We start from the raw sequence: 121,896 nt of genomic DNA, 5'->3' as shown, positions 1-121,896 counted from the left end.
AACATGGGTGCCGAAGTGCTTAACTTGTTTGGGAGTTTGGGAATTTGGGTTGGCCGTGGTCCAAAAATTTGTGTGTGTTTTTTGCTCCTTTTTAACTTTTATTTTGTTTGTTTTTGTAAGTGTTTGTCATGCTGTCGGTCACCCCTCTCGAGGGATATGACCAGGGTGGATAGATAGCACTGTTCTACAAATCGGTGTCGAAAGCGAGGTCGACGCGGTCTGCGATCGACTACTACTGACTGCTCGACTCCTCCCCACAATGCCTTGCGCCGTAGCATCAGACTTGCCAGTCATTGCGGCAACGAGCGAGTGACAGAAAACAAAAGCGCCAACTAGTCATTGTCTATTAACTTGTGTGTTTTAGTTTAGTTAGTGGCGTTCCCAAGTAGCAAGGGCGATGAAGGAGACGGCCAAGCGGCGTGACCGAGCGGGAGGCCGAGAGCGGGACTCCAAGGCCGAAAAGCCCAAGGAGGCCCCCGCCGCCGAGCCGCAGGACGTTGAGATGCCGGAGGCAGAGGCGGCTGGCACATCAAAGCCGCCCAAAGAGCTCGACAGTTTGACACTCGAAGGTCGGTACAGTCGCCTCCCCTTCCGACCCTCTGGAGCTTCTTCGGCAGGCTCCGAGCCTCGACAACACATACTTTGACCAGTCGACTCCAGTCCCCGTTAGCATCGGTTGTAGCGCATGACTTGACTATGCTAACTGTTTACAGTGTGTGTTGTTGGGCTATAATGACATAAAAGCAGTGTTGGGCGCCTTACTGAAAAACGGCAATTAGTGTATTTTACAAGTTACTTCATATACAAAGAAATCCAGGCACCAACACGTAGTGTGTTACCCTGAAAGTAAATATCTAGTTACCAAAATTCCGCATATACTCGCGTAGAAGCCGATCCCCTAAAATTGCTTCAAAATATCCACATAACAGAAACATGAGAAATCGTAAACACCAACTAGTGGAAGCGTCGAACCATCCATATTTCTTGGCTAGTGTTATCTTTAAAGCTTGCAAACGAACATTTAGGTGAGACACTCCATATCAAGTTTGTCTCAAACCACTCCAAGATCTCCATCTGTATTTCTGGGTACTGTCAAAGATGTTTTTATTTCTCTCAAATCCTGGTGTAGGGTAAGAATATTTTTACAAATAGAATGACAAAAAATCAATACATTTCTACTGTACATTCTGTCCTCATGTTTGCCCAATTGATTTTTCTGAACAAGTTACACTGCCTGCCACTGCTATACAACCAAATATGTGCATATAAATTAATTCTCGTTTTCAGTATTTTATATTGTAGTAGTGTTGTCAGCTTGGATGCAAGTATATACAATAGTAAAATATTTCTATGAGGAGAAATTCGGCATTCTCGTAGTGTACTATGTGCCATCATAACTATTCTGTTGTTTGTTTGGAGATATAAACATGCTCAACCTAATGAAGTCTCTTCGGCGGGTAGAGTGTTTTCTCTGTGACATCGTGAATGAAGCAAGAGTGGTATTCATCTGAAACATTGTATTTCATGATCTGATTTTTAATAAGTCATGGAGTAAATGCAACATGTGGTGATGACAGGAGAGTTACAAAATTCTGTCAATTACAGGTTACCATACTCATTACAGAGAAAAGTAATTGTGTTTGAGGAAAAGGTTCCTTTGAACATATTAGTTCCGAGACTGCATATCAGAAAAGTATAGCGGGCAATTTTGTTATGGAAGACAAATTTTAAATTGGGACTCTTTGTGATTAAGGCCTATACAAATAAACTTGATTTGACTTAATCAATCTTCATTTAACCAAGGCTAACCTGGGAGTCTCAAGGCTGTCATGTGGCTAAAATACATAGAAATACCATTTGAAATTGTCACTTGTCATTCATTTGACACATAAAACAATCAGGCGAGTGTGTTACATTTATTTACAAAAAGTAACAAGTACTTCGTTCTCCTTCGACTCGAGTTCAAAATACCGCATTTAGGACACAACGTCAGGGGAACCCGTGTATTTTTACCTTCATACACTGTAGCTTTGACTTGAGTCCCTTCTTAATTAGTAATTTTGAGCCCTCGTTTTTGTGCGCTGGCTAGATTATCTTGTGCGCTGAGAATGTGCGAGCAGTGCGCACGCGCGCAGCTCAGAGGGAACACTGCCCACAACCCAAGTAGCCTAGTGGTTAGGATTTGGTGCTTTTACCTCCATTAATTGGGTTGGATTCCCATTTCACCCAATGCTGAGCAAATGAGGTTACTAATACTTGTCGACTGATCAATCATTGCTCAGTTAGTGAAATACCACCGCAAATTCTAAGTTTAACATGCAGCAGAAGTTTTAGTTTTTTTGTGTGAAAAGGGATGTGTTTATTCACAAATAAATATGGTATAAGCACAAAAAAAACATGGCCATCTTTTTCTCTGTGCAGTCTGGTACCAAACGACCCACGGCATGGTACTGGTCCGCAGCCTGGTTGTTGCGACCGCTGATTTATTGGTTTATAACTGACACCGTGCCATTTCATAATGGTAGTTCGTTATCATGCACGGAGAATGTGACACTTTTCATCCTGTGTCCTTTACCTTTTTTTCTGTTGCACGGTTTCTTAAAGTTAATAGGTTTGCTTTGGTCTGATCTTAAAAAGTCTATTCTTTATGATTCAGACATAAAGGAGCATGTGAAGCAGATCGAGAAGGCGGTGTCTGGCAAGGAGCCCCGCTTCGTGCTACGAGCACTACGAGCATTACCTTCCACCAGTCGCCGCCTCAACATGCTGGTGTTGCACAAAACCATCACTGGATTCTTTACCAATAACACCGCTACCAGAGACTTCCTGCTCGGCTTCCTTGATGAGGTGCGTAACATCCCCCTGTACCGGATATGTAATTTCACGCTAGATGTTGTGTTTTATCACATCAGGGCATGGAATTGTGTAAAACCACGCCTCCGCTTGAACGGAACCCTCAATTTTAGGAAGCTTTCCTGTTTAATTTACTGGTAGTCAGGTTGTTTCATTAACAAGTAATGTCTAAGTATTACAAAATCATCATATAGATTTCACCCTATCCAAAAATATAAATTACTTATGTAAAATGTAAAAAAACAAAAACATGCCGCTTTAAAAAATAATCCGCCTTCATTTTCAAAAACTCGTGTTTGAGTCCCAATTCTCGAACTTTTTAAGTAGGGTAGTTTTGGCAAATCGTTTTACCATATGGGTTTTGTGTTCAGCCCATGGACCTGGTTGACGGGGATGTGCCATTTCGGCCAAGAACGGGGAAGGCTGCAACCACTCCTTTGCTTCCGGAGGTGGAGGCATACCTGCAGCTGCTTTTGGTGGTCTACCTGACTAACAACAAGAGGTTTATTGAGGTACGTTTTTTCACATCTTTTATTTGGGCTGATGAATGATACGCCAATTCATTCATTTCAAGTAGACATTTGGGAAAACTGACTTGGTCCATAATGTTAAGAGGCCCTTTCAACCCTACTCTCAATCTTAACATACTGTTGTTTTGGGGAGCTTTCTCATGGCTAAATCCACAGAAGGCTATCAACCACACCGCACACAAGTACAGCAACCAGTCAAAGGTCTTGTGTGGTACTTCATTTTGTTACAAAACAAAATTCCTATTTACATCTTTACATCAGGCGCAGAAGGTTTCTGACGACCTACTGCAGAAGATGGCCCCTAAAAACCGCCGGGCATTGGATCTAGTGGCTGCTAAGTGCTACTACTACCATGCACGCGTCTACGAGTTCCTCAACCAACTAGATGACATTCGCAGGTACTCAAATTCCTTTTCGTACTTTACCCTGAGCGCTACGTTCAGAAAAGTTATCATTCATACCTCCCTCAGTTTTCTACACACGCGCCTGCGAACAGCAACGCTCCGTCACGATGCTGACGGCCAAGCAGTTCTTCTCAACCTTCTGCTGAGGAATTATCTCAACTTCAATCTTTATGATCAAGCTGAGAAGCTTGTGTCTAAGTCCGTATTTCCAGAACTTGCCAACAACAATGAGTGGGCCCGATACCTCTACTACACCGGTATTGCACGCACACACACTTGTGCTACATCACTTTTTGTAAACACACACACTCAGCCACAGACACTTAATAATCCAGACTGTAAATCTTTTTTTTTTATGTGTAGGCTCTTGACATATGTACTAAGAAGCTACTTATACATAAAATAAGTATGATTTCTTACGAAGCTACAAGACGACACTCTGAACTTATACTACACTATAGCAATAAACTAATTCAGTGCCATAACATAAAAATACGTTGTCCGGAGCATTTTCCCTGAGTGCCAAAACGTAAAAATAAGTTTTTTTGTGTTGTTTTAAAACATATTCAAGTCTCTGGGAATGATTCCAGTATGATAAATCACCACTAGATGGAAGATTTGCGTTCAGACTTTCTGTTGATATGTCCTTTGCCTATTTAGCTACAGAACTCAATTTTTGTAGGCTTTCCAAAATGAGTCAAAATGGCAAAATTTGTCTGGCACTGGCATTGAGTGAGTTAAATGTTAAAATTTTAGATCGTATCCCTTTTCTAAGTCTATGAATCACATTGTTTTATGAGTAAAACCCAAATTTAAGAACATTTTTTCTCATTTAATTGTGATACCTTTTTATGCCATACTTTCGTTGTCCATCTCAATTTTCCGTAGAAATGTGGTCTTGTATTAAACAAGGCATGATAAGCGAATACTGATGGAACACATTTTTGCATCCGCGTGTCATGTTTCATTGTACTTTAGAACACCCAAAATGGCTTTGTTCTCTTTTACGCTGTTATTTGTTTTTACTTTTTCATGCGTGTCACATTTCCGTACTCTAAACTTACTGGAAGTGGATGTGGTTGTTGTGTGATGTCACAGGTCGCATCAAAGCCATCCAGCTGGAGTATTCGGAGGCTCGCCGGACATTAACTAACGCGCTCAGGAAAGCCCCACAGCACACTGCCGTCGGATTCAAGCAGACGGTGGGTGCATGCACCCAGCCAATGGGAAGTGGAGAAGCTCAAGAAAGTTTGCGCGTGTTTGTTTGCAGGTGCACAAGCTGCTGATTGTGGTGGAGTTGCTCCTGGGAGAAATTCCCGACCGGCTTCAGTTCAGGCAGCCATCGCTCAAGAGATCCCTTATGCCCTACTTCCTGCTCACTCAGGGTCAGTGTGATGTAATTATGATATCATTTTTATCTAATATTTATGCTGTATTTTCACAACCATAAGTTGCACATAAAAGTCTCAGATTGTGCGCCCTGCCTATTGTGCGGTGCGCCCTGCCTGTTGTGCGGTGCGCCCTGTGTGTCATGTAAGGCGGCGGGCGTAAATGAGACTGCTGGAGGGTGATGTGGGTATCGATGCTTAAGCACGAGGTATATGCGTGTACATGAGGCTCAATTCCCATCTTTGGGTGACATCCGATGTTTTTGTTGGATTGTTTTAATTTTCAACTAAATGTGACTTGTATGCGAACTTGTGTGTTAACGCAACAAGTGTCCCGCTTGCGCTGCAGAGGACATGTGACGTTGCACGCAATGCGTCCATTGTTTGCAGAAGTAATCATGTATGTTAACGCCGTAGCATATTTATTTGAGAGTTACGGTGCAATCGGAGGTTGAACAGAGTTGTAAGGCGGTTGCAGCAGGGGGCACTCGCGCCCTATTGACCGGTGCGCCCTGTGTGTGTTTTAAATACTGAAATAGAACCAGCTACGGAGACTGCGCCTTTTAACACAGTGTGTCCTATGATCGTGAAAATACAGTAGTCACTGCCTTGTCCTTTCTGGATAAATCCAAGTGGAAGCCACTTCTGTCAGTTGTATTAAGTATCAGGTCCTCAAGATGCTCCTAAAATGTGGTTCACTGCATCCTCTGCAGGACGCCACAGAAACATGAATGTTTTTCCGATCCAATAGACGGAGGGCGTATTGGCTTTGTTTTGAGCAGTAACTTTTTTTTTTAATCCAGCATTGCAAAGTCTATTAGCCTTGGAACAAACACTTTGAGGAAAATAGAACCGGTAGATAATCTACCCATATAAATGAACATTCTACTAAAACTACCTACCTGTATATCAACTACAGATTGTCTATAACCGTGTGTCTCAATATTTTTGAGTCAAGGCACCCATAGAAAATCTCTTGGAAAATCTTTAAAAAAAAAAAACTTTAACATTTCAAGAAAGGCTATATATAGTCTAAGTTGAATATAAATTGTCTTGAATGGAATACTATTTGGCAACCATTGCTCAGGAGGTGCTGAGGGTCAATAAAACCTGGAATTAAGTTTTATGTAATCGTTTTCCTAATTTGATTAATTTTAAAACGTTTTTAGTAAAAAAAAAGCTAAAAACCAGAAATGAACTAAATTTCTGTAAGTGGATATAGGATTTTTTGTTTTATATTATCATTTGTACAGTGTTATCTCAAATGTCATTTTCAAACAAAAATAGCTCCTAAATTATATTATTATATTATTATTATTATTATTTACTCATTACCTCCTGTATCAACAAAATATTGATCTGGTGCCACTTAGTGATATTGAAGAGTATTCCAGTTACTTGCCTGATCACTAATAGGAAGCAGCGATGCAAGACCATGTGTTAAGTCCAAACTTAGACCCTCAAAATGGATTTTAAACTTGCAAGGAGAAACTGGGAGAGAAGCCTTCAAAAAAAGAGAATTCCATTCTAGATTTTGACACCCCCGAGCCGCCCTTTCTTTTTAAGTATCCAAGGTTACAAAAAAAACGGTCAGTCCTAAGGAGTGTGGGAATCAAAGAACAGCAACATGATTGGTTAATACTCACAATGATGTATTGGTCAAAACAATAAACAGTGCACAATAATAGTTAAAATTAGGAAATGGAATCCTATCAAAATCTCCTTAGCATTTGTCCAATAAATGAACTTATCACCGTGGCACGCTTTTTGTGAATGACTAAGTTTTTTGTCGCCAGTTCGATAAAATTTCTTACAGCACACTTGACTAGATCTCTCGGCACGCTGGTTGAAAAACAGATTGGTGAACTGAAGACAATAAAATATCATATTTTAAACCGTGTTTGTTTGTGCGTGCGTATAAAGCTGTGAGGACAGGCAACTTGTCCAAGTTCAACCAGGCATTGGAACAGTTTGGTGAGAAATTCCAGGCAGACGGCACTTACACGCTCATCATCCGCCTCAGACATAACGTCATCAAGACAGGTGAGCACATTGCGGCCTGCCAGGAATCAAAGGCCTGAATCAAATGCCTTTGCGACGTGCGTTCAGGTGTGCGTATGATCAGTCTGTCATACTCTCGTATCTCGCTGGCCGACATCGCCCTCAAATTGCAATTGGACAGTCCCGAGGACGCCGAGTTCATCGTGGCCAAGGTACACTTACGGCAATGGCGCCCACAGGTACACGCGCGTGACGGACATGCTTCCTTGCAGGCCATCCGAGACAGTGTGATTGAGGCGAGCATTAACCACGAGAAAGGCTTCGTCCAATCCAAAGAGACTATGGACATCTATGGCACCCGTGAACCGCAGCTCGCCTTCCACCAGAGGATCTCCTTCTGCCTTGACATACACAACATGTCGGTCAAGGTGAATGCGCACACGCGTGCACTTTGCACTACGTGGTTGACATTCGTGCTGTTAACTGTGCTTGTGTTCATTAGGCTATGAGGTTTCCACCCAAAGCTTACAACAAGGACCTAGAATCAGCCGAGGTAAACAAAACAAAACACGCAGAACCAATTGTTGAAAATTGCTGCTATTGTCACTTGCCAATTTAATTTTATGCAATATTTATGGCTTGAGAACCCATTGGTGACTTTAAAAACAAAAATGATTTGATTTTAGTGTTGTGTTGTGTTTTAAAGGGATTGAAACGTGCTTTAATTTCGGGGGAAGTTCTTGTAAATGTTTGAAATAGTTGCCATGTTTCTTTACAAGTCTGCTTAAAAATGACGCAGACACTTCTCTCTGGTGGCTTGGCTTTGCCATTGCATCCTTTCCCTCAACGGCAGCTGGCATTAGTTTGTATGGTATTCGCCTATGAATTGTCATGGCCCCCTATGGGTCATGCCCAAGAGTTTAGGTGCACGCTACACTTTAAGAGGCCACTAATTTGTTTTAGTGCAAGGATTACGTACGGACCATGCAAAAAATGGAGGTAGCATTTGTTGGAGGTAAATTGTAATGGGAAGAACTTCCAGCAACTAAAAATGTAAGCTACTTATTACTGTTGTATAGGGGAGAGATTTGTGTTGTCCAAATCCACCAATATACTCGCAATTTATACTCAATCATATGTCTTGATAAATGCACACGCAGGATTAAAAATGACATCTGTAAATCGCAGATATATTTGTGGATCTGCAAAATATATGATTTCTCCTTTTAATTGGACTGGAGAAATTGCAAAAATGGCTTAGAAATTCTTTTCAAAAGTGCTTGAATTCGGCCAGGAAAAAAGGTGTTTACACAATTTGCCATGCCTAAGGGATGTGTCAGAGTCATTGTAGCATGACGGGTGGCATGTCTTTGTGCTTTCAGGAGCGTCGCGAACGCGAGCAGCAAGATCTAGAGTTTGCTAAAGAAATGGCTGAAGATGATGATGACAGCTTCCCCTGAGCATGCCAACTTTCTTTAGACAGGAAGCGGTTTTCTAATGTCTATTCCACTTTTTGCCCCCATCTTCTTCTCTTGTGTGAACAAATAAAGAGCCATCTTCTAGAGGTTTTCATTTTGCCTCACTTTTTCCATATAGGGAATCTCATACAATAGTTTAGGGATGAGCGGCACTTATTTTCCATGCTGATCGATACATTTTCAATTCATCCCTCCTCGAATCACTTAAGTAATATTGAACCATGATTAAAATGATCAAAAAAGTTTGAGGATCCTGCAGAAGAACTGATGGTTTGTGTACTTAAATGATTTTGCTGAAATTAGGCAAGAAAAATACTTTAATCATTGTCAAGTAGTTGGCTATTTCTAGTGCAGTGTAAACAAAAGTCATGTTCTTTTCCATTTTTTTGTGGTCGACTTGAATGTTATCACATACGTTATCTGTCATATATTAACATGAGACAAATTGTGGATTTGTGTCTTGTTGTTTTGCTCGTTCTGTTTGGTCAAAGGTTGCAAAAGTGTCACCTATAAGTGGCAGTTTATCTTCATTTGACTTGTTAGTCAATTGTATAGCCCTTAATCACAAGAAGTCTCAAAAGGCTGCACAGACTATTACAGACTACATACTGTTATTTCACTATCCCCTGATCTACAACCTACATGAGGGCAAGGAAAAACTCAACTTCAGCATGAGGAAACCATGAGAAAGGGACCGCGCATGAGGTTAGCCGTGATATGCAGTCAGGGGAGGTGGGTGAAGCGGTGCCTCACCTGTCATCATGGACACATAAAATTAAAAGGATAATAAGTGGTCATATTTACTTACAAAGGTGGAGAGCATCGTTCGAGAGGCCCTTTAAAAGCTAAAAGTTAAATATTTTCTCGATTAAGTTCTGTATTTGTCAAAGATGCCCAACTGAGTTCAAAGAGCCCTTATGCTTTATTTTCTGTACGCTTATCTGCTTTTATCTTACTTTTATTCCAGCTGTTTGGAGCGGAACACATTAGGTTTGATGAACTTTTCAAGGATCCGCTGCAACCCTGAAGTTCCTTTAAAGTTATTTATCTTTTGACTTCATAATTTAGGATTTATTTTTTATCACAGAATTTTCACCTTACATTATGAATATCCATCCACTTTTAAAGGGGCAGTAAGACTTCGCAGGATGAACTGCATTATTGTTTTAGAACAGGGGTCAGGAACCTTTATGACCCAAAGAGCCATAAAACCAAAAAATTGTTTTAAAAAGAAATTGAGAGAGCCACATCATATATTTTCAGACAAAATTGAACTAACAGCCAAACTCTCTCGACGAAAGCTAATTCTAAAGCACATTTTATTTCACTGTGTGTCATTTGATAATTTAATCAAATGTATGAAATTATAATGCCAAATCCTGTGTCCCAAAACAATGTAAATATGCCATTTACAATTTGTCTTCCACCTTCAGTTAAGAGTGTTGAGGCTTTTTTTTCCATGAAATTTGTCCTTAACGGGTTCAAAACAATGTGCATGCAAAGTTCTTTTGTAAAAATGTCACAAATTACTGCAAATGATAAGCATGTCGTCACATTCACTTTTGGTGTAGACTGCACTGAGCGAGCGAGAGAGAGAAGGAAGTGCCTTGCGCTGTGTGCAGGGATCCGCCCACCTGTACTGCTCACCCAATCAGTCGTTTGCCAGCGTTTTTATTCATCAGTTTAAATGGCTTCTTATCGAACTTCTGCCTTAAGTTGCTTCGGCTTTATATGGATCAAAATCGGGATGAAATCACTTGACTCTGGAATGCCACAGAGAGATGTGCAATAGTTACATTTTATTTCGGAGCCATATGTACTCATGAAAAGAGCCATATATGACTCCCGAGCCATATGTTCCCTTACCCCTGTTTTAGAAGATTGAGGAGTGAGGCCAGCGATGGGCATTTTCCCCCTTTTACTGCAATCCCTAAGTTTCTCCAATAGACGGCTCACTCTGACATCATTGAATGTTTTTCTGTCCTGCACTAAACCGAAGAGATGTCAATAATTTTAAGGCAATTTCATTCCTATTTTATACTACCTTGGTCACCTCAGCTACGTAGACTTGTAACGTCTGGAAATGACGCTTATCTTACAATTGTGTTTTATGGTATCCTTTGTTTTTGAAAACAAAGTTTAGTATGTGAAAACAATTGTTTCTACATCTTAAGGAATGGAAAATTAAACTACACACAAATTAGAGGGTTCGGGAACCCTTTTGACCCAAAGAGTCATAAAAGCAAAAATATTTCGATTTTCTTACCGAGAGCCACATCTTTTAAAATGAAATGCAACAAAGCCACCAAACCTGCTCTCCAGACATAAGCTTATTCTTTAACATATTTTATCTAACTCTTACTTTTGATTATTTTGATAAAACTCTATTGAATAACAATGCCAGAGCCTGTATCCCATATCAATGTAAGTATACCACTTAGAATTTGTCTCCCCTCCACAAGGGCTGAGGCTCTTCAGGTCCGTCATTTTTGTCCTCAATAATGGTTTCGAAATGAGGTGTAAGCAAAATTATTTTGTAAAAATGTAACAAAATACTGCAAATGAGGATACCGACATATTTACCTCTGATGCAGACACCACTTGGTGATGGGAATAAGTAATGGGGACACTGTGTGTATAGCTTCGCCCACTCCTACGGCTCACCAATCAAATTCCTGCGAGTGCTTTGCTAAAGTTTTGAGGTGTTTACTGTTTGTTCTGTGGGTTTTTGTCATAAAGTGTCTTAACAGTGAACCATATGAACGATAGTTTAACGTTGTATTAACTGTAGTTGAAACTGTGCCCTGTCCTGTATACAATTGACCTAACTTCCTATGTAGTCAGTGATGTCACGTTGTCGCATGTGCTACTTGTATTGCTTTCAACAATGAGGTATATAATTGCACATGTTCTATTTTGTCTCCAAGCAAGATATACTCATCGAGATAGCAATATATGGCTCGCGAGCCGTTGGTTCAAAATCTAGAAATGTATATCTAAAAAAAATTATATCATTCTGCAAGGGATTGGTCATTCAAGAACAAAACGGTCCTAAAAGCCGTCATGCCAATAACACTACTGCCGCCTTCGGGTCAAAATGATCTGCCATTGTGTTGTTAAAAGCCCAGAAAAAAAATCCCTATTTTTTTTACTTATATTTTCATTAGAAAACATGAAATGTTGTTTTCATTTATATTTGCCTGTAAACTGTACGAAAAAGGACCAACATTTCCCTTAAAATGAGGCCCCCTTTGAGACGCTCTTTTGTTCTCATTGTCTTCCTCTTTTTTGTAGGCACTCATGACTAGTTGATTTGAGTGGATACACCTCTGTCAGCTTTCCGCGCTTAGCAGGGGGAGTTTATGACTGATCTCAAAAAGTAATGGATGTTACAAAACAAATTGGTCAAAGTATAACAGTAGCCAAATTTGGACTCATTATATTAATGGCTCCAAAGCAATGGCGTACGTTTGGTCTTGATATTGCTGGAGACTACCCAATGTTCTTATCGTTGATGGCTTAGTGAAGAAAAAGTGTTACATGTCTAAAGAATCTCTATGGTTCCAAGCTGTGGTTGTAGCCTATAAGAGCTTGTTTTGCATTATGTACTTATCAATGACCATAACGTATATAAGGGCCACGTCGGGAATTACTTCTATCGCTACTATCATTTTTCATGTGAAAAGTGAATCCACAACATCGGACATTCAAAAATCACGCACACCTATTCGCTCAATGTATAACCACTCACAAGCCAAATATTTCACTACATGTGTACACATACCGTACATAAAACACAGAAGTCTTCGTCAATCTCCAAGCACTACGTTGCAAATCTACTTGCCCATTTGTCCAGTCTTTTCTCTTTAGAGTCTATTACATGTTTACTCTGGAGTGACATGAATAATCTCATTGCATACAAATTTTCACCACTGTTATCAATGACAATTTAGACAATATAATTAAAGGTGTGGTGTCCTCAAAAAATGTAACTTAAATATTTTTTCTCTATTAAGTACGTGTTAACAAGTTCAAAGAGCCCATATTGCTTTGTTTTCCACTGCACCTTATTGATTCTATCTTTTATTAGAGCTGTTCGGGGTGGAACACATAAGGTTCAAGGAATGGAGGCTGAGGGGAGTGCTGGAGGGTAACGCCATGCTCGCTTAGTTCCGTTTGTCAGTGTAGCACGAACATGGTGAAAGAAAAGGCCTGCTTCAAGTAGGTCAAACGCCAACCCAAACTCCAAGAATGATAAAAAGGTTTATTCGAGCGTGTCAAAGAAATGCATCTACTTGCACGCGCATCATTGATGAGCTAATGATGCTGCTTTGATGACACAAACCAAGATGTGGCGGAAGTGTGACAAAATTCCTAATTCTGTACAACTGCCTCTTCAGGAAGCCTAACTGTTCTTTAACAGATACTCTTAAACCTTTGGGTGCTCTGCCCAACGTTCAACAGCAGCAAGCAGCATTTGTGTTGCACAAAAATGTGGAATCCATTACAATTTATGGGCACATCTCGAATGCTCCTAAATGTCCAAAACTGAGCAGAAGCAGCAGCAAAGATGCCAGAGGTGATGGGCAGGTTGTTCAAGTTGATATTTTATTCACATCAATCATTGCAGTCTTCATGTACATGTCAACCCAAAAGCCCCACCTTTTTCAGCACTGGCAAAGCCCTCCACCGCCGTAGCCCCGCCCCCACAGCAAACTCAAAACCCATTCGGCTCCTCCCATCCACGCGCCCGACAACCGCCCTCTGCGAGGGTGAGTCAGCGTTGTTGAGTTTGCGGTGGAAAGGGCCATGACCAAATGAAAATTCAAAGCGTTTGTGATGCCATCAACATTCACGGGCCCCGCCCCCATTAATCCCCCCAAATCCTGCTGGGCGTGAATGAAGAACGCTGAGTCATGGGGGAATAATGTGAAGAGAAAGGGGCAGGGCGGGGACTTCAGAAATTGTCCTTAGTGGCTTCCTGCTGGCAGGAGAGGGGCTATTTCAGACATCTCTCAAAGTAGGTGGAGCCTATGTATCCGCCGCGTAGTGTGCGATGGACATTCTGTTCGAACAGGCGACGGTTGGTCTGCAGAACCTCGGCCGCCTCCTTATTAAGCGGGTCCTCGGGGTTGGGTTCCTGGGACGCAAGCAGAGCACACAGAGTCAGTTTGACATTAACAACCTTAACTCGTAGGCGAAGAGTAATGCCTAGCCCAATCGCAGTTCCAATACTTAGCGGATTTTTAGCGTACAATGTGTTCTGCGGCAAACAAAACAAATTTTGTGTCCAAAGGCTGTTTGTGTGTTGGGCAGGTCCCGCCTGTGTGCACAACTGTGATAGGCTGGTGTATGCTGTCACTCAGAGATCAAGGCGGGTGCACAAGTCAATGTGTCCACCCAAAAAAACTGCCGAGCATGGCGACAGCTAGTATTTGAGGGGCTTGTTCCCTTAAAATAGTATTCATCACCGGCCGATGCTCCGTTGATCCTTATCAGGTACGGGAAGAGACTGAGAATGCGTCTTAAGAGAAAGCAATAGCGGTGCTGCACGTCCGGCCTACTGCGAAAAGGCTATGTAACAACTCTGAAAACCTACCCCTTGCCGAGCCTGTATCTCACCAATGCCAAATCCATAACCCATGAAACAGATGACCTAGAGCGACAACTGGTGGGAAACCGCTACATTTGTGACACATCACAGACACCTGCTTCAATTCTAGAGCGCATCTAGCCGGACTCACTCTATAACGCTTTCTTACACAAAGTAGAAGCCTTCCGATTTTAATATAATTTTGTATAACAGCAGTGGTTAGCGCTTGTGCGGCACAGTTCATGTCATGGAAACCTGTCGTGGGTTCAAATCCAGCTCCAGACTTCCTGTGCGGAGTTTGTATGTTCTCCCCGTGCTTGCGTGGGTTTCCTCCGGGCACTCCGGTTTCCTCCCACGTTCCAAAAACATGCATTTCAGGTGAATTGGCCGGTCCAAAATTGTCCCTAGGTGTGAATGAGCGAATGAGTTGTCTGTCCCTGTGTGCCCTGCGATTGGCTGGCAACCAGTTCAGGGTGTCCCCTGCCCACTGCCCGGAGATGGCTGGGATGGGCTCCAGCCCCCCCGCGACCCTAATGAGGATAAGCGGTACGGCTAATGAGATGAGATAACAGCAAAAAGAATATTTAATCATCAAATTCTGTGTTAATATATTTGTAGATCTATACTTGTTTTGTTAGTCGTATATATTGAATGTTACTGATGTTAAGTAAATAAATGTTTCTACTTGTTTTGAGTATCTCATGGCTTATTGGGAACACAACCCCACAAATAAAGGATACTGTATTCCTGTTTGATATCAGAATATTGTTTTGTAAAGCAATGTAAACGTGAAAAGAAAACCAGATATGTTCGTTTTCCGGTTTCTAAAAAAACTGATTAATGTGGTTAAGTAACTCCTTTCACAATTTTTTTTGTTTATTTAAACCAGTTCAGTTAATCAGATGCCCAACGCCAAGTATCAAACTCGGGGCCCGCGGGCAAAATGTGGCCCGCCACATTATTGTATGTAGGGAGCCTAAAAGAATGAATGTTTTGAAAAGTGCTTTGGCCAAAAACTGCATTTTCCACAATGCCTGTCAACTATGATATCCACCAAGTGGTGGTTTAGCGCCACTACACGGCAGTATTTCCATAACGGTGCCAATGAGTGGAATTGGGAGATAAATGAGCCTAAAAGGAGATTTTGTCGTTATGTTTTAAAGTACCGTATTTTCCGCACTATAAGGCGCACATAAAATCTGATTTTTTTTTTAAAAAGTTGACTATGCGCCTTATAATCCGGTGCGCCTTATATATGGATCAATATTGAATTACAAGGTCTCGCAACTTACGGTAAGCAGCCACCGACTCCATTTTTCGCGTAGAAGAAGTGCGCTGTGCATACTGGGAAATATTAAACAACGATTCTCTTAGAAACAAGTCCTCCATACTAGAAGAGGACGACGAGGTGAGCGGAGAAGATGAGGTAAAATTTTGGACTATTTGATAAAGTTTCAGGAGCGAGCAGAGAGAGTGGGAAAGGTGAGATGGCACAACATTCATTTGGACAGGTAACTTAAAATTAGTTTTACCTGGTTATATCAGTATCAGAAATTATTTTCCCCCCATTTTATTAACACTCCACTTATTGAAACATAAATATTTTGTTTGTTTGTTGTACATGATTCAATTGTTTGTTTGTTTGTACATGATTCAGATTGAATCGTTTCTTGTACATGATTCAATTGTTTGTTTGTTTGTTTGTACATGATTCAAATTGAATCGTTTCTCCGGCGCCGTCACGAATGGCAGCCACTCCAGCAGCTCCCGTGTTATTTTCGATTGTTCTCAGTTATTTTCGATTGTTCTCAGCTTAGGGATGCTGCTGGAAAAGTGAATTTCCCTTCGGGGATGAATAAAGTATCTATCTATCTATCTATCTATCTATTTGTGCGTTTGTATAAAGACCCTGAAATGGCTCCTATGAAGAGACACGCTTACAACGCAGAGTTTAAACTTAAGGCGATCAGTCACGCAGTAGAACATGGGAATAGAGCAGCAGCGAGAGAGTTCAACATTAATGAATCGAACACGAGAGTGGCTCGAGCCGGCAGAATTAAGAGTCCCCCTAGGAACTCACTAACTGAACAATGGTTCCATGGGTGAATTATGTAAAACCCACTACAAAGTTTTACATTTTACAGTTATTATTTTATTGCTTTACTGTTATTGTTTTGCACTTGTTTTTGCACATTACGAGTGTCACTATATTGCGATTGCACTAACATTTACCATAACAGTATCAGACGTTTTTTTGCTTTTGACTAAATAGAGGAAAAGTAAAATGTTATGCCTTGCTGTTGTTCAAAGATGTTAAAGATGTGTCACGAAAATGCTTTACCTCAGAGAAAATAATAGAACGGCTGTTTATTCATTTTGGGAGTGAATGGAGTTGTGGAAAGCTTGTTTGTTAACTATTATTAAAGTTTGACTGACCTATCTGACTGTTTTGTTGACATTCCCTTTAGCGCGGCACCATCTAACAGTTGCATAACGTAACTACATCCTCTACTGTAGCAAAGTCAAGTTAAGTCACATTTATTTATGACGCCCTTAATCACAAAAATGTCTCGAAGGACTGCACAGGATTACAATTACAAAATTACACAATTACCTGATCTTAAACCAGCATGCACTTAAAGCGCCTTATAATGGGGTGCGCCTTATGTATGGAAAAAGTTTAAAAATATATCATTCATTGAAGGTGCGCCTTATAACACGGTGCGCCTTATAGTGCAGAAAATACGGTAATACCTTTACATACGAGATTCATTTGTTCCAAGATCCTGCTTGTATATAGAATTTCTCCAACCAATTTTAATATTACACAGAGAGAACACAAGGAAGTACAGATTTCAGTTGAAATGTTGCTTCTATTTATTAAAGGCACAATTATTTAGGCCTATCTCCCCCTAATTAGCTCCTCTGTTAAATCACAAAGTAACTGACCAGTCAGTTTTGGAAAAGCCGAGTTCAATTCCAAGGCCCGCACCCAAAATTGTAATCACCTGTGTTGAATCAAGAAAAAAACTTAAATTGAAATTGTTGAACAGTGAAGTGAAGCGGGATATAAAATCTCTAACAGAAGTGACAGAATTTCTCAAACGCACACTCCAACTCGGGCTCCTTCCCCCCCAAGAGAGGGGACATTCCATGTCCTAAATGACAGTTTCTGTAGCCGGGGATCGGTGCGCAAAGGATCCCTTCTTTGGCTCTCTTCGCACCTGACCCCTTTGGCCCCTCCCACAGGTGCAGAGGCCATGGGAAGGGGGAACCACGCCGCGCCTCGGGCTGTGCCCGGCTGGACGCCATAAGCGGAGGCCTGGCCACCAGATTCCTTGCCAGCGGACCCCACCTCCAGGACTGGCTCCAGAGGGTGGCTCCGGTAACTAGCGTCCGGGCGAGGGAAATTGTGCGCTCACGTTCTTTTTTGTCATTAAGGGTCTATGAGCTGCACTTTGTCTGGCCCCTCACCTATGACCCGTTGGTCATGGGTGACCCTAGCTGGGGCTTTAAGACCCCTAACAACATAGCTCATAGGATCATTGACACACAAACTCCTCCACTACAATAAGGTGGCAGATCATGGAGCAGCACTGTCTAAGTCTAGTGAGATTTTTTTCAATACAACTGTAGTTATTGTTTCTTGAAAAATAAATTCAGAGTTACTTTACATAACAGAGTAGTTACATTTATTTGACATACCAATTACATTTAGTTACATAAGGCCATTTGAAGACACCCCTGCCTTACGTGATTGGTATGTTTCCTTTTTTTTTTTCCTTTTTTTTTTTGCTCTTTGTTGGCGTTTTTAAAAAATAGGGTCTTTAATGATTGTTGTTAGTGACCCAAATTGAATATTTTTTGCTAAGTTTAAGACGTGTTCATGCTTTGCCTCCCTTCGAATTGGTTTCTTCCCAAACCTTATGTATACGGTGTTAGCGCTTGCCACTAGTCATATAAGTATCCCAGAAACCAAATCCCAATCTTCATCTAATACTGCATGGGTCTAAACATAGTTTTGTTGGTGATGATGGTGGTGGTTATAAAATGTAAATTAAAAGGAAATAACCAAATACTCACTAAAAAAAGATACTGTAGGCCATAAATAATGGAATTAATTGTCAGCACGGGTTTCCAGTCTTCCCTGCAATTCACATGAACACAAATTAAAACGGTTCCGCGCACGCACACGAACACGCACACTAACACATGATGTGACTAAGCCAACAGGAAGTGAGGTCACCGTAAAATGTTGAGGCAGACGTTTCCTTCCAGGTCAATGTTAGGATGGTAGACCATTGTCTCACATTTCACTTTAGGAGGGTCGTGAGGGTAACCCTGCCCTACCTGCGAGACACACATTCAAACTAGCACGTTTAAAAAGCAAAATATGACATTCTTGATTTGACGAGAAGAAAAGTACGGTCTGACCTTGAAACTGAAGACAAATTTTCCGCCTTTGTAAAAACCCTAACAGATAAAATAAATATGAAAATAGCCTTTAAAACGGTGCAAACGCACTCACACGCATGCAAGCAAAATCATACGCACAAACCTCGTCAGGCGAGATGATTAATCTGAAGTTGAGAAGGTCGTCGTCATCAGGAAAGTTGATCTCACATGTCTTTGGCAGGTTCAATTCATTAATGTCTGAAACCCATTTCCGAAAATAAACACTTTGAATCTGGAGTGTCTGAACGACATGTTTAAAGTAAACACTTCTGGTCTTTGAGTTTCAGCTCAATAACTTCTGAAAGACAAATTTAAAGTAAATCTTCTTAGGATGTTCTATTTGATGCCTGAAACTGAGTTGAGCGGTTTCTTAATTTACGTTCGCTATATTCCTACATCTTGGTTTTTAATGTAATCACTAGTGGTTTGAGTTCTGTTCTATGAAAGTATAAAAAATGCAACTTTTGAAAGCAGTTATTTTCATTACACAATACAGATACCTGATGCTAGCGTGCAGCTAGCCAGCTGCTCTCTAAATTGCTTTCTACTCTGGAAGTAAAAGCCTGCCAATTTTGATCTGCTTGGTTGAATCAAGTCAATTCAAGTCTTGTGTATTTTTATAGCCCTTATTCACAAGGAGTCCCAAAGGCCTGCACGGACCACAGACCATTGCAAACGAGAGACTATTACTCCATGTGATCGAAAACATTCATGAGCGCAAGGAAAAACTCAAGAACCTCAGCATGAGGAAAATGAAGAAACAGGGCTGTAGGGGCACATTTCCTGTGGTGTGTCTTGGACAAGTACAACCTGGTCGTGCCGATCCCTCTCCAGGCCAAGATATGTTTCCACGCCGTCTCGGACCGGGGACCTTTTGCATGCTAGGTAAATGTGGTAGCCATGACAGAAACATCAATCTATCACTTTTGTATAATGACCATAAAGACCAGTCATTTAACTGCAATTCAGTGTTTTTATTTGAATCTATAGATGTTATTTTGTTACGGTTTACATTCTCAATCGGACGTCATCTCGAAGTAAGTTCATACCTGTCAATCTCCATGCCCTTACAAACTGTCGTAGGTTCCCTTACAAAATACTAATCTGACACCATTTTCTTTTCAAACGTGTTTATTTATGTAGTTTAACATGTTATATTTTACATGTGTTTCGTTATATCATATATATTGTTAATTAACATTTTGTTGTGTGGTACTGAGTTGCTCGACATGAATGAGGTTTATAATAAAAAAAGTAGCTTGTACGTTTACTCTAGAAGGAAAAAATACATGCAAATATAATTCAGTAGAATTTTCTTATTCAAATTATGAATTCATTATCTGCATTAAATTATTGTTGGTAATATACTGATTAAAGGGATAACCACTAAACTAAACTTCGTTATACAACATAATAATTCGTAACATAATGCATCAAAGCAAGTGAGCCATTTGAGAGCCGGCTCCTGTAATGAGTTGAACCGAAAAAGCTGGCTCCTCTGAAAAGAGACGGACTTCCTTTCACTACACAACTACCACGGAATGATGCATGACGGGAAATCACCAGGCGGCAGACGCATGCGCACAGTAGCATAAACCCCTGGCAACGGAAAAAAAACGCTACCGAGAGAGCATACCGCGGCGAACTCGTTTCACTCGATCGATTTGCCGTTTCGTGATAGTCGGTGTATACCGGATGGTACCCATAATTGACAATTTGGCGTTTTTCGTACAGATTTTCTTGTATGTCGTACACGTCTTAAAATGCATAATAAACATATTTTGTACGGCAAAATCGTACAGGTTGATAGGTATGTAAGTTTGATCCTAAGCTTTAATGAAGGAATGTCGATACTCGGCAGATTATCACGGGTGTTATCTGGTCCCCATTAACCGAGGGATTACTGTACTCGAGACTGGGCAGGTGTGGCTTATTCACGTGACCACTGCAGGTGTCATGACGTCAAGATGCTAACCGAACAGCACACATGTGTGCTAACAACTTAGCACAAAGAGCGCAGTGATTTGACACTGAGCAGTGTTCGTTTCCAGTCAATCAGCCACCCAACTCAAATGTGTTTTCTGTTAGCGTGATTTTCGTTCAATAAGCTTATAAGTGGGGAGTGGGGCCAGCTCAAGTCAGCTAGCACTTAGCCCCTTTGCCTAGCTTCTGGTTTGAGTGTATTTTTGGCATAGTATCCGTGACGAGATCCCAGTTTCGTTTAATCGCACCCCCGACCCCAAAAAAACACGAGACTTACACACAAACACACAATAGACAGAGAAAATGTTTACATGGTCTTGTTATAATGACGGGGCAAACCTTTCTGTATTCGTAGTTGGGCCGCACTGGCTTTTTTACCGCCGGCTCCAGTTCGGTTGCCTCCAGCAGATTCTTCGTCTTTCTTCTGCTGCTTTAGCGAAAAGAGCTTAATCATCTTCACACGCGGGATGAGACGCACAAGGTCGCCTCCGATCCGAGTTCGCCGAGTCCGCGTCGTTGCCCCTCTCGGGAGTGTGTTCCGACCGAACAGCACCCAAATGTTGATGGACGAGCCGACCGGCGCACGTCAACCAATTACGCCGCTAGCCTAGCCGAATGTGCTAGCTGAGTGGCTACATGCTAACTGTTAGCGATGAGCGGGTCGTGGGGGTACGGGGTTGTTTTGCTACGAACACTTGCGACTTAAATTTGTACTCTGTAGCTTTTACTGGACATGACACTACTGCTTAATTCGGCAAATATCTTTATTTGTATACCAATTCATCAATTATGTGTTGAGTATTGCTCTTAAGAATTGAATCTTTTTGTAGCAACTTCAAGTCCCTTGATGCATTTCGGTGTGTGACGTCACATCTTTAAGGCAGGGCGGAGTTACGGAATTGATTTAACATTACGAGAAGCCAATAATGAATGAAATAAATATCAAAACTTCCCGTCAGATAATTTGCAAGACTTATGATGACTTAAGATTAGAAAAAAAATACCTTGAGAAGAGCAACAGTCCACCCCAGTTCACAATGTTCAGGCAGAACCTTTAAAAGCCTACGTTATCACACAGGATGCGTGTGCATTGCCCAATACAGCAGGATTGAGAGTACAAGTTTGAATAGAGGCAGGAAAGATTTGTAAATCGAGTTGTGTTGTTACGATCGCAATTCATATAAACAACATGGCCAACGGTTGTATTTGGGTGCACAAATTGCAAAAAGAACCTTTTTTTTCTCGCCAATACTCTGAGTAAATAGGCACTGCCCGAGCCATTGGCTGCAATCCATTAATAATAATAACTGACTGGACCAAGGATATAATCACAAACCTGTCAACCTGTACGGTTTTGCCGTACAAAGTACGTTTTTTATGCATTTTAGACGAGTACGACGTAAAAGGAAATCTGCACGGAAAAACGCAAATTTGTCAATTATGGGTACCATCGGGTATACACCGACTATCACGAAACGGCAAATCAATCAAGTCAAAGGAGTTTGCCGCGGAAGTCTCTATCTCGGTATCGTTTTTTTTCCATTGCAAACAAAGTGAGCGGTTTGATGCTACTGTGCGCCTGGGGATTTCCCATCATGCATCATTCCGCAAAAAAATATGGTGTACGATTATTTTGTATTTTGTACGGGAAAATACGACAGTTTGTACGGGCATGGAGCCGTGGAGGTTGACAGGTTTGTAATCAAGAATGTCCACGTTTACAGTGCTTATTTCATATCTAATTAGTTATCGCGGTGATCTGGTTTATATTTGTGGAATGTGGAATGCCTTAGTAAGTTTTAAGAAGGAAAGTGTCAGGGAATTGTAAGTGTTTTGCGACCATAGCCTACTATAGTTACGGGTTACGGGGGTGCTGGAGCCCATCCCAGTTGTAGATATTTTATAATAATAATAATAATAATAATTACAACAATAGTATTAGTATTGATATTAATGTACATTTTATATTATATATATTTAATAATACATAATTATATTGTTAATGATAATAGTTTTTGATTAATTGTCGTTATCATTATTGTTATGATCCCAGTAGCGGCAGTAGCTCAGGAGGTAGAGCGCTCGTCTTGGGATCAAGGGATCCCAGTTCGAATCCCGGCTCGTCCGTGTTACATGTCGAAGTGTCCTTGGGTAAGACACTGAACCCCTAATACCCCCAATAAGCAGGTTAGCGCCTTACATGGCTGCAAGGCCGCTATTGGGAAATGTGGAGCACATTGTAAAGCGCTTTGGGAAGTCAGTGACTTGAAAAGCGCTATATAAATGCATTTTTCATTTTTTCACCCCCAATAAGAATGTATTTAAGATGGGGCAAGCTAAGGACATTTTTCTAAAGTTTTGTGTCAACTAAGCTACTCTAAATAAGAACGGGTTATTTGAGGCCACTATTTTCGCCGATTTAACTTAGCTGTCATAAATACTGTAGTTATTTTACCTGTTACTTACCCGGTGTTGGTATGGACCGGTGTTGTATAGGAAGCAAAAAAGTCACAGACAAAAGGTCCACAAAGTGGCTCGCACAATCTACGTGTACTGTCGATCAAAAGAACAGACTTTTATGTTGTAGACTTCAATAAAATAGAGTCGCTATCTTGCTGCTTGCACATACTTTGTGCTTAATTGAGATACTTTTAGCTATAATCCAGAATCTTTTTCTGTCAATCGGCTGGTATAAACTGACAAAAATTCTGCCCCCCCATTAGAACAATGGGCGCACAGCTTGGCTAGGTGTCTGGGACCGGACCGGGAGGCAGGAAGGGTGAACTCATTTGCGCAACGATCAGTTACTTTTATTTAGAAAATAAAAGTTGTCCAACACGCAGGGACAAAAACAAAACAAAAACAGACTTACAGGCAATCAGAAATTCAGACTGGTTAACACTCAAAAACAGGCTTAAAGTTACTAACTCAGACAAACAGGCATGACAGGTCTTCCTCGAATTAAACAAAACAGAACAGAGCAAAACAGAACAGACTAATGCAATGATCCAGCAACCGGGAGTCCCCCAAACCCGCCCTTAAGAAGCACACACGCAATTTAGACAATCTGTTACAGCCGGTGCCAAGGGGCGGGACCAGCTGGTTGTCATGGCGACCATGCTGGACATGACAGAGCCCCCCCTTTAAGGGAGAGCTCCTAAGGTCCCAAAAGAAAATAAATACCTCGCACCCCGGAATAGGTCGACGCTCCCGATAAGGGCAACCCCGCGCCCTCCTCCGAACACGCAGGAACGGGCAGAGGCAGGTGCCGTCGGCGTTGGACGAGTCGGACTGGCGCTCGGCAGGGGGGGTCGGACTGGGGATCGGCAGCGGAGTCGGACAGGCGATCATCAGGGGAGTCAGACGGGCGATCATCAGGGGAGTCAGACGGGCGATCATCAGGGGAGTCAGGCGGGCGATCATCAGGGGAGTCGGGCGGGCGATCATCAGGGGAATCAGGCGGGCGATCATCAGGGGAGTCAGGCGGGCGTTCATCAGGGGAGTCAGGCGGACAATCATCAGGGGAGTCAGGCGGGCGATCATCAGGGGAGTCAGACAGGCGATCATCAGGGGAGTCAGACAGGCGATCATCAGGGGAGTCAGACAGGCGATCATCAGGGGAGTCAGGCAGGCGATCATCAGGGCAATCAGGCAGGCGATCATCAGGGGGAGTCAAACAGGCGATCATCAGGGGGAGTCAGACAGGCGATCAGCAGGAGAGTCAGACAGGCAATCAGCACGGGAGTCAGACAGGCAATCAGCACAAGAGTCAAACAGGCAATCAGCACGGGAGTCAGACAGGCAATCAGCAGGAGAGTCAGACAGGCAATCAGCAGGAGAGTCAGACGGGCAATCAGCAGGAGAGTCAGACAGGCGATCAGCAGGAGAGTCAGACAGGCAATCAGCAGGAGAGTCAGACAGGCAATCAGCACGGGAGTCAGACAGGCGATCAGCAGGAGAGTCAGACAGGCGATCAGCAGGAGGGTCAGACAGGTAAGCAGGAGTCGGACAGGAAAGCAAGGGAGTCAGACAGGAAAGCAAGGGAGTCAGAAAGGAAAGCAGGAGGGTCAGACAGGCAAGCAGCAGGGGAATCAGACAGGCAAGCAGGAGAGTCAGACAGGCAAGCAAGAGAGTCAGACAGACAAGCAGGGGAGTCAAACCAGTAGTGGGGAATGGAAGTTCGGCCGACAGGCGCGGTGTTGAGACCGACAGACGCGTCGGACAGCTCAGAGAAGGAGTTGCGGAAGGCGGGGCCGTTGTCGATAGGAGCTCTTGGACAGCTCGGCACCAAGTCTTTCCGGAAACCCCACTCGAGGCACAGCAATTGCCACGACGGGCGGGCCGTGGTTCGAGTGGACAGGAAAGGCTTCCTCACTGGGCGATTGTCAAACGGCGTCCTCCAGCCTTCCCCAAAATGGGTTGGGATCGTTCGCTGAGCTCACATGAGTGGCTGGATCATTCTGTCAGGGACCGGACCAGGAGGCAGGAAGGGTGAACTCATTTGCGTAACGATCAGTTACTTTTATTTAGGTAATAAAAGTTGTCCAACACGCAGGGACAAAAACAAAACAAAAACAGACTTACAGGCAATCAGAAATTCAGACTGGGTAACACTCACAAACAGGCTTAAAGTTACTAACTCAGACAAACGGGCATGACAGGTCTTCCTCGAATCAAACAAAACAGAACAGAGCAAAACAGAACAGACTAATGCAATGATCCAGCTACCGGCAGTCCCCCAAACCCGCTCTTAAGAAGCACACACGCAATTTAGACAATCTGTAACAGCCGGTGCCAAGCGGCGGGACCAGCTGGTTGTCATGGCAACCATGCTGGACATGACACTAGGTAACTCTTCTTTACAAACACGGAAAAGGGTCTATGCATTTGAAAGCTCTATGGGAGATGATTAGGAAAACAGCTTTATATATTATTTTTGAGACTTTATAACATAAATCAAAAACAAATTGGAGGACTCCATATCCGGAGTTGCATGTTCTCCCCGTGCCTGCGTCGGTTTCCTCCGGGCAATTCCTCCCACATTCCAAAAACATGCATGGCTGGTTGATTGGCCGGTCCAAACAAAAACAGTCCTTAGGTATGACTGTACGTGTGTGTGGTTGTGTGTTCCTTGCGACTGGCTGGAAACCAGTTCTTGGTGTTCCATGCCCACTGCCCAGGGACCGCTGAGATTGACTCCAGCCCCCTTGTGACACTAGTGAGGACAAGAGGTGCAAAAATTGAAGTCAGCTCACCATTTGTTGTGGCTCTCAAAGCAACAGTGCATAAGTCTTTCATATGTAGCATTTATAACAAGGCTCTAAGCAAACTGACCTCACCAACTAATACATAAAATTTAATTTAAGGAAGTCATTTACTGGAAATGTATTCCACGAGATGTGAAATGAATATAACATCGAGCTGGCACCAAAATTCCATTATCCACAAAAGCTTGAGCAGCTTGATGCATTCATACAATTACACTGACCATGTTTATAATTAGGGATGAGTCCGATTGAAATCTGACTATTGCTGGTATTCCAGTTAAGCATAGCCATGTCCATGCACACAAAAATCCGAATGAATTCTTGGTCCTACCGCCAGTAGTCCAATTCGTTGGGTTAGTCCTTTAATTTTCCGATTACTCGTGCATTCGAATAATCCGTTTTCTTGTACCCTTTACTGCAGTTCAGGAAGTTCACCTTTTCCAGAATATTTTGGCAAAAAACTTTGGACCTGTGGTTCAGAGATGGCCGTGTCACTCAAAATCTTGGGCTTACTTTTGTAAAAAGCCACACGTGTTTTGTTTGATTTCTCTGTGACATATCCATTTAACCCTTTTGCCCCAACTGTAAAAATGCCATCCATATATACTAAAATCCATGCTTCTGTCAAGCCAAGTATAGCACAAATTGTAATCACAGTCACTAGGGGACACAGCAATGGAGCACGGGGGGAACAAGCACAGTACTTCTTTGGTTTTGGTGAGTAACGTGAATGAAATCTCCCTTTATTTAATGTCAGAAGTTCAATGCAGAAACTGTCTATTTGTGTTGCTATTTTGCTCCTTTGTCTCTAGGATCAGACTGCTTTGTTTGTCACTAGTCATGTAAAGTATCCATTCGGATTGCTCCAGTCAAACTACTCTGTCATTGCAGACGAAGCATCACGTGGGGGAAAAAGGTGGAAGGGGTGACCGGATGGCATCTTCCCCGCCCCTCCTGGCAGAGAAGGCTCTCTATCCCTTTCTTTACTCTATCGTGCCTTTTTTCAACCGACGTAGAGGGAAAAAGAGCTAAATGCACAAACTCAGTCTCATGGCTGGGTTTCGCCAGGCCTCCTGGCCAAGAAGCCAAAGCCGTGGAACCCGAGGTGGTCCCAGGGGGCAAAGGCCAGCGCCAGTGTGACAGTGTAGTTCCTTCACAACTGATAGTAGGGGACACATTCCAAAACGTGCATGTCAGAGATTTCTTTCTTTTCCTCGGGGTAGATTTCTGAGCCAAGCAACAACTAATGGCTGAAATGTGAGTGGTAAATGCTTCAAAAATGCTTCGGTGCAACAGTGCAACCAGACGAAGCAATGAAAGGAAGCTGACAATTTGAAATTATTTGATAAGTAATCTCATCTTATCCACAGTAGGTCCTCAGTAGGGTCGCGGGGGTGCTCGAGCCCATCCCAGCAATCATCGGGCAGTGGGCAGGGTACACCCTGAACTGGTTGCCAGCCAGTCGCAGGGCACACAGGGACAGACAATTCGGTCGCTCATTCAAACCTAGGGACAATTTGGACCGGCCAATTAACCTGACATGCATGTTTTTAGAATGTGGGAGGAAACCGGAGTGCCCGGAGGAAACCCACGCAAGCACTGGGAGAACATACAAACTCTGTACAGGAAGTCCGGTAGCTGGATTTGAACCCACACAGGAGGTTCCCAAGACCTTAGAACTGTGCCGCACACGCGCTAACCACTGCGCCGCCGTGCTGCCCTTGATAAGTAATGCTGGACAAAATATGAATAACATCTCATGATTCCAATATTTTTATGCCAACAGAGGAGGCCTTACAGGCCACTGGTATTTTCCCAAATCTTTCTCAATCAAAGGAGGAGCCCGCAAACAACAGAAGATATAGTAAATTATTATCTCCTTTTAAAAAGTAGCAGAGTAACGCATCGTGTAACAGCAATTGGTTTAGAACATGTTACAGTGGCTGTAACTGTGAGAAAGGGTTGCATTCAAGGAACGCCTTCCTTTGTAACACACATACCTGTCAACCTGTACGTTTTTGACGTACAAAGTACGTTTATCATGCATTTTAAGACGTGTACGACGTACAAGGAAATCTGTACGGAAAAACGCAAATTTGTCAATTATGGGTACCATCCGGTATACACCGACTATCACGAAACGGCAAATCAATCAAGTCAAACGAGTTCGCTGCTATCTCGGTATCGTTTTTTTTCGTTGCAAACGAAGCGAGCGGTTTGATGCTACTGTGCGCATGCGTCTGCAGCCTCGGATTTCATGCGGTAGTTATGTAGTGAAAGGAAGTCCGTCTCTTTTCAAACGGCTCACTTGCTTTGATGTATTATATTACTATTTATTATTTTGTATAAAGAAGTTAAGAAAAAAAGGAAGTATAAAAGGAGAAAATGAAAAAAGACAGGTATGTGGTTAACCCTTTAATCAGTATATTACCAACAATCATTTAATGCAGAAAATAAATTAACAATTTGAATAAGAAAATGTATTATTCTACTTAAATATATTTGCATGTATTTTTCCTTCTACGGTGAACGTTCAAGCTACTTAATTTTTGAATCTTTTTTTATAATAAACCTCATTCATGTCGAGCAACTCAGTATTTCACAACAAAATGTTAATTAACAATATATATGATATAACGAAACACATGTACAATATAGCATGTTAAACTACATAAATAAACACGTTTGGAAAAAAATATGGTGTAAGATTACTTTGTATTTTCTAAGAGAAAATACAACATTTTGGAAGGGCATGGAGCCGTGGAGGTGGACAGGAATGAACGCGTTACTCCCAGCACTTACTGTAATTATTTGTTTTTGTTCTAAAGACTGGGTAGATAGGGATGGGCCAGGTGGGGGAAATGAAAAGACCTTCCATCCGAGCACGGCCCTGCGAAAGCGGTAAAGGACTACTTTATGCGGAAGGATTTCGACACGCACGTGCGGTGATCAAGCCTGGAAAGGGGAACGCGGCACGCGCACGCACGCTGCACCTTGTGCGGTGGAGAGCGAGCAAGCCATAGAGCGCTTGAGAGGGGGGAGAGGGAGCGAGAGAGAAGGGGGGACAGGGAGCGAGAGTGGGGGTGAATGGGCTCATCACACAGCAGCAGCAGCAGCAGCATTGCGCCCTTCATCTCCCCATCAATATCGACGAGTTGTATTATCAATAACACATCGGCTCCACGAGGCTAGCTTGGCCAAGAGCTAGCTGGATGATAACGGCAGTGAACGGCAGCATGGGTTTTGCGTGAAGCCGAGACGGTGGACAGCTCATCGGTACCAAACAAGGAAGCTGACGGACGGACGGACTGAGGACGAGCTAACGCTGGCTGGACGGCTTTTCTTGTTGCTAATGTGCGAGGCACGAGCATGCGAGCTGATAGCCAGAGGTGAGTGACAATAGCGCCCGTGCTGGCGCACAAGTGCCGATGCTATAGGGTTAGCCTCCTAGCCCATGTTATCCTTTCACAGAGGGGTGTGTGTGAAAACGCGTGCTTTCATATGTGTGTTAGCAGTTAGCACCTTTCAAGTCCCGTCTGGCTTCCTGAGGCTTGCTAAATTTGAGCTGGTTGCTTTGTGATGGCCATTCATCACGTGACATAGTCATCACTGCCAGTGGGTTAAGTATTTTTAAGAAAGAATAAGCGCAAAATTTTGAATCCGTAGTTTTCTGATAGACAGTCATAAGCATGGTAAAACAATACAGTTCTCCATTTTCAATATTTTCTTTTAAATTATTAGAATAAAAAAAATAAAAGCTCAGGATCAGATTAGGCTCTTTTATTCTGTTAGGAAAGAAATATTAAAATGTACCGTTTACCAAATTGTTCGAATTAGTTATCTGACTCCATCAACCAAACACCACCTAACAATGCGCGCTCGTTTCTTTTTTGGAAAAGATGGACAAGAATAGCCGACATTTTCACACGAGGGCAGATTCAATTTCTTAAATATTTTAACTAAGCGAACTCCATCGAATTAGCCGAAGTAGTGTCGCTCGAGTCTCCGTCAAGCCTTCTCTCTAGTTCTCCCTCGATCTTCTTCGATTTTCTTAAGTTCTTCTCGCGACCCACGTCTCTCCACCGGCTGGTGTGCTGGCTCCTCCCATGGGCGAGCCAGATAATCTCCATGTGGGCTCCACCATCATGGAGAAGAGCGTCTTGATGTCTGGACCCCGAGCGTTCCTGCGTTACGAAGGCCCCTCTTACGCCGGGAAGCGCTGATTGTCATATCAGCCCTTTGTCCCAGTTCCTGCTGTTTTCTGTAAAGATCATCCTCCACTAGGTTGCAATGACCTGCCCCACAGCCAAGCCAGTGAATATCTTTTGCATTAAATGTAATTTGTATTTGATCGTACAAAATCCCTTCTAGTCAAATGTATAAAATCCTTCAATTCCTTGTTATCAAAATTGGAGGGCATTTAACTTGAATTGTTTTTCCTTTTTTTGTTATCCACATTTTGGAATATTTCATGCAACAGGATTAGTCATGGCACTCCAAAATAAACTCGTAATAAGGACTTCAAAGATAACACACTATAAAAGAATAGCAGGATAGATAGACAACAATATTTACAACCTATTGATTATGATTCTCGTTGAAGTCCTTAACTCATTAAGTTTTGGACCTTTTCTCAAATTGGTAGAGCCGTTGCCAGCATTTTTTTTTTTTGCCATTTTGACTCATCCTTTAAGGCCTACAGAAAATTTAGTTTATTATCAAAAAAAAGCTTAAACCTTCATCATTTATCAGATAAATATATGTATCTAGCTTTTACCATTGTTGAGTAAACAATAGTTGAACAATGTTAAATTTCTTAAAAACTAGTTTCCAAGAAAATCTTTTGTGAAAAGATGCATTCCTAGCAGAACTTTCACTTAGGGGACTTTTTTTGCATTTGTGATACAGTACATCCAATATCCGAACAATGCTTTCATTAAACAGAAGGGCAGATGATGGACGTTGCGCCAACTTTCAATGAACATGTGTTTGAATGGAGTTCCGTTAACCATGAAAACAACCACATCCTCAAAAAAAGAGGTGCAACAGCATTATCTCAGTATTTGTGTCTTTTATCTCATCTCATCTCATTAGCTGCACCGCTTATCCTCAGTAGGGTCGCGGGGGTGCTGGAGCCCATCCCAGCTTATATTATTTTTAAATAATGTGCATTTTATTTACCCAGCTTAGTTGTTTAAGTCATGTGATACAACTACCTTTGGTGTAATTATTGCATACAATTTTTTATTAGTCGTGTGTACTGATGTAGTACATTAGTATCCAGTATAGTTTTTCCCCAGTGATTTAGGATCTTGAGGTCCAGCCCATTTCTGAAAAGTGTGATGGCGCTGTACACCAAAAAATAATGGTGACTAGATGACGAAGGTGCTGTATCCGAGTTAGATCAGGAGACTTCCTGCTACTGGCAACCATGGAAACCTGTACAATCTGTTTCATGTGGAGGAGCACACCTCTACCCCCACAAAACGGCCAGGAGAGGGATGGTCTTAGAGACTGCCCTCAGTATCAATAATAGTGCAATAAAAGAATAGTGCATTGTAACAATAGTGGAATGATAAGTAGTGTAACATTTAGCAGCAACAAAAAACCCTGCAAATTATTCGCAAGATATACAATTTAAGTCTTGCGCGCTTGTTTAGGGTGGTCAGGGCTTTGGGAAAGAAACTGTTTCTGTCCATGTTTTAAGGGACCTGTAGCACCTACAAGAGGGCCACAGGTCAAAGAGCTGGTGTATAGGGTGGGAAGAGTCGTTTATAATGTTAATGGCGCTGCTCCAGTATCGAAAGCTGTCTTTGCAGCAGCAACCGCTCCATGGTTTTCATCACATGTGGTGTCAGGGCGACCGGCCTGAAGTCGTTGAGTTCCTCAGGTCTTGATTTCTTTGGGACTGGGATGATGCAGGATGTTTACCACAGCTGAGGGAGCTGGACAACAAACTGGACTGGACTGCTTGTGTTCCTTCGGGGATGAATAAAGTATCTATCTATCTATCTAGTCCTCCACACTGGTTAGAGAGCAGCCAATGATCTTCTGGGATGTATCGATTACTCTCTTTATGTCTTTCCTGTCCACTGCCGTGCTCCCAGTATATCAGACAGCGACACCATACGCCAGAATGCTCTCTGCTATTGCTCAGTAGAAGGATCAACAGCTTCAGTTCCAGGTTGTTCCTCCTGAGAACCAGCAGGGAAGTGGCAGACATTTGCTTCTCAGCAGTTTATCAAACACCAGGCTGCGGACCAGGACTGGGTTGTTTGGTCCCCGGCTACACAGAAAGAAAAAGAAGTTCCATTATTTTTTGCTAACTAATGTTTTACTGACACAGCTACAGTCACACAGACTGCTAACTGGGGATTTGAGGCGGTGCATTCAATATCAGTTTGGTTTGCACAGGCAGGCGCAGTTGCCTGTCGGGCACTTCAACTCTCAAGTTGGAAGCGGGAGATCATGGTTCACAGATCTCTTAACCACCTTTGATGTAGGAGCACCACTACCTGTGCTGTGTCTTGGGCAAGTACAGCCTGGGGATGCCCATCCCTCTCCAGGCCTTTTTTTGGTTAGGGTTTTCTACCCCACATGAATCAGATAGCACTGGTTTCCGTGGTTACAAGTAGCAGAAGAAACCTCCTGATCCGTCTCGTATACAGCACTTTCATCATCTGTTTGCTATTTTTCGTTTATTTTTCCTTTGCAATCATGTTGCAAAAACATATTGCAAAACGAACAAATCTCGGAAAAGAAAAAAAGGATGACAGGTTGAAGCCAAAGGCCTTATAAGAAACGTGTCCCAGAAATAACTTTGGATGCTTTTTCTATCAATCATATCAGAGATAAGCGGGAACTTGGCATTGACAAGGAAGCGTCCTATATGTGACAATACTGATATTACATCCTAAATCACTGGAGAAAAACTACTTAGTTATGAAATTTAGAGTAGGCCTGTTTTGTTCATATTCACATTGTACAGTATGCATTGCATCACTTGCCTTCATATTTTTTCTCAAAAAACAAGCTCAGTGGCGATGACGTTAAATCCTTTTTCTTTTGTGATATTTTAAAGGCTTAAAGGCTGAAGTTTGCGTTTTATATGTTTTGGTACCTTTGTTGAATTTATTTATGTATTTTTATGCACTACTCTCCGGTCTCCGGAAGTCCAAAATCAAGAGCCTTCAGCTGGTACAAAATGCTGCAGCGAGGCTTTTGACTAAGACAAGGAAGTTTGATCACATTACCCCGATTTTAGCTAACCTGCATTGGCTCCCTGTTCGCTTAAGATGTGATTTTAAGGTTCTGTTGGTATTATACAAAATCATGCATGGACTTGCTCCCTCATATCTTTCAGATTTAATTTCCCCCTATGTTCTGGTCCGGAGCCTTCGCTCTGAAAACGCTGGTCAACTATTGATCCCAAGAGCCAAGAAGAGATCCGCAGGTTTGAGAGGGTTCTCCATCCGGTCCCCGGTGCTGTGGAATGCTCTTGCCCCTGAGATTCGATTTGCAACCTCAGTGGAAATGTTTAAATCTAAACTTAAAACACACTTCTACTCTATAGCATATGAAGAACCTATATTTTATGTTGATAATATGTGTATTATTTGCCCTCATGTAGGTTTTAGATGAGGGGATGGTGTCATAATAGTCTGTAGTTTGCAATAGTCTTTGATCTGTGCAGCCCTTTGAGACTCTTTGTGACTAAGGGTTATGCAAATAACCATGACTTGACTTGACTTTAAATTCATAAATAACTAGATGGATACAAAATGAAATAGTTCCCTCAAAAACAAAACAACAAAAAACCCAATTTAAAATAAGTTACATAAATACATAAACAAATTCAATAAAAAAGTTTAATTATTAGGCGAACAGTAAAAAGCTCGTCTTCATGGCACCAGCTGTGGCACATGTCTTTAATTTTGCCCTTCATTTTAAGTAATCTTATTGAATCTTTTAAGTAGCAGCAAAGGGACAAAATAATAATTACCACAAATAAAATTACAACAGTCCAATTTAAATTGTCACTAACCCTCCTATTACCATGGGGGCCCCGTTTGACAAGCGTTATTTAAATTACTGTAACTTCGCGCCCGTTGGGCTAAAGAGAAAATTCAAACCGTTCCTGAAAAGGAGAGAAGATGAGCTTTGCGGCGATACAAAAAAAGTCTATTTCAATCAAAGTAGTTTTCCAAAACACCCACAAAGTGGCAGCAACTTTTAACAATTGTATCTCACAAGTATCCACGTGTGGCAACGGACCAATCACAGGCAAGAATTGACACACACGGGCCATAATAAGTAGTGCATTTTGTAAAAAGAAATGATCTATAATTAATAAAAAATACTTGCATCCTTTGAACATTACTTTATCTATTTAAATGTCAAAGGGGCAATGAATTAGGGTACTGATGGGTCATATATGATGTGAGTCTTTGTCTCCCTTAATTCTTCACCATCTACCACACCGGCCCATTAATTGCTTGTACTGGTAAAATATAGATGACAATACAGGGACAACTAAGAGAGCAATACGCAAGCGTGTTTCTATTTATAACAGTTCATATTGCCAGTCTATGTTGTCTTATAATGTGTTCCTGTTCAGTTCCAGTCTCTACTTCATTATAATCTTAAAAAAAACACGCCTGTTTTTGTTTTGTTTATTTCAAACTGTTATTCCATTGTCTTAAAACATAGTTTTGGTATATATTGCAAGATATTAAAAGTTTGGGCTCTAGGAAAAAAGGGCCACTCTTTCCTGGCCAAAAAAACAAACATCCCTGGGGGGCTATATGATACTTGGTCAATAAATTATTCAATAAATTATTTGCATAGTGCTCGCTTGTAATAGGCCTTATAATCATGGGGGTAAAATTATCTTACCGTATGAACAATAAGGTGTGGATGCAATATTACGGAGTGATAAAAAACGGTTTACTTGCTGGTCAGTTAAAAAATGAAGAACATATTAGTAGTCTCAACCGGATGCCATGTTTCCAAAAGCTCTGTGCTTCATGGTTCACTGTCTCTCCTGAAATTTCCGACTTCACTTTCACCAAGTACAATGTACATAAAAATAACACTTGTCATGTGTTCTTTTTGGCGGATCTGCACTGCATGCATGCTACTCTGACAACTTTGGCAGGGTAGCGTGCATGATGTGCACCTTGGCGCCACGGTTTTCGGAGACGGCCAAGTCACCTTTCCTCCCAACATACAAAATGATCAAATTCGTGTTATTGTCGGGCTTGGTCGCACAAATCAAGGCAATCTGCCAGGTTTGGGCTGGTTCAGGCTTTTGCATCCTCAGCTCGGCTCAAGCCGGGCTGGATTTTTTTAGGCACGATCTTACCTATAATTGGTGCGATGTTTTGATGTCAAAACATTGTAGATTAATGCTAATTGTGGTTATTATTCACGTTATTATTAGTAATGTTATTGTTGTTATTGTTAGAATTTGAGAAAACGTAGAAACCTTTAATACCGCCCCTTGATCAGGCGGTGCACATATTGACATGCATTAAACCGGTCTTTGGTACAGAAATGTTGGGGATAACTGTTTTACAGCACTTATAGTGGTGTTACATGGAAATGTTCAAATTGGACATTTAAACCTGACTAGTATGCAGAAACGATACTGGAGAGACCTTAGTCTCAAATTTATTGGTGATGACCAAACCTTACTAAATAAACCAAACTTTTTCACATATCTTATTTATCTGTCACCCTGAGCTGTGACGTCATCAAAGGAATAACAGCACTCTACCAAACCAATCGCCATATTGTCCGACGTGTTAAGTAGTCGAAGAGGTTATGAGTGTTTTAAGCAGAGTTTTTGTAGGTTTTGTGGTGAATGCCTAGGCGCTGTGTCACAGGTGGATTTAATAATGGTACAGCAAATCGCGGGTAGCTATAATACGCCTAACCGTCCAAAAAAACACATGGGGACCAATCAACAAAAGTTGGCCACAGCTTCGGAGGAAGAATACGTGGCTGACTGACCAAAAACATGCAGTAAGCAGCTAGGCTTGCCAGGAACCAAAAACAAAAAGCGGGAATGGCTACCGCAATAAACGCAAAGACTCCCGAGTATAAACCAAGAGACACTGCAAAACTAACACCAGGCTAGCTGGCCAAACAACGGACAGTGGGCAGCTAACGAGTGTCAACTGGGAGCAAACAAACCGGAAAGCCCTTGGCAGCCCTGACATTAACTGGGAGCTAGCCAGACACAATTATACCAAAAGTGACATGCGGCAAAAAACAAACAAATAGCCACTATCGCTTCTTCCATGCAGAAATGAGCTGTGCGCATTTGCTGTTTGTTTCAAAATTTGCTTTCATAGCTAATTATGGGATTAACCATTTTTAAGGTGTTCTTCTTTTATGACTTAACGACTCTAGCGGAAACGAGGCGGATCGGCCAATTTTGAGTTCTCCCGTCCCCCAGTGCGTGGAATCTTTAGAATCATATTTGCATAATAGTGGGAACACAACACACTATGTGCCTTATTTCAAAATGTTTTTCTGTTTCGGAATACCATTAACTGCCATCAAGTATTCTATTCCAGATTTTGCTTAAACGTAAACATTTTAATGTTGTGGTTGCAGCTGACTCGTTGTGGGATGTCGGGCAGTAAGGCGCTGGGCGGAGGGGCGAGGCGCAGGAGGACGCGGTGCCGCCGCTGCCAGGCTTGCACCCGCAGCGAGTGCGGCGAGTGTCACTTCTGCAAGGACATGAAGAAGTTCGGCGGGCCCGGACGCATGAAGCAGTCTTGCCTGCTTAGGCAGTGCACGGCGGTGAGACATACGCCACATGACAAACAAAAAGAGGACTGTAGGAAAAGCAGCAAACCCTTTTCAATAGACTTCATTGTCACTCTCACTTTCCGTTTGTATTCTTATTACTTGTCTCACTCTCCTGTAAATCTGTTGCTGTATCAACTGTCTTTCTTTCTCACTTCCTTCATCCCCCTCCCCCTTGTATATTGTATACATTTTACATCCCCATCTTTTGCCACCCTTCCTCTCACCATATAGCTCCTTCTTTCTTAGTTTTCTCTATCTGGCTCTACCTCGTCCCTATTTTTAACATATACGCTTCATCTTTCGTTTTCGCTCTCACTGACTTATTATTGTTGACACCCTCTTCAGAATTCTTCCCTGCTTTTTACCTTATTCTGTCTCCTTGTTTCTATCGCTTGTGTTTCTTAGCTCTTCTAATGGAGCTTAATCACAAATTGTCTAATTTAAGTGGTTTTAGAATTACCATGATTTCCACTATTGATGTATCACTTCTTCACTCGCTAAAAAGAAAACACATTTCATGATTGACTTTTTCAAACATCAAATATCTCACTTTAACATTGGACCAAAGGTCATGGCAAATTAAGACGGTTGCCATAGCATCATGGATTGTGATTTCATGTTTAAAAAGGCTTTCACCCAGACAAGTACACACGAAGGCAGCTTGGTTTTCACATAGTGACCACTTCACACGCACAGATTCTTCAAATAGCGTGGAATGCAAGCTGTAGGCAATGATGTTGCGTTTCCATGGCAACTGGCTCTTCCAGTGAAACAGACTTGACATGCTTACACACAAACACAAATGATGGAGCTGAAGTAGTCACTAACAGATTGTCATGGGCGATGAGCAACTCTAAATTATTTGCTTGGATTGATTCATAATATAAATTATAATGAAATCATAAGGTATCAAAATATTCCTACTTTTAGTGGCTTTACCTTTTCCCAAATCCTAAATTGTATTGTTGAAACAGTGGAAACAAAACTTAAGTTGGTATGTCTTGGATTTTCTAGATTTGGCCCTCCATTGGAAATTTATTTTACTCTACATTAATATGAGAGATAGGGCTCTGTACGTACACTTTTACTTTGTTTTTCAACTTGTGTTAGTTTGAAGCAACATGTAGTTGGCTCACTTTGTATCATATTTCAGTGGCATTGTAAACCTTGGAGATAGAAAAGTTAACAATATTTTCGAAATTTCTGTCGAAGACAGTGAAACATATTGAAATCATGTATAATACATCAGTTATATACTGTATTACTGGAAAGTATCTTTTGCCTAATGAAAAAATTATCTTTTCTTGTGGTTCATTTGTCATTTCAGAACACTTGCAAAATATTTTTAACAGCAAAAAAAAGCCCTCTAAAGTCTCAAGTCAGTTCAGTTTTTGTCAAAATCCTCTTTTTTGACATTTTCCAGGTCACTGTTAAGTATGCCATGCTGTGACCTGTGATTGTGACCTTTATACATTGTGTGCAGCCCGTGCTACCACACACGGCAGTGTGTCTGGTATGCGGTGAAGCTGGGAAAGAGGACACAGTGGAGGGTGACGAGGACAAGTTTAGCCTGAGCCTAATGGAATGTACCATCTGCAACGAGATCATACACCCCCGTTGTCTGAAGGTGAGATCCAACTGCCACTTATGCTTACCTGGTATGATTTTCAAGATGTTTGTTTGATATGCCTATTGTATGCTTTGTCCGTGGCAGATGAGCAAAGCGGAGGGCATCATCAATGAAGAGATTCCCAATTGCTGGGAGTGTCCCAAGTGCCACAAAGAGGGAAAAACGAGCAAGGTCAGTAAGAGGCTCGATTTTTCTGTTAAGATATTCACAGACTTTTGAGGAATTGATAGTTTTTTAGCGCATCTTTGAATGTAAACAGTCATGTTGGATAGGCCCACCAAAGGTGGTTTGATGTTGTCACAGGTCTTCGCTTATTCTGTTGGATGTTCAAATGAAAGGGGAATGTGTAAGGCGTCGTTTTCTGTTGACTTTTCTGTTTATTTCAAAGTACTGTTACCTGGTGAATGGAATCCAGAGCAGGAACTTACCATGCACCCTTCAGAGATAGTGGGCACACACCTAAAACCCTAGGCAAAAATAGTGTGCCGTTTCCCAGCCAAAATTGGCCCCTAAGAAAGCACCGAGTGTCCCTAACCGAAAAGAGTGCATCCTTACCTGGTGAGTGGAAGGAGTGAAAAAAATGCATTGAGTACAGTGATGCCTCAATTATTGCGGGTAACCCCTTAGCGATCCGCCGGTGGGTCAGCTGACTTTTGATAAACAAATATTTGTCTGTACAATGTCACTGAAATACGTCGTGAAGAGCTTAAACAAGATATGCTGACTATTTCACTATATACTCATCACAGAAACACCATGATCAGTCTGAAACAAGATACCCGAAAACTATAAACATCATTCATTAAAACCCCCAAGGCTCAAACTTACCTCAAGATGACGTCCTTACCAACTGAGAGGATACAATTATAACAAAACAACAACCATAGATCAACAAATAAAAATGGAACACAGAACTGCAGTTAAATATGGTCTTTATTGTCATATACAAAAGTACAAAGATTGAGAGGGCTTCTCTTTTCAGAGTAGGGAGCGGCTGGCTAGCTGCACCATAGCATCGGGTAAGCTCAACTTCACCCAGGTCTCTGCGAGGTTTTAAATACAACCGTCCCGAATGTAGCGATTTCCCATGAGTTTTAGCTCCTGGTCATCCGCTTCATGGGTAATGGATCTGGCATTGGTCAGCTACATGCTTGGCAGGGGTGGCTCAAGAACGTTTTTAGCCTAGCTGTAGAAGTAAGCTGGCCTGCAGTCTCTTACGACGCTGTTTCAGTCAGTTCCCGGACACAATAGCAATCCACGGAATACCCACTGATCACCATTTCATTTTGCTCTTCTGACTTTCCTCAGAGTTCGATTTAATTGATGAATTTCTTTTCAATGTAATGAGCCGCTAAAGCTATTAGCTATCACCATGCTTTCCAGTTTGTTTGGGTGAACACAGCGTCCGCCCCACATTTTGACTGACAGCATACACCAGCCTATCACAGTCACGCAGACAGCCACGCCCACCAACACACAAAGCCCTCCCTAAACTGCCCCTGTGATACTATTTGCTGTGTGCTCATTGTGCTGTCTGCTCCAAACTCAATGTATGTTTCGTTGCTATCAATAACCATAAAGACCATTCAATTAAAAATCCGCAAAACAGTGAAACTGAAGCACTAAGGCGTCTTTGTAATTCTGCCACCCTAACTTTGTTCATGCCTGCAGGAGCAGGCAGACATTTTGGCCAAGCGGCGTCTTGACAACGGCGAGCTAGGCCGCTGGAAGTTGACTGATGAGCCGCCACCAAAGAAGGAGGCGCCCAGGCTGGATGGCAGCCACAAGAGGAGGAAGGAGACTCTTTCCTCAGATGGTGGACCCAAAAAAAAGGTCAGCTGACGACCATGCACGATTCTCAGTGAACAATTTTTTGGGACCTGTAACGACTATGATCATTTGTCAGTCAGACCAGACGTGTTGAAAATATATTTTGACTTGGTGTGTTTCGTTGCCTTTTTTGCCAAGTAAGTGATAAAGGAAAAGAGAGGGGAAAATGGTGAGAACAATGATACATTTGTAGAAGGAAATCATTGAGAAATGAGAAAGGTGTAAGAGTTTCTTCCATGTAACCATTCCTCAAAGGTACAATAAATGGTTTAAAATTGTTTTATATTTTTAACTTTGTTGAATCTTTTTTTCGATATGTTTTTTTGTTGTTTGGGTACAAGTTTTATTAATCATTTGGGTTGTGTGGAATGTGTAGAAACATATATAAATAAATATCTTTACTTCCTGGGGGGGGAAATTGTTTCAGTACTTGAACAATTTTAATTTTTAATGCAAATCTCGCACATAATGGTTGAGTGCCGAGGTATCACTATATACAAGCAGTCGCTCAGCGTTGCCGGCCATGGTTTGTTGAAATGTGTGTATTTTGCATTAATCAAGGTATTGGTTTTCTTACAAGATAGCGTCTGGCTGCTTAGTGTGTTCGTTGTTCGGGATCTGCAGACCTTAAGAAAAGAGCTGCTTATCAATATTGTTCGTACTTATTGGGGTTTACTAAACCTAACTTAAACCTCTTTTGAGGCTTAACCTCCAACTTTGTACATTTTCATTAAGATTAATTTCAGTCGTTTCAGAGCCTAAAAGTCACATACAAACACAACCAAATTGAAATTTATAAAGTAGATTTGAGTTAATAGATAGATAGATTTAGATTAGACAAACACATATCCTGGTGTTGCCAGGCATCCTACTTAGGTGCGGTTGTTAGGGCTGTGATTTGTTTAAACGTGTGCATAATACACAATTGCATCAATAAAAAGGTTTGTTCCGATATAAAAGGGGTCAGGCACCTATGGCTCTTTTCATGAGTACGTATAGCTCGGAGACAAAATTGATTGCATGCAAAGTTCATCTAAGTAGTTCCTAACAAAAAAACAAAAGCCTACTGAAATGCATGCAAAGCCAAACCAATGTGCTTAAGAATAAGCTTTTGTCTGGAGAACTGGTTTAGCGGTTTTATGGAATTTTGTCTCGAAACACAGACGCTGCCCTATTTACGAACGAGATTCGTTCTTAAGTTGAATTTGTTCATAAGTTGCTCCAGTGCTATATTTTGTATGGAATGTATGTTTAAGGTCTCCATAAGTATGTTCAAGGTTTGTATAAGCGACCTGTATTGCTTTGAAACTGAATATAAACGTTTAATAAAATAATATGCTCTATAACGTTACAAAGCAGGCTGAATGATAAAGCATAGTACTGAAAAACAAAGCTACACATTAGGCGTTGACATTCTGTGGTCTGTGAAGCCCTTTGAGACTCCTTGTGATTAAGGGCTATACAAGTTAACATGACTTGACTATAAAAATAAATAGAGTTGAGTTTAACTTACTTTTGGAAGAGTTAGGCGACATCCTCCGTGGTCAAAAGTGGACAAAAAAAAGCGATCCGAACATTTTCTCAACCGCATCAAGCTTTCTAATTTCACTTTCATTTCAAAAGAAATGGTTCGCCTCTTTAAGCTTTACACCAACCATATTGATTGGATTCACAAGATATTAAACAATAAAAACGTCAAAGTACTTGGTGTGCTAGAGATACAGTGCAGTATGTATACACACAAACCAGGAAGTAGAAGCTAGATTTCTTCTTCGGTTGGATGTTGGGTGATCTCTCACAGCGCCATGCGATGAAAAGAAGCACTACAGCACTGTTTTCTACTTGGATAAAGATGCACACAAGACAAAATCAAACTTACAGTAATGTCCGGATATTTTTCCGCATCCCCCAAAAAATGTTTATATGTACCGTTGTTTGTAGCTCGAATATTTGTTAGTAGGGGAGCGTCTGTATATAGTGTGTCTCTTTCCAAAAATCGAATGAAAACATTTTGCTTTTATGGCTCTTTCAGTCAAAAAGGTTCCCAACCCCTGCGATAGAAGTCCAGTAGCTCAGGAGGTAGAGCGATCGTTTTAGGATTAAGGGATCCCAGTTCGAATCCCGGCTTGTCCGTGTTACATGCCGAAGTGTCCTTGGGTAAGACACTGAACCCCCAATACCCCCAATAAGCAGGTTAGCGCCTAACATGGCTGCACAGATCACGGCCGCTATTGGGAAATGTGAAGCACATTGTAAAGCGCTTTGGGAAGTCATTGACTTGAAAAGCGCTATAGAAATGCAGATCATTTCATTTCACATTTCATTTCATTTCAGTAGCCATTTTGACCGGCAGAGGGAGTTAAAGACTCCACGAAAGCAGATTTTTATCAATTTTGTTGGTATTTATAGGAGATGCCTTGAGACAAAACCTAGCAAAGGGCACTCGCAGGCCTAAATTTCAATAATGTAAATTTTCTCGAGAATCAGTTCAGCTGTTTCAGAGCCTATGATTCACATAATAGTAGTAAAATTTGGATTAGATAGATGATGACACCCCTGGAGGAGTGGCACTGTAGCACCATACGGCCACCGTGAGGGCCGCCTCAAAAGATGTTCTCCCACATATAAAATGAGTGGTTTCTTGATGGCACACCATCCATCTATCCATCCATTTTCTGCACCGCTTATCTTCAGTTGGGTTGTAAGGGCCGTTGGTGCCCATCCCACCTATTTTGGGGCAGGGGTTGCCAGCCGGTCACATGGCACATGGAGACAGACAGCTCATTGACAGCACAATTTTGACCGGCCAATCAACTTGACATGCATGTCTTTGAAATGTTCCTGGGGGAAACCCACGCACGGGGAGAACATGCCAACTTTGCACGGGGAGGCTGCCATAGAATTGAACCCTGGATCTCTGCACCACCCAGCCGCCTTGCTGCCTGTCACGCCGTCATAAGCCATTCAATCATTTCCCATTATTCCTCAAATTAAACGTTTGTTGTTTTCTTTCAGATGAAAGGTGCGCATGAGAAACGTCTCAAAAAGGTATTCAATCATTTTTATTATTTTGATTCTCTTTACCGTTAATACTGGAGTATTTTTTTGCGCCCTGCTTTTAGAAGCCCAAACAGGAAGGATCGGAATCCAATGGCCCTGCCTCCTCAGCTGGAGGAAATCTAGGATCCACCCCCTCAACAGTGATTGTTGACCTAGGAGCATCCAACGCAGATCAGCGCTCGCACCACCGGGAAAAACTAGAACGATTTAAGAGAATGTGCCTACTTGAGCGCCGACCTGACTCGTCATCTTCGTCGTCCTCTAGTTCCGAGTCTGACACTGAGTCGGACTCTGACGACTCACTGCGCGGGGGTACAGCTTCCTCGCACTCATCCCCTGTTCCGCTGCCTCCCCCGATCACCCACGCCAACAGTGGACTGGGGCGGCCAGAAAGGGGCCGCAGTGAGCGGGACCGGCGCCTGGCAGAATTGGGCTTCAGTGCCAGCGAAGAATCGGAAGATGAAGACCAAGAGCTGGAGGAAGAGCGGGTTGGAGACAAAGTTCGGCGGGGAGTCGAGAGTGGATGCACTGCATCACGTGGTAGAAAAGCTGCAATGATGGACGCGGAAGAGGCTGAGCCACCACCTTTGGACAGAGTTGTGAAAAATTCATCCCTCCCTCCACCTTCGCCCCTTACGCCCAATCAGATGGCGCTTTCTTTGCAACGTAACATCGCACTTGATGCACGCAACGGACGCGCTCGTGTGGAGAAAGAAAATGCCAGCAGTCTGCTGTTAATTCACAGACACAGTGGGGCAGGAGGAGGTGGGACTAAAGGAAACAAAAGTAGGCAGAGAAACTCTGGCCCCACCTCCAACGGGGGTCGAGGTGGCGGTTGCGGCCCGCTCGTGTCTGCCACAGCGGCGTCACCCTGTTCAGGGGCGCCAGGGCGCTCGCATGTGATGAAGCGCAGCCCCCCTGCTGTGCCCTCGCCGCCGCGACCCGTGCAGATGGAGCGCCACTTGGTAAAGCCGCCGCCCACCTGCCCCGAGCCCAGCTGCCTGCCACTGGACTCGGGCCGCGCCCACGTGATGACCCGTGAGGCCTGGCTGCGCGTCTTCACCTTCCTCAGCCAGCGTGAGCTGTGCCTGTGTATGCGCGTGTGTCGCACGTGGAGCCGCTGGTCAGTCTATTTTTCTGCACTCTGCACTGTATTAATGTGTGTTTCAAGCTTTTCAAACTTTTGGGGGGGTACAGGTTGGTTTTAGGCAATTTAGGAGAGCACTAAAATGCACCAGGTTTATAGCTATTCCCAAATTCATAAACATTCAAAATGTGAGGAAATAGTACATTTTTTCGTTGCATAAAATCTATACATATTTCATCAGTATGTATATATTTTTTGAGATTGTCATCCTGAGCTGTGACCTCATCAGAAGAACACGAGCACCCTCGCAGGTCAGTCACCATGTAGTTTTAAATGTTAATTAGTCACAGACGATAGGACCCTAGCAAGCCATTTGCTATTTTATTTTGGGTTTTAATTAGTGGAAGAGGTTTCAAGTGTTTCAAGCTAAGTTTTAGTCGTTTTGTGCTAAATATATAGGCGTAATGGTACAACAAATGTTGAACAGCCAAAAAGGGGACAACTGGCAGAAAGAAGTCAAGTCACATTTATTTGTATATCTCTTAATCACAAAATGTCTCAAAGGACTGCACAGGTTACAATTACACCATCCCCTGAATCTTAACCCAACATGCGGGCATGAAAAAATTCAAAAACCTCAACATGAGGAAAATAAAAAACCTTGAGAAGGGGCCTCAACTTGTTTCAAGTGGAAATCAACTTTCCAGGATGACCAAGATCTAAGACATTTTGCATTGAGTAACAATACACAAAAATAGTGAACATCAATAAGAAAAACTTAAGAAAGATGTAAAAATTTGTTTGGAAAATGCATGACAGCAACGATGCTTTAAGCCTGTAAAATTGTCCAAAAAGTCCATGACGCCAACAACACCTCCAGTCTGTAAAGTTATCCAAAAAGTCCATGACAGCAATGACACAGCTTCCCATCTCTGCTGGCTGGTCGATACAGATGTGACATGGTTCAGGTCCAGGCGCAATTCCTCTCAATGCATCCTTCTCCATTTCACCTCAAGGCAGGCATCCCGAAAGGAAAAGTATGAGGTGGGCATCAATCATAAGCTATCGAGTAAAAATGGTTCTTCAGTCTAGATTCCAAAACTTATATTGAGGTTGCAGATCTAATCTCCGGAGGCAGAGCATTCCACAGTACCATCTCCGGATGGAGAACGCTAGCAAACCTGCAGATTTCTTCTTGGCTCACAAGTAGACCAGCATTTTCTGAGCGGAGGCTCCTCCGTGCAAGGAGAAATCAAATCGGAGAGATAAGTAGGAGAAAGTCTATGCAAACATTTTTATGTTAGTAAGAGAACCTTTAAATCACATCTTAAGCGGACTGGGACCCATTGTATGTTGAATTTAGGAATGATATGGAGAAACTTTATTGACTTAGTTGCAGCAGCCGCATTTCGAACCACAGGGGTTCTTACAGATCCTTGGAAAGTCTTTGAAAGGCATTGAATTCATCATTTTTAAAATAAGGCCTTAATTGGCATTAAAATGTCTTTAATCTCAATTTTGAATGTTTTAAAAAATTTGAACATTTAATTAGAAGTGGCTTTCCGATCAGCTAATTTGTAAGAGACACAATGTATTGTGTGCAAAAATGTTTTTTTTAATTTTGATTGTTTTAATCGTGTTTTTTTGTCGACTTGGTCTTAAATTCAATTTCAAAAGGCATTAAATGAGTCTTAAAAAGTCCTGAATTTAACTTCCCTTAAGCTGTAGGAACCCTGAACCAGATGCAAAATATTTTGATGCCAGACATCAGGAGACCAGAGAGCAATACATTACAGTAATCAAGCCTAGAAGTAAAAATGCATGTATTAAAATCTCAGCATCTGATTGCGACAGCATTGGGCGAATCTTTGCAAGATTACAGAAGTGGAAGAAAGCTTTTCTAGTAATATTTTTCACATGTAACTGATAGAGATTAGGAACAAATACAACACCTAGGTTTTTGACGGAGTCACTATGGGTGGTATTACATTTGTGAAGTTTCAAAGCATTGTTTGAGAGCAAATCACAACAAAGAGCTGGTCCAATATTTAACATCTTGTTTTTTTTCTTGGTTAAGGCACAAAAAAATAAATGGCATCCATCTTTATAACTCAGTAAGGCAGGGCTCCAAATTTCTACAACTTAACGGAGCGGCTGCCTCGAGTTGCGGATACAGTTGAGTGTCAGCTGCATAGCAATTGATACTAATTTTATACTTGCGAATAATATTAAACCAAAAGCATTGAAATACTAAAAAGAAATACAGGTACAAGTACAGAGCCCTGTGGAACACCACAGGTGACATCAAAATGTCCAGAGTTCATATTTCCGTAGTTAATATATTGCGTCCTGTCCGACAGGTATGACCTAAACCACGAGAGTACAGTTCCTGAGATATGAGTTCATTTTTCCAGATGACAAGTAATATGCTGTGATCCACAGTTTCAAAAGCAGCACCGAGATTCAGCAGCAGCAGCAGCATTGACGAGGTGCTGGAATCTATTGCTAAGCGGATTGGATACTTTAGACAGGCTGTCTCAGTAGAGTAATTTGCTCTGAATACTGACTGGACAGAATTAACGCGATTGTTTTCAGACATAGTCATTCAGCTGCAAATAAATGATAGATTTGACACTGGCCTATGATTACATAAGCTTTCTGGGTCAAGGTTAGGTCACTTAAGCACGGGTTTAACTACAGCAGACTTGAAGAGCACCGGAACAATACCCAAGGACAGCAATACATTAATGATATTTAAAACTGGAGGTCCTCTGATCCCAAATAGATCTTTCACTCGTGAAGCCGGAAACGACTCAAGCAGGCAAGTAGTTAATTTTGCTCTACCATCTGTGTAAGACTGTCAAGTGACAAATCACTATAACTTGAAAATGTTTTTGAACAGACACAGAGACAAACGTCATCTAAAACTTCTGAATCTTTAAGGTAGGACAAAGTTGCAGAATGTTAATTTAAAATGTATTTAAGGACGAGTTGATTCAAAACACGGTGAGCCCTTACCGGGGGCTAACCAGGACTGATCAACGGAAGGCGGCAGCGGCCTCAGTGGGGAAAAAGCGAAGCTGGCAGACGGAAAAAAAAGAGAGAGGCCAGGCTAAGCGGGAACCAAAAACTGAATGAGCGACGGCTACAGCGACAAATGCGAAGCTTGGCTGGGAATAAACCAAGGAACATGGCAAAACCTGGGCTAACGCCAGGCTAGCCAGCCAAACAACAAGCAGTGGGCAGACATTAAGCACAAACCAGGAGCAAACAAAATTGACACGAAAGCCCTTTGCAACCCAGACTCTCACAGGGAGATAGCTGGACAAATTTATGCTAACCGTGACTTACACGGCAAAAAACAAAAGAAAAACCACAATCGCCTACCTGAAAAGGTAGTCCCCGAGCGATATGATAAGCAAAGTTCCGTCTTCTCCAAGCAGAAATGAGCGATATGCAAACTTGTCCTCTACAATCGCTGTCTGTTTCGGGGCTGCTTCATATGTTCTGTTATTGGGATTCACCATTTTGAATGTTTTGTGTTCCTTCAATAACGTCATGGCTCTGGTGGAAACAAGCCAGATGTGTCAACTTTGAGACTAAATTTGTCGTGTCCTCCAGCACTTTGAAACTGAATAGTAGAAATACTGAGCGAGTTTTTTCTCAGCATAAGCCCAACCAATTTTGTACCAAATTATTGGTGAATATGCACATTAAAGATTGATGTTTGTTTGACATTTTTTTTCTTTAACCCCTGAAGCAAAGTTAAAAAAATCCACACATTTAACAATTAAAATGACAGCAGAAAGGAAATAGAAGGCCTGACCAAAAAAAGCCAAATATAACTTGTTCTCGTCTTCTTGACTTTCTTGACACCGTTCACATTAGCATGTTCAAGAATCAAAATAATAACAAATTTAAAATAAGATGGAAAAAGGATAAAAAATGTTGAGTAAATTAATGAAATATAATTTTGAATTTAAACTGTTCAATGAATACACTTTTTCTTTTAAAGTTTACTTGTCTTGTCTGCTGGTTTCAAGCAACATATACTGGACTGTCTCAGAAAATTAGAATATTGTGATAAAGTTCTTTATTTTCTGTAATGCAATTAAAAAAACAAAAATGTCATACATTCTGGATTCATTGCACATCAACTGAACTATTTCAAGCCTTTTATTATTTGAATATTGCTGATTTTGGCTTACAGCTTAAGAAAACTCAAAAATCCTATATCAAAATATTAGAATACTTCCTCAGACCAAGTAAAAAAATAATTTTATAACAGCAAAACTAAATCAAACATTTGAAAATGTCCATTGATGCACTCAGTACTTGGTTGGGAATCCTTTTGCACGGATTACTGCATCAATCCGGCGTGGCATGGAGGAAATCAGCCTGTGGCATTGCTGAGGTGTTATTGATGCCCAGGATGCTTCGATAGCGGCCTTCAGCTCATTTGCATTTGTAGGTCTGGTGTCTTTCATCTTCTTCTTAACTATACCCCACAAATTCTCGATGGGGTTCAGGTCAGGGGAATTAGCAGGCCAATCAAGGACAGTGATGCCATGGTCAGTGCACCAGTTACTGGTGGTTTTGGCACTGTGGGCAGGTGCCAGATCATGCTGGAAAATGAAATATTCATCTCCATAGAGCTTTTCAGCAGATGGAAGCATGTAGTGCTCTAAAATCTCTTGGTACACAGTTGTATATACTCTGGACTTGATGAAACACAGTGGACCAACACCAGCAGCTGACATGGCTCCCCAAACCATTGCTGACTGTGGGAACTTCACACTGGATTTCAAGCAACTTGGATTTTGCTCTTCTCCAGCCTTTCTCCAGACTCTGGCGCCTTGACTTCCAAATGAAATGCAAAACTTGCTTTCGTCTGAAAAGAGGACTTTGGACCACTCTGCAACTGTCCAGTGCTTCTTCTCCATAGCCCAAGTCAGACGCTTCTTCCGTTGTCTTGAGTTCAGAAGTGGCTTGACCATGGGAATACGGCTATTGTAGCCCATTTCCCGGACACGTCTGTGAACTGTGGCTTTTGATACCTGGACTCCAGCTTCAGCCCACTGTCTTTGAAGCTCCCTCAAATTCTGGAAGCGGCTCTTGTTCACAATTTTGTTAAGGCTGCGGTCATCTCTCTTGGTTGTGCAGCGTTTCCGGCCACATTTTTCCCTTCCAACAGACTTTTTGTGGATATGCATTGAAACTGCACTCTGTGAACAGCCTGCTCTTTGAGAAATTTCTTTTTGTGTCTTACCCTCCTGATGGAGGGTATCAATGATGGTCCTCTGGACAGCAGTCAGATCAGCAGTGATTTAGTTTACTGAACCAAGCTGAGTGTTTTTAAGGCTCAGGACCCTCGCAAGGTGTTTCGAGTTAATTAGATGATTCAGGTGATTAGTTGAATAGCCTACTTGTATACTTTTTCATGATATTCTAATATTTTGAGATAGGATTTTTGAGTTTTCTTAAGCGGTAAGCCAAATTCAGCAATATTAAAATAATAAAAGGTTTGAAATAGTTCAGTTGATGTGTAATGAATCCAGAATGTATGACATTTTTGTTTTTTTAATTGCATTACAGAAAATAAAGAACTTTATCACAATATTCTAATTTTCTGAGACAGTCCAGTATATTCACAGGTGGGGTGCTTGGCCAGAGAAAAGTAATCTTTAGATGAAGATAAACACAATATCTGTTGTTCATTGCCCAAAAAAAAAACCTTGGCACATCTCAAAAACGTTTCAGGTAAAGGATACACAAATCCATAATTGTCCAATCTGGTAAAAGTGCCAATGAAATTGCATAGTTTGCTATGGCATGCCGCACTAACAATTCAACCCGACCAATTGTATATAATGGTGCTTTATGTTTTTTTGCAATCAACACAGGTGTTGCGACAAGCGTCTTTGGTGTCGGATTGACCTTAGCCGGCAGCGCTCCATCACACCGCCCATGCTTAGTGGAATCATTCGGAGGCAGCCCGTCTCTCTCAACCTGGGACATACCAACATCTCCAAGAAGCAACTCCTCTGGCTCATCAGCCGCTTGCCAGGTCCTTACTCCTTTCTTGCTGCATTTCATGGAAGGTTTCAAGTTGATTATTATTTTAAGCATATGTTCATTTGATTTAACTTTTGTATAGTTTCCACATAATTGATGAATGTGTGCAGCAACATACAAGTATGCATGTGACCAATATTGGGCACGTTACTTTAAACAGTAATTTGTTCTCATTACTCACTACTTCTTTCGAAAAGTAACTGAGTTAGTAGCTGAATTAATCCATACCAAAAGTAACTAGTTACCAGGGAGAGTAGCTATTTCCGTTATGGCTGCATCGGCTCGCTACAACGGGTCAGGTGTATCGACATTTCGTTCTGTGTACATTGTTACAAAGAATGACAATACAAAGGAAATTATTATTATTATTATTATTTCAAAAACAAGTTTTTAAAGAATTACAAATTTGTAGAGATGAGACTTTCGACTACTTTTAGAGAACAGGCCTTTTGGGCTCGGCTCACCCAAATAGTTTTTTTAGGGTCCCAAACGTTAATTTTGCTGCTTTAATTCCTACACTATCGATTATTATCTAACATTTTGCACGGCACGACCTAAAAAGGGGGATAACTAAAGAAAAACGACAAAAAATGAAAAAAAGGGAAAGAGATAAAAGAACAATAAAATAAATAATTTTACATTTTTATATAAACACATTAGCATGAAAACAGGAAATATACCGTATTTTCCGCACTATAAGGCGCACCTAAAAGTCTTAATTTTTTTCAAAAGCTGACCATGCGCCTTATAATACAGTGCGTCTTATTTATGGATCAACATTAAATCACAAGGTCTCGCAACTTACGCAACAGCCGCCGACTCGATTTTCCCCCGAACGTGGAGTAGTCCGCGGTGTATGCTGGGATTTATAAACCGGCGTTTCATTGGCTAACCAATGTGTCAATCATCATTTGAATCGATCACTATTGGCTAAAGTTATTTGGAGCCTCGGATAGGCTAGAGGGCCGAAACAAACCCTGCAATTGGCCGAAAAAGATGTGTCAATCATCCGTTAAATCGATCACTATTGGCTGAAGTTATTCGGAGCCTCGGATTGGCTAGAGCGCCAAAACAAACCCTGCAATTGGCCGAAAAAGATGTGTCAATCATCCGTTAAATCGATCGCTATTGGCTGAAGTTATTCGGAGCCTCGGATTGGCTAGATGGCCAAAACAAACCCTGCAATTGGCCGAAAAAGATGTGTCAATCATCCGTTAAATCGATCACTATTGGCTGAAGTTATTCGGAGCCTCGGATTGGCTAGAGCGCCAAAACAAACCCTGCAATTGGCCGAAAAAGATGTATCAATCGTCCATTGAATCGATCGCTATTGGCTGAAGTTATTCAGAGCCTCGGATCAGCTAGAGGGCCAAAACAAACCCTGCAATTGGCCGAAAAAGATGTGTCAATCATCCGTTAAATCGATCGCTATTGGCTGAAGTTATTCGAAGCCTCGGATTGGCTAGATGGCCAAAACAAACCCTGCAATTGGCCGAGTTTAGCAATGGCGTAGCAAGCTTAGCAAGCTTGCTAAAGTACACCATAAAGAAACATGTTTTATTAGTCTGTATTTGCAAATAATTTACTCTCCTGGATTTACTTCACTCATGGTTGTAAGAAGACCATGATTGCGTATCATTATTGAACGTGAGAACTTAGATGAGCTTTGCGGCTTTATATTTTTCCCGTATCTTGTTTTAGAACGATCTTGATGTTGCTGTGATGAGTTGAGTGAATTAAACTCAATTCCAAGTGTTTATTGTCATATGCACAGTAAAGTTGCGAGCGAAAAAGAAAATAGAAACTAAGAAATTTTTGGCATTTCTTGAACCCCAAGACTTTAACCTTCCGAATGATATTTGAAATGATGCATTTGAGTGACATCGTACGGACACCGCATCCGCACGTGTCTACGACACGTATTTGCTTCTTTGCAAGCTTTGGGAATGTTAAGGGGGTAATCAGTTGGACTGAATCATCTGACTGTTTTGTCGACGTTCCTATTGTAGCGCCTTATAATCGGTGCGCCTTATCTATGGAATATATAGGACCAAAAAATATTTTTTGGGGGTGCGCCCTATAGTGCGGAAAATACGGTAATCAAAATATTTATACATCTACAAAAAAATAAAAAATTCAAAACAAATTTAAATGCAACAACAGAGAATCCCCAAAAGTGTATTTGCTTATTAGCTCCCTATGTTTACTTCAAGGGGCGGCAGTAGCTCAGGAGGTAGAGCGCTCGTCTTGGGATCAAGGGATCCCAGTTCGAATCCCGGCTCGTCCGTGTTACATGTCGAAGTGTCCTTGGGTAAGACACTAAACCCCTGATACCCCCAATAAGCAGGTTAGCGCCTTACATGGCTGCAAGGCCGCTATTGGGAAATGTGGAGCACATTGTAAAGCGCTTTGGGAAGTCATTGACTTGAAAAGTGCTATATAAATGCAGATCATTTCATTTCACTTCCAAGAGCCAGCTCTTAGAGACGTCTCGCCTTTTCTTCTGGCGCATGAGTAAATACTGTATTCGTAATTGCTATATGGTAGTCATTATTTTGAATGGCGACATTATCCGAAAAGACGGACATAAACAACTCTGAGGAGAACAGAATAGCACAATGTTGAACACTGCGTCAGGTTTGGGGAAGCATGCCGCAGTTGGCGTTCTGCAGACAAAGTAACGCACTGCTTTTGACCGTCAGTAACGGGAACGGCGTTTTAACAACAGAAAAAAATAACCTGGTAGATTACCTCATTACTGTAAAATAAAGTGCTGTACGTAGCGGCGTTATCTATATGCATGTTTGTGTGTACTCTAGGCCTGGCAGAATTGACGTTGGCAGGCGTGGCGTGGCCGGCGGTGTCTGCGTTGTGTCAGGGTGTGCGTTCATGTTTGCACATGTTGGACTTGAGCAGTGTGGACGACTTGAAGGATGCTCACCTGAGAGAGCTGCTAGCTCTGCCCCCCGACAGCAAAACGAGTAAGCGCCGCATTTGTTTTATTTTGTCTTTTAATAGGGCACACAAGAAAAGACATCTCCATTCAGGAGTAAAACAATTGTTAATACCAGGCATGGCAAACATATGGCCTGTTTAATAATTTATTTCGGCCCACCATACAGTAAATCTCTGAAGAAGCGAGTCTGAGTGTTAATTTTCTTAAAGAAGATGCAAATTGACTGCTCTCTCTGGCCGCTAGAGGGCACTTTTGAGTTTGCATAGCGTGGTGAGCTGTTTTAAGCGTAAACGGTTTATTCCCGCACAAAGACTTGGCCTCTCTTCAGAACAAACCAGCGGAAGACAAAAATACTAGTCATGAGTCAAGATTCTTTTTTTGTTTAAATTTGAAAAGGAGGTAAAAAAATATATTTGTTTCAGAAAAATTGTAGGTGTTTTGGAATTTAATTGTCTTTATTGTTACTGATGTAACTGTTGCGAAAATTGTATGCAACAAAATCTCCAGAGTAAATATGTAATAAAGACTTTAAATGAGAAAGACAAGATAAGACTATCAGGATATAGAGGCAAAAAAAATTCCAAAGTATGGCTTTCAATCTGCCCTAATTTATAAAAATGAAGGGTAAAACAATAACATTTAGCAGCAAAAAAAGTTCCTAAGTAAGTCACAAGATATTATTTTTCAGTTTTTTGGGCAAAAAAAAGTTAGTGTTGGCATTTATGTATATAAGTTGATCTCTTGTCATCCCTGAATATAATATAGGGCAAATTAATAATAAAGCCTGTATGATAAAACATAATACTTAGAAATAAGCTAACCATTTGGAGTTGACATAAACTGGCACGCCTGGGAAGATTAAGTCTGTATCCGATCCCAGAGCCAAATTGAGTTTGACATCCTTGGTTTATACTATTTTACTGCAAAACTTCTACGTAAGTTTCTAGCCCAAGCAGGCTGATGAGAACAATTTATACGTATTGAAAACAGTCTGTACTTTTCTCCACGACCTGTCTTTAGAAGCAATGTGTGCATTGACCAAATAACTGTTTTTTTAAACCTGAACCCTGATTTGATTGTCATCTGAGAAACTATGATGTCATTTCAGTCAATTGCAAGTGGTAATATGACCACATAACAAAATGAAACTTAAAGTGCTGTATGAAAACATTTAAGGTACAAAAAAATTGTTTTAAATTCACTCCTTACTCCCCACCAACATCCCAAAAGGTCACTATACACACAAACGATTGTGGAAGAAAAGATGGCAATGCACGGACTAACCATGTGAGGAAAACGACCTGAGGGAGGCTCCTGTACACTGGTGGATACCAGCATATGGCCACTGGAGCATGTTTAAAGCCAGCTAACCACACTCCAACTGCATGGTAGCCCTCCCACATTGGGAAAACGGAGATTCAAATGAGTGAAATGGAGTGTTAAAGAACTAAAAAACAAACGAAAGAGATGGTGGAACAATGAGTTGCAATACAATACAGTAAAAAATGAAACGTATTGCCCAATTTCGTTTACAACTTTTTAAATTGTATTTTTTTTTTTTTCTTTCATTGTTTGTACAGTGTCCTTGGGTGGCCTGAAAGGCGCTTTTAAATAAAATGCATTATTATTATTATTATTATAAAAGCAAGACTAAAAGTTTCTTGATTCTCCTCTTAAAAGTATCAAAGGTCCTCGGGGACCTGATGTCCTCCAACAGACTGTTCTATTGTTGGGGTCTAAAGCTATTAAATGCTGCTTCCCTATCAGTTTTGGTGCTCACCTTGGGAACAGTTGAAAAACACCACCAAAAGACCTAGAGTCCCGAAAGACATGATATCTTAAAAGCAGATCAGAGAAATATGACAGCCTAAGGCGGTTTAAATATTTTAAAAACTTAAGCTTCTTAAAATCAACCCTGAAACGCAAAGGAAGCCAATGCAGCAATTTTAATACTGTTGTAATGTGTCCTGGCCCACAGCTGCGGAATTCTATAACCCTTGGAGCCTTGGGATATTATTTTTGGGGAGTCAGGGGAGCAGGGAATTACAATATCTAAACAAGTGGTGATAAAACATGCCTTACCTCCCTCATTTTTGCTAGAGAGAAAATTGGTTTTATGGCATTGTTTCTTGGGTGATTTTATAATTGACATCAACAGGCTTGAGATGAGAGAAATGGAACATGGCTGTTCTAGGATATGTTTTGCAAATTGTCAATTGGGATTTGGTAAGTGTGTTGGCTAGGGCTTCAGAAAATGCTTGCTGTTATGAAGCCACAACTGTAGCTGAATGACAAACTCACATATTATGATGAAGCAATCCACAAAGTTTTACTCTCTATGGTCATCCTAAATACATGCAAAATGTAAGAAAGTAGTCCATATTTTTGCATAAAATCTATATATATTTAATCTGTGTCTTCCAAAAATTATCCGAGATAATGCATTTTAAGACCGCAAGCATTTGTCATGCTTAGCTGTGACATTATCAGAAAAACCTAGCAAACCAGCCGCCATATTGATTTATTTATTATTATTGATTTATTGATTAGTCGAAGCAGTTAAGAGTGTTTAAAGCGAAGTTCTGGTAGTTTTTGCGGACAGCACAACAAAGGGTGAACCGCCAAAACTGTGAGAAAACTTGCACTATCGCGTGACTAGCCGATTAAAAAAACATGCAGTGACCAGCTATGCTAACCGGGAAACAACAACAAAAAACGGCTATGGCGATAAAGGCAAAGCGCCATGACTAAACCAAGAGGCACGGCCAAACAGGCGCTAACGCAAGGGTATCTGGCCAAACAACACTGTGGGAAGCCAACGGGCGCAAACAAAACAGGAAAGCCTTTGGTAGCCCCAACGCTAACTGGAAGCTAGCCGGACAAATCCTACCAACCGCAACACAGGGGGCAAAAAACCCAAACGAAAAGGCACAAATCTCCTACTTCCAAGCAGAAATGAGCAGTATGTTCACTACAGTTCCGGCTATTTTAAAGCTGGCCTCATATGTTGTCTTGATGGAATACTTTATTTTGTTCTTCAAAGACATCCCATCTCTACTATAAAGCAGCCAGATCGATCAACTTTGAGACTAAATTTCTCGAGTCCCCCGGTGCATGGGATATTTTGCCAAGTATTTGCATAATTGTGGTGAGAAACTTCATATTATGTGCCGAATTGAATAAAAAAAAAAATCAGTTTGGAATACCTTTAAAAGGATAGGTGCACTGCCCAATTGTCTCCACGTATACCTATTCAAACATCAAACTGGTTGTTAACGTATATACATTGTGGTTAGGTAATGTAGTTAATTCTCTGCTTTTCCAGCACGCAGCGGCAGCACAGAGCACAGGGCAGGTCGCTTCCTTAACATGACGGAGCTTCGGCTGTCCGGGCTTGACCTTACGGACGCGGCTTCCCGGCTGCTGGTGCGTTTTGTGCCGCGTTTGGCCAAGTTGGACCTCAGTCACTGCCCTAACGTGTCAGATCACAGCATCGCCACGCTAGCCGCGCCCACCTCGCCGCTTAGACACACCCTTACGCACCTCAACCTAGCAGGTACACCACACAAACTTCTTGTAAAATGAATGGATACAAAAAGTCATTAATTTTTTCATATTTTGAGCATGATTATTTTTTGGGGTGGTGTTTTTCAGGTTGCGTAAAGGTGACTGAGCAGAGTGTCCCGCTGTTGCGCCGTTGTCCATCGCTGCAGACAGTGGACCTTCGCTCTTGTTCGCTGCTTTCCAATGAAGTAGGCCAACTCCTCTGTTTCCCTGCGCAGCTTTCCTCGTCTTCATCCTCCTCGTCCACGTCTTCTTCCACTACCGCCGGGCTAGCTGCTTCCACTTCCTGTCCAGCTGAGGACAGGACGCTGCTAAAGAACAGCTAAGTGCCATGTGGCATTACGGGACATTTAAAAACACTAAAGGTGAGGGGAAGAAAACAAGAAGCGTCTTGGCATATCTCTGAGCATGTACATATTTGTTCTCTGTACAATGTGTATGTATGTGTGTATGTGTGTGCGTGTGTATCGGATACATGCAAGTTCCGTCACAAATAATAGCTTTAACTAGGAGTTTAACTCTGAGTTAACGCAGCTATATGGCTTTCACTCAAACGTTGAAGCAGTATTATAAGTTCTAGCAGCATTTAAGTTCAAACTTTGACAGCACTAGTGTATATGTATACACAGTTGATTACTATAAATGGGTGATCACACCCCAAAAGAGCCCATTAATTACAGACTCTCTCATCCAAAGCCGTAGAAATCAAGTGCGTGTGATTCTCCCCGCCCAACACAAAGCTTGTTGTGAAAGTATTGTAATGTTACCATCATGCTCACATATAAAAGTAATTAACTCCCAGGAAAATATTTTTTTTCTAATTTAACATGAGGGCATTTCAAGATTTTTTTTACGTATATCTCACATGGTAACAAGATTTCTTTGAACTATTATTTGATTAAAAGATTGTAGGATCTATGGCATCCATCCATTTTATACACCAGGGTCGCGAGGTTTTGGAGCCCATCTCAGCTCTCTCCGGGCGGTGGGCAGGGGTCACCCTGAATTGGTTGCCAGCCAGTCACATAGCACACAGAGACAACCATTAGAACGCACACTCATACCTATGGACAATTTCGATCCGCCAATCAACCTGCCATGCATGTTTTTTGGAATGCGGGAGGAAGGAGTGCTCGGAGGAATCACACACAGGAACGGGGAGATGCAAACCCTGCACGGGGAGGCCGTCATGAAACCCAGGACCTTTTGAACTGTGGGGCTGACGCAATAACTACTCAGCCATCGTGCAGTAGGATTCACTGCAATTCTATGAAAACTGAGGAGAGAAAAAAAAAACATGCGAGATTTTGATTTCTACTGCTTTGGCCCAACCTCCATTTACTTGCTTGTCCGCCCAACTAAACAAAAGCTAGGTTATATAATAAATGTGAATAACTTATTTATTTTAAGTTTTAACTTAATACTATATAAATATATACACATATTTATTCCAATATTAACATTGGATTGATAAATAATATTTGGTGAGTTACAGATTAGCATGCAACAGCCACTGCTTTCCACCATTCTTTCTCCCACACCACCCATAAAAAAGGTTCAGTAGTCAAAACTGAATGTGGACGATAACGATTAACAAAGTGACAAGTGTCTCCCATTTTAAGGAAATAAATCCTTGAGCACTTCAAATGGGGTCCTGAAACAAACAGTGGAACTTGACGTAACCCGTTTCACTGGACTTTTAGAGTAAACTAACCTTAATGATCAATTTGCAGGACTTGAACTGACCATGAAATTTCAGTTAGTTGGAACAGCTAAGATTTGGCCTGACTGAAACGGCTTATAATGGGATTATTTGAACAGGCAATTGTTGGCCACAATCGGAGGACTTCTCTAAGTTTAATAAAACAAATGTTTACGGTGCTGGTTGAATAAAGTAACTTAAGGGCCACTTATTGCGTTTCCTTTGAGTTCGATTTTGGGCTATTTTTAATATTGGACACAACAAAAATTCTTTCCACTCTTTAATAGACTGCTGATTTGCAGAACTGTTTTCACATTGCTACATGAGCAATATTTTACGCGATTTCCTGTGTGCAGCCTAAGGCTTTTACAATCATGAATTCCTGCATAATTGTATTTTTCTAAATGTTTTTTTAATTTCAAAAATCAGCATAGTAGTTCTGAAACATAAAGTGAGAAAAAAATGTTTGCGCTTAGTTCCCCTACAAGAAAACATCCCAAGTTGGAAAATGATATTGTGGAATGCACCAAACATTTCCATCAGCAATTCTTGTTCTGGATTTTGCATGTTTGCAACAGTAATTTAAGAAGGTGAATATTCATTTTTGTTAAATTGGCGGTGAATGTTGGAGCGTCTGCGTTTCTTGCCAAGACAAGTTAACAAGCGACTGTTAGCCTGGTGTATGCACATACATTTATTTCAGTATTCCGAGTTATTTGTTAGTCACATCCTGCATCACTCCAAAGTGATTGGAGGGCTGAAAACCTGTTTTTCTTAAAAAATGTCCTAGGCTTGGGCAAATTGCCACTCTGCACCATCATAATTTGTATTTTCATTTTGTCAAGCAGCAAGCAGATCAGTGTTGCCACTTGGTCTGACACCACTTGCTATAGTGTGTATTGTTAACAAAGGTCAATTTCAAAAGATTTTCTATCTTTGAGAACGGAAACGGGGCGTTATGTGAAAGTTCAAGAATTTTATCACATTGTACAATTTTCATTTTACCATTTGGACGCTCCAAATTAGACACAATTACACTTAAAGCTTTTTGTCAGCTGTAACTTTCATGGAACATTTACAAAGTCAATTTGGATGATAATCATTCCTGTGATTCCATAAAGGATGCTACATCATTTCCCTGACATTTCCTGGACACGATATAAATAAAGACAAAATACGAGTAATTTAGAAATCACCTATGCTTACGTTCTCACTATCCATCCATCCACATTCTGCACCGCTTATCCTCACAAGGATAGGAGGGGTTAAATTTGCCGTATGAAAGTTAGAGCTTTCTTAGTTGTGCCAACATCTCCTGGCTTGTGTCATCATTGAACTGTCACTTGCATTTCTTTGACACCCTCGAAAAAACTCCTTTATTTCCATTTGGGGGGGGATTTAGGTTGCTGTTTGGTCTGTACCTAAAACAGGCATTTTCTTACACCATTTTCATGATGCACTTAAAAAAACACGACGAGCGTAAAACAAATGCAACCCCTCTCGACCTCATTCATTTTTTTCCGCCCCGAGCTGCTTTGATAAAAGTAAAATAAAAAAAAGTACGATGGGGAAAAAGATAAAGGGCTCTTTGTTAACACATACTTAGTAGAAATACGCCCCCCACTTCTAACAAATGTGAATTGATTGCAAATATCCCACTAGTCTGAAATGGCGACGTCACTTTTCTCATCAGACGTAACGTGATGAGAGTAACTCCTTCAAAGTAAAGTCACTTGTGTCACGAATGAGTTACGTCAGCGTGTGTTTTCCCACGACACTTCAACCAAAACAAAATGTTAAACGTCGTCATTGTGTAAACTGATGAAAGTCAATGAACGATAAAACAACAGAAATCATCAAGGGCATGCGCCGATTCGGATAACCGGAACACACGTGTTCACTTGCAACAAGAGCTCCAGTTTGTTACGGTTGTGGCCTTTTGTCTTTGAAACAAGATTTATTAAAATTTCTGTTCAATCATCGACGAGGTAGACATCTTGAAATACAATGTTAATCATTTTACGGAAACCGCGGAGACGGCGATGAAAACCGCTGTTCGGGTTTCCGCCCTGCGGCATTGACATATGTCTGAAGGTCCCTGAATGCATCGGTCGAGGTGCCATATCCTTCCGCTTGCCGGGAGCGCGCGTGGCCCAGAGGAGAGATATCCTTCCGCTTGCCGAGAACGCGCGGCCTTTCCCTCGCGACGCAACACGAGCGAGCGAGCAATGTGAACGGGCGGCGGCGAGGCGTCTTCAGCTCACCACCTTAACCACGAGCAACGACAGTAGAGCGACCCTTAAACAACGTTCTTCCCAACAACCCACGCCTCAAAACGGGAATATCTTCATCATCACCGAGCGGGACGAGTCAGTCTGTCAGTCTAAGCCAAACTCTCGACTGGCGCGCGAGCGGGTGCCGGCGACAGGCGGAATGGAGCTCATCACAATCCTCGAGAAAACCATATCTCCAGGCGAGTGGGAGTCTGTATTGACCTTAGCAAATGCTGCTTTGCTATCGCTACGCCGAGGTCTACGCAGGGCCCGAGTTGGCTAGACTGTCTCCGGTTGGCCGGTGAAAGTTTGGTGCTCTGGGCGTGCTGATTAGTTAGCCAACCGGCTACCTAGCATTGTGCTAACGCGACGCACGGCCTCTCGCTCCCGCTCTCGGTTTGCGTTAGTATGTGTTTGATCAACGTAAAGCGGTCTTCTCGGTTATAATAAGAACACGTCATGTCCTTTAATGGTCGCCGGGTGTGGTTCGGGGTGGACTTGTCGATTTCTTCGATTTTGTCATCCGCCCCTGCCCATGCCGTTAGCCACACGCCTAGCTCAGTAGAGTGTAGCATTCAGCCATCCACATTTATTTGTGAACACCCTAGCATACAAGCTGCGGTACAAAACTAACTTGTCCTAAAGCAGAGTGAAAATAGTGACATGTTCTTGTTTATCACATTTATGCCCCCGTTTATTACTGTCTCTTGCAAGCTAGCGTGCTATAAATCGCTAGCACACACGTTGGACCCTTGCAGTGCTTCATTTTGATTTCCACAACCTGAAAGTTTCATAGAATCGTGTATTTCTTGTGTGCAGATCGAAATGAATTGGAGGCGGCGCAAAAGTTCTTGGAGCAAGCGGCTGTAGAGAACCTGGTGAGTTCGGCGCGCGGGCGGGCTCGCCCGGCGTTAGCTTTTTCAGCATCGGGACCGCCCGGCTACACCCTGAATTTGGCGTGGCTCGCCTTAGAGAAGTGGGGACATCTTTTCGTCGTTTACTCTATTGGAGAAGGTGGTCTAGAACGAATTACTATACAGCCAGCGTATTGTGTGGATTTTAGTTGTTGATTTAAAGTTCAAAGACATGTTATTGCAGTGCATTGTGGGCTAGTGACGTCACTGGTCTAAACATTGCATGCATACCAGTGTCCTTCCTCTTGATTTGGATTTTGGTGCAATTACAAATGTAATATATGTACATATTATACACACACACACACCGGGGCCATATCCCCCTAGTGGGAGGTGGCTAGAGTCAAGAACACATTCCTGACTCTTTCTGGGAGATTAATAGAGGGGATTCCCAGCCCCCTCTCTCAACCCAACTGATGCGTTGGGTGTCATTAGGTGACCAAACCCCCTAATGCCAAGCAATGTTGTAAGTCTTAGGTATGGCTCGGCCGAGGCTTGAACCAGCAACCTGAGTCTCGGGGCGGGCGCGCCGCCACCAATTACAAATGTAAATTATTTTAACATTCGAGTTTCAAAATAACCCATGCTGTCATTAGCAGCTAACTGCACTTGTCTAATGTCTGTAATAATCTGTGTTATCCGTAATGTTACATTAACTTTTCACATACATGTCCCCTATCCAATTACAGCTAATGTGAAAATGTTTTATTTTCAATTCTGCATTCTATCAATATATACCTGTACTTGACTGTCTGACTTAAGGTACATAATTTGGCTAAACTGCCAACAAACGGTAAGCAGCACTGTTTAGTTTATCCTTAGAATAGCAATTATTTTAAATTGTTATGTTGAAGCAGGGGTCTCCCACCTTTTTCAAACTGAGCTCCTTTTTGTGACTAATAAGCCCAAACAAGTTTGATATACATTTCTAAAATAACTTTTTTACTATTTTATTACATCGTTATTACCAGGTTAATTTACGGAAGTAGGGTTAAATGGACTCAATCAGTCACCAAAAATAGTTTTTCTAGAATATCACTGTTGTATTTTCAGAACAGGTCCACAGGCACCCCAGCTGTGCCCGTAGGGGGCACCCTGGTGCCTCCAGGCACCACGTTAAAGGCCCCCTGCATTGGTCAGCATGGTATCTTTTATTGCCAGTTAAATGGTAATAAAGTGACAGAATCCTGTTGACTCATTTGCAATGTATTTTCGGTGTTAACCAAATTGAAATTTCATTTGAAACCTGGCAGACATTGATGACCACCGCCTATAACCTTTGACCTCCTCTCCCATCAGCCTACCTTTCTGGTGGAGTTGTCCAAAGTGTTGGCCAATCCAGGCAACACACAGGTGGCGCGTGTGGCAGCAGGTCTGCAGGTGAAGAACTCTTTGACCTCCAAAGATCCGGACGTCAGAGCGCAGTATCAACAAAGATGGCTGGCCGTGGACGCAAACGCTCGCTGCCAGATCAAAAACTACGTAAGTTGTGGCCTTGGGCTGACTTTTGGGTGGAAATATAATGGAAGGCCGCTGGGTAAATTAACATTGAATGTTTTTATACATCACTTTTAGTCGAATTTTGGTATCTGGTAAGTGCTTTATAAATTGTTTTGGCTCTAAAAGACCTGGTGCATCAAAATACGGTCCTATGATGCCATCTGCCGGACCGTGGCGGTAATAAAATAATTCCATTATTTGCATTGAATGGACGCGCTGAGACTCAATTTGATGAACTAAATCGTTGCCAACCCTTTTAACAATCAATTTGATCGATTCATTGTTGTAGTCCTAAACCACAATTTCCCCTAATGTATCCCTTGCCACCAAACAACTGGTGAAAAATACATTTTGTGCGTTTGTTTCATTGACAAAGTATGTGCTAAAAATTAAATCAAAATCTTCTTAAAACAGGTAATGTAGTGACAGAATTCTCATTCATGTTGTGCTGTAATATTTGAACGAGGGTTGGTTACATCTAGGGTAAGGAAGTGTAGGAAGAGGTGTTTAACAATGCAAGATGAGATGATCATAAGGTTATTCCAACCATCAGACACTTGATGTCTCTGGGGGTTCCCCAGCACAGTTGGCTTTCTCAAATGCTTAGCAACAGCTTGACCTGCTTTTGAGTCCGACTGTATTGCAGATAACATGACCACATTTAACCAAAGTCCTGTAATATTCCTAGTTAAAGAAAATTACAACTAAATATTGAGGTTGATAAACTCCTGACATGGGGAGGGATTGGGAGGGTGGGCATTCCTATAGTTGAATGAATGGAGTTCGTGTCATTACAAATTCTGTTTAATACAAAATGCTACATATTTTTGGGTCCAACATCACACAACGATTTTAAGGGTGTGGTTGTTGAATGGTAGTCCTTTGTAAAATCATATCTACTGTGGCCCATGCTTGTTTTTAAAATCTTTACATAATTCGCAGGTTTTTTAGTAAAAGCACAGGATATAACTTACTTAAAAATTAAACACTTTGGCGATTTGGACTAAAAAATGATGAGGTTGAGACGAACTGCTGTGGCCACTGGTATCCAATTACTTTCAGCAATTGGTGGATGCAGCAGTTTGTTGTCACCACAACCATGCAGATTTGGAAACCTAGAAGAACGGTACGATGTGGGGGAATTCTAGGCATGTACACACCCATGGCAGGGTTGCCTCACAGAGCGCCCTTGTCATGCCTACACCATATGACCCACACTTGTGCCCAACACGAAAAAAGTACTCGCTTCATTATTAAATAAATTGCAACTTTGTGGGGTGGTATTTTAGATTTTTTTTGTTTTGTTTTAATTTTTTGGGCTTTTTCTGTTTAAGTTTTTTTTATGAATCTGAGAGGTCTACTCTCTTGGCCTGTGTATTTCTTTTTGTGTATACTACGTTAGAATTTGTCCAGAACCTCATAATTACCTCTGCTTCTTAGAAACCCGGGCTGCCATGCCTCTGTATGGATAGCTGACATTAGGTTTCTCCCCCGCAGGCCTCCCCCTCCCTCATTATTTCTCTGCCTTCCAATGTCTTGGATATTACTTATTTGCTGGTGTATGCATATTCATTCCTAAGGATATAGGGTAAAATCTCCCTGCTGTTTTGTTTTTTAAGAATAATATTTTTAATGTAATAATGCAGAAAAAAATTGAGACTTATTTTTCTTATGTCGATGAATTTCCCACTTCTATTTATACCTACCAACCCCAGAGTTTCAGTATAAACTCAGAGATACACAATTAACAAATCTCACCACTGCACCAATTGTGTTCTGAAGGAAACCGCATGTGCTAGACGCAAGTTTATTGCAAATTGCAATGTAGTTGTTCTTTCAGTTCGGTTTTTATTTGACTAAAGGAATATTTCGGTAACCAAGAAATACTTCGACCTTACAAAATATTTTGTAAAAAAACACACACAACCGTATTTGATCTAATAATCCTATTTTCCCTCATGCGTGTCTTGCAGGTTCTACAGACACTGGGCACAGAAACATACCGGCCCAGTTCTGCATCGCAGTGTGTGGCTGGCATCGCCTGCGCTGAGATTCCGGTTCACCAGTGGCCCGAACTCATCCCGCAGCTGGTGGCCAATGTGACGGGCCCGTCCAGCACTGAGCACATGAAGGAGTCTACTCTAGAAGCTATTGGATACATCTGTCAGGATATTGTGAGTGCTGCTAGCAGCTATGTGCAAATAGAAGAAGCCTCAATTTTTTGCATTTTGCTTGCGGACACAAAAAAGGGGCCACAAATTATTGCAAGTGCCTTTCCCACAATGGCTATGGTATGTTTTGGGGAGCTTGTATATGGAAAAAGTTAACAATGCTGCCAGTTGATTTCCTCATACATGGTCCACAACTCAACAGTACATTCGCCTGTTTGTCGCATAGCATGTACATGGAAGTACGTCAGACCTCATGACCAGTCAGCCCTTCAAATTTGCTTTGATGAAACAGAGTCCTTCCTGTATCTGATTAACATTAGTATATTACTGAATGTAGATTTGTATTATTGTGGCAGAAATATTTGGTGCTCGTGGATGTTCATGGCGCAGTTGCATAATGGTATCATCCAGCTGCCCAGTATATATACTCGATAGAACTCCTCAGTCCACACATTATATTGCTGTTTTATAGAATCATGTTTTCTCATCAGTACTAGTAAACTGAAAAGAAATGGTGGAAAGAGATGAGACACAACTTCTGAATCCTCTGATTTTCGTCATTTATTCAGTCTTAGACACCCTACATTTAACTTATTAAGGCCTAAAGCGCATTAACGATCCTGTTCTAATCCAACTTTGTCTGATAAAGGTTCTGGAAAACAAGCCGGTCTGCTACCTTTGAGGAACAGATGCTAACATATATGTTCAAAAAGATGTGCATAAAGATTCCCTTAATACCTGTTCAATTCATCCTGACCTGGATGCTAAAGATTTTGCATCCCATGTTTGCCATTAGTAACTTTTTTATCCATCTGCCTAAAATTGAAGACCCCATTTAATGAAAGAAAATCAAATCCAATTTTAAAAACTATATACAACTTTTTTCATCTAATTGATTACGAAGATTGATACCTGGCCTAATAGATGCTTGCAATTTGGTTCGTCCTAAAGTATTGATAAACAATGACGATTGCTGAATGACTGAGACACACAATTTGTTGATTTGCCCATATCTCATTGCAGCTGTAAGCTAAGGAGTTTAAATAAGTTCTTGAACAGAATGTTTTGCCTTACATGGCTTTATTATTATAATTATTATGTTTTTACACTCAGGATCCTGAACAGCTTCAAGAAAGTGCAAACCAGATCCTGACTGCTATCATCCAGGGCATGAGAAAAGAAGAACCCAGCAACAACGTGAAATTGGCCGCAACAAACGCACTTCTCAATTCTTTGGAGTTCACCAAAGCGAACTTCGACAGGGAGGTGTGATGCTGATAATTTGTTGGAGCTAACTTGCACAATCAGTTGCTCATCTTTTCCATGTGTGTGTTTCGTAGACAGAGAGACATGTCATCATGCAGGTGGTGTGCGAGGCAACGCAATGTCCAGACACTCGGGTGAGTAACTTCTTGGGGCCATTGGAAACCTTACCCCAAGATTATACAGCTGCTGGAGTAATCCTTTTCTTTAGGTCCGGGTTGCAGCCCTGCAGAACTTAGTCAAGATCATGTCCTTGTATTACCAGTACATGGAAGCTTACATGGGCCCGGCTCTGTTTGCGGTAAGAGTGATAGAAAAACTAAACTAGTGGCCCAATCTGAGACTCAAAATTGCGAATGGTGACTCTTGAAGACCAAGACCAAAAAGAACCTGTCATGTACAAACGTACAGATGTTTGTCTTACCAGATCACCATCGAGGCCATGAAAAGTGAGATTGACGAGGTGGCACTGCAGGGCATAGAGTTCTGGTCAAACGTTTGTGACGAGGAAATGGATCTTGCCATTGAGGCGTCTGAGGTGTGTAAGCATGTTCTTACAATTGATGGCCAGAAGAAAATATATTGACAGTTGCTCCACTACGTAACTTTGTATTGTTTTAAGCCTTATCAACAATTTTGAATTGTCTACTTCATCAAACTGAATAGTGAGAAATGAAGGAATACTTGAAATTGGGTTGCCCTTGTGTTTTATCAACCAGGCATCGGAACAGGGTCGTCCCCCAGAACACACAAGTAAGTTCTACGCCAAGGGGGCACTGCAGTATCTGGTCCCCATCCTTACGCAGACCCTCATCAAGCAGGTAAAGTTTAACATGGTCCATTCCTTGCATTTGTTTTCCCTTTGTTGACTCTTTTCAATGACCCTGCTCAGGATGAGAACGACGACGATGACGACTGGAACCCGTGCAAGGCGGCGGGTGTTTGTCTGATGCTGTTGTCTACATGCTGCGAGGATGACGTGGTGCCACACATCCTGCCCTTCATTAAAGAGAACATCAAACACCCGGACTGGCGCTACCGCGACGCCTCTGTCATGGCCTTTGGCTCAATCCTAGAAGGACCCGAGCCAAACCAACTCAAACCACTCGTCATCCAGGTCCGTTTTTATTTTTCCTTTTGTCATTTTTAACCGATTCACGTCCTGGGTTTTCAATGGTCTTAAGTCACACGGCTTCCGATTGGCTGCAAGTCTTAGATCTTGTTTGTTCAGGCGATGTCGACCCTGATTGAGCTGATGAAAGACCCTGCCGTTGTGGTGAGGGACACCACGGCATGGACGGTGGGCCGTATTTGTGAGCTCCTGCCTGAAGCAGTTATTAACGAAGTCTACCTGGGACCATTGCTGCAGTGCCTGATCGATGGCCTGGGGGCTGAACCCCGGGTGGCACATAACGTTTGCTGGGTAAGTGAGTTAGATGCATGGCCAGCATAAAGGTGGCTGTGGCATGCTGAGATGAGAAGCTGATGCGTGGCCTGCACTCAACAATCAGGCGTTCACGTCTCTGGCGGAGGCAGCTTATGAGGCCACAGAGGCGGCTGAAGACCAGGAAGAGCCCAGCACGTACTGCCTGTCATCTTCCTTCGAACTTATTGTCCAGAAACTGCTAGAAACGACAGACAGGTCAGGCTCTTCCTTAAGGGTCACTGGACAAAGCCCTGGTGTATGCCGACCCAAAAAGTATTGCGCTGATATTAAAAAAATACGTCTTTTTGCTGTTGGTTACTGCGCAGGCCTGATGGCCATCAGAACAACCTGCGCTCGGCAGCCTACGAGGCACTGATGGAGATTGTGAAGAACAGTGCAAAGGATTGTTACCCTGCTGTGCAGAAAACGACCTTGGTTATCATGGAGAGGCTACAGCAGGTTTTACAGATGGAAGTGAGGAACAATTTGATTTCTATTTCGGGCGTGGAATTCTCTGTTTGTAAGGCACTGCTTAGTACAGCTACAATTTGTTAGTTGGCTTATTTTACCTAAGCATTGCCTGAGAACTTACTTGATTCAGTTTTGCCTGTTGCTTTCTGTGTTCAGTCTCACATCCAGAGTACCTCTGACAGAATCCAGTTCAACGACCTTCAGTCACTGCTGTGTGCCACGCTCCAGGTGAGCCTTCACCCCCTTCACCTCTCGTCGCAACAACTTGCCTCTGATGTGGTCTGTTTTCCAGAATGTTTTGCGGAAGGTGCAGCCTCAGGACGCCTTAAAGATCTCGGACGTGGTGATGGCCTCTTTGCTCCGCATGTTTCAGAGCACAGCAGGTTCCGGATGTGTCCAACAGGAGGCGCTCATGGCAGTCTGCACCCTAGTTGAAGGTAATGCTAGCTGTCACGGTGACACGCAAACTTTTCCCAAACATCATTTTTACTTGGGTTTCAGTTTTGGGAGCTGAATTCGAGAAATACATGGATGCCTTCAAGCCTTTCCTCATAGTCGGCCTCAAGAATTATGCTGAGTATCAGGTACAGGCTTTTTTTCTTAAATCCAAAATTGGCCATCCTGCTAAACACCCACTAGGTAGAAAAATTTATCATTAACATTTTAAAATGGTTCACTTAACGTTATAATAATGCTGTAAAAATATAATTGTGTTGTACGGCAAAGAAAATCTGAAATGATGAAGGCTTAAGGATTATGGCAGCTGTAACGATGCTCCTCTCCCTAACTTGAAAGATGAAAAATGTCATGCCTATGGTGGCTGTAGCTCAGGATATACGTAGCATGTTGTGCAGTAACCCGAGTGTCACCGGTTTCAATCCCCCTTTCTGGTGTACGGAAACATGGATGGCATGGTTTTCTGGTGGTTGTGTACATGATTTTGACCTTTCATTCCGTGAAACCCACAGACCTGGACAACATACTAGGATTATTTTAACTAATTACATTTTTTTATAATGCATTATACTGTCATTCATTAAGACATTAAATGTCAGGTAAAACTGAGACTTTAACATGGCTGTTTACAAATCTTGCAAAACGATTAACTTACAATAAGTAATTTTTATACATGTAAAGTCACTAAAATCATACCTACGTAAATAAGTATTTTTATTGGACATTAAACATTCTCTAATTTTAAATCTGGATGCATAACTTACAAGAGTTTACGTTGACATCTAAATCCAGCACGTGATTGTAATTCATGAAAACCTTTGACTGACTGCTGTAAATATTCTCAAAGCAAACACAGGAAAGTTACTTTTGTAGGTCAACAGATCATACCAGACTCGAACAAAATTTCGCAAAATGTGACTACACAATATTAAGGACATGATTTTCCTTTGACTGAAATGATGACTCCAACCCGTTGTCATTCGTTATTGTAAACGAATCCAATATAACGTTGATCGATGGGGTGAATTCAATGTTGTCTTCGACAACTGCATTTTAAATTGAGAAATTTGTTCTTGAAGGTGTGCCTAGCTGCCGTAGGGTTGGTGAGCGACCTTTGTCGGGCGCTGTCGTCGAACATACTTGGCCATTGCGACGAGATCATGCATCTTCTACTGGAGAACCTCGGGGTGAGTGTGAGAGACCCGAGTCCCCCCTCTCTCTTTGCCCTCGACACCACGTCTGATGCGTTTGTACTCACGCAGAATGAGAACGTCCACCGGTCAGTGAAACCGCAGATTCTGTCTGCGTTTGGGGACATTGCCATGGCTATCGGAGGACATTTCAAGAATTACCTGGAAATTGTATTGGACACACTGCAGCAGGCTTCGCAGGCCCAAGTGGATAAGGTGATCTCCCGGTCGGGTTCCCCTGCTTCTCTGTGACTGCAATTGTAAAGTGCCATTTTTCAAGGAGTCATGCCACATGTTCGATTTTTGACACTATGGGCCCTCTGCTCAAAAAATTGCTTCCTTTTTCCGTTTTAAGTCTGCAATAGTTTTAGTCCCTAAATCTTGCGATTGACTTAAAACTGTCAACCAACAAGTAAAAACTCAGCCAAAGATACTTAAACGTTTTCTAAGTCACATTGAACTAGACTGTAAAGGAAAAAGCTCTGGATGCACCAACCTTTTGGCCCAAAAAATAAAACCCAAAAAGCATCTGGGTTGTGTTATGTAAAACTTTAGGCAAGGCTTGCTAGGCTGGCTTTAAACCAAAGGGGTTGCACAAAAGTTCTTGTTTTGCGCCCGAAAAGGGGGATGAAAAGTGCTGTCAAAACTAGGGACTCTGCCAATATTTTACCAACCAGACGTTTTCTTTGAAGTTTAAGTGTACCTCCAATCCTATGCCTTTGGTGGCCACTTGGCGGAGGTTTATATGCTAACATAATAATAATAATAATTTCCTTGTATTGTCATTCTGTGTAACAATGTACACAGAACGAAATGTCGATTGCACCTGACCCGTTGTAGCGAGCCGATGCAGCCGCAGACTACTAGGTTAACATTTTACAAATCCTCAATTTTAATTTGCAAACACACACATTGAGTGTGACATTCAATACAAATGCCCCAAAAGTGGGAAGAGTTGACGTTTATTTTAATGCAAATGTGTATGTATGAGTGACCGGTTTGTACACAGCGTTGGCGGCTACACAATAAATCCATCCTCCGAATTTCATGACTATTCACGCTCCTATTCATTCCAAACCCAAGATTGCCCAAACAATCTTGTTCATGTAAAATGTACGTTTTGACTTTGCAACACACACTTCTAATTGTGTATTGGTGTGTGGCAGACTGACTACGACATGGTGGACTACCTAAACAGTCTGCGAGAGGGCTGCCTGGAGGCGTACACGTGTATCATTCAGGGGCTTAAGGGCGACCAGGAGAACGTCAACCGTAAGAGCTGGCCTGTTTTTTTCCACATGCTTGATGTCCGTTCCGCTTCCTGTCTGCAGTCTCTATCAGGACGCTTTAATGACATCATAGAAAATTAGGGTCCTTTTCACCCAGAAAGCTGTCGGCCTAGCGCCAAAGCACACACGGCTTGCTGGTTTTGCAGGACCTGACAGATTTCCTCAATTTTCTTAAAGGGCATTATAGGAGGCTGTTAAATCAAAATGCACTTTTGGTGATAAGTAGCATGGAAATTAGTGAAGTTTCTCTTAAAATAAGTTGCTCCCAAACCCTGATTTGGGCTTACTCCCTTTGGCCACTCTATTTGATGATTCATATAAAGTGCTGGCTTTCAGCTCCGGAGCTTTCTATAATGTTCATTCCTTGATACCCAATCACCACAAAGGGATTGTAAAAGATGGTTTTCAGAACTATGCAGCTGCAAAACATCCAATTGCTTTTCAAGCAACGTGTGACTGATTTTGAATGACCGGCTTGTGTTGCGGCGCCAGCGGATGTGATGCTAGTGCAGCCGCGCGTGGAGTTTATCCTGTCCTTCATCCATCACATCGCCGAAGACGACGACCACTCAGACGTAGTAGTTGGCAACGCTGCCGGATTAATCGGGTAAGGCGCCCATTTTGCCCACATCTCCTCTACTTGCATGGTCCGCGACCTAAAGTGCTTGTGCGACAGGGACCTCTGTGCAGCGTTTGGCAAAGATGTGTTGAAACTGGTGGAAGCTCGGCCGCTCATCAACGAACTGTTGACAGAAGGACGGCGCTCCAAAACCAGTCGGACCAAAACACTAGCCACTTGGGCCACAAAGGAGCTACGAAAGCTCAAAAACCAGGCCTGGTCAGTATCGTGCACCGACAATTTTCACTCATCGTCCACAATTCAGTGTTTATAATATCACTCAGGATTTTCTATGTAAAACGCTCAATGTCATGTTATGAAATATTTGCACTTACAGAATAAAGGTTCAACTAAATTTTTGTGTCAGATCCATACGGCGATATGGGTGAGCGGCATGTGTGCGTCGGGACAGAAGTTGAGGGCGAAACGGACGACGCCGTCTTCCTGGCAAAGCCTCAACTTTCTTGACTTGAGACGACGATGACCACAACAATAATGACGACAATGAGTGTCTGTATGAGACGACGTCACCGCGCGGTTTGCCTGGCCCTACCTTTCCTCCTGCTCTTCTTCTTGGCCCTATGTCCCGACAGCCTGTGGACAAAAGACTTCTCCTAAATAAAAGCCCCAATCCTCATCTTCCCCCTCAACCCCTTATCATGCCCCACAGTTCCATTTCTGTGATGACTCTCCCAATGGGGAAAGGATTAAATCACACTTTTTGTTGTTTTGATGATTCTCTGGACCGGACCGTCATGGACCGATAACGGAGTTGAGTCACACCAACCCCACGGCCCCCCTTTCCTCGGCATCTGTTGGCCCGTTACCGACTCGGCGCGAAGAATTTTCACGATTAAAGTACTTGGGGGGTGAGTGCCAAAGAAAATGCCTGCACTTGGTTTGGATTTTGGGTCACTCAACATTTTTGCTTGAGAATTGAAGACATTTGTCAAAGCTTCTATTTTTCCATTCAGAAAGAATAAGAACAAAAAAAATAAATCATCTGTCACATTCCCCAAGCACGTCCTGTCTCACTTTCCTTTCAACATCCTGGACTCACTTAAGACTCTGAACTTGGACCGTTTGTCTTTTTTTGGGCTGTTTTATACACGGCAAAGAACATTGACTGTTTTTTGGCAGGACCGCTGCTATCGGGAGCATATGCTGTTGTGCTTTTTGGACCCGCCTACTTCCGGTCCAAAAACCCAGCCGAGCGTCCTTCCGGGGCTTTTATTTTGGTGAGCTGTGGCGGCTGTTGGGAGAAAAACTTTCACTGTTGACATGTTCAACTTAAGTTGTCAACGACTTTCATTTCTTATTGAGTGAACTAATAAAAGTCTATATTGTACCGAAGCGTTGGTACCTCTTTCACACCTTGCAACTGTTCCAGTCACAACTCACATATGCAGACTTGTCAATTAACAATGGCCACCCATTTTCATGTTGCAACATAAAGTTCAGTTGGAAATGTATTATGAGTGAAGAAAAGAATGAGCTCAGCAGTAAATGTTCTTGTGTTCATGTCTTATACATGGGCTTCATCCCAGGAATGTCGAGATGAAGACGCTAGTGTCCAAGTTGAGTGTGGCATGCCACCAACGATCAGGAAAGTAGAGCACCTGAAGGCAAAGTCACCAATAATACCATTACTTGCAATCAAATGCTGCACAGTTGCAATAATCCCAAATTACAATTGCTTGTGTAAAAAAAAAAAGGAACTGTCCATTTATGGTGCCTCGTCAGCAGCATAAGTCTTTGTAACATAGGCGATGATCAAGGTTCAGTCCGAGCAAGTTCGGCTGCAGTTAAGCCAATATTTGCTTATGTAGTCGCCACATTGGCTAGCTAGTTGCTAATACTGATGGCACTTGCTTATCCCCTTTATTAAAGCAGTCTCAGCCAATAACTGGTGACTTATCAGGAGCGTGAACTTATGGGGACATTTAAATGTGCTAGACATTTCAAACATGGCCAAATTGATAATGTACTACACACTTCTCCAAGATTATTTTCTAAAGACGTTATCAAATACAGGGAGCTGATTAAACATTGTAGCAACTATTGCAGGCCCTCGAAACGTTAGTTTGCTCCCATTTGTCAATTCATAATTCTTAAAATTGTGGAATCTGTATGGCGTTTGTAGATACCTGTCCAGGTCGGATGGTGCACTGGAGTGGGGTCTCCTGTGGGGGCAACTCTGGGTAGATGTCTCTTAGCCACGAAAGGGTGCTCATGTTGGGGTGGAAGTGGGGATTCTTGTCTGGTGGGTACAAGAACCAACGCTGGCATGAAAAACAAGCCGTCAGTAAACCAGACATTGAAGGATTGTTCAAAATGTATAGCTGACACAGTGAGAGAAACGTTCAATGTCACATTGTATTGTGATCAAAATGAAAGTGACTTTTCGATATCTCAAAATCAAGTTGACTCTGCAAGAACACCCATATTGCTTCGTACTTTAACATGATTTTATATGTAGAATGTATGACATACATCTCAGTATTTTTTCTTGTATACTGTCCAAATTCCGACTTACTTTCCTCCCGTAGATAACCTCAGAGAATCCTGGCCCATGCCAATGGAAGGGTACGCCTGTTCCAGACCCTGGTAAAGGTTGAACATCGATGAGTATGATTACATATACATTCCTTTTCCTAGAAGAGACGATCACAACAGACCCGCAACACCAAAGCTGAAGGCTCGACTGGTGCCGGGCAGCAAGAAGGTTGGAGGGTCATAAACGTCCAAAAGGCTGCGCCACTCGCTCAGGTTGTTGTCGCCAAACATGTACAATGTATCTGAAATCCAAATGAAAAAAGCAAAACTTGTTTAGCCCATTAGGCCAAACTGACAAATTTAGCTGTATTTCTACAAAGCTGTTTTTTCTCATGCTTCCATACCTGTCACTAGAATGGCATTGCATTTTGTATGAAATTTCCACAAAATTTTTCAATACTAAAGATCCTCCACGTGCCTGTTTGCAGCACTAAGACAGAAAAAGGTGTTTTCAACACCCTCATTCTAAAGTATTCTAAGAATTAATTATAAAAGCCTATTAAGAAATATTTTTGCTGTTTTAAGCTTGTCCTGTACTCCTTTTAGTCCCTATTGGTTGACTGGTATTACTGATCTGGACCTTACAGGTGTAGAGCTTTATTGGTGCACTTATTTACCAAAATGGCCACCAAAATTAAACAATAATTGGGGCGGAAGAAGGTTTTATTTTATTCTATTTATTTATTTTTTCTTGATCTGCACATATTATGCAACATCACTTGTATTACTAAAGCGTATCTCACCGCTGCCCAAGGCATCTGGCGACTGCGGCTTGAGATGGACATCCACGTAATCCTTGAAGGACACGTCCACTGTGGACACATAACGGAACACAATCACATATTTGGCCTAAAGAAAATGATAGGAAGACAGCGGTGGCAGCTGACCTTTAGCGTATGAGTATGTGTTTGCTGTACTAAGGCGTACTTGCCGATGGCCGTAGAAGGCGAGTAAATTCCGCTTGGAGCACAAAGTGCGGAATTTCTACAATTTGACAAATTACAAACCTTTTACAAAAGACACAATCAAAAGCATGCATATAAAGGGACAGTGGGTATCATTCAGATATGAAAATGGGTGGAGTCTTATAAACGTGTGGAAGAAATACCGTATTTGGGTACAGTAACCGTGTCCGAAACTCATGACAAAAAGTTACCAGACACCAGGGCAGACAACTCTGAATAGTTACCTGCCCAGCCATAAAGTTGCCTGCCCCATTCTTCACAACTTGAAATGCAATAAGACGACAAATCGCAAAAAAACTCATTATTGCAAAGTAATAAGGAGTGATACTGAGAATATATAACAATTTTAATTGAAGTTTATTATAAATCTACTTAAAACATTGCATGTAAATGACATCGCTGTTTTCCATCTGCCATCAGTATGTACATGTATTTACTTATCTTCATTCATGCAATGTTTGCGTTGCGTCGTCTGCTACAAGCCTCGTGAACTCTTCTTTCCACGATGCTTTTAATGTACGTTAATGCTTTATAGCGTCATAAATTTCTGTTAGCTTCTTTCAAATATTTCTTCTGGGGCTGAGGTTTTGGCTTGATTCCTAACCACCTTTCCATTTTTCTTGTGTTCTCTGTGCATCTACTTTGGAAAATGATATACAAATTCAACCTTATAACGCTCGGGAAAGTCCGGAAGCACAAAGTTATTCGATGCAGGCTTCTGATTGGCTGCCGAGTATGCAAATTGCCAAACGAAATTCCTAAGTTTCCAAACCAAATGAAGATTTCGAAATTGGAATAAAGCAAACATTTGATTTGGAAAAAAAAACAAACCCTTTTTTTCTTGAAAAAGTTGTGGGCCATCTGGGCGGGGACGTTTTGTAAGTTGTACGCCCGACGAAAAAGATGCACGCCCTGGGTGTCCAGGCAGACGTTATTTCAGACACTGACAATGTGCACCCATCATTTTTAATTTAAAAATCTGCATAAAATGTCAGCTCACGTCAAAGGGACAAAGGTTTTTAAATACATGCGGCCATGATTCAAATCAGAAATTGACAACTATGAACAACATACCAACATTATATTTACACTGTTTTCAATTAATGTCCTTAAATCATTGTCAGATACACCAAAGATCATGTTTTTTTTTTTTTGCGTTTATATCTTTTAGGACTGCTTTCCCTTTCCATTCTCTTACTGTATATTGGTCTCTGGTACCATATATAAAATAGAGTAATAATGAGTATATCTAATGCATGAATAAATACAGTACTCCTGCTCACGCAAACTCCACTGATTTCTAAGTCAAACGCCCAATTCACACTGGGAAATTTCTCACAATACTCTTCGCCACCTTGGAATTTTTTTCTCTACATTTCATGTTGGTTCACCATTATTTTTACTTCAAAACAGGGAATTTTCTCATTAAAATTTTCATTCCTGATCATTTGATCACAAGATGTCACGGTATTGCGTCATACAACGAAACAAAAAAAACTGAAAAATGGAAAGTGTCCAAACCGCACCATTTTCCTTCTCGTTTTTGGATGTTGGGATCATCTGTAACAATGTGGTGGTGGACAAATGCATGTGAGCTTCCTCTTAGTGAAACTTGTGTTGTTTAGAAAAATAAAAATGTCTTGACATGTGAATATTAATAAATAAATAATAATACACATCTGATGGCTTATGCATACCTGTCAACCTGTACGTTTTTGCCATACAAAGTACTTTTAAGACGTGTACGACGTACAAGAAAATCGTACGGAAAAACGCTAATTTGTCAATTATGGGTACCATCTGGTATACACAGACTATCACGAAACGGCAGATCAAGTCAAACGAGTTCGAGTTGTGTAGTGAAAGGAAGTTCGTCTCTTTTTGGAGAACTGGCTTTTTTGGCTAAATGAAATTAAATGATCTGCATTTATATAGCGCTTTTCAAGTCAAGACTTCCCAAAGCGCCTTACAGTGTGATTCACATTTCCCAATAGCGGCCGTGCAGCCATGTAAGGCACTAACCTGCTTATTGGGGGTATTAGGGGTTCAGTGTCTTACCCAAGGACATGTAACACGGAGGAGCCGGGATTCGAACTGCGATCTCTTGATCCCAAGACGAGCGCTCTACCTCCTGAGCCACTGCCGCTCAACTCATTCAAGAGAGTCAGCTCTCAAACGGCTCACTTGTTTTGATGCATTATACTACGAATTATGTTGAATTATTGAATGAATTATGTATAAAGAGTATAAGTATAAAAGGAGAAAATGAAAAAAGACAGGTTTGTGGTTATCCCTTTAATCAGTATATTACCAACAATAATTTAATGTGGAAAATTTGAATAAGAAATTGTATTATTCTACTTAAATATATTTGCATGTATTTTTTCCTTCTACAGTGAACATTCATGGCTACTTCATTTTTGAACTTTTTTTTTTATAATAAACCTCATTCATGTCGATCAACTCACGATCTCACAACAAAATGTTAATTAACAATGTATATGATATAACGAAACACATGTACAATATAAATAATCACGTTTGGTAGAAAAACATGGTGTAAGATTATTTTGTAAGGGAAAATACGACAGTTTGTAAGGGCATGGAGCCGTGTAGGTTGACAGGTATGCTTATGTATTTTGATAAATCAATGTAAAGATAAATATGACACTGAAAATAATATATTAAAATAAAAACAACTTTATGAAAATGTAGACACACAAATGTAAAACAATCTAAACGTACAGCATTATCCGTCAGTCCCGTGATGATGACTGGTCTGCTATATGCGTAACTATGGAAACAAATCACAATGTTCGATTAGTGATTGGTCGCTCTTCTAGTTGGTTAGCATGAACAGGGGAAAAAAAGAAAAGTGTAGCTTACCTGCTCAGGAAGTGACGTAAGGACAGCGAAAAGCCGTCCAGCACTTCAATATTGCACGGCCCTTCATCCTCCGCGCTCAATTGGGACCCACACGACCTAGCGATGCGCATGCGCAAAGACACTTGTTTATCACAATCAGAACTTTGTTTTTCAAATGAAAACTCGTTTAAGTCGGTAATACTGCAGTTGAGAACTGACCAGCCGCCGTCGTCCCCCGTTTGTTGCTGTTGAGTGGGCGTTTGCGCCTTGATCAATAGTAAAAGGGAGAAAAGAGCCAGGCGGAAAGAGTTTTGATATGAAGTCAAATATTCCATTCAATTAAATATTTCAAATGACTCTAGTGACGAAAACGAAGCTCTACTATCTAGTTAGGTCGTGGACGAATGGTACCGCGAATCAGTTGACTGGTTTTCTTTTACTTCCTGGTAAACGACCAATCACAGCTTGCTCATTCCAAGTGCTGCGTTTAAACACATCGGGTTATTCCTAGTGTCGTGTCGGCGGTTAGCTTCAACTTCAGTTAAACACTTCAGAGGGTCAACTGCTTTCAAAGTACAAAATGTATGACAGCAAACATGACATTTCAAAATTGACAATTTATTTTCGAAAAACGACAAGTATTAGTACTTAATTCATGCGACGACACAATTTCTGTGTATTGCTTTTTAGTAATTATAATAGCATTAGCAACCAGAAGCTTACTTAGTTGTTTTAAGATGCATGTTAACCTCATCTCATCTCATCAGCTTATCACCGCTTATCCTCATTGGGGTCGCGGGGGGGCTGGAGCCCATCCCAGCCATCTCCGGGCAGTGGGCAGGGGACACCTTGAACTGGTTGCCAGCCAATCGCAGGTGCATGTTACCCTTTTCTCCCTTTATTAATGAATGCAATTCCCCTTTTAAAGTGATAAATACCGCACAAAGACACCGCGGCACCCATTTGCTCACAGAAAGACTACGTAGAATAATGCGGAGTGACATTGTGCTTGTCTCTGCTGTTTTTTAAATATTCCCATTTGTAAGTGGAGCACAAAAATTGTGACAATAAGAAAAGGCCTGGTTTTAGTTAAGTCCAAGCACTAAAGTAACCCCCCTGAAAAAATGAAAAAGAGTTTATTTGAGCACATCTAAGAAATGCTTGTACATGCTCACGCATCATGAGGCTATATATAAGACAAGTCAAGTTTATATATACAGCCCTTAATCACAAAAATGTCTCAAAGGACTGCACAGGATTACAATGACACAATTACCTGATCTTAGACCAACATGCAGGCAAGGAACAACTCAAAACCTCAGCGTGAGGAAAAAGAGAAACCTTGAGAAGGGACCTCACAAGTGATAATCCCCCTTTCAGGATGACCAGGGTGAATTACATTTAGCATTACAGTACAAAAACATAGTAAACACTAGGTAACATGTTGAAAATTTGTCCGGAAATATATATATATATGCCGAAGCCATATACATCCCCTTGTGGGGAGTGGCTAGTGTCAAGAACACATTCACTGAACATTCATTCCCCTTGGCTCTTCACAACCTAACACTTAGTATTAAGACCACAGGACAAGGGTTGAGTTGCCATACCTTGCAACCGGTCATCAGCAGAGAGGCCTGACAGCACACACTGGTTCACTCCCTCTGCGTCATCCATCCATTATCTGCAACGCTTATCCTTAGGAGGGTGGCGGGGGTCGCTGGAGCCCTCCCTAGCTATCCTCGGGCAGTGGGCAAGGGGACACCCTGAACTGGTTGCCAGCCAGTCGCAGGGCACACAGAGACAGACAACTCGCTCGCTCATTCATACTTAGGGACAATTTGGACTGGCCAATTAACCTGACATGCATGTTTTTGGAAAGTGGAGGGAAACCGGAGTGCCCGGAGGAAACACACAAATGTATGGGGAGAACATGCAAACTCCTCACAGGAAGGTTTGATATAATGACCTCAGAACTGTGCCTCACACGCGCTAACCACTGTGCTACAATTGCAGTAACAAAGGGTGTATTTTTGCAGAATAAAAATACTTTTGTTGTTCTTTTCTAACATTTAATCAGTAGTACACTGTGGCAACCCGTGCATTTCACACACAGGCCTTCCCTTGAAGATGCTTTTTGACTTGTGATTTGTCAATATGCCTGTTTTATCGGGGATTTATGTTGTTGTTTTACCTTTGTTCCCCCGCAACCCTAGTAAGCAGTGCAAAAAATGAATGAATGAATGAATGAATGGATGAATGAAAACGTTTTTAAAAATGATTTGATCTTTTTTGTACATCTGTTAATATTGTTATTTATGTCTCCTGTTTTTTGCTCTTGTGACTTTAAGGTTGCTCTGTCTAAAAAAGTGAAAAGTTTAAATGAGTAAAATGTTTACTGTAGAGTGTAAAAAGGAATGCGACTATAATTTTGTAAACTAACAGATTTTAGACTTTGGTGCATTACCGCCTACACTCAGCTGACGTTCCCCGAGTCCTTCCAGAAGGCTTTCAGTTTGTCAACTTTAAATCTGACTGTCTAAACCAACAGCTTTATTCAACACAGATGTTATGCGTCAAGGCTTCCAAATCTCATTCTTGAGTCTCTGGGCAGATTTTTCTTAGCCTGGCAATAGGTAAATGCTGAAATATAATTGGTCAAATGCACAAGTATAAAAGCACACAACTGAAAGCAGTGCAACCAGGGGGGAGCAATAAAAAGTTGACAACTTTGACTTATTTAATAAGTATTTATGGACAAAATATAATTAACCATAATTTCCCAGGCCAGCAGAGAAGGCCTCGCTGGCCCTGAGAGTCTATCACTGTTAGTCGATAATCGTAATGGTTGCTATTGTAACTCATAAATACTTTCATTTCTGTTTATAACAACAAACTAATGTGAACAAGAACATTCTCAGGAGTCCTCTGTTTAACAAAGTTACACACACAGAAAATGGATTGGAGGAATTTCAATGCAGATGACTTCGGTCAAACTTTTTCACCAGACGTGGCCTCCAGCGCTCTTCCCATCCCATCATGCAGTGGGCTGGATGACATCACCTGTGTGGCCAAGCAGGTGATGGGAAAGCCCATCGGTGTCTTCCGGATCTTGACTGCACTTATGCTGGCTTCATTGACGTACTTTCCCTCCAAATCATCGCTCTCGTCGTCACTTTGGGACAACGACGTCTCTTCTGCCGGGGGAAAGAGAGTTAACACAATCCTCACCTGAGCCGAGATCCTATTAGCTATCCCGATTATGATGATGAGGAACAACTTGCCTCCTTGACGAGGCGGAAACACATTCATGTATACACTGTTGCATGCTGAAGAAAGACATTTCAACAAGCAGTCGGTAAGACAGGTCAGAAGAAAGCCAGGACATTAGTTTCACATCCTGTTAGTTACTGTTGGGGTGGTCCTTAACAGTGCCGTGAAAAAGTATTTTCCAGCTTCCTGAATTCTGTTTTTTGCATATTTATCTCAAAGGTTACGGATCATCAAATAATTTTTAATACCAGAGAAAACACAAATGCAGTTTGAAATGTTTGACTCATTAAAAATATCGTTCATATGTAATATCAGATAGTCTAGATGTGTTTATGAACCAAACATTTTTTTTCAACTTAGCTTTTTTGGTAAAATGTTTGTTAGGAAATGACAAGGGGGAAAATATTCAGAGCCACTGTTAAAAAAACAAGCTATAACTATAATTTCATCCGTCCCTGAACTTGAACATAGTGTATGATTTAGTGTTAAACTTATCAGTGTTTTAATGAAATCATAAAAACATGACCTATATGACCCCCCCCCCCCAAAAAAAAAAAAATCAAGGATGAGGAGCGAATGTTGAAGAGGATCTACAGAGCAGAAGTAAATGGAAGGAGACCAAGAGGAAGGACGTATTTGCCGTCTATGGTTTTATTGTTGCACTGCAGGAAAGAGGTCTAAATATAGTGGAAGCTATAGAGCTCTTGTTGGTGATAGGAATGAGTGGAGAGGTGTTGTAAAAGGATAGTGGGATGTTTAGACGCGTTCTAAGGGATGGGCAGGGCACCTGTATGATGCGGCAGGGGTAAACCAGTGAAAGCTGTCGGGCCCTGCTGTTAAACAGAAGAGTGTGTTGTGTCACCCTGACCCGAGTGACATGGCCGCTTTCTTGTCTCCCGTTTCATCTGGAGGGACGAAAGCATGACCAACTTGGGTGCCGAGGTGCTCAACTTGTTTGGGCATTTGGGTTGGCCATGGTCCAAGATTTTCTTGAGTGTTTTATGTCCGATCGATGTGAAAATTAAAAAATGTGAAATTAAGGACCACCCTAGTGACCATCGTGTGTACTCACGCCAAACGTTCTCATAGCCGTGTGGGTCACCTGCAACAAAGTCATACCATCCATTTTAAGATGAAAACAAACCTGTGTAACTTGCACGTAGATTGGATGCTACCTGAACTGGGCGTAGACACGCCGCTGAGATTGGTCGCAGGAGTCTTGTCTTCCGGTAAGACCCAACTACAAGAGAGGGGAAAAAAATCAGTATGCAGAGCACTCTGATGCCTCCAGGAAAGAAAAAAAAACTTACATGTAGTCTCTAATAAAAACATCCTGGATGTTGTTTCCTGTGAAAATAAAACAGTCAATGAAAAATCTCACCTTTTTTTTAAACAAACTCCAGTGACGTGCAGTCATGGGAGCCAGCACCTCACCTTTCATTGTGAAAATATAAAATAAACTTTTTAGAATTATATTTGTTCAGAACTGTACGTAATTTGGAACTTTTTAACATGTGACCGCCATCTCCTGGCTTGTCATCATTGGAGCTTCCGTCAAGCTCCTTAAGTTGCGCGTGCAAGTACGTTTATTTCTTTGATGCGCTTGAATAAACTCCCTTTTCATCTTTTTGTGGGTTTGAACTTCTGGATTGTATTTGAAACAGACCTTTTCTTTCTTTCACCATTTTCATGCTACCATACATGCTAAACTTTTGACAGGAAAAGGTTATCGCATACTCTTTTTACGTGTGAAACAATCCTTCTCCAGAGTATATATATATATATATATATATATATATATATATATATATATATATATATATATATATAAATATATATATCTCATCTCATCTCATTAGCCGTACCGCTTCTCCTCATTAGGGTCGCGGGTGGGGCTGGAGCCCATCCCAGAGCGTTTCATTTCTGATGAGCGCCGAGTCCAGTCAAGCCCGCATAGCTGACGTAAAATCAGTGATAGTATTAGCAAGATAACAGCAAGTCAAGCTATCCAGTAATTTGTTTCTCGTTGCATGGACTTTTTTACAAAATGAAGAATGGCCCATTTATTGATAATTTATTCAAGTCATGTTAGGTTTATTTGTATAGCCCTTAATCACAAGGAATCAAAGGGATGCACAGACCACAGATGATTGCAAACTACGGACTGTCGTTACACCATCCCCTGATCTAAAACCTACATGAGGGCAAGGAAAAAGTTAAAAAACCTCAGCATGAGGAAAATGAAGAAACCTTAAGAAGGGACCGCACATGAGGTAATACCCCTTTCCAGGATGACCAGGCTGCAATGGATGTTCCAATAACAAATAATACACAGATATTGTCAACATGAAATATAGGTCCTTCATAAACATAAAGGATAGTGGGATTGTGGACGCGTTCTTGAGGATGGGCTGGGCACCCGTATGATGCGGCAGGGGTAAACCAGTGAAAGCTGTCGGGCCCTGCTGTTGAACAGAAGAGTGTGTGGTGTCACCCTGACCCGAGTGACATGGCCGCTTTCTTGTGTCCCGTTTCATCTGGAGGGACGAAAGCATGACTGACTTGGGTGCCGAGGTGCCTAACTTGTTTGGGTGTTTGGGCAATTGGGTTGGCCATGGTTCAAAAAATTTTGTGTGTGTTTTTTTGCTTTTTTTTCCCCCTTTATTTTCTTTGTTATTGTATGTGTTTGTCTTGCTGTCGGTCAGCCATCTTGAGGGATATGACCAAGGTAGGTAGGTAGATAAACATAAAATCGGATGGAAGTGTGTTTTAAGCCTAGATTTATACAGTTCCACTGAGGTTGCAGATCGAATCTCAGGGGGCAGGGAATTTCCACAACACCGGGGCCCGGATGGAGAACGCTCTCGAACAAAGGAACTGTGCATCGACTTCATTTATAAGTCAAAGTAAGACGATAAAATGTTTTTCCCTGTACTACAGCTTATATACAGTATTGCTTCAATTGTTTTGCCAATCAAATGATGAATCCGAAATAGGTTTGATGTTTTCTAAGTCTGACTGTGCCTCACCAGACATGAACCCTCACCTCACCTCAACAACAATTTTGGTGATTCATAACCTCAAAAAGTGAGGGGCATATTTTTGACTTGCTCAACTCTAAAGATAAGAGCCCGTATGACAACAATTACCGGGAAGCAGATGAACATGAAAAACGAAACAAAAGTAAAAGAGGTACATACAATATGAATATGCAAGTAGAAATTAAATGAAGAAAAGAATAATTAAAAAGGTACAGTATTTGACTGCAACTGACCATGAAGGGAGTTCTGGTAGCTGTGGTTTCTTTCTGCAGATGGAAAATAACTCAAATTGTTTTAGAAAGAAATAAAACGTCAACCTGGTGGAACATATTTCCCCTTCATCGATGCTCGGATATTCTGCTGCAGTGACCTCTATGACCGGAAGCAGGAATGCTGTAAAGACATCGACGACGTCGGAAAGTGCGAAACGAAAACAAAGAGAACACCGTCGACTCACGAGGGTGATAGAAGGCCAGAGGTCAAGCGAGTTGTTTGCCGATCTGCAAATCAGGAAACAGTTGTGCTGATGAATATTTATGAATTTCATTTTCAATTTTTAGTTTGTTACCGTCGGACAGATTTGGCTTTTCTGCTCGCACTTACGTGGATGGACGCATGGACTGAAGAATTGAGTAGATCTGCATGGGAGAGGTAAAATCTAGTTTGAGTGGGAAACAATTAGTCCAATATACGGCCCACCAATGTATTTCAATATCCGGCCCGCAAAACAATGCTGAGAAGCACAGGAGAAAAATGAGCTACGTCGCAAAACACATTGACCAGTAGTTCTAAATATGGCCACTGGATGTCACCAAAACTAAGCATCACTCGCAAAATAAACCACCCATTGTTTCTGTATTTGCCGACTACTATTTATCAACCGGAGAACACTTGAGGAAACAAACCCTCCCAATATTATTTTACTTAAAATATTAATCACTGGCAGGCTGTTCAATGCAATACGTGTGGCTGTCTCTCCTCATCCCATTAGCTCCTCTCTATAATAGCGATGAAATCTACCAGCTAAATTTCTTAATTCAGGTAAGCATTTTCATAAATAAATAAATAAATAAATAAATATAAAGCAGAAAAAACTTATAAATAATTTAATCAATCACTGAAATCATTTGCAGTTAAATTTGTGTGTTTTTCGTCACTTTCCCGTTTGCATGATTTTTGCTGAGTTAAAGAAAAACTGTAGTGGAAACAAATTAAATTGTTTTGCTTTGTTTTGCAAATCCACGGTTGATAATCACTACAAGAGATTGGGGCGGCAGTAGCTCAGGAGGTAGAGCGATCGTCTTAGGATCAAGGGATCCCAGTTCGAATCCCGGCTTGTCCGTGCTACATGTCGAAGTGTCCTTGGGTAAGACACTGAACCCCCAATACCCCCAATAAGCAGGTTAGCGCCTTACATGGCTGCACAGATCACTGCCGCTATTGGGAAATGTGAATCACAATGTGAAGCGCTTTGGGAAGTCATTTACTTGAAAATCGCTATATAAATGCAGATCATTTCATTCATTTCAAGAGATTTCATCTCAAAATATTGAGGAAAACAAAACCAAACCCAGGAATCGTTTTATAATATCGGCTCGCTACAGTTTAACTGTACGGGTCAGGTGTATCGACATTTCGTTCTGTGTGCATTGTTACAAAGAATGACAATAAAAGTAAATTCTATTCTATTCTATTCTAATAGACATTAGCTAACCTACATTGGCTCCCTGTTAGCCTAAAATGTGTTTTCAAGGTTCTCTTAGTATTATACAAAATCATGCATGGATTTGCTCCCTCATATCTTTCAGATTTAATTCCCCCCTATGTTCCGGTCCGAAGCCTTCGTTCTGAAAACGCTGGTCTACTAGTGATCCCAAGAGCCAAGAAGAGATTCGCAGGTTTGAGAGCATTCTCCATTCTGGCCCTGGTGCTGTGGAATGCTCTTCCCCCTGAGATTTGATCAGTGGAAATGTTTAAATCTAGACTTAAAACACACTTCTATTATATAGTATATGAATAACCTATATTTTATGTTGACAATGTCTGTGTATTATTTGCCCTCATGTAGATTTTAGATAAGGGGATGGTGTCATAATAGTCCGTAGTTTGCAATAGTCTTTGATCTGTGCAGCCCTTTGAGACTCTTTGTGATAAGGGGTTATACGAATAAAAATGACTTGACTGATTTATGATCGTATTTGAAATGTAAGCCTCCGAATGATCCCCAGACCTTACAACTAAGGCCTACTTTTTATGCCATTAATTTACTAATCCAGCCCCTGTGAGAGCTTTTTTCCTTCCATGTGGCCATTGAGCTAAAACGATTTCAACACCCCTGATATAATCACAATGTGATTGCTTGCATTCGAGTGTCGAACTCACGGGATGTACTCTCCAGTTTCACTTGCTACCCGGAGGAAAATTGATAAGGGAACAAAAAGAACGTTGAGTTAGATAGACAGGTAACAGGAAGTGACATCATCATCATCATCATCATCATGCACACCGGGCGGCCTGCTTTCCTTGCAATGCAGGCAGACGAGCGCCAGTAAAACGCTGAACGCCAACAATGCAACTGACATCAGCGTGGGGAGCAGAGATGCTTGCAATTCTGTGTCCATGACAACCTGAGGAAATTTTGACAACGCGGGTCAAAAATCGTGTTGCGAAAAAATACTAGCAAATCCAACTTGTGTAGGCTGATTTGACACACTCAGGATGGCGCAGTGCTTCCAACGCTGCCGTACTTCAAAGGAAATGACACTGAGGATGAGAAAGACAATGTTCAAGAGGATGAAGAAAATACTGAATTTTCTGGATTATGAGGCGCACCCGAAAAGCCCAAATTGGGATTTGAACTTGCTCCTTATAATCCAGTGCGCTTTATATGCAGACAGAATTGGAAATGCAATACCCCCCTGGAAAATTATTGATCACAATTGCATAATAATGGTGGCAAAAGGGGATCAAACAGAGAACCCTAACCACCAGGCTGATAGGGACATAGAAGGGTGTTGCCAATTGCATTAACATTGAATGCAACGGGAATCAAACAGAGAACATAGAAAGAAGAATTTCCTTTTATTGTAATTCTTTGTAACCATGCACACAGAACGAAATGTCGATACACCTGACCCGTACAGTTATAGGGAAGGGACACTTTCTATTTACTTGACCGCTAGGGTTACAAATGACACATGAAAAGGCATCAGGTCTAATCTCATTATCACACTATTTTTAGTCGCGGTTGAAACAAATGCTTCTTCCAAAAGATTTTGCAAAGGAACGTGCTATAATTTGTCATTTTCCCAACATCAATTATAAGCCACACTCAATACATTTTTTACAGGTAAAAATATTTTGTACATACTCAAAATTTCTCTATTTATTTAGGATCTAGTGTCAGTATGGTCACACGCCACTGCATATCGATGTCAAGGTCTGGCTCATCTCTGAAGAGCAGGATGAAGCTTTACCCCAAAATACAACAGCAACCAAATGATAAAGGTGCTGTATCTGAGTCAGATCAGGAGGCCTTTTCTGCTACTTGAGACTATGGAAACCAGTAATATCTTTTTTTATGTTGGCGAGCAAACCCCTATCTGGAGAGGGATGGGCACCACCAGGCTGAACTAGCCCAAGACACACCACAGGAAGTGGTGCCCCGATGATCCTGGCGGTTAAAGGATCCATGAACCGTGAGCCAGATATGTTAGAATGTTTTGTCATTTTTTTCTTAGCTCCAACCTTGATTTAGTTCAGGATGCCCGAATTAATTCCCACAATGGCCTTATCGTCATTCAGTACAGAATATCATGCGCTTTGTAAGGACTTTGGGAGTCGGACTCTACCACAGACCAGTTTAATGTCTGACAATATCCTCGGAGCATGAGCAGATAATAAAATCAACAATTTGGTACCATGCCTAAAAAATAGTCTGATTATAAGACCTAATGTCTTCATGGCTTGTCTGTATCCCTAGTGGTCTAGTGGATAAGATTCGGTACACTGAGATCAGGGATTCAATTCTCGTTGCATACAATTGTGATTAGTGATATATTCCGACGGCATATTTCAATTTTTTGTGCAACCCTAGCCCTTAAAGTTATTTTAATTTCATGTGCCTTGTAGTCTGGTGCGCCTTAAATATGAAAAGAATATGTCACAAAATTTTGGGATGGGTTGCACCTTATGGTGCTACAGTAAGATAAGCTGAAAGACAAAGAGCAAGAGAAAACTTGACAGTGGAGAAAGTGAAACTTCATAAGCATCAGGCTGCTATCTTGTGGTGCGACGCAAAAGACGAAACAACGAAGGTAATGGAGGCCTACCTGTTCACCAGGAACACGCTGGGAAAAAGCTGCAGCGAAAAAGTTGGCCTTGGTCAGACAGTTCAAGATGCGTGCCGATGTCGTTGCAGCGGCGTTTTTCTCTGGTACAGCCACCCTGCCCTCTTCCTGCTTCTCTCAGCCAATCGGTAAGGTTTCTTTCACTTAGTGAGCAGGACTAAGAACTCACGCTGACAACAGGAAACCACAACACAGTAAAAAGGTGGAGAGGGTTGGGGTGCTACCACCCTCAAAAGACACACTGAAGCACCTGGATCTTTCTGAGGCCAGAAGAAAACTATATGACAAGATGAAGACTTGTGTGCAAGGTACAGATGACGAGCTGGTAAACCAACAAAAGAACAGTGGGCGAGTAAGGACTGCAAAACAGGAGGAGCTTCACTGACTCGCTTGCCTTGTTCAATGTCAAGAAGATGACATGAAGGTGCATGTTTTGTATTTCCTGTCAGTGACCTACAGACCAGGGGGTCAGGAACGTATAACTTGCAAAAATATGTCTCTTGAGTAAATCTGGCTCAGAGATAAAAATAAGGGCCATTATAATTTTCGGAGTGACTTTCCAATTTTAGTGCACAAGAAGCCTAAGCAAAGCGGCAAACTACGTGTTCAGTCCAAAATGTATAGGGCATAGTTGCAACTATAGTTTTCACTCATGATGTTTCACCCCGTTTTGGTGGTACGACTCTAAGGAATCTATTATATGGAAGATTCTTTAACAATCCTAGTTCCCCGTTGAGAAATTGTATAATGAAAACCCACAGAACAAAATGCAAACACTGCAAAATGCCAGCCAAGTACCCAGACCAATTTGATTGATTGAGCTGTAGGGGTGGGAAAATCTATGCGCACACAGCGCACTACCCTAAATGTATCCGTATCCTTCTCGTTTGCAGTATTATGTGACATTTTTACTAAAGAACTCTGCTCACACCTTGTTTTGAGTCATTATGACGAAATTGGCGGTCAAAGTGGACCTCTATCATCTTAAGTAACTGCTGGAGGGACACAAATCTTAAATGGTATATTTGTCGACATGGGACACAGGCTTTTGCATTATTATTTCATAGATTTGATCAAATCATCAAACGACACAGTGTGAAATAAAATGTGCCGAAGAATTAGCGTTTGTCTGGAAAGCGGGTTTTTGTTGAATTCTGTCCAAAATATATGTCTCTCTAAAAAAAATTGCTTAATGGCTTTTTTGAGTCAAAAAGGGTTCCTGACCCCTGAACTAGAGAATGTGTATACAGAAGGCCAAGAAGAGGAATAGTATAGCTTTAGGTTACAACCGGTAGGTAGTTGATTAATGATTAGCAAACATATAACTAATGGAGCACCAATGGACTACAAGATGACAACTAGGCCCAACAATGTTAAAACAAGTGACACAAGCAAAGATTTAAACAAGTAAACTCCGTTTATTTCATGTAAAAAGCCACCAAGATTATAAAGTGCGGACCTAGACCCACACGAATGCCTCATCGCAAGAGAAGAAAGTTCGACAGCGCGACTAAAGCAGACACACATCAAGTTAACAAAGCTCGAGAATGTGCTGCGAGAGCACATGTGGCTATTAGAAAAAATGGTCTTAAAAACTGCATTTCGATGTGGTGTCATTTGAGTTGTTGGTTGGGTTTTTGTAGTTCCAGACCGGCGTCAAATCATAAAAATGTAAAAAAATTCAATCGAGTTAAAAACAATCTGCCAGGCTCAAATCAAAACGCTGGACACCGGGACCAGAGTTGAGCGGCCGCTTTTGGGCACCGCAATTGGCTCGTCACCTGCAAGAACAGGAAAGCGGCACGGAGTTACGTGACGTCACGGTGCGGTTACCGGTGATGTCGTACATGATCGCGGTTGCTAACCTGCGGGGTTAAAGTTCTCAGCCAGTCGGCGGTCTTCCTCGATAAAAAGGGCGGTGGCCAGAAAGAAAGCTCCACCCCCCACAGCCACAAAGGAACAAAGAAGCAGCGAAAGTTGAAGCGAGCGGAACTGCCACAGGAAGGAATCTTGCTTCCTCAAGGAGTCTGACACCTGAAACGGCAGCAAAGGCTCGCGAACGTTTAACAAGGAGACATTTGGAGATATTGTTTACTCAAAAACAGGATTGGGTGGTACTTATATAGAGGGAGAACTCCCTAAATGAATATTTCAAAGAGCGAAGGCCTGACTATGGTGTGAAACCATTCAAAAACACATCTTGTGAAGTTTCAGATAGATCAGACATATTTGACAATTTGGCCTGGCAATATAAGCCAGTGATTTTCAACCACTGTGCCGCGGCACACTAGTGTGCCGTGAGAGATGGTCAGATGCGCCGTGAGAAATTATCCAATGTCACTTTTTAAAATTTTATATAACATTTATGAATCATTTTCTGCAAATATGTCATTGTCAAGTGCCTGTGCTGTGAAAACTAGGGGTATTATAAATTATATTGTAATTAAACATACTGTTCAGTGTCATTTTATAACATTTTTGGTTAGTGGTGTGCCGCAAATTTTTTTCAATGTAAAAAAACGTGCCCTAGCTCAAAAAAAGGTTGAAAACACTGATATGAGCAATCATTGCTGTGCTTTAAAAGAGATTTTTTGAAAAGTGCAATTGAAATTTGGGTTCAAAAGATTCGCATAGGGAGTAAAACATCAAAAAACAAACATGTGTGTCACATTTGTGCGGTAAACTGTATTTTATGATCATATTTTGTATACATTTAGTTTCACAGGATTCCTACAGCTTAAGGCAAGTTAAATTCAAAACTTTTTAATGCATTTTGAAATCAAATTAAAGACCAAGTTGACCTGGCACAGCTTTTAGCCATGGCGGATGTTTTAGCCTAATGTTTGAGTAAAAAGTAAGGCGACTGGGGAGGCAACAAGGAATGCTATGAAGGTTTGGCTCATGTGCCAGTCGAACCCCCAGCTGATGATAGCATAGCAGCTGCCCTCCTTGAGGGAATTGCTGAGTCGGTTTTTTTCACTTTTACAATCAAGAAAAGAGGACGGTCAAGAAGCAGCAAGCTTAGTGATGGAAGACGTGCTCTGGTTTGGGAGAAGGCCAAGATCTCCACAAAGGCCAATGAGCCAGACAGCCGCCGCTTTTAAAGCTATCTGGGGTGTGGGGGCTGGCGCATGTCATGCTTTATTCCAGGGGTCTCAAACCTTTTTGGAGCTGAGAACTACTATATGTTACTAATTAGCGCAAATGACTAACAACTTATTGTCTTATAACCAGGTTAATTATTGGAAGTAAGGGTAAATAGACAGTGACCTGGCACTGATTACTGTATTTTCAAAACTGGTCCGTGGGCTACTCAGCTATCCCTCGGGGGCTACCTGCAGACCCCTACTTAATTCAATGCAATAAATGCCGGTGAAAATTGGAACCGAAATGAACGCACCACTCCAATGAGATAAGGACTCCCGGCGTCTCCCAGTAGATGCGATATTACGATCTGTAGTGCTTCGGCGGTCGAGCGCCGAGTGGGGACCACCACGTACTGACAAAACGACAAAAACGGGAGTTAGAAAAGGAAGAAGAGCAAAGGAACGAGCGTGCATCATGGACGTTGCTGACCAGCAAGATGTCAGCCACGATGGCCCAGTTCATGGACAGGACCGTCTCTCCCAAGAAGATAAACACCTGCACACACGTTATCTGAATTCATACACTGGATGGGGACGACGAGCAGAAGACAAGCATGAGACAAAACAGGGGTCAACGAGCCATGAAAACAAAATTTTTTTGATTTGGTGTTTTTTGAGCGCCACATTGTATATTTTCAAGAGAAAATTCAACAAAAGAGCTCTCCAGACAAGTTGTTTTTTTCAGTGGATTTTTTTCACTGTGTGATTTTTTATGATCAAATCTATGAAATAATAATGCCAAAGCCTGTGTCCTATATCAACATAAATATAGCTCTTAAACATGGTTTCCCTTCCTTCAGTTACTTAAAGGTGGGTTGCATTGTTTGAGGCGTCTTTAAAAAGTTGAGAGTAGAATAATTTCTCAATTAAGTATGTGTTAACAAAAGCCTTCATATTTGTTTTTCTCATAGCGCCTATCTGCTTTTATCTCACTTTTAGCAACGCTGTTGCAGGACGCACAACACATTAGGTGGAAGGAAAGGGGCAAAGAAGGTGGTAGTTTGGAAAGTCACATTATGATTGTCATTGTCATTTTCCTTAGTGTACTATTAAAATTGTAAGAATAAGAAAAGGCCTGTTTCAAATACAGTCTTAAAGCCAACCTAAACCCCCAAATAAATGAAAAACGAAAGGTTTATTCGCGCGTGTGTAAGAAATGCATGTAATTGATAAATGAGCTGCCCAAGGCTGCGATCGTGAATTTAAACCTGGACATGGCGGCAGAAAGTAACAAAGTTTCAAATTCCGAACAGTACCTTGAAGATCGTTGAGGCTCATTTTTGTTATAAATACTGTTTTCAAAACGAGGTGCGAGCAGAGTTCTTTTGAAAAATGTCACAAAATACTGCAAATGGAATAATGATATATTTATCTTCTGCGCAGATGGCACTGGGAGAGAGACAGGGGGTGCACTATGTGTGCAGAGATCTGCTTCCTTAATCAAATTGCTATGGGTGTTGGCTGGCGTTTTGGGTGTGTAAAGTTTGTTCTGTGGGCTTTCATCATAAAGTGCCCTAACAGTGAACGTACATTGTTTAAATGAGCTTCCATATACATGTTTCCATGTACAGCAAAAACGGGGTCTGTTTGTTTAACGCAGGGAGTGTAAACTGAAGCTGGAAGCTAGACCGAACCAGGCAGTCAGTGCTTTGCTTCGGATTTGCAAATACTACGTTGGAAAAATACAGAAGCAATTAGCATGGCTTCTATTTTATCTCCAAGTCAGATGTACTCATGGAGATGACCATCCATACCTGGCTCCGGAGCCATACATACTGACACAAAAGGACATAAAGCAAGCTAGTAACTAGCGTGCGCTACACTCACGTAGGTGGCGACGGTGCTGGCCTGAGCGCTGACAACGGCGAGGTAGAGGAAGGGCGCAGAGAGCAGAAGGCCGGCAGCGCAGACCAGAGGGTCGGCGCGTGGCGTTCGCTTTCGGAGCATGCGGCTCAGTTGCACGCCGCTGGCCACGCCCAGCACGCCGGTCACGCACGTGATGATGCCGAAGATCAGACTGCCCACACGCACAACAAAACAGCTCTGTCATTTTAAAAGCCAGCGAATTACGTGCAAGATTGCAAGTCCTAAATATCAACTTCCCAAATACGACTATTCCAAGGATTTTGGAAGACCGATTATGCCACGTGTAGGAATAAATATATCAATAAATACAGACGATTAAATGCCATAAAAATAAAGACACCTCGAGAATTTCTGTATACAAGTTTTATTTGGAACAAAAATCCTGCTCACTATACGAAAAGAAAATGTGGTTCACAAACAGCCCCAGTGACTACCAATAGAGACCGCTCACAGCCAGCATCAGCTCGTCCTGTTTGCGCATGCAAACTACCCTTAGCAAAAAAAGGTTTTTGTGTATGTTTAATTCAAGTTTCTGTAACTTGAATTTTAAGAGTACCATATGGGCAAACATATCATCAACAGTCTCCCGTTCTCATACCTGTCAAGCTCTGTGGATTGCTCTCCTTATTGATGATTGTTTTCTTGTTAAGTGATAATAAACGTTACAAACAACTTGGCACCTACTTACAGCAAGACAGACTACATAGAATACCACAACAATATAAGCAATCTAGGACGACTGCTACTAGTACAGAGACAATCCAGATTAGAGCCAAAATGGGCAATGTTCACCAGGTACACGCTTAAATGAAACTTAAATGAATTCTAAATCCTTTTCGTATGTAATTTATAACCCTAGTGGTGAAAATTGGGCACTTACAGTGATACTGGGTTCGAATCCTTTTGAATAAAAATGTGGTACAAATACGGTCAGTAATAGTTTTCCACTCACCTGTTATTGCTTAAATAAGGTAATGTATTAGCAGAAAACCTCAAGTATTACGTGTACCCTGACTTTGGGTTCTTTTTCAGTTACAAATAAAGGCGAGTTATACACAAACAAATGCGGTATTAATTATTCTTGTCAATGTTAAAAAGGTCAGAACCCAAATCTTGTTGAGATGACATTTGATATGGACAGCAATAAAAATATTTTTACATCTATTTTGATTGCATACCATTTTAAAACCGGTCATCGTTATGTTCCCAAATGGCAAATCATCACTGATAGTTTTAGAACGGGTCTGTAGGAACACCGCTTTTCCCCGGACTGACAGAACCAGAGCGATATTGAGGTCACATTTTAGACAGTTACGGCAACAAAGGTTCTCCTTCCGTCAGCCTGGGACGAAGTCACATGACCAGCGACCACCGCTCCACACTCAGGCAAAGGCTCACCTGTCTGAGGATGAACAGTGAGCCTCCGTGCAGGGTGGGCGCTCGCCCGTAAACATGGCCGCCCTGAAAAGGAAAGTGGGCGCCCACAGTGCCAGGGAGCCTGTGACGAAGGCCACGGCCGTGAAGCCTAGCGTGGAAAGAGCGAAGCTTCGGCTGCCGACCGCAACAGGAAGAAAAAACAAACGTGTTCAGTACGGATTCGTGGAGCGCGAGATTCCCGTGCCGCCGGGAACGCGTACTTCCTGCTAAGTGCTCGTAGGTCGTCCTTCCAGCTGCTTCGGTTCAGCTGATGTTCGGGTCGAGCTTCGATGGCGCCGCGTTTGGGCTCCTGCACCACCAGGACAAGAAGCAGCACGGCCACTAGACCCAACGCTGGCGTCACCTGCAACGCAAAAAGTGTACTCAGGAGTGGTTGGACTAACCTGTTACAAAGGAACGCAATTACTTTTCTCGTTAGCGAATAATGGATCACGTTACTGATAAAATGTTGTTACTACATGGAGCATCACTGCCTTACTCATTAAATGCAGATAATAAATCTCCAACTACTGTGTAATTCAGCATCCTTCCCTTTGTCACGTACAACGCTCAATCCACCACTAATGACAGGTGGGCATGCTTATAACTACCTACAAGGTACAACTAATTAGTTATGGTGGCGCTGTCTCAGTACAGAGTAGGTGGACGGTGATTTTCTCATCATGCGATTATTCTCTATTATTCTATTAAATTAAATATAGTGATAAATCTTCAAACGAGCCTAATTCAGTCCAGGATCTTGCTGAACTTGAATTGCTCGGGTTATGCACATGTGAACCCTAGATAGCTATAAAACACTAAAAACACATTCAAACAATAATTAAACATAAAAAAACAGTATTAAGAGATATTAACGAAATAAAGTGCGAGATTATTATAAGCACCGTAACGAATGTGTGTGGAAAGTGTGGAGGAAGGATGGGTGTGGTCAGTTACAAGGAGGAGTCTTGGAGATCGAATACCTGTCCACTTACGGGTTTTCCCCATATTTATACATTTTTTTTGATGATTTCATATTGTGTATGCCGTACAACAATTTTTATAGGTGTGATTTTTTTTTTTTTTTTAAAGACTTGTTTTGCCCATTTTGGCTCTAATCCAGATTGTCTCTGTCACTGGTAGCAGTCATCCTAGATTGCTTATATTGTCACAGTATTCCAAATACCGTATTTTCCGCACTATAAGGCGCACCGGGTTATAGGGCGCACCCCGAAAAAATAGTTTTTGGTCCTATTTTTGACATACATAAGACGCACCGGATTATAAGGCGCTACAATGGGAACGTCGACAAAACAGTCAGATAGTTCAGTCCAATTTATTACCCCCTTAACATTCCGAAAGCTTGCAAAGACGCAAATACGTGTCGAGAACACATGCGGATGCGGTGTCCGTAAGATGTCACTCAAATGCATCGTTCCATCATTCGGAAGGTTAAAGTCTTGGGATTCAAGAAATGCCAACCATTCCTTAGTTTCTATTTTCTTTTTCGCTCGCAACTTTACTGTGCATATGACAATAAACACTTGGAATTGAGTTTAATTTAAAAATAGACACTCCATTCCATCCATTATCTGCACCGCTTATCACAGAAACATCGAGTTCAGTCTGAAACAAGATACAGGGACAATATAAAACCCGGAGTAGCTAACCGAAGTCGTTGTGTTCATAATAATGTGCAGCCAATGTCCTCTTATATCCGTGAGGGTAGTAAATCCAGGAGAATACAATATTTACAAATACAGAATAGAAAAAAATGCTTTCTCTATGCCATCAGCCACATGCTATACACATTTATCTTTTTCGGCCAATTGCAGGCTTTGTTTCGCCGTTTAAGCCAATGCCAGCCTGTAAATGACAAAAAGGATCCGCCCCTTGACCTCCGAATAACTTTAGCCAATAGTGATCGATTCAACTGATGATTGACACATCTTTTTCGGCCAATTGCAGGCTTTGTTTGCCGTTTAAGCCAATGCCAGCCTGTAAATGATAAAAAGGATCCGCCCCTTGACCTCCGAATAACTTAAGCCAATAGTGATCGATTCAAATGATGATTGACACATTGGTTAGCCAATGAAACGCCGGTAAATAAATCCCAGCATACACCGCGTACTACTTGGCGTTCGGGGGAAAATCTAGTCGGCGGCTGCAAGTTAGTTGGAAAATTTTTAAATTGATCTATAAATAAGGCGCACTGTATTATAAGGCGCATGGTCAGCTTTTGAAAAAAATAAAGGCTTTTAGGTGCGCCTTATAGTGCGGAAAATACGGTAGTTTGTCATACTGTGAGTAAATAGTTGCCACGTTTTGTTTCCAAGGTTTATTATTGCCCAATGAAGGGAATTGCCACCATTAATAGGGGAAGCAATTTGCTAAGGTCAACTGTGTGAGAGACTGATTATAATATGAAAGCACAGTACAGAGTACACTTAAAATTAAGGTTACTGTAGCTATATGTGTATGAACGTACACACAAAAAACACTACAGGACTTTTTGGGATCCTGTAGTAGTTTGCATGGGCAAACTGGACCAAACTATGCAGTCACGATTGGTGAGTGATCTAGAGCGTTCTCCAGTAGCCTCTGGGGCTGCTTGTGAATTGGATTTTCTTTCGTATAGCGAGGTTGATTTTTATCACAAAAGCTTTTTGAATGGACTTCTTGTCCCAGAAGGATGAGCCTGATTTTTGCACGTTGCATGCACTTTGAGCCATTGTACCGGCACTTTGATCAGATGTACGCCATCATCTAGAACCTGCTGAATTGGTCAAAATTCTGAAACAGGAAGCTGTCAACCAGGAATTATTTTATCACCTATCTTTCATGTTGATTATGTCTGTGTATTGTTTGTGGATTCCCTTGCAACATCTATTACAGCTTAGTCATCTTGAAAGGGGGATTGCTTTATGTGCGCCCCCTTGGAAGCCCCCTCCGCTCCGCACGCACATTCATTACTCATATTAAACTCATACTTTAAATTTTGGTAAAATAACGTTACTTATCGTATTACTGTATTTTTTATGTTTAATTACCATTTGAATGTGTTTTCAGTAATCAGGGATATGTGTATTATAGCTATTTAGGGTTCACGTGTATACTTTTGGGATGACAGGAGAGGACCCATTAGTTTTTAATGATTTTATATTGGGAAAATTTGCTTGCTACACAAGCAATTAAAGCTATGAGCATGATCCTGGAGGTAACATTGTAGTTATTTTTGGAGTAACGTGCGACTTTCTGGTGTCAGTAATCTGAGGGGCAACAGAGTTAGAGTACATTTTAAGTGAAGTAACTAGTAACTATAACCAGTTACCATTTTTCAGTAACACACACAACACTGATGCTCAGACAGCGGCACCATCACACACACGCACCAACGTACCCTGAGAGCCCAGTGCCAGTCCTTGGCCACGTTACTGACTTGAGAGCCCACAATGTAGCCCAGACCACTGCAGGGATAAGACAAAGATGACAACAACAGCGGGCATGAAGATATTGGAAAAGCCTGGCGCCTACCTGCCCACGGGGATGGCAAAGTAAAAGATGGAAAGCATGTTGGTGCGTTTGTCCTTGACGTAAAGGTCGGCGATTATGGTGGGCGCGATGGTGGAGTAGCTGGCTTCCCCCACGCCCACCAGGCCCCGCGTCAGCAGCAGCGCCCAGAAATGCTAAAGCGCACCAAAAGTTGACGTCCCGGAATTAAGTCGAAGAAAATTCACACAGGATATTCCCACTTGCCACTGACCTCCTTGGGTGTGAAGGAGCTGGCGAGGGTGACCAAGGACCAGAACGAGATACCGGCGCTCATGATCAATTTTCTGTTGTAGCGATCGCCAAGGTATCCAAAAAGCGGCGCCAGGAACATGTAGCTGCAGATGAAGACTGGAGGCGAGACGGAGAAAAAGTGACATTAGCTACAAACGGCCGCAGCTGTGTGAACCCCTTGATCACATGTCAACATTGCAGCCATATTGGCTATGGCAAAGCACACTAAAGAGAGAGATTGGCTATTGATAAGTTACAAGTACCTACCAAATCAGGACCTTTCTAAAGAGCCTTTTGTCTTAAGAGGTTTTTTTAGCCGGTGTTGCTACATACATTCATAAACACAACAAAATTGACGAAGCAAATTGAAATCTAGGGTACAGATTCAAACGTTTTATTTTCATAACTCAACACCGCTGCTAATCAAGAGTTACTAAGTTGTGATTTAAAATCTACCAGTTAGGTGAAGTAAGGACACAGTATATATTTCCCTTCCATCTAGGCTACAGCTCGGTAGCCTAGATGGTAGGGCTCCTGCTCTGAGACTGGGAGGTCGCTGGTTCAAGCCTCGGCCGAGTCATACCTAAGACTTACAACATTGGTACTCATTGCCTCCCTGCTTGACGCTCGGCATTAAGGGTTGGAAAAAGGCACAAGGAAAAATACAAACTACAAAGATTCAAGTGACGAAACGACATACAATTTTTTGCCCAGCTTTTAAGTGAAGTTTTTGTTTTTTGGGAACCCGTAGCAGCACGATGGCAGACAATGATGCCGGGTTCCGCTAGGTGAGCCTCATATTATGGAATGTAAATGCAAATTTCTCAACCTGAAGGCATTTTAATGCACATTTATATGTTTGTTATGTATGTTTGATAATTATTTAAATCAATATATGTTTTAAATAAATGATGGGTTTTTACAACTAGGAGGTGCTGAATAATACAGATTGTCCCTTTAATTGATGTTTTTTTTTAATTTAAAATTGATGGAGTGTCTTCATCCAGACTGACTGATTCATTTGTTACAAGTACAACTGTTTCATTTCTTACACGCACTAACCAAAATCTAGCATACTCCTATAACATCACTAAGTCATATAAACCAGAGTTCTTCAACTTTTTCTGTACCACATACTGGTTTAATTTTTGACAACATTCTCATGACCTGGCCCAAAAACAATACAAGTAATACCTAAACCACTAGGAGACTTGGATAACATTGGAAACGGTATAAGATTTTATGCTATTATTACACTCTTTTTTCCCACCGTACCGCATTATAAAACATTGTTTTGGCTGCACTATTTCCCACAATGCCCCAATACAATGTTGTACAATGTGGCGCCGTGAGTAAAAATAATGTGATGAGATAAAATCAGGTCCTGCTCCATGTCAACCGTAATCCTAGAGGTCTTGTGGTTGGGCTTCGGCGTTCTCACCACCATGATCAGGGTTTGATTACCTTTGCATCTAAAGCTTAGAAAATGTGGTCAGCGGTATTGACTCATCAATCATTGCTTAAATTCGGTACTACCGTTAACACTCGTGTATAACGCGCTCCTAAAATTGTAGTTTTTTGGAGGGGTGAAAAAAGGCGCGTTATAGGTGTAGGCAAAAAAAAAAGAGGCCAATTTTCTTTCTTACTGTATGGCCCGATGCCAAACGACCTACGGCCCAGTACCGGTCAGCAGCACGGTGGTTGCTGATCACTGATATAAACATCTTGTCATTTTGTCATTTTCAGGCAAGGCCGGATTCTGACATATCCAACATGGTGGCGCAAAATTAGTACAGTAGTTTGAAGTGCACGGTGTGTGCTCACCTGTCTGGAGCAGACCCGATTTGCTGTCATCGATTCCGAAATAACGCTCGATGTCGGGAAGCACGCCTGGCAGACATAACACATCATCAGCATTAGCTGTGGGCTCGAATCAGCGTGCAAGTTTGTGATGTGAAGCTCGCTACCGAAACAGCTCTATGAGCTGCCTCTTTGAAATGTATGATGAAAGCCGGCACCCCAGCAATAGGGAGCCGGCTTCCTTTCTCTTTGAATTTTTTTCCCTCCACTTTCTCTCACTATCATTCTCTCTCTCCCTCTCTCTCCCTCTCTTGCTCACTCCATCTCTCTACGAGTGGTGGCATGTCATTGTTTGCTCAATATATACAATTTGAAAGTGTACATTAGTTCACTGTAGATTGAAACAATAATGGCTATTATAATACAGTAGCATATATTTTTAGAAATTAGTTCTTAATTCATTTGGAGCATAAATGTTTCATTATTATTGGTAATGTATAATTAAAAAAACAATTCAGAAAAGTCGTTTGGGAGCCGAAAGAGCCGGCTCGTTTTCGTGAGCCGAGCCCAAAGAGCCAGTTATCTAAAAAGAACTATATTTCCAATCACTAGTGTGCCTACCGGCAACAGTGAACCTGTCCATGTAGTTGAGCAGGTTGACGTAGCACAAGATCAGGACGGTCAAGACGGCGCGCACGGGCGCCACGCCGCTGCACGGCTCCTCCGCCACATCCCGACACTCCTCTTCCTCCTCCGCCACTTCATTGTCGTCCAGCACAAACGGAGCCGAGTCTGACGTGGGCGTGTCTGTGGACATGGCAGCAGCCACTGGGAGGCCACCGCCTCGAAAGAGTTAAGTTATCATTCTGTTAGTGTGTTGAATACGTTTTCTATTGAGAAAAAAAAGACCGTGTACATCAAACATGTCAAACTCAATTTGGCTTGGGGGCCAGATTCGGACTTTATGTTCCCAGGTGTGCTAATAAGATAAAAAAAAAAAAAAGTTTTTTTTTATTACTTCGCTTTATCATTCAGCCTGCATTAGTAGCCTTTCCTGCACATTTTAATCATGGATGAAAAGGGATCTATTCTAGCACAACACATTTATGCACAAAAAAAATAAAAATAAATGATTTTTATGTTTGGCATTGAATGTGTGGACAAATTGTTTGTGTTAACAGTTGAATAAATGCAGCTTTACATCAGTACCAACTCACCACACTAAAAATAAAACCTCAAGTGGGAGCCATGAATAAAAAATATGCTTGCCTACATTGTCATACTGCTTTGAAATGAATAAGAAAGTAATACAAAATAAGAGTTTTAGCAGTAAACAGGAAATATCAGATACCAATACCAGGCCTGGGCCTACTGAAGCTGAGAAAATACTGCACAAAATTGTCGTTTAACCTAAACACAGATAACTCTTATTTTTAACGATCTGTGCAAACGAATGTCGTGCAGTCACACCTTGCCTGCTCTACTTAAACACAAAGCTATATTCCACTTATCTTTTTGCGCCTTAACCCTAAAAAAATAAGATCTTGATATTTTGGTAGAGCTTATTTTTGTGACTTGTTCTCAAACACTGATTTGAACCCAAAGCGACCCAGTCAAAATTCTAGGTGTCATATTTGATCCTAATTTGTCATTTCAGTTACACATGAAAAAAATGACAACAATAGCTCTATCCCACCTTCGGGATATCGCAATATTCACTTGATTCTGTGAACTCGGATGCTGAGATTATAATTTATGTGTTTGTTACTTCTCGGCTTGATTACTGTAATGTATTGCTCTCTGGTCTCCAGTATCAAAAGTTTGCAGCTGGTTCAAAACGTGGAAGCGAGACTTTTGCCTAGGACAAGAAAGTTTGATCAGATCACTAAAATTTTAGCTACTTGCACTGGCGCCTCGGGTGCGTCTTGAAAACATTTACATTATACCTATATTACGGTAATTGTTGACATTTACTATGTTTTGTGTATTGTTACCCAATGCAACATCGATTGCATCCTGGAAGGGGATTATCTCTCGTGTGCCCCTTTAGTTAGGTTTCTTATTTTCCTCATGTTGAGGTTATTGAGTTTTTACTTGTCCGCATGCTGCTTTCAGATCAGGTGATGGTGTAATTGTGACCCGTGTAGTCCTTTGGGACATTTTGTGAATTAGAGCTACACAAATAAATGTGACTTGACACTCTTGCAGTTTACTTGTTGTTACTGAAATTCTGGATCTTTTTGCCATCAATATAATGCGTCAAATCCTGAGTAGCAGCACATTTAAGAATGTCATTCAAGTGTTTGTTTCTTGGCCTTGAGCTCTGCTATGTTTTCTAATTGTTCATTACAGAGAACACCTGGTCACCAAGATAAGTAGTCCCAAACATGGATAGAGCCTTGAATTAGAGGTAAGATCTTGGGCCCCGGAACCGACTAGAACCCGAATTTTGGGCCAAGTTCGGGTTTCAAAGGTCAATCATTAACTTATTTCTCTCTCTCTCTCTCTCTTTTTCCCTAAGTGGAGGATCTAGACAGGATGATCTTAATTTTACTAAAGTAATTATTTACATAAAGAAAATGTTCATCAAACGATCAGTTCTACTCAAAATGACTAAATCCAAAGAAATGTTCCTCCGATGTGCTGGGGTAAAAGATGCGCGGATTCCTTCCTCAGCCTCGCTCACGTCAGTCGTCATCTCTGCTTCTTGCCAAGCTTTACAAACTTTCTTTCTGCTTTTTGGCCAAATCTTTCACTATTTGCAGGTTGTAATCTGCAGAATTTGATTTTCTTCTCCGTGCCATTTTGTTCAGTTTCACCTTTGTTCACTGGTCGTTGCTAAAATGCGCACTTCGCCGTCGAACTATTCCTTTTAGCGCTGAGCTTGCATTGCACACTTGATTTGAGGGACTCGGCCAAGAGTAAACAAGCTGTGCAAGTCAGCCGAAACGCACGATTTGTCGTTGAAGTACGCACAGTCCGAGTAAAGCTTTGTACTTTTGGTGGCAAATTAAAGGTTTGGGTTTATTTCTGGCTCGTTTATCAAATCAAGTTACCGTATTTTCTGCACTATAAGGCGCACCTAAAAGCCTTTATTTTTTTCAAAAGCTGACCATGCGCCTTATAATACAGTGCGCCTTATTTATGGATCAATATTAAGTCGCAAAGTCTTGCAACTAATGCAGCAGCCGCCGACTAGATTTTCCCCCGAACGCAAAGTAGTCCGCGATGTATGCTGGGATTTATTTACCGGCGTTTAATTGGCTGACCAATGTGTCAATCATCATTTGAATCGATCACTATTGGCTAAAGTTATTCGGAGGTAAAGGGGGCGGATCCTTTTTATCATTTACAGGCTTGTATAGGCTAAGGGGCAAAATAAAGCCTGCAATTGGCCAAAAAAGATGAATGTGAATAGCATGTTAGGTCGAACTACGGCGGGGGAGGAAACAGTATTTTATTATTCTTTACTGTATTTGTAAATATTTTACGCTCCTGGATTTACTACACTCACGGATATAAGAGGACCATGGTTGCACATTATTATTGAACACAACGACTTCGGTGAGCTACTACGGCTATATATTTTCTCAGTATCTTGTTTCAGACTGAACTCGATGTTTCTGTGATAAGCTATTTTTAAATTAAACTCAATTCCAAGTGTTTATTGTCATATGCACAGTAAAGTTGCGAGCGAAAAAGAAAATAGAAACTAAGGAATGGTTGCCATTTCTTGAATCCCAAGACTTTAACCTTCCAAATGATATTTGGAACGATGCATTTGAGTGACATTGTTGGGACACCGCATCCGCACGTGTCTAAGACACGTATTTGCTTCTTTGCAAGCTTTGGGAATGTTAAGGGGGTAATAAGTTTGACTGAACTGTTTGACTGAACTATCTGACTGTTTTGTCGACGATCCCATTGTAGCACCTTATAATCCGGTGCGTCTTATGTATGTCAAATATAGGACCAAAAACAATTTATTCGGGGTGCGCCCTATAACCCGGTGCGCCTTATAGTGCGGAAAATACGGTAATCCATCGTGTTCGGGCGGGCTCGGTTTTTATACCCGCGATTCGGGTCAGGCTGAATTTTTTGAGGCCCGATCTTACCTCTACCTTGAATAAACACGAGCTCTTTTACACCTTGACTGCCCTCTAGCGGCGAAAAGAGCATTTGGTTGTTATTTATAAAAAAGAATAAGGTAACTTTTGATGATTTGGCCCTCGGCTCGAATCCCTGAAGCGTGTGCCGAGTATTTTAGATGAGTGTTTCATGAACCGCGAGTGGAGGTGTGTGTTGATGGCATACGCGGTGACGTTTTAAGCCTCAAGAAGAATTTTGCCATCACCAGAAATGAGCTAGACGCTTGCTTCTTTTTTGAAAAACTCATCTTGCTAGTGTACATGGACAGCTTTCCTTAATGCAAGTTCATGCAGCAGGTAGGTACCTAAATAGGTGGTCTGAGGGCTTGATGAGCCTTGGTCACGAGTTGCATCAGAGGTGGGCGTGTGTTATTTGATTGAACTTTTCCTCCGAGGAAGCACGTGACTCTTTGGCGATCACGGCATTCATTCGCTCATTACTTGTTTCGCTCTCTGTCTTACAACTTCCGTGGATTTTCCATCTTCTAACAAACCTGCACGAAAAGATAAAGAATGTGGAGTAGAACTCGTAGTTTCTAAAATAAAAACCAATAACTATTAAAAAGTATAACATCATGCGTCGGCAGAACCCAATAAACCAGATAAACACAAATGGCTAATTCATATAAACAAATACATGTACTACATTTTAAAATGTAAAAACAAATTCAAAAGCGTTGTTCTTGTGTTCCTCTGTAGCACTAAATACAGTTTTAGGAAACTTGTTGTTTACCTCCAGATGCAATGACTCAGACACCTTCATACGCTTCCGGCATATTCATAGCGACAGCAAAATTGTCAACTTCTCTTCTTTTCTCTCACTCTCTTGCTTTTGTAGTCCACGGGCGATGATTACAGTAGCTGGCAAGAGAAGTTTTTCCCGAGTGTAAGTAAGGGCTCACAAATAACGTTTATTTGCAGCCGCCATGACACTGATGATAACTTCCGGTTGTTTGCTCACGTGACAACTGATCACGTGTCTCAAGCCGGTCACACTCACGTGATGGGGAGGTTTCCGTAGAACTTTTGAACATTTATTATATCTTATCAAAAATTCTAAGATACTAAGTCTGAAAAAAAATCTGAATTTTAACAAGAAGCCTGCCTCGTTTCTGTGTTTTGTTAAATTTATGAAAAGTATTTCGTCTGGACGTTCTATTTTTAAATATTTTACCTAAATGTTCGTTTTAGAGGAATAAATAAATTATATTTACTACACATTTTAAAGATAACAATATACGTCAATAAAGTATTTGAAACCATTTAATTTCACTGCAATTTTTTCAGCCGCTCCAGAATTTATTTTCCTCATGTTGAGGTTTTTGAGTTTTTCCTTGCCCTCATGTAGGTTTTAGATCACGGCATGGTGTAATAATAGTCTGTCGTTTGCAATAATATGTGGTCTGTGCAGCCCTTTGAGACTCCTTGTGATTAAGGACTATACAAATAAAAAATGAAATGACTTGACTTGCTAAATCATTTTTCAAGATAACTTGCACTGGTTTTATATATATATATAATTGATACTGTGGTAAAATTCTCAAGATTAAGCATTCTATTTGAATCATTCATATTCCAGGACATATCAACATATTTTACAGCTTATTATTTGTCATTGCAATGTTATTTTGTTCAGTTTTACAGAATTAGTACTAGTGATACTACTCAATAATAACAAAAGTAATACTTGAAAGAATAAAATGAAAGTGCTGGTGTTCAGCCTAAACCTTACCTAGACTAACTATTCCGTCCTAGTCTTCATTCAGTCTTCAGTGTCAGAGTTTAATGATTGGGCAACTAAAAATTATGGGGTTTCCTGAGAGGTCATGGAATTATTTTGGCTGATTCTGTCTACAGCAGCTCAATATTAGATTGGCCTGCACGCCACCTAAATCACAGAACCACTGACTTGAGACAGAAATGAAGTACCACATGTAAACAAAAAAAAAAAAACAATAAAGGCTTTAATGATTTTTTACTATCAAATTAAGAGTATGAAACAATACATTTATGTTTTTACAGCAATGACAAATGAAACATAGCAGTTTTTCTTCAAGCAAGTTCCTGTTTGGCATCACATCCACACTTCTATTATGTCCCCGTTTTCCATGTCGAGCTGCGCGGGGGTCTGTTTGCTTGTGACTTTGCAGCCATCATAGTAAAACTTGACTTTTCTCTTGAGCGCAGAGGGCAAAACTGACACATACTGCAAGAAGATGGCGCCGAGCTCTGCCCCCTGTGATGAAAACGAGCCGTTAGCCCAGGGGTCGGGAACCTATGGCTCGCGAGCCATATATGGCTCTTTCTACGAGTATCTGTGGCTCAGAGACAGATTTGATTGCATGCAAAATTTCTCCATCTTGTCCAAAACTTGATTCGTCTATCCTATTAAGTTACACGCAAAGCCTCGCTCCCATCTCTCGCCAAAGGTAAGCACATAAGGCTCCCTATTCTCAGAATGTTGTGACGTTTTTACAAAATAAATGCTTGCATCTGGTTTTGAAACCAATATGTTGGAAAAAGGGTCAAAATTAGTTTAACCGATCTTGAGTAATTTCAAGAAAGAGACAAGTTTAAAGTGGTATGTTTGTTGATTTTGGGACACGGGCTCTGGCATTATTCTCTTTTCATAATTTTTATCAAATCATCAAAAATAAATGTGCTGAAGACTAAGCTTTTGTCTGGGGCGCGGGTTTAGCAATTTAGTAAATTTGTCTCATAATATATGGTGTGGCTCTTTCCCAAAGTAAAATTAATATTTTTTGCTTTTATGGCTCTTTGAGTCAAAAAGGTTCCCGACCCCTGCGTTAGCCCGATGGACAGCGAGGCACACAGCAGGAATACGCCACGTACTTTGTGCACGGAGAAGTCCTGCGTTGATCCTCGGTCTTTGCTTTGAAGACGTACCGTGATGACGGAGGTCTCTTCAGTCACCATGATAACACATTCTAGACAGAATCAACATAGTGTGCATCAACACTTCATATTTGCATTGGATAGCTGCGATAACCTTAAAGGGACAGTGTGTAATAGAGGCAAGATCTTAAACCCGGGCTTGGGGCTGGGCTTCTCTCTCGCTACAGTACTTTTTTTTTTTAAATCCACTGCTTCTCTCACAATGTTTTTTTATCCACCACTTCTCTGAGTTGTTAGCAGGCTGGCAGTTGCCTTTTTTAAAATTCACATCTCCGCTCCCCTTTCTAAACTGCTGCCTTTTTTTAAAATCCACACGTCTTTGTTCTTTTTTGTCTCTCTCTGTAGTCAATAGCGCAATTTAATTACAACCTGAAGTGAACCAGTCAACAAAAAAATCCCCTCAAATTACTTAAGAAAAACAAAAAAAACAATCATTATTAGTTATTTAATATGTCCCCTTCCGCAATTTAGCATGCATCTATTTTGAATGCTGAAATGGACCTGCAAGAAGTAAAATGTAAACAGATGAACTTAAAAGGCAAACGCGTAAGAGTCAAGTTAGAATATTATTCTTTATTTTGATCTAGTTTGTGCTTTTGCTCTTCGATCATTTACTTAGATTTTCCATTGTCAGACTATAAAAAGAACAATTTCATATCTATTTTCTCATGTATTTGAGCTACACAAATCTATATTCTTGTGGGCTTCGGTATTTCTCCGCAAAATAAGGCAAGCGCGCCTTAAGATGTTTTTTTTTGCTCTTGTTGTCTGGCCTCTTATTATTTTGTGTCCCAGCGTTATTTCGTTGTTGAAATGCATTTACAATGTTCATTAAATGTTGTAAATTTATCAAACTTAAGAAATCTTGTGTTTTTTATGCCAAAAACACAACGGGATGAAGTGATAGTAAAAAAAAAAAATCAGGCCATTAAATTTTCCTGAAGAAAAAAAGCTGAAACTTATACATAAATCTTGACCAATAAAATATGTTTTTTCTTTTTTTTTTAGGCGTGGTTCTGTCAATCAAGTTAATTAGTCTGGTTGGATTTTTTAACTCTTAGTGGTGCAAAAAACGTTGATTTGAATACTAGGCAAAAATACATGAACTATCATACCAATGTTAATTTTTGTAAAACAAATCATAGGTAGAGAAATTTGTATTTCTTTTATACAGTGGATTCCCCAATTAGGTCCTGCCATTTTTGTCCGGCAGAATGCCACCACGCTGTGAACGGTGGCACTGGCCCTCGCTCGCACCAGGCAACACAGTGCCATCTAGTGGTCAAATATTACACACTGTGGCTTTGAGGAAAGCTTTCAAAAGTTTAAATGTTCTTCTTTGGATTAATGATCTAACTGGCAATAAAATATTCATGCAAAAGTTTTCTGATTAATAATGTATTTGCAGCCCTTTGAGACTCTGATTAAGGGCTATACAAATTAAAAAAAAATTACTTGACTATGCATGAAGTGGAAAAATCCTACCATTTCACTTCATCTCAGGGAGGTGTGACACTGAGCTTCATAAAACATGCCTCAGCCCCAATTTGTGCTTGTTTTTGACTCACCCAAGATGTCAGTAATGTTGAGGCCCAACTTGCCCACGGTGGAATTTGCAGGGAGCTCCACCTCCTCCTTTAGCATTCTTAAACGGCTGCTGGGAACACCCAAAATGTCCGCCATTTGGCACACCATCTGGTCCACTGATGTAGTCTGGTCAACACAGAGGGGTTCATAGGCACAAATTGGATATTACGTATATAAAACCATTTATAAACAACTATAATGACATATAAACTTCTTCAATAGGGCTGAATGTATGCAATATTTTAAGAAATCATATGCTGCATGGATCAGACCTATAAATGATAAATGCAGGACCCCAAAAAAATCCTTCATGAGCAGCCATATCTTAGGGGTTATTTTTTTCAGATTCCAATTTTTAAAAACAAGCTAGGGATGGACAATCGAAGCAATAGTGCATCGAATCACATCAGTGTACATGTACATATTAGCCATATACAAAAAGGTAGTGGGCTGTTAGACTAGTTTGGGTGTCAACAGGCTGCTCTGGAGTCGCAGGCAGCTCTTTGGCGCGCCCCCAGTGGGCCCCTGGCGCCTTTTCAAAAATGTTTAACAAAGGAAAATGATATGGTTTCTGTACAAGAACAAACATTCTTAACATTGTCCAGTGAAAATACATGTATTTAGTGTATGTTGCCTTCCTTGTAGGGCTTACAAAGCTTTTTAATTTTTTTTCCAGCTCCAAACGTGTTTTCTTGTTACAACATTGTTCTTTTGTTTTGGGTTGCCAACACCTGGGCAAACTTCTCCTTCCCTTTCAATGCAGCCGAGCTAACTCCTACTCTCCCAGTGGTAAAATCACTGATGCTTAAGACCGGGAATACTGGCTGCTGGTTCTGCCAGGTTTCCAAATTCAGCACCATATGTAAGGAGCCACGCCACTGTGATCAGAGTCATGCTGCTGCGAGCAGAGCCAGCCATAGAGTACACTGCGAGCAGAGACAGCCAGCAGGCACGCCACGAGACCACACTACGAGCAGCAGCCTTCAAGAGCATTGCAAACCCGCTTCCCGACAACAGCTGTTGACCAGGCCGTGGGCAGCAGCCATCGAGCCGCTGAGCCACCATCCACGAGCTTCTTGCTCAGTTGCTCACTAATGTTTTTTGGGCTGCTCTCGACTTGGTCACATGCCAGGCTCCTTGATTACGCACTTCAAATAATAAATATATAATGCTTGTGGTAGGCTTGCAAAGTATTGTTGTTTGAGGCACATTAGTGTGCCTACTTTAGAACCTTTGCATTCATTTAATTCACCATTAAGTGTCAGTATTTATTCGACACTAAACCTGCCCAAGACACACCACAGGAAGTGGTGTCCCATTGACCCATGCAGTCAAGTGATACAATTCTGAATCGTGTGTGCACACAAACCCCAGTGACAGGCAGCTTGTAGACTTCTGTGCGCCATCGCACTTTCACCACCCGCAAGTTAGATGACTGCTGCCCAGCATCCGACATGATGATGACATCATCTTCGTCTTCCTGCTCCAAAAGGTCAGAACGACGCTTCCTGGTGCATGGACCCGTAGGGGAGAGGACAGCTCTTGCAGCATGCAACCTCCTGTCCACCTTGCTGGCTCATGCATATACAAAAAACGAGTTTGTAGAACTTGTGTATCAAATAAGAAAATAGTGTATTTGATCCCTCTTATAATAAAGCCATTGATGACAAAAAAGGAAGCACAGAACACAACCATAGGGGATTGTTACGATGGCGTGACGTAGCGGCCGTAAAGTGTGCGGTTGCCAAAAAGTGTGGTGATAAGAATGCCTAAAATAAATAAACAACAGTGAGCACAAACGTTTTTCATGTGCCTTATTGAACATAACGTTGATGACAAGGATGGAGTTTCCACTCTTGCCTCTTTCTCCGTTCCTCGCTCTTGCTGGTTAGGATCTTTCAGAACTTTTATTGAAGCCATCGGGCTATTCAATGCTATTGACGAGCAAAGGCGGGCAATGTTGTGTCACTATTTTTTGGATGAGACTGGACCGACTGTCACATCATCTTCCTTATCAGTTCCCGCTTTCTCCTCTCCTTTTGTTGTCATTACCCATGTTGTTTTTCATTTAATGCAAAAATGCCCCAAAAATACATACTTTAAAAAAAGAAGAAGTAGCTAAAATCTTTAATTTTGTAGTCAATACCTGACACTTACTTGATCATCCTCTTTGAACGTTGTGATAGTTTCTGGAACGGAACCTCTTCCAGTGGAGGAGGGGGAGACAGCGAGGGATTCTCCTTTCGGACACACACACTGTACACACACATTACAAATTCTGCATGTATGTGTGCTGCTACCAAAATGACAATACATACACTTCCTGGTCGTCATCAGAGTCACTGATGATTGTGAGCACTGGGTCTTCTCGATGAGTCGGACTCGTCAGTGACCACAGATCAGCTAAATCGTCATCTTTTGGTAGGAGAGAGACACTGTGAGAATGCAATTATTCTGTATGACCCTGTCTTTAATGATCACATCTGACCTGCCTTTTCTTTATCCATCAAGACTGGAAGATCCACCTTCAGTTCGAAGGTTCTGCTCACCTAAAAGCCAGCACAACATCCAGAGCAGGATGATTATGAAGCTAGCTTAAACCATAACATCTCTTTTGCAGGCTGCGTATTTAACTGGCCTTGTTGGAGTAGATGGGCACAGGTACAATAGCCGACGCGTCCAAAAAGCAACGACGTTTGGAAGAAGCCTTGACTGCTGCCGAGTCCCCATCCGTAGCCTGGTCAAAGAAAACATTACGAGCACCATTTAATGTGACAGAGAGAGCATCGCAGTGCATGACTGGTCATATGTTGCTTGGCAAGGGATGTGTTTGGATTTAAGACCACTTTCCGGTCTTCATGTCCTTAACATTGGTTTGACATTTTAGTGTATGGTTGTCAAAAGCAGGACATTTGGGCATTTGCTAATGGGAGAATAACAAGGTTGATGCGTGTCCTCTCTCTGTACAAAAAGGGGGGTTCTATGTGGAATTTGACTTAAAACGTCTTAGTTTTAAGGATCCATACACATTTATAGGAACGCACTAACATGCCAAAACAATGACCGGGATATATGGACAGCGTTAAGAGACACTTTAAGATGATTCAAAAATTTGCCGGTAAACTTGAAGAAGATAATTAAACTTTACTACTAAAAGGGTTTTAAGACCAAATTTTCTCCCGCTGGTTTGGATTAGCTTGGGCAACAGAAGTTTAGTTCTTTTTTCTGGGACATAACATGAGACAAACCCACCGCATTCGCCATCTTGTTTGCTGTCTACATTTGTTCCTCTGCTGCCTTCACGGACCATAAGACAAAACATAATCGACACAAAAAAATCTAATCTACAGACCTAAACGTTTGTCAGATTCTCAAGGATTCCCGCCAATCCACGCGCCTTTTTATTATAGGTTTGTTGTAACACTATTTTATGACAGCGCGCTTTTTATTTGAATTCTATCACTTTTACTGTGAACGCGCGTTGCTGATTGGTGGTTGATGGCTCTTAAGCGTCAGTTAATTGGTTTGAAAACAGAAACAAAAAAATGAAATGTAAGACCGCAAATAATGGCGATCGCCTAAGTTTCCATGTAGGTGTGTACATATGTACGTATGTATGTATATGACACCTGTCTTGTTCAACTACATCAGTTTTCTAGCGCTCTCTTGTGACCCTATGGAGGAAAATGCACCCAAAAGTCGTCAGCTGAATGACCAATATTTCCACACGGCAAAATTGAATCCCGACCCCACAAGTATAGCAAAAAATCGATAAATGAAATGCAGCCTGGTCTAGTCTGAGCGGTGTATTTTGGCTTACCGTAATCGGTTGTAGATTTGCTGAGTCAGGATGAAAAGTCGCCGATGAAAAGCCACCTGTAGATATTTTGAACACACATGCGAGTTTGCAGCATCCTCAAGTACACCCTCAGGATCGATTTCAGAATCAGCATACCTGTCAAGCTCCACGGCTCCATGCCCTTACAAACTGTGGTATTTTCCCTTACAAAATACAAAATAATTTTACACCATATTTTTTTTACAAACGTGTTTATTTATGTAGTTTAACATGTTATATTGTACATGTGTTTTGTTATATCAGATATATTGTTAATTGACATTTTGTTGTGAGATACTGAGTTGCTCGACATGAATGAGGTTTATTATAAAAAAAGTTCAAAAATGAAGTAGCATGGACATTCACTGTAGAAGGAAAATACATGCAATTCTAATTCAGTAGAATTTTCCTATTCAAATTATTAATTCATTTTCTGCATTAAATTATTGTTGTTAATATACTGATTGAAGGGATAACCACAAACCTGTCTTTTTTCATTTTCTCCTTTTATATTTCCTTTTTTTTCTCTTAACTTCTTTATACGACATAATAATTCTTAATATAATGTGTAACCGCGCTGTACGTGTCCCACCAAAGATCCACATTCACGCTGGGCTGGATGATGAGGTTTTTATTATTACAGTTTCTGCAAATGGATGAGTCACAACATTAGCTTTTCTGTTGGCTTTGATCTCTTTGATCTCTACAAGGGGAATTCATAATTCAGTAAAACAGAAACAAAACGAAAATAAACCTAAACAGCTTGACAATATCAATCACATTACTGTGCATGTTGAGAGATTTGTCAGCTGGGGTTATAATGTTTAAAATTAACTTATTTTGTGGAGCACCAAAAGATGTGTCTTACCATTGCAGTTCTCTCTCTAGTAAGACTGCCAACAAACCCTGCCTTCCGGTCACATGTCAGAAGCCAAAACCAAACCCCACCCCATACCAGCAGATAGCACTGTTGGACTCATCATTGCAGGACATTTACCAAAAAACTATACACATATTTCAGCAGGAATTTCAATAAAACAAAAGTTATTATTACACCGGTTACAAATGCATCTGGCAACAAACAAACGACTTCGCTGCTCTGAATGACTCCACTCCTCCCGGCTTTGTTTACATCTGCTGTCCCCGTGGCAACGGCCGTGGAGGAGGTCTCGCGGTAATCCACCGCGAGAAGTGGAAAGTCTTGCCTGTCTCCATCACTGCATCGAGCTCTTTTGAATGCCTGGTGTTTAAGCTCCCCGGACCCTCGCCAACCATCATTGCTACAATTTATCGCCCCCCGAAGCCACATAGTGATTTTATCAATGAATTCTCCAGCTTAATTACACATTTATCCACTCTCTCGCCAAATTTAATTTTATTGGGAGATTTCAATATTCACATGGACAACCCCAACCCTCCACTCACCAGAGACTTCACATCCTGCCTGGAGAGCCTTGGGATACACAGCCTTATTGACTTCCCCACCCACATTAAAGGCCACACATTGGACTTGGTCTGCTGCTCTGGCCTCTCTACCTCCAAGCCCACTGCTGATGTTTTTCCTGAATCCGATCATGTCCTCCTCACTTTTAACACCGTACTCTGTCTCTCTACTGTCAAAACCTCCCGTCTCATTTCTTTTCGTAATACCAAAAATATCAACATTGACACCCTCTGCTCCATTATTGACCGTTTCCTGCCCCCAGACGCTCTCTCAAGCCCGGATGACCTCACCGCTCACTACAATGCCTGCCTCACAAATATTCTAAATTCTTTTGCCCCCCTGAAGACCAGGACTGCCTCATTCTCCACATCTGCCCCCTGGTTTACACCCGTTCTTAGGTCAATGAAATCAAAGAACCGCCAACTCGAGCGACTCTATAAGAAAACCGGCCTCACCATCCATAAGGACATGTATATTACCCATACTGCTAAATACATGGACCAAATTGCACAAACCAAATCCAGCTACTACTCCGGCCTCATCCTTTCCAACGAAGGAAATTCAAGAACTCTCTTCTCTGTCATGAGCAAAATCCTCCAGCCACCAAATTCTCTCCACCTGGACTCCACAACAACCTGCAACTCCATAATGGAGTACTTCAATCACAAAATCCTTAAGATTCATCACCAACTCCATCAAAACCTGTCTGCTCCCTCCCCATCTGAATTTCCTTCTCCTTGTCACTTCTTCTCCAGTTTTGCTCCACCCACGACTGCTGAATTATCCAACCTCATACTCAAATCCAAGCCCACCACTTGCCAGCTCGATCCCCTCCCTTCATCCCTTGTTAAATCCTGCCTCCCTTCCCTGCTTCCTCTCATATCTGCCATTATCCACTCCTCACTCTCTTCTAGTACTGTCCCATCACTTTTCAAAACCGCTGCTGTTACCCCTACACTGAAAAAACATGGTGCTGACCCCAACAACTTTGACAACCTCCGCCCCATCTCCAACCTTCCATTTATTTCGAAAATCCTTGAAAAAACTGTTAATGCTCAACTCCACTTGCACCTGTCCCTTCACTCTCTCTATGAGCCTTTTCAGTCTGGTTTCCACCCCGCCACAGCACAGAGACTGCCCTAATCCGTATTGTAAATGATCTCCTCATAGCATCTGACTCCGGTTTAGTCTCCATCCTCATCCATCGACACAATCTCTCACCCTATCCTCCTCAATAGACTCTCCTCCATTGGTCTCACCCATACTCCCCTCAGTTGGTTCCACTCCTACCTCACTGGCCGCAGTTTGTCCAGCTGAAATCCTTCACCTCAAAGCCCTCCCTAGTCACCACAGGTGTACCCCAGGGATCTGTCTTAGGTCCTCTTCTCTTCATCCTCTACCTCTTGCCTCTTGGTCATATCCTCCGCAAATTTAATATCCACTTTCACTGCTTTGCTGATGACACCCAACTCTACCTCTCCTGCAAACCAAACTCCATACTCCCACCTCCCTCCCTCACCTCTTGCCTTTCCGAACTCAAAACATGGTTCACAACAAACTTTCTTAAATTAAATGCTAGTAAAACAGAATTCCTCCTTCTTGGCACCAAATCCACTTTATCCAAAGTAAACAATTTCTCTCTCAACATCGACAGCTCCTTAGTGTCCCCCTCCCCCCAGGTCAAGAGTCTGGGTGTCATCCTGGATAGCATGCTTACCTTCCACTCACATATCAACACCATCACCTGCACTGCTTATTTTCACCTCCGCAATATTACCAGACTCCGCCCTTCCCTCACCCTCCGCACCACTGCTATTCTCGTCCACAGTCTTGTCACATCCCGCCTTGACTACTGAAATGCTCTTCTTTTCGGCCTTCCTCAAAAGTCCCTCCATAAAATTCAGCTGGTTCAAAACGCCTCTGCTCGCGTCATCACAAAAACATCTTCCCAGCAGCACATCACCCCCGTTCTCCAACAGCTACACTGGCTTCCTGTTCAGCATCGCATCAGCTACAAACTGATCCTATATACATATATGGCCATTCACAACCTGGCTCCTCCTTACCTGTCCGACCTTCTCCAGGTGCACGTCCCCACTCGCTCCCTCAGATCCTCGTCCTCCCTCCGACTGTCAGTGCCCCCTGCCCACCTGAGCACCATGGGAGCCAGAGCCTTCAGTCGCGCTGCTCCAAAGCTTTGGAACAATCTACCTCCGGACCTCCAAAACTGCACACCTCTCTCCACTTTTAAGTCCCGTCTAAAAACACACCTGTTCAGGAATGCCTACAACACATAGCTTCTCCATTTCCTATGTTTTTATGATTTTATGTCTTGTTTTTATTTATTACTTCGCTTACAACTTTTTAAATTGTATTTTTTCATTGTCTGTACAGTGTCCTTGGGTGGCCTGAAAGGCGCTTTTAAATAAAATGCATTATTATTATTATTATTATCAAAGCAAGTTAGCCGTTTGAGAGCCGGATCTCTTTAATGAGTTGAGCCAAAAAAGCCGGTTCTCTAAAAAGAGACGGACTTCCTTTCACTACACAACTCAAACTCGTTTGACTTGATTGATTTACCATTTAGTGATAGTTGGTGTATACCGGATGGTACCCATCATTGACAAATTTGCGTTTTTCCGTACAGATTTTCTTGTACGTTGTACACGTCTTAAAATGCATAATAAACGTACTTCGTACGGCAAAAACGTGCAGGTTGACGGGTATGAATCAGGGATCGGAAAATAGTCGTGTGTCGTTTTTTACAGCCGCTGAACAACAGCTCCTTATGGGGTATTATGAAGAAGAATATATTAAAAGAATAAAACGTACAAAAGCACTAATTAGGGAAAGTGAGACAACCTTGCATACAATTGCGGTTCAATGTGTAAGTATCACCGCAAAAAACTTCGACTAACCTGACATGCATGTTTTTGGGAACCCACACAAGCACAGGCAGAACATGCAAACTCCACTCAGGAAGGTTCGATCTCATGACCTAAAAACTACCACATACACGCTAACCACTGCACCACCCATGAACTATCATAATGATGTTTATTTTTATTCAAAATCAAAAGTCAATAGACAATACAGTGCCATCTATTGGTCAAGTATTACACACTAGGGCTTTAAGTTTAGAAGACAGTGCACAAATGAGGTCATCACATAAGATGCCTGACATGGAATGCAGGATTTTGGGCAGTGGAAGAAAGACACACACAACTGGCACAAGCAGTGACCCACCAAGCCATGCTACGGCCCCAGCGGTGGAACTGGCCCTCGACTTGAATAAAGGGAAACCAGTCATGAAGGAGATCCCTGGTGGTGCTGTCTGGTGCTGTATTTTTGCCCCAACAGCCTCAATAAATATCTCAGTCCATCGACTTAAGAATATATACCTCTCAATGAGATAGTCATCTTCAAAGGCCGATGGGTCTGCCCTGACTCTCTCATGTCTTTCAAGGTTTAGGACTTCCTCGTTGAGAACATCCTCCAAAAATGACAAGTCATTTTGACCAGAAAACAGACAAATAGGAGTTGGACTTAAATATATTTACTATATTAAAATCATCAAATACTTCATTGATACCACTTCTAACTTTTTAGAATTTTGAAACAGCAATAATATTCATCCAACTTCTGATGGCCAGACAACAACAAATTTACCACATGAAAATGACTGTTGCAATGAAACAGTTTACATACTCTGATGTAATGACAATATAGCTTATATGTAAAATTTTAATGCAGGATCAATTTAATAATGCAACGAACCAAGAAACACAATGGAAATGCTATTTAGTTTTTCACACAATTGATAGAAGTGTCAGATGTATTTCCGTGGATAACCTTAGCCTGGTTGTTTGCCTGGTCCGGAGCAGACTAGCTGTAGAGAATAAATCACTATAGTAACTGAGACGAACTAGATTTAACCTGCTTTCATGCAACCGACTTGAGGCTTAATTCAGCGGAAATCACAAACACATCCAGGTTTAATCCTTTATCGCCATGCAATCTCAAGGACCTAAATTTGACACATCTGATGTAGATTAAACGCAGCTATCTTCCTGTAGCATTCAATACCAACCAAACACACGCATCGATTAAGGGGGTCAAGGAAGTTGTTATTCACAGCTCAACTCAACTAAGATAGAATCTAAGAGTAGGCAAAATCTTAACACCAACATCATTCAATGCTAGATAAGCTTGTAATGCATGTTCACTAACTGTTTTAACAGACAAGCTTGCATCAAGTATTTAATTCCTACAAAAGGGAGCAGCAACACTCATTAGAAGTTACTTTGTTTCTGGTTTGATTTTCACCTGGCTGGATAAAAACATTTTATATATATATATATATATATATATATATATATATATATACATATATATATATTTATATATTTATATATACAGTATATATATATTGACAACACATGAACGCTCTCTCACAATAATCTGGGGTTAGTGTAATGCTTTGAGCAGTGTGATACTCCAAGTACATGGAAATGAATAAATAATCAGACTGTATCCTTTTAAGTGTAAAAACATTTTCATACAAGTTTTATTTACAGTCTTAATACAGTACTTCTCATGAAAACGTACACACAGAATGAAAAAAAACATGCAAAACAAATAAAGCACTTCTTTAAGTATGATCTAGTTCCTTTAGTAGCCACAGGGTGCAGTTTTAGATCTGAGGAATGTGCTGAGGCATTAGCATCTTGTGTTTGCATCTTGTATTTTATTTCTTCTTGTTTTCCTTGCAGGCGACCACGTAGCGCTGAGCAACATTTAGAGGGGGCGAGTAGCCGTCGGCGTACGACGTGTCTTCGAACAGCACAGAGTAGTCATCCTGGGGCTGTGCCAAAATTAAACATACATAAAGAGGATGTGGGAAAGAAATCTCTAGACATTTTTCTTCCTTCTTAATCAGAAAAGGTAACATACAGTGGCGCAAATAAGTATTTCGTCAACCTCTAATTGTGCAAGTTCTCGCACTTGAAAATATCAGTTGCCTTTAATTGTCAACATGGGTAAACCTCAACCATGGGAGACAGAATGGGAACGTTCTTTTCAGGATAAAACTGTTTAAATGGAGTGTTTTGGATGCAATTGAGTATAACATTCTCCTCCAAACACAATAACCAGTGTTTCTATTAAAAAAAGTTGTATTTTGGGTTCTTCTGACCATAACACATTCTCTTAATCCAAAATGCTCTCCAGTGGATCGCAGACAGGCCTAGACGTGTTCTGTCTTCAGCAGAGGGACGTCTGGCAGTGCAGTATTTGAGTCCCTGGCGGCGCATTGTATTAGTGATAATAGAATTTATTACTGTGGTCACAGCTTTCTGTAGGTCATTCACTAGGTCCCACTGTGTGGTTCTGGGCTTTTTGCTCCCCGTTCTTTTTATCATTCTGACGCCACGGAATGAGATCTTGAATGGAGCCCCAGATCGATTATTAGTGGTCGTGTATGTCTTTCATTTTCTAATAATTGTTCCTACAGTTGATATCTTCACACCAAGTGTTTTACCTATTACATATTCAGTCTTTCCAGCCTGGTGCAGGTCTACAATTTTGTTTCTGGTGTCCTTCGACAGCTCTTTGGTCTTGGGCATAGTGGAGTTTGAAGTGTGACTGACTGAGGTTGTGGACAAGTGTCTTTTATACGGATAATGAACAAAAAGTGCCTTTTATACGGATGACAAGTGGAGCCTCTTTAGAAGCCACAAATCTTGCTTGTTTATAGGTGACTTATTTCCACTCTAATTTGGAAACAAATTCTTTAGACACCAACAATAAGTTTTTTTTCCCCTTCACATTCTGTCTCCATGGTTGAAGTTTACCTACTTTGACAAATACAGGCGTTTCTATTTTTTTTGGAGAACTAGCATAATTGGGTACTGACTAAATAATTATTTTCCTACTGTAAGTTAGAATTATGATTTACTTTTTTTGAATGGTGAACCCAGTTCCAACTCCCAAAGTGAACCCAGTCATTTTACATTTTGTGAAACAAACTTTGAAGTGGTTCTCAAATTTATCTTTGCCATCGTTGAGTGTGCCACTGACCCTGTGTGGTGGGGCGTGTATGAGGGCACGGTAGAAGCAGGTGGTCTGCGGGTAGAGGGCGAGCACCAGCTGGTCTTTGCTGAAGAGCGCCTCCGGGTCCGTCTCAGGGTTGGCCTTCCATTGCGGTAGCGGTATGATGCGACGTCTGCTCAGAGTGTGGCGCCTGGTACGTGCACAAACAAGATGCAACATCAGCTTGCCGTGGCGTTGACTGAAGACAAAACCTCCTGTTGTGCCATACTCACTCTTTGCCTTCTTCGTCAATGTCGTCCACCTCGTACCTGAAAGAGGTAATCGTGTCAAGCGGAACAATAACACACCTTTGAATGTGATTAAATGTGATCATTTTTTTAATTTACAGGTAAACACAAAGGATATACTGAATACAGTTGTACCTCAGTTGTCCAAGTACCTTTTAACACGAGAATTTCGATATACGAGTTTTTATTTGCAACAGAAATCTTGCTCGCTATGCAAAGAACAATCCAAGTTACGAGCAGTCCCCGAGGCTACCACTAACATCCACTCAACGCTCATGACCGCTCACTGCCAGGTTCAGCTGGTTTCAGGTTGCAC

At 41.6% G+C, this 121,896-nt stretch overlaps 9 protein-coding genes, 1 long non-coding RNA gene and 1 other non-coding gene across 12 annotated transcripts in view; 4 read left to right on the top strand and 7 right to left on the bottom strand.

Annotated features, from left to right (window-relative positions):
- Nucleotides 1–222: 222 nt before the first annotated feature.
- On the top strand, nt 223–8,744 carry psmd3 (proteasome 26S subunit, non-ATPase 3). The gene is made up of 12 exons (XM_088341534.1): nt 223–569; nt 2,657–2,847; nt 3,225–3,365; nt 3,645–3,781; nt 3,854–4,044; nt 4,886–4,989; nt 5,058–5,172; nt 7,099–7,218; nt 7,285–7,388; nt 7,449–7,604; nt 7,679–7,729; nt 8,559–8,744. Exons 1-12 carry the CDS (start codon nt 398–400, stop codon nt 8,634–8,636), a joined length of 1,560 nt encoding a protein of 519 aa, XP_088197660.1. The 5' UTR covers nt 223–397; the 3' UTR covers nt 8,637–8,744.
- Nucleotides 8,745–13,241: 4,497 nt separating this feature from the next.
- Nucleotides 13,242–21,530, bottom strand: ube2m (ubiquitin conjugating enzyme E2 M). Its single transcript, XM_088341509.1, has 6 exons — nt 21,025–21,530; nt 18,806–18,900; nt 18,682–18,720; nt 18,494–18,597; nt 18,331–18,394; nt 13,242–13,794 (listed from the first exon to the last, which is right to left on the bottom strand). The coding sequence occupies exons 1-6, from the start codon at nt 21,137–21,139 to the stop codon at nt 13,654–13,656; spliced, it is 558 nt and encodes a 185-aa protein (XP_088197635.1). The 5' UTR covers nt 21,140–21,530; the 3' UTR covers nt 13,242–13,653.
- Nucleotides 21,531–29,019: 7,489 nt separating this feature from the next.
- fbxl19 (F-box and leucine rich repeat protein 19) lies at nt 29,020–59,618 on the top strand. The gene is made up of 11 exons (XM_088341494.1): nt 29,020–29,341; nt 36,576–36,764; nt 38,257–38,400; nt 38,488–38,574; nt 40,075–40,236; nt 43,249–43,281; nt 43,356–44,416; nt 50,284–50,447; nt 53,275–53,436; nt 56,737–56,967; nt 57,066–59,618. Exons 2-11 carry the CDS (start codon nt 36,591–36,593, stop codon nt 57,299–57,301), a joined length of 2,454 nt encoding a protein of 817 aa, XP_088197620.1. The 5' UTR covers nt 29,020–29,341; nt 36,576–36,590; the 3' UTR covers nt 57,302–59,618.
- A 912-nt stretch (nt 59,619–60,530) lies between these two features.
- Nucleotides 60,531–73,597, top strand: kpnb1 (karyopherin (importin) beta 1). The gene is made up of 22 exons (XM_088341471.1): nt 60,531–61,150; nt 61,770–61,828; nt 63,164–63,346; nt 65,338–65,538; nt 66,649–66,801; nt 66,876–66,935; nt 67,010–67,099; nt 67,226–67,336; nt 67,518–67,619; nt 67,691–67,915; nt 68,030–68,221; nt 68,310–68,440; nt 68,551–68,698; nt 68,852–68,923; nt 68,988–69,132; nt 69,197–69,279; nt 70,231–70,338; nt 70,414–70,557; nt 71,508–71,613; nt 72,123–72,237; nt 72,307–72,468; nt 72,617–73,597. Coding segments are annotated over exons 1-22 (2,631 nt in total). The 5' UTR covers nt 60,531–61,110; the 3' UTR covers nt 72,618–73,597.
- jmjd8 (jumonji domain containing 8) lies at nt 71,288–79,090 on the bottom strand. Its single transcript, XM_088341483.1, has 9 exons — nt 78,855–79,090; nt 78,657–78,752; nt 78,516–78,564; nt 75,693–75,789; nt 75,549–75,617; nt 74,928–75,047; nt 74,786–74,853; nt 74,397–74,531; nt 71,288–73,868 (listed from the first exon to the last, which is right to left on the bottom strand). Exons 1-9 carry the CDS (start codon nt 78,968–78,970, stop codon nt 73,788–73,790), a joined length of 831 nt encoding a protein of 276 aa, XP_088197609.1. The 5' UTR covers nt 78,971–79,090; the 3' UTR covers nt 71,288–73,787.
- Nucleotides 71,645–71,788, top strand: LOC148374844 (small nucleolar RNA SNORA79). Its single transcript, XR_015849102.1, has one exon. It is a non-coding gene; the product is annotated as a small nucleolar RNA SNORA79 (small nucleolar RNA).
- A 2,504-nt stretch (nt 79,091–81,594) lies between the features above and the next one.
- Nucleotides 81,595–83,349, bottom strand: LOC148374841 (uncharacterized). Its single transcript, XM_088339017.1, has 6 exons — nt 83,343–83,349; nt 83,219–83,255; nt 83,084–83,148; nt 82,981–83,010; nt 81,920–81,964; nt 81,595–81,832 (listed from the first exon to the last, which is right to left on the bottom strand). The coding sequence occupies exons 1-6, from the start codon at nt 83,347–83,349 to the stop codon at nt 81,627–81,629; spliced, it is 390 nt and encodes a 129-aa protein (XP_088195143.1). The 3' UTR covers nt 81,595–81,626.
- LOC148374840 (uncharacterized) lies at nt 83,082–89,339 on the bottom strand. The gene is made up of 9 exons (XR_015853015.1): nt 89,281–89,339; nt 87,663–87,712; nt 87,456–87,576; nt 87,332–87,356; nt 85,553–85,587; nt 85,407–85,449; nt 85,183–85,342; nt 83,219–83,255; nt 83,082–83,148 (listed from the first exon to the last, which is right to left on the bottom strand). It is a non-coding gene; the product is annotated as an uncharacterized LOC148374840 (long non-coding RNA).
- A 1,357-nt stretch (nt 89,340–90,696) lies between these two features.
- spns1 (SPNS lysolipid transporter 1, lysophospholipid) lies at nt 90,697–106,439 on the bottom strand. Of its 2 annotated transcripts, none has more exons than XM_088341450.1 (14): nt 106,191–106,439; nt 105,763–105,951; nt 101,931–102,152; nt 101,334–101,399; nt 99,490–99,626; nt 99,261–99,412; nt 99,127–99,193; nt 95,948–96,090; nt 95,709–95,861; nt 94,272–94,461; nt 92,875–92,940; nt 92,699–92,797; nt 91,164–91,332; nt 90,697–91,079 (listed from the first exon to the last, which is right to left on the bottom strand). In XM_088341450.1, exons 3-14 carry the CDS (start codon nt 102,124–102,126, stop codon nt 91,009–91,011), a joined length of 1,509 nt encoding a protein of 502 aa, XP_088197576.1. In that variant the 5' UTR covers nt 102,127–102,152; nt 105,763–105,951; nt 106,191–106,439; the 3' UTR covers nt 90,697–91,008. The 2 variants fall into 2 exon arrangements, with proteins under 2 accessions (XP_088197576.1, XP_088197585.1); XM_088341459.1 differs by having other exon boundaries at nt 101,931–102,137.
- A 976-nt stretch (nt 106,440–107,415) lies between these two features.
- Nucleotides 107,416–113,378, bottom strand: nfatc2ip (nuclear factor of activated T cells 2 interacting protein). The gene is made up of 9 exons (XM_088341440.1): nt 113,213–113,378; nt 112,599–112,697; nt 112,449–112,509; nt 112,279–112,375; nt 112,118–112,216; nt 111,330–111,531; nt 109,942–110,086; nt 108,311–108,405; nt 107,416–107,693 (listed from the first exon to the last, which is right to left on the bottom strand). The coding sequence occupies exons 1-9, from the start codon at nt 113,222–113,224 to the stop codon at nt 107,532–107,534; spliced, it is 972 nt and encodes a 323-aa protein (XP_088197566.1). The 5' UTR covers nt 113,225–113,378; the 3' UTR covers nt 107,416–107,531.
- A 6,426-nt stretch (nt 113,379–119,804) lies between these two features.
- The window catches only part of sgf29 (SAGA complex associated factor 29), a 5,876-nt gene continuing 3,784 nt past the window's right edge, over nt 119,805–121,896 (bottom strand). The window contains exons 8-10 of the mRNA XM_088355587.1: nt 121,566–121,601; nt 121,321–121,483; nt 119,805–120,106 (exon numbers count right to left, since the gene is read on the bottom strand). Coding sequence (XP_088211713.1) covers nt 119,990–120,106; nt 121,321–121,483; nt 121,566–121,601 — 316 coding nt within the window. The 3' untranslated portion in view covers nt 119,805–119,989. The remainder of the gene's footprint in view (nt 120,107–121,320; nt 121,484–121,565; nt 121,602–121,896) is intronic.

This window comes from Urocampus carinirostris, chromosome 1 (genome assembly GCF_059441175.1).
Source record: "Urocampus carinirostris isolate Australia breed hairy pipefish chromosome 1, RoL_Ucar_1.0, whole genome shotgun sequence".
Lineage (NCBI taxonomy): Eukaryota > Metazoa > Chordata > Actinopteri > Syngnathiformes > Syngnathidae > Urocampus > Urocampus carinirostris.
This window is presented reverse-complemented; position numbering and strand designations above follow the sequence as displayed.

Coding starts and splice junctions, on each gene's coding strand:
- jmjd8 (XM_088341483.1), bottom strand. CDS start 78,970: ATGGAATATTTGACTTCATATCAAAACTCTTTCCGCCTGGCTCTTTTC. Junction 78,565..78,656: donor TTACGTCACTTCCTGAGCAG/GTAAGCTACACT, acceptor TTGTTTCCATAG/TTACGCATATAGCAGACCAG. Junction 73,869..74,396: donor GCACCATCCGACCTGGACAG/GTATCTACAAAC, acceptor CTTTGCCTTCAG/GTGCTCTACTTTCCTGATCG.
- LOC148374841 (XM_088339017.1), bottom strand. Junction 81,965..82,980: donor CGGCTATGAGAACGTTTGGC/GTGAGTACACAC, acceptor GTCTTTCTTCAG/CATGCAACAGTGTATACATG. Junction 81,833..81,919: donor GTTTCCGCCTCGTCAAGGAG/GCAAGTTGTTCC, acceptor TTCCCCCGGCAG/AAGAGACGTCGTTGTCCCAA.
- nfatc2ip (XM_088341440.1), bottom strand. Junction 112,376..112,448: donor GATGGATAAAGAAAAGGCAG/GTCAGATGTGAT, acceptor TCCTACCAAAAG/ATGACGATTTAGCTGATCTG. Junction 108,406..109,941: donor CAACATTACTGACATCTTGG/GTGAGTCAAAAA, acceptor GATTCTGTCTAG/AATGTGTTATCATGGTGACT.
- kpnb1 (XM_088341471.1), top strand. CDS start 61,111: ATGGAGCTCATCACAATCCTCGAGAAAACCATATCTCCAG. Junction 70,339..70,413: donor TTCTACTGGAGAACCTCGGG/GTGAGTGTGAGA, acceptor GTACTCACGCAG/AATGAGAACGTCCACCGGTC. Junction 72,238..72,306: donor AACGCTGCCGGATTAATCGG/GTAAGGCGCCCA, acceptor CTTGTGCGACAG/GGACCTCTGTGCAGCGTTTG.
- spns1 (XM_088341450.1), bottom strand. CDS start 102,126: ATGTCCACAGACACGCCCACGTCAGACTCGGCTCCGTTTGTGCTGGAC. Junction 96,091..99,126: donor ACTGGCACTGGGCTCTCAGG/GTACGTTGGTGC, acceptor TTTGCGTTGCAG/GTGACGCCAGCGTTGGGTCT. Junction 91,080..91,163: donor TGAGAACTTTAACCCCGCAG/GTTAGCAACCGC, acceptor CTGTTCTTGCAG/GTGACGAGCCAATTGCGGTG.
- psmd3 (XM_088341534.1), top strand. CDS start 398: ATGAAGGAGACGGCCAAGCGGCGTGACCGAGCGGGAGGCCGAGAGCGG. Junction 2,848..3,224: donor TGCTCGGCTTCCTTGATGAG/GTGCGTAACATC, acceptor TTTTGTGTTCAG/CCCATGGACCTGGTTGACGG. Junction 7,219..7,284: donor ACATAACGTCATCAAGACAG/GTGAGCACATTG, acceptor ACGTGCGTTCAG/GTGTGCGTATGATCAGTCTG.
- ube2m (XM_088341509.1), bottom strand. CDS start 21,139: ATGATTAAGCTCTTTTCGCTAAAGCAGCAGAAGAAAGACGAAGAATCT. Junction 18,598..18,681: donor AATTTGTCTTCAGTTTCAAG/GTCAGACCGTAC, acceptor TGTGTCTCGCAG/GTAGGGCAGGGTTACCCTCA. Junction 18,395..18,493: donor GTCTGCCTCAACATTTTACG/GTGACCTCACTT, acceptor TGTGAATTGCAG/GGAAGACTGGAAACCCGTGC.
- fbxl19 (XM_088341494.1), top strand. CDS start 36,591: ATGTCGGGCAGTAAGGCGCTGGGCGGAGGGGCGAGGCGCAGGAGGACG. Junction 38,575..40,074: donor AAGAGGGAAAAACGAGCAAG/GTCAGTAAGAGG, acceptor TCATGCCTGCAG/GAGCAGGCAGACATTTTGGC. Junction 40,237..43,248: donor ATGGTGGACCCAAAAAAAAG/GTCAGCTGACGA, acceptor GTTTTCTTTCAG/ATGAAAGGTGCGCATGAGAA.